This window comes from Canis aureus, chromosome 8, assembly GCF_053574225.1.
Source record: "Canis aureus isolate CA01 chromosome 8, VMU_Caureus_v.1.0, whole genome shotgun sequence".
NCBI lineage: Eukaryota > Metazoa > Chordata > Mammalia > Carnivora > Canidae > Canis > Canis aureus.
In genome coordinates, this window is record NC_135618.1 from 62,466,873 (window position 1) to 62,588,768 (window position 121,896).

The following is a 121,896-nucleotide window of genomic DNA, read 5'->3' on the forward strand; positions in this document are numbered from 1 at the left end:
CGCCTTCCTGGCCGAGCTGGGGTGTGGCTTCCAGGGAAACCCCAAGTAGGCAAATTTCAGGCTCTCAGTTCAGGGGAGGCAAGGAGGGGCCCTGCGGAGAGTTGCCTTCTTGGTTCCGAGGCAGCTCAAGACTGTGCTCATGAAAGTCAGGAGGCCTCAGGAGGGTGATTACAGACAAGCGCCCGTGGAGGCAGGGCTTGGGGTTTGGGCGGCCTGGGCGAGAGCTATCTGGGAGATGGCGTCCGGGGCTGGGGTTCTGCAGGTGGTTACGCGGTTGGCGGGGTGGTTCCCCACTGGTGCAGCTGGGCCCACACGCTGCACAGCAGCATCCAGTGGCTGCCCCTTGGGCCAGTCTGGGTGCTGGGCCCTCTCTCCTCCATGGGGCCTCTGCCTGCGGAGGCTGGACTGACTCCCTTGTAGGGCTGTCATGGGACAGCCTTCCAGGGGACACAGGACAGAAGCCACGGGGCTTCTTGAGGTCAAACTAGGGACACAGGGAGCTATGGGCTGGCTGTGACCTTGGGGCTTGGGGGAGAGACCCTAACTCTTGATGGGGAATGGCCACTGTGTCCACCTTTGAAGACGGTTTGCCACCTGGAGTCCAGACCTGCCAGTGTGCAGTGGCACTGGGCATGGGGCACACAGCCACCATGGGGAGGCAGATGGGCAGGAGTGCCCACTCAGTGGAGGGGGGCGGGCAGAAATCCAGACACACCACCTGGAGCCACCACGCAGGGTTCCTCACGGGCCACAGGAGCATTCCATGGGCAGCTAGAGTATACCAACTGCTCAAGGAATCAGGAGTGGAGGACCCAGCCCGGTTAGACCCTGGGCAGGCACAGCTCTGGGCTTGGGACCCTTCTGGCTGTCGCCCCAGGGCCAGCGGCTGGCAGTGGGCATCCTTCCCACATCTGTGAAGCCATGGGGCCCCTCCTGGTGGGTCGCCCCCATGCACATCTCCTACCCCCTCTGCCTTCCCAGCCCGGGTCTTCCCGGCACGTCAGCCAAACACGCTTCCCCTGGCGGCCTCATCCACAAGGGCGAGGTGCACCTGGGGTTCTAACTGGCTGGCGGCTCAACCTCCCTGCGTCTGGCTCGCCCACCTCTGCGGTTCTGGGCCAGGGGCAGTGCAGGAACCCCTCCCTGCCTTGTGTGCGGTGGAGGGTCGCGGTTCCCCTGGGGACCCTGCAGGGCTCTTTGCTGGTGGGTGAGGCTGTGTCCTCAGCCCTTGGGCCCTCTGTCCACTTTCCAGGCACAGCAGACGCAGCCTTCCCTCTAGGAAGGAGCTGCAGTACGCCATGGATCATGGTGTTGGGACGGCGTCCCGGGGGCACCTGCTTGCTGCACAGAGGTCGGCACCAGGGTGGTGGAAGTGCTGTGCTGGGCCAGCCACTGTGAGGCTGAGCAAGGAGCCCTCAGGAGACTGGAGTGAAGCCAGAGCCCAGCCCAGACTGGGTGTCATGGGACCTGGGGAAGCTGTCCCCCGAGTGGGGCTGGCGGGAAGCCTCCCAGGAGAGAAGGCCTGACTGCCTGCAGACCCCAAGCCCAGAAGCATCTGCGCTCACAGCTCCCCAGCTCCCTGCCTTTCTGAGTTGCTCCCAAGGCCCCGCCAGTGACAGGGTCAGAGCCCAGGCCTGGGATGCCACCCCTCCCTCTTGCAGGCCTGCCTCCTTCCTTCCATCCCTCCTCTGTCAGGACCCGGAGGGGCTGAGCCAGGCACTGGAGACACTGTGGTGAGAAATCACAGAGGTCCTGCGTGGCAGAGCCACTGTGGGGTGGGAGAGGGAAAATGCAAGGAAGCCAAGCATCCACAGTAGCTGCTGAGCCTCATGGGGAGTAATGGGGCTGCTTCGGACATGGAGGGATGCACTCAGGGCGTGTGGGGAGGTGGAGGGTCCTTCTGGAGCTAGATCAGTGTGGGGGGGATGACTGCACAGGATGGACACCAGGCCCCCTTCCCTGAGCTGCTGGTTACTAAGCGCGTGGGTACTCGGTTGTCCTGGCCCAGCAGGTGGACGGTGGCGGGGAGCCAGTCGGGGAGGAGGGTGTGAAGGTAAAGACAAGGCCCCTCCCCAGAAGATGATGTCAGCCCCCCAATGTCACCTCCTTTCTCAGCAGGAAGTGTCTCTCTGGTTTCCCACCGGGCCTTGGAGCAGGGTTGGGCTCTCCTGAGTGTTTCCAACCCATTATGCAGATTGTTCTTTTGCTTGTGAAAGTCACGCAGTGGGGACTGCTGGGCTTTCATCTACGGAAGGCCTTGCAACCATCCATCACAAAAAGTTAATTAAAGCATTTTAATCTCCAAATGCCTCCAGGCTGCAATATTCCCTTCCCGTGTCAGCCAAGAGAAAAACAGCCCCGTTTGCGGGAAAGCTCCTGGAGCTGTGCGTGCGGGTGCGCCAAGCCTGGGACCGTAGCTCTGTGCTTTACGCGTGGGACCATTCAGGAGGAGCTGCAGGCTCGGCTCCGTCCCCAGGGCTCAGATGGCAGAGAGCGGGGTGTCTGGCTGTAAGGCCCGGGGGCCAATTGCGTGTCTCCGCTTCCCGGGACTCAGAACCCAGTCGCGTCTCTGCTCCTCTCCAAGGACGGCGCTGAGGAAGGTGGTAACGCATGAGGCAGAGCAGGTGGCTCCCACACGTGGCGCGGCTCTTCCTGCAAAGCCTGAAAGCTGCTCCCCGCCCGCGAGGGCCTTCCGCTTGGTTCGCATGATCCACACTGTTTATGGGGCACACGCTCTGCCTGGCACGTGTGGGCTCAGGACTACGTGGGGACAGACGGGGCACAGGCTTCACGGACTCCATCTTCTAGGGGGACAGGTGGAAAGCCGGCCCATTAGAGATGGGGGTCCCACCACAAGGGGCCCACACGGAGGCTGGCGATGGTGTCGGGGGTGGTGGGAGGAGGAGGTGGCACGTCAGCTGAGACCTGAAGGTCGAGCAGAAGTCAGCCGGGTGCAGGCTGGAAGAGCCTTCCGGGCAGAGGGAACAGCGTGTGCAAAGGCTCTGAGGCAGCCGTGAAGTAGTTCTCAGGGGCTGCTGGAAGAATGAGCACAAACCAGGCAGCTTAACACAGCAGGAGTTTGCACCCTCCCGGTTCTGGAGGCCAGAGGGCTGACCAAGGTGTGGGCAGGGGTGGATCCCCAAGGAGGCTCAGCTGGAAAGTCTGCTCCAGGGCTGTCTCCCAGCGTCTGCTGCCCCTCGCCACCCCGGGCTGTCCGGGGATGCACCTGCCCGACCTCCCCTGCTGGGGTCACGTGGTTACCTTCTCCCCGTGTCTCTGTTGCAGGGCTGCCTCTGTCCTTCTCTTGTAAGGCGCACCCTAAACCCAGGATGACTCATCTTGAGATCCTTCACTTAATCACATTTGCAAAGACTCTTTTTTTTTTTCCAAATAAGGTCTCTTCATAGGTTCTGGAGTTCTGTGGTTGGATGTATGTTCTGGGGAGACACCCCTGGGCTCCCTGCAGGCAGTGTGTGGTTGGTGCATCATAAGGACAAAGGGATGGGCATCTTGACCAGATGAACAAGTGCGGGGGGTTCGCCTATGTCCACGTGCGGCTAGCAGCTGGTGTGGGGATTTGCAAGGGATTGACCCTGTCTGAGCCCCCAAGACAAACTGACCTGGCTGGAGCATGCAGAGCAGACAGTGGGGACAGGAGCAGCAAGCTGACTGGGGATGAGGCTGGGGACCTGGGCAGGGGGTATGGCAGAAAAAGGGCTGGATCCCAGACTCAGCTTGGAGGGAGAGCCAGGAGGATTCGCTGAAGGAGTGGGTGTGGCTAGGGGAGAGAGAGGATTGGGTTTGTTTTCAAGGCCTCCGTGGAGATGGGGGTCGGGGCCTCTCCCTGTGGCTTTTGGGAAAATAGTGGTGATGAGCAAGAAGGCCCATGGGAAACACAGATACTCGAGCCCCCCACTGCCAGGGGCGGGATCCAGATGAAATTGGCAGGAGGCTCAGGAGAAGAAACAAGTATCCGGAGGCCTGTGGCTGGATGGAATGTTATGCTGCCTTAATACCTTCACTAAAAAATAAAACACCTCGCAGACCCTGAGGGACCATGTCACTCTGCTTCTACCCTATTCTGGGGTGGTGGGGGGACTTGAGGAGCAGAGACTGGTGGGGGGCATACTCACTTTGTGACCCCAAGGAGCACCTGTTCCCCTGGGGTCTCCTCTCTCCCCCATCTCATGGTCTCTAGGACTCCTCCTACCCTCAGACCCTGTGGTGCTCCCCACATTCGAGAGAGGCTTCTGGCACACTGCTGCCTCACCAGGTTTGCTCTCTGGTGTAAACTCTGCTTCAGCTAGAAGGTTGAACTAATAATGAAGGTTCTGAGGATTCATTATGCTCTCCAGGTTTCTCTCCCTGGTGGGACCATCAATGTCAAACATAGCCTTTGGGAAATAGGATGGCTGGCCCAGGCCTTCTGGGGGCTGGCCGTGGCAGGCTCAGTGGGTATCAGAAGAAAAGAGAAGGTATGTGGGGGGAGCTAGGGGTCTCCTGGCTGGGGGGGCCACACACATGGTGCATGGCCTCCACAACCCAAGATTCAGAAAGCCAGTGTTGTCCCGGCCACCAGAGCCCAGCGGGTACTCTGGGACTGGCACACACATGCCTAAACATGGTATATCCAGAGAGACTCCTCATTAATGTACAAGGAGAAGTAACAGTGCCTGGTACTTGGGACTGTTGGAAGAACATTCAGGAAGCACTGTTTTTGCATGCCCTAGGTTGGAGAGAGCCTTCCTGGCTATACCTGACCCAGCAGAGAGCAGCAGGTGGGGCTGTTGGGTGGGTCAGGAACATTCAACCAGGTGTCAGGCTGCTCTGACGTCTGGGGTGGGGGGGTGTTGGCAAGACTGCAGTGTACTTCTAGTGAGCCCAAGTCCAAGGTCAAGGGTCTACCGTGGGAGTCCAGTGTGAGGCCAGGGTGACTCAGAACCCCAGATAGGGGCTCTGATGATGGTGCTACCACCCTAGTAGTGACCAGCGGTTATCTGTGTGCAAGTCTGTGGGTGTGTGGATTGGGCTTCTGGGGAGCAGCTATGAGGAAGAGAGGCTCTGGAGTGATGCCAGAACAGCCATGGGAAACCAGATCCCAGGGTGGGGAGCCAGGAATCGGAGCCATGGTGATGTGCTGCAGTGCGTCCCTCACCAGGGGTGAGGGAAGCTGGGCCTTCAGTCCTGCCATGGCCTCTAGGAGCTGTGCAACCACAGGCAGGTCACTCATGGTCTCTGCGCAGCACTGTGCTTATTGGCAAAGCTGTACCTGGGGGTGCTCTGAGAGTTAGAAATCCTGTGGGTACACTACCAGCCCAAGCAGGGGTGCAGCCCATCAGAGGACTCAGTGTCCCATCATTGACATGTGTTTATTTGCACATGGACCATGGGGTGGGCCCTCTCTTGAGCTGAGGAACACGAGGTGAGCAAGGTCACCTTCAAGGAGTTTACCTCCTTGTTGGAGGGACAGACACTCCAACAAGCAGTTTGAATCTCGTGATGGGGAAAGAGCCTGGGGCACCTTAGGCAGGGGGTGGGGGTTCCCAGGGGAAAGTCCCATGAAGAGCTTTCCCAGCATAGACCTAATGATGGACTAGATTTTCTCTGAAGGTGCTCAGAGAGTTCTGGAAAGGGAGACATTATATGCATAGACCTAGAGGTGGGAGAGAGAGTATGCTCAGAGGGTGATGATAGTGGTGATGATGGTGATGGTGGTGGCGATGATGATGGTGATGATGGTAGTGGTGATAGTGATGGTGGTAGTGGTGATAGTGATGGTAGTGATGATGTTGGTGGTGTTGGTGATGGTGGTAGTGGTGATGGTGATGGTGGTGATGGTGATGGCAATGGTAGTGATGGCAATGGTGATGGTGGTGGTGATGGTGATGGTAGTAGTGATGATGGTGGTGGTGGTGGTGATGATGGTGATGGTGGTGATGGTAATGGTGGTGGTGGTGGTGCTAATGACACTGATGATGGTGATGGTGATGAAGATGAAGGTGATGGTGATGATGGTGTTGAAGGTGATGATAGTGACATGATGATGGCAGTGATGATGATGAAGAAGCTGCTGCTGCTCACAGTGAATATGGTGGGGGTGATAATGATGCCAGAGCATCAGCCTCCTCTGCCCTGGTCTAGGTCAACTGAGGAGCTAGAACAAAAGGCAGAGACTTGGCCAATCCCTAGGTCTAAGCTTTCATTTCTGGATCCCTCTGCCTTTTCCATGGTCCAACATGTACTACATGCCCTGGGGTACCCCTGTCTGTGTTCAGGCAGGGCCTTGGTGTGTGCTGTGGTCCCATCCCAGGAACGAGGCCCATCCAGGCTCCAGTGCCCCTCGACTGGATCTTAAGTTCAGTGGACTCCTTCACTGAGGGTCCTTCCCAGTCTGGTCAGTTGAGGGAGGGTAGTTTCCATCTTGGAGGGTCTGGCCACCTCTCTCCAGTCCTCTCTTGGCCCAGCCCTTGCAGTGAGGTGACAGCTAGCAGCTGCTGGACCATGTCTCCAAGGCTGGAGGCGACAAGGGCCTTTGCAGACAGAGCTGACCCCACCAACGGTTCTCTAACACATTCCCCTGGACCTGGCTACATCTTCCTAACTTCTTCCTGAAGGGTGAGTAATTGGGATTTGAAAATACCATCAATTTGGAGATGCTGGGAGTCTTGAAGTCATCCCATGCAGCCAGGGCACAGCTTCCATAAGGAGTGAACTTTGAGCTTCTGCCTCTAACTGACCCTGTTTGCCCATGTGGGTCCTGGCTGGGGAGGCCATGCTGCTTCCGCCTGTGACACAAGCTGGCTGAGAACACAGGACACAATCCCCTGCCTGAGAGGTTGTCTTGGTCATTACCCCCACCACTCCTAGCTTGCTTGGGACTCTCGGGCTGTCCGGGCCCCGTGGCACGCTCACCTCTCTCACATGCTGTGTCCAGCACTCCGTGGGCACCAGACAGGGTCTCAATTATAAGATGCCTCTGAGGTTGGGTGCATATGATCACCTCCCTATGGATGAGAAAACTGAGGCCTGCAGAGGCAGACCTCTCACACTCTGACCTCAGATGCTTCCCCATGACGTCACGGATGTTCCAGCTCACCTTACTCCCACTCATGAGTGACGGTGTATATGCTGACATTGTCAAGACAATTGTGCTTTCGTGTCCCCTTGACATCTCCACGTCTAGGGCTGAACCCCGCGCCTTGAGGCCCTGGGGTGGAGGAGCTCATGTCCTAGAGTCCTGTTGAGAAGTCAGGACCACTCCGCACTTTCAAAGCCGGGATCCAAGGGGCTTTAGGAGCATCTATATGGGTGTGGGGTCACGTGAGAACATGGGAAGGGAGGGGCCTCTTCCCTGGTGCAGCGTGGGGAGACCCAGGGCCCCTTGGTGATGCCCTGCCCCCTTCCAACAGGACGTGGAATGGAGGGTCTGCGGGAAGAAGCCAGGGAGATGGGCCAGATGGGGTCCTGGCTCCGCATGCCCCGCGTGGGTGTTCAGCGCATTCCGAAGTCCCCGAGAGGCTGACAGAGCAGCAGAAGCAGGCTGTCAGGGTGAAGAGGCCACGGCCTGGGAGGACGTCGTGACCGGGGCAGATGGCCTTGAGAGAGGACGATGCGGGGCCATCCTCGTGAATGTGGCAGCAGGGCGGACGGCAGCACCCCCACCCCCGATGTCCCTGCAGGACTTGATGTGCTCATGAGCTTGGCAAGCGTCTCCCAGCTTTTAATTTGTGGGAGAAGCGACCTTTTATATTTCAGATCACATGAAGTTAATTTGCACTCCAGTTCAAGAGAGCTCCTGAGAAGGTACGAATGTGATTTCTTAACAGCTGTTACTGTAGGACTCAACATGACAGAAATGATGAGAGGCAAGGATTCATTTTTAGACAGAAAGAAGCACACGCTCTCTCCCTGGAGCCCGCCCAGGATGGCAGCAATCAGACGGGAAGAACCCAAGGGAGCATGAGGGCCGACCGCTCACCTTGTATGATGTCCCTGACCCACAGCTGTCCCACTTGTGTTTGGATACCCCCAACGATGGAGAGCTCACTACCTCCAGAGCAGCCACACCTAACGCTGGGCAGGTTTGGCTGTGAGAAGGTCTTTTCAATGTTAGGTACAATCTGCTCCTGTTGATTGTGTTCTGCTACAAAACCACAAAATCACGCTCCTTCCTCACGCCAGCCTTTCCAACGTTTGAGTGGGCTACACGGCCAGCTTGCCCTCCTCTTCCATCGACCACCTCTGTCTCCTTACCATGTGTCCCTAAGCTGATGTCCAGGGCCTACCACTCTGTCTCTGGGGATGTCCTGGTCAGCCAACGTCCCTAAAGTGAGGCACTTAGGACCAGACATAATGTTCCTTTTTCCAACTGACCAGCCAAGATTCCTATCACGTTCCTACTTCAGGACACCACACCTGTAGCCAGACAGCAAAGGGTCACATTCATAGTGAGCTTTCAAAGGGACACCCTGGCCAGCCCATCCACCTGCTTGGAATCCACAGAGAAACCACCACATGCTGACTCCTGTGCCAGTCACTACTGGGGGTCAGAGCAGGGGAGGCAGCCTGCAGGAGGGGTGAGTCTGTCCAGTGATGGAGTTGACGCTAATGGCAGTTGGTTTTTGGATGACCCTGCCAGCCTGTGCTGGCCCAGTTGTTGCATGTTCCTTGGGGCCCACTCTGGGTCCTGATGCTTAGACCAGACCTGGTCACCATTGAGATCAGGAGTTGGGGATAATAAGTTAGTGCCTGCAGGTGGATGTGGAGCAGCTTTATTCCCCACGGGGGCTGGGAAATCGGAGGTCCATTTGTAAAGAAGGAAGAGAGTCATTGGGGTGGGTAGGTAGTGGGCAGAGAAGGGTAGCACGGGAGCAGAAGTGGAAAGAAGGGCGGTGGGTGCATGCCCAGAGCCCACCTGTGTCACTGCCCTCCTGGCCACCTGGAGCCAGGAGTTCCTATGAGGGAAAGGATGGTGCTGGGATTCCCCAAAGCCTTTGGGACCCAGCTCAGCCCTGTGGGAAGATCCGAGCCAGGCTGATGTCCTCCAGCTTCTCAGGGGCCAACCCTCCTCACTGCCCAGGGTGAGACAGGTCAGCGCCCACAAGGGACCAATAGCCGGTTGCCTCGGGCTCCTCCTGGCTGTGTTGTCTGTGCCTTTTGTAGTCTCCAGCCACTCCCTGAAGCCGCTGTGGGCTACTGGCCATGGACCTGCCCAGGTGTGGGGCTGGCCAGGCAGGGTGGCCGAGGCGTCGGTCCAGGGACGAATACCCAGGCTGAAGCAGTGAGAATCGGAGCCCGGCCAAGGCGGTTCAGTCCTGTGTGTGCCCCTCACGAGCACGGGCAAGTGGCCAGCCCTCTCTGAGCCACCTCCAAAGAATGGAGACAGTGGTGTCTACCGCCCCACAGGCCTGCCAGGACAGTCCTAGGATCCAGTCCACAGACCCAGTTGCGGAGAAGGCACCTGCCATCATGTGCATGTGCCTTTCAAGAGGGTGCGCTCATGTGACTGGCAAGTTGGCGTTGGCTGTTGGTGGGGAGTTCAGAGGGGGCTGAGGGCCAGAGGGCTCAGTTTTCTCTCTGGGTGGTCTGGCTGTGTGGCCTGAGCTCCAAAGGCCATTGTACCACCTTGTATGACCCTAGCGTCGGAGGTCAGATGGCATCTGTTATAGACTGAATGGTGCCTCCTCCCGAGCACCTCAGAGCATGAGACTGTCTTTGGAGATGGCATCTTTAGAGACGTGGCTGAGCTGAGATCGTTAGGGTGGCCCTAGTGTAATGTGACTGGTGTCCTCTAGAAGGGGACACAGGTGTACACCGAGGGACGACCATGTGGGGACACGGGGAGAAGATGCCTCTACACGCGGAGGCGTCTTGATCTTCTGGCCTCTGTAACTCTCCATACTTGTCTGAGCCACCCGGTCCAGCAGTGTCTCTTCAGACGCACTCTATCCATCAGGGTGATGACAAAGGCCTGTCCAGGTTGAAGTAGGGGACACAGAGGACCCTGCCTTCCTGACGGGGAAGGTTCTGGAGGAATGTGTGGCATGGGGGGTATCGTTCATGGGAAGAAGATCTGCCCCATGGCAGCCCCCCAGCAAGTCTGAGAGGGAGTGAGCTCCCGAGAGGGGTTCAGGCAGGTGGCGCAAAGGGGTGGGCACAGGGTGGTGTCAGGGGAAGGCCAGCAGCCCAGACACAATACGAGGGGCGGCATGAGGCCAGAGTGGGAGCCCCGAGCCCGCTGGGCCAGGCCAAGGCACCCACCGAGCATGTCCTGCTGTGGTGATAGTCAACACGTGGACTTGGGCCTTGGGACCGTAGCTGGGGACATTTCAGAGCACAATTCCAAGCCTTCTAAATGAGATATGTACATCCTGGGAGAGCCAAGAGGCCACCCACCCTCTTGGAGATGGAAGATGGCTCCCAAGTCACTGTGCACTGGGGTCCCTGGGGGGCCACTCTCAGAGCACCCCAACAGTGAAGGGGGGGACACTGCTCTCCTGGCTCCAACTTGTTCTCTGGCACTGGGGTTCCCCACAAAGCCCCTCTGGGCACCAGCACAGACAACTGTGGTCCTCATCACAGACAGCACTCGTGGGAGGCCCTGCTGGAAAGATGGGCAAGGGCTCTGGGCTTGAGTCCCCAGAGCAGAGCGAGGCTCCAACATGGGACAGGAGGTGGGTGTCCAGAGGCCAGTGGGAGCCGAGGGTCCCTGACTCCAAGTGGGTGAGTGGTATGGCCTGAGTTAGATCTCAATAAAGTGGCTAAGTCTACGGCCATACCACCCTGAACGCGCAGATCTCGTCAATAAAGTGGCTAATATATAACAGCGCACACCTTCATAGGCTTCTTAACGGTATTTGTTATTTCCCATTTATTTAATGTGGGAAATATTTAAATATTTAAAATGGTGCCTGGCACATGCTATATGCTCAATAAATGTTTGCTATTAAAAAATAATAAATCTCTTTTATGCCCCTACAGCTCTGCCTCCCCCAGGAAGCCTGCTGGGCTTGCAGAGAGATGGCCTCTTCCCTGCCTCCCCGTCCATGGCCACTACCCCTCTCATTTCTTCAGACATGGGTACCTTAGTCTGTGGTCTCAGCGGTGGCCTCTGGGGGAGGCCCCTTCCCATCTCACCCCTGACGCCCCCTGCCAGGGGAGGCCACGGATTTCTGACCTGGAGGACAGGCTGACAAATCCATGGGTGAACATTTGCAGATATCATTAAACTAGCAGAATGGCTAATAATTTAGGTGATATTAAAACTATCCAGCTTTGTCTGAATAAATTACAAGAATAAAATGAGATTTATTAAGGGCAAAGCCAGAGCAATCCAACAAAAGAGAAAGAATCAGAAAAAGAGAAAAGAAATTTGAAATGGTGGAAACACAGGAAAGGGGGTAGTCTCTGATGAGAAAGTGTGCATTAATCATGGTAATGAGCCTCCAGGCCCGCCAGGACCGTGCAGAGCACCCTACGGGCTTCGGCTGGGTCGCCCTGCCTGGGCACGCCGGCCTTGGGCTTCAAGCCCCAAGAGAGACCAGAGGCCCCACCCGAGAAGTAGGCCCTGTGGAGCGTATTCGCCGGCAGCATCCTCACGTGTGTCAAGTACCTACTATGTGCCGGGCACAGGGCTGGAGCACTTCATCTTCCATCGTTGAGCGCGCATTATGAGCAGCATGCCTTGGAGGCAGCCTCTCTACAGGAGCTGCGAATGCTTCTGTGCCCCAGGTGTGTTCACTCCTAACTTCTGGATGAGTGGCCAGGCTCACAGAAACTTGGCCACCTGCCCAAGGTCACACAGCCAGGAAGTGGAAGAACCAAGGCTTAGGCCCAGAGTGGCTGAATTTTGGAGCCTGTAATTGTGACTGTTGGTTGGTTGTGTTGAGTGCATGCTGTGCATGGGGATGGAGGGTGCTGGGGAGAGCAGGGCCCCCACCCCAGGGTGGAGGGTGCTGGGGAGAGCAGCGCCCCCACCCTGGGGTGGATGGCACTGGGGGGGTGCTGGGGACAATGGCCACCAGAAGTTCCCACCCCCCCATCCTCCCAGGAATCATTATCTCTGGAAGAGAAGTCTTAGAAAAGATGGAGTCGCATGTCATCCCTAAACCTGTCACTGTGGCCAGGAGAGTGGATGCTTCAGGTAGTCAGGTTGGTCACCTGCTAGGGAGGGGTTGAGCGTGTGGCTGATGGCCCCACCCAGACTCCCTAGCCCTAGGGAGGGCTGGAGCCCCAAGGACTCAGCTCACCATGGTCAGGGTGGCAGGTGGGAGACGCTTGGGCTGAAACAGGGGAACAGAGCAATGAATGACTTCCAGGGACACATAGAAGGTCGGTTTGGTGGACTTGGTAGGCTTGGCAGGTGTGGGAAGAGGGTGGGATCTGGGAATGATTTCTAGGATTCTGGCTTGATCAGCTAATTAAGGGTGCTATCTACTGATGTGAGGAGACCAAATACAAGGGGGAGATTTCAGGCATGTTGAACTTGAGGTACCTGCAGGACATCTGGGGGGCTGGCATTCAAAGAGGGGTCTGGGGCAGAGAGCCACGTGGGCACCATCATGGGGGGGAGGGGTGGCACTGGAGCCAGGTCCAGTGGGGCGGGTCCTAGTGTGCAGGGAGGATGTCCTCAGGGGCCTGGTGTCTGTAGGTCAGGTCCATGGGGGGTGGAAAGGAGGTGGGATGGGGCAGGAGGAAAAGTGGGGGTGGTGATGCTAATGTCCCAGAGACGAGAAAAGAGTTTCCAGGTGGAGAAGGTGGTCGACCAGCTGTCTCATTGCCACAGCAGCATCCACACCTGGGCTGGGGCCCTGTGCCCACTCACATCTTCGTGTTGGGACACCTTGGAGGGGCTTGTAAAGAAGCAGAGGATCATGGGCCCAGGGCAGGGTCAGCAGGCAGGCTCGGGGGCCCCAGGCTGGAGGCTGGTGGATGGTGCAGCCCGTTTATGGAGGACCTGATCCCGACACAGACAGCCCTGGGGTTCCTCATGAAGCCCGCGAGGTGGGCTGTCTCCAGGCTTGGGCTGTCCTGGGTAGCCCCCCAGGGCTCACTTGCGAGGCCAGCCTGGACACCCCGAGGAGGCAGGTGGGAGACCCCTTGCACACTCCTGTCTTCCTGAGGACCTGGCCCCACAAGGAGTGCTGCCAGCCAGAGAGGCTCTGGGAGGAAGGGCTGAGCCAGCAGTTTCATCCATGTTGTGCACTTGAGGCTGAGAAATGTCAGCTTAGGGCCGGGAAGACGCCGGGTCTCAGCTAACGTCAGGTCTAATGCTCTGGTTGGCTCTTCCCCACACACCTAGTGCTGAAGATGGAGCCTGCGAGGCTGATGCTGGCGAAGAGGGAAGGGCGAGGCCCCACAGCACCCCGGAACTTGACATGCCCCAAGGGTGGGGATCTGTGTGGGGACAGGCCGGTCCCCCGAGCCACCTTGGGCCCAGCTGCCCGGGGTCTGGGGCGAAGGCTCCTTGGGAGTGGGACTGGTCGCCGCGGCCTCAGAGTGCCACTAATGACGACCACACCTCAGAGCCACCTCACGCAGCCGTCTCAGGGGTGCTGTGCCAATTAACACTGAGCCAAGCGCATGGCCAGCTTCAGGGTCGTCAGGAACCCAATTAGGGGTGTCTTAGAACCAGTCAGGCAGCTCTGCCGGTTGTCCAAGCCGTGGGGGCTGGGCTGCACTGGGGCAGCTGCTACATACTGACCGGCTGTGATGGGGCTTTTCCAGGCAGGGGTGGATGTGGGTACAGCCAGTGCACCCAGGGGGCCTTGGTAGGGGACCGGCTGGTCTGCTGGGTGTCGGCATGAGTGTCCTTTCTGCCAGGAGCGGGGGAGGGGGTGATGGGCTGGGCTGCTTGGAGGTCCACCAGGAGCCAGTCCCAAAGGTTATATTTCCACCAGACGTGGCCCTGAGGGGCTGTCTGGTCTACCCTGTAGTTTACAGGGGGAGACAGAGGTCCTCAAAGTGGGGGGAGGTGGAGAGGTAGGCCTGGTCTCTCTCTGTCATTTCAGCCAAGTAACCATGCAGCTCGGGCCCCTTTATGACAGAGCCCTCCACCCCTCCTAGCCAACTTGCTCTCCCATGTCCATGCTTTACCTGCAAACAAGAGACACCTGGCTTGAATTGACTGAAGCAAGAAAGGAATATACCGGAAGGCAGGGTTCTGGGGTCTTAAAGGAAGGCTCTGTCAGCACGCAGTCTCCTGTAGAGCAACCTCTTGGCCCAGCCTGGCCTGGCGGGCGGGAGGGGACACGGCCCGGCCCCATAGTGCCCAGAGCCTTACCCCCATGCCACCTGCCCCCAGACAGGGTCTGCTAACATGCCTCTCGCTGGCTTTCCCCTGGGAAGGACCAGATTACTCCAGCTTAGGTGCTAGCCCTGAGCCAGTGGACACTGGCCCGTGGTTAGGGGCTAACTCATGTCCCCTCCTAAATTCACATGTCACAGGCCTACTGCCCAGTACCTCACTGTGACCATATGTGGAGATAGCGCCCTTAATGTTGAAATAAGACTGTCTAGTGCAACTGGTGGGGTGACCCAAGCCTTCATTCTGGATGCCAGTAGCCCTTCTGCCCCGTCCTAACCCCTGGAGGGAGGTTTGTAGGAGGGCATCTTCCATTAGAACTGCACTATTGGAGATTATTCGTTCATTTATTGAACATTCTCAGAGTCTGTGCTGTGTACTCGGAATTATATACCTAGCAGGGACCGTCAGACGAACAAGGAAAACCAATGAAGGAACCAAGGAAAACAAGGAAACCAATGAAGATAGTTCTGGACAGTGGGACATGCTCTGAAGATGACGCAAAAGAGAGCCATGATAGGAGGTGACTTTGATTAGGATGGTCAGGGCAGCTTCCTCTATGGCCAAATGCACATCTGCAGGAAGAGCATTCCAGGCAGAAGAAACAGCCAGTGCAAAGGGCCTGGGGTGGAAACAGATTTGGTGTAGGTCCCAGAGGTGGCCTGTGTGGTCACTGGAGCATGGCAAACACAGGGCAGGCAGGTGGAAAAAGGAAGTCAGACAAAGTCATTAGTGCCTTGTCCATAGGCAAGGGCAGGGAGCGACGTGAAAAGCCGCTGGGGGTTTGAGCTGGGGAGTGATGCACTCTGTGTTATGAAAGATCGAGCTGACATCTCTCTGGAGAGTGGAAAGTAGGAAGAGGGGTGGAGGGAGGGAGGGAAGGAGATCAGGAGAGGCCATCAGAGTGACCGGGGGGATCCAGGGTGCTGGCCACTAGCTGGAGGGCAGGGAGTCGGGGGCTGCTTTCGAGCTGGCGCCTATTGGGGGTTGCTTCTGGGGCCTGAGCTGCAGGGAAGCTGGTGCCCTTGCCCAAATGGAGAGAACATCCGGCTGCTTCGGGCACATTCAGTTTGAGCAGATCTAAGGTGCGGAAAGTTGAATCTGAGGCTGTGGCGTTCGGGAGGCAGCAGTGCCGAGCGGAGCTGAGCGGAGCAGTAACACAGCGCAGCCTGTGACCTGGGACAGGTTGGGGTTGCCGCTGCCCTGCAGCCTGCAGGGGTCAGAGCGCCCCGATAAAGCAGGGGTGCTGTCCCTGGGCTGCAGATGTCTTGGACAGGGCGGGAGGAAAGCACAGAACATGGAAAGTGAGTGTGATCTGAAGCCAGGTGCGATGTAGGCACCTCTGTGTCCTGAGCAGGTGGTCAGGGCAGGGCTGCCATGGGGAAACCCCCATCTCCCCATCCTGGGGGCTGGTGCAGGCAGGGCCTGAGGGTGTCCATGCTTCCCCAGGGCAGGGAGGAGGCCCTTCTTGGGGCAGAGGGTCAGCTACTGCCCTTGCAACAGTTAGGAGCAGCTGGGAAGTACAAGGAGGTGGCAAATACCTGTGATCCCACCGCCCAGACTAAACAGCTGGGGACACTGACAGCACTCCCCAAACCCCCACACACAGGGTTCACCATGGACCACATATGCTAATATCCACACGGCCCACAGAGCTTCGTGTAAATGGGTTTCCCAGGCCTGCCACTGGGCAGGAGCCTTTCTGCTCTGTGTCCATGGGCCCACGGGCTTGTCCAGGGTCCACACACAAGTCACGACGGATGCAGCTGCGGCGGGCTGCTTGGTGCTCCTCCAGGACGAGTGTGCAGAGTTTTTGAGTGCAGAGTGGGGCCGCCAGGTCCCAGGGGACATGGGTGTACGACCGTACAGCAGACTGTGGAGTGGTCTCCCAGAATGAGGGCACTCCCGCCAACCCCTGGCCCCGGAGCCGGCCTGATTGTGCATCTGGTGGTTGTGAAGAGGCATCTCACTGAGGCTTTAATTTGCATCTCCCCATCCTGAGCTGAGCTCTGTAGAACCACTGGGACGGCCGACCAGGCACCTCCCCGGGGATGGTCCCCCCTCCCCCGGTTTTCTTTATTGATTTGGAGGAGTCCTTCGTACATGCTGGGCATGAATCCTCCGTTGCTGATGTGTGTTGCAAATATCTGTTCTGTATCCGCGGCTGTCTTATTGCCTTGTTTATGGTGTGCTTTGTCATACAGACTTTTCTAATTTTGCTCTCGTTGGATTTATCGATCTTTCCCTGCATGACTTGTGCGTTTTGTGTTTGTTTAAGAAACCTTGTCCCGCTCGGAGGTCGTAAACAGGTTTGCCTGCACATTAAATTCTCTGCCCACCTGGGACAAATTCTGTAACGGCATGAGGTAGGGATCTCATTTAGTATCTCCCAGCTAGTTAGCCAATTTCCCCAGATCCAGTTATTACATAATCCATCTTTCCCTTCCTGATAGTGTGGCCGCCTCCTCCCGGTCCCGGGTGCGCCTCTCAGTGCAGCCTTCCTTCTGGGTCTCGGTCTGCTTGGCACCTCGTCCTGATAAATGGGGTGATCAGAGTTTCTGGCAACCCCAGGAGAGAAGCCCGGGAAGCTAGAAGCAGAGAGAGGTGAGGAAGCCACAGGGGCTGTAGGTGGCCGTGATGGTGGGATGAAGCTGCCAGGGGGTGAGACCAGGGGGAGATGCGTGTGTGGGATGCTAAATAGCATTAAATGGAAAAAGGAGACTGACTTTTGGAAGGGACGGTCAGCATTGTCTGTGTTCTTGGATACAAGCTTCCTTGGCCCCCCAAAAAGCTGTGATGAGTCTTGTTTGCACACAAAATGGTGGGGCCTGGGCCCACTTGAGTGAGCAGGGTGAGGGGTCCCTCAGGAGCTGGGACCCCCGATGGGCACCCCACCCCACCCCATGCAGGACAGCTGCCCCTACTGCTGGGGAGGGGACACTGGAAGGCCCCTGGCAAGGCCCCCTCCTCACTCAGCACCCTGGCCTCCCACCGCAGGGGCCCAGGGTGCTGGCCCAGCCCTAGCTCCTACTAGGACAGGAGCCCTGAGCCCTGGGATGGGGGTGTCAGCCCTGGGGTTGCAGAAAGAGAACACTGAAGTCAGGGTGGCTTAAAATATAGAAATTTATTTTCTCACATCCTGGAGTTTGGAAGCTAGAGGCATGAGATCCAGGCATGGGATGGGCTGGTTTCTCCTGAGGCCTCTCTCCATGTGTGTAGACGCCATCATCTCCCCATGTCTTCATGTCCTCCTCTTATAGGAGGACCCCAGTCCCATTGGATGGGCATCCACCCTCGTGACCTGTTTTGCCTTAGTCGCCTCTGCATGGTGCTAGGGGCCAGGACTGCAATGTGTGACTTTGGGGAAGACACAGTTCAGCCATAAAGGGGGGAGCACGAGGAGGGACAGTGTGAGGGGTGGAGTGTGTGGGCGGTGGGATCTGGAGCAGAGAGGACCTGGCCCCTGTTACCTGCTCTGAACCCTGGTGGGGGCACTGGGGCTGGCAGATGCATGTGCAGGTGTGGCACACTGTGTGGGGTGTGACGGGGGTGTCAGCAGCTGTCTACTGGGGCTTTGGGCACTGCCCCGGGGGTCCCTCCTGCTAGAGGGGTGGGAGCTGGCCTGCCATCCCCAGGCTGGAGAGTGGAGCAGAAAGAACAGAGAGAGCCCTGGAGGCCACGCCAGGATGCCTTGGGGGCCTTTGAGCACCAGGGACCGCACCCAAGGGCCATCAGCGCAACGATCCAGCGGCAGGTGGCTACTCACTCACACACACACACACACACACACACACACACACACACACACACACTTAAGAACTTAGACCCAAGTTTGTAAAGAGAAGGGAGGGGGCCCAGATGGCAAGCATGTGGCCTCAAGGCTGCCCTTCGGCAGAGTCACATAGAGTCATAAATCGTCTTCAGCTTGGGGATGGAGGCGGCCCTGTACAATGTCTGTCTTATTACTTCTCCCAGGTCTTCAAGTTTGGCCTAGAGCTTGGGCTCAAGTCACCAACAAGGACCAGTCAGCTCCAAGCCAGGAAAGGAATGGTCTAGCACTTGGTGCCCAGGAAGGCGAGGGGTCCCTGGGGTCCCACCTCCCCACCTGCTCTCTCCTGGGCCTGTAAGGGGATCTGGAACCTCAGCTTTGGCCTGGGGCTGGGGGCGGGGAAGGCAGAGGGTTAAAGGGATCCCAGAACAGCTTGGTGGGTCAAACCTGGGATGGGGAGAAGCAACCAGCAGCCCCTCCCCAAGGGCCGGGAGGGCACAGAGCCCAGAAGGGACCCTGTGTGGTCTGCACCGAGGTTCTCACCGGCCTCTGGGGGCTCCTCAAGCTCCGTGTGGGCCTGGCGCCGCCCTCCCAACCTCTGTGGAGATTAGAGTGAGAAGCCAGCATGCTGAGCCCCTGGGCATTAGGCGTCTCCTTCTGACCTTGAGGGGATTTGAAGTAGGCACCTGGATAGGGGGAGGCTGGAGAGTTCACCAGAGATCCCAAACGGTGGCCCGGACATGCCTCTTGTTTGAAAAGCACAATATTTTTTTAAAAATTGGGATCAGCTGCCAAGATTAAAAATGGAGATTCCTAGCTTTTTTTAGGAAATAGAAGGGGTGAGGTCGGTGAAGCGTCTGTCTTCAGCTCAGGTCATGATGGGGGTCCTGGGATCCAGCCACGAATCATGCAGCAGGCTCCCTGCTCAGCGGGGAGTCTGCTTCTTCCTCTTCCTCTGCTCCTCCCCCTGCTCTCTCTCTCTCTCTCTCTCTCTCAAATGAATAAATGGAATTTTTTTTAAAAAAGGAAACAAAGAAACCCAAGCCCCAGGGATCCGGGCTCCTGCTCAGGTTCTGCTCAGACTCTACAGCTGTTTGCCTGAGAAGAGCCCTCGGAGCACCCCCCCCCCCCCCCCCCCCCCCCCGCCCCGCCGACATCCCCCCTCCAGCCTGAGCCTGCCCCTTGCTTCCTGCACCCGGGGCCCTGCTGCAGGCGGTCCCCAGCCTCATGTCTGGTCCCCTTCCCTGAGAGGCTGTCTCTGGATAGCCTGGATCCTACTTTCCATGCCTCTCTTCTCTGCTCCAGCCCTTTCCTAGGCTTGCCTGCCCTCCGGGAAGTCGGGAAGTCGGGAAGTTGAGGGGCTGTGTCCCTGCACTGGGCTGGCTGGAGGAGACGCTGGAGACCCCACCAGATTCAACGGAGGCAGCAGAGACACCCCTGTCTGAAGGAGGAGTGCTCATCCTGAAGACCATGTGGGACCAGAAACACTGCCAGAGCACCTCCTTCCTGTGACCTGCCAGGTGTCTGAGCTCTGGTGCCCACTGTTAGAGACCCTTTGTCCTGTTCTCGATCCTTGGGGCTCACTGTGTGTCAGGTCCTGGGATTCAGACCTCACTGTCATGACCTTGACCTCAAAAGGCTTTTTTAAAGACCGTAGAATTCACCCTTAAGTGTCCAGTCCTATGAGTTCAACAAACGCAGCCATGTCGTGTGGACCATTTGCAAAGCACCGAAGAGTCGCCTCTGCCTCCTGGGGCTCTCCTTTCTCCTGAGCTCCAGTCCCTCTAATCACCCTTCTGTTCCTGGATTAATAGTTTTGGTTTTTCTAGGATGTCATATAAGTGGAATCATATACGATGTAGCCTTTGGAGTCTGTAGGATTTTAGGCAGATTTATATTTCATATAAATGGAGTCATATACTGTGTGGCTTCTGTGTGCTGCTTCTTGCACTCAGCATCATGCTGTCAAGGGCATGTTGGAGTAGCTGCATGAGCTTGATCCCTTTGCACCACTGAATAGAATTCATTTCATCCCCTCATTGCCTGACAGTTGGGTTATCTCCACACTTTTAACTAGTGAATATGCTGCTATGGATGTTTGCACACAAGTTTTTGTTCCAAGAATGAATTTCAGTTCCTTTATTCCCCTAGGAGTGGACTTGCTGGATTGTGTGGTGAGTCTACGTTGGACATTCTGGAACTGCCACAATGTTTTCTGCAGCGGCTGCACCATTTTTTATCCCCATCAGCATGTACAAAGGGTCCAGTTCTCAACATCCTTGCCAACACTTGTCACTTTCTTCCTTCTTCTTCGTTTATTATAGCCAAATTAGTGGATGTGACAGGGTATTTCATTGCAGTTTTGATTTGCATTTTCCTAATGACGAATGATGTCGAGCATCTTGTCGTGTCTTGTCGGCCATCTGCATGTCCTCTGGTGAAATTAATGTTTAATCAGATCATTTGTTTCTTTAAAAAATCAGGTTGTTTGTCTTTTTGTTCTTGAGTTATAAGAGTTCTTTATATGTTATGGATACTAGACCCTTACTAGATACACGTTTTGCAAATATTTTCTTCCATTCTGTGGGTTGTCCTTTCACTTTTTTGGTGGTGTCCTTTGACGCAAAAAAGTTTTAAAGTGTGATGAAATCCAGTGTATCTCTTTTTCCTTGGGCTCAGGGAGTGATCCTGGAGTTCTGGGATTGAGTGTCACATTGGGCTCCCTGTGAGGAGCCTGCTTCTCCTTCTGCCTATGTCTCTGCCTTCTCTCTGTGTCTCCCATGAATAAATTAATATAAATCTTAAAAAAAAAACTTGCCTGTGCTTTCTTCTAAGAGTTTTATAGTTTTAGCTATTATATTTAGGTTTTAAAATTTTATTTTGAATTAATTTTCTTATATGATGTGAGGTAGGGGTTCAGCTTCATTTTTGTGTGTTGTCCTCACACTTTGTTTTTTTTTTTTTAATTTTTATTTATTTTATGATAGTCACACACAGAGAGAGAGAGGCAGAGACACAGGCAGAGGGAGAAGCAGGCTCCATGCACCAGGAGCCCGATGTGGGATTCGATCCCGGGTCTCCAGGATCGCGCCCTGGGCCAAAGGCAGGCGCCAAACCGCTGCGCCACCCAGGGATCCCTCCTCACACTTTGTTAAAGAGAATATTTATCTCCCATGAATAGTCCTGGCTTGCTTCTTGGAAATCAGTTGGCCATAGACATATGGATGTTTTTCTGGACTCTCGCTGATCATTACGTCTCTCTTTATATCAGTGCCATGCTGTTTGATGACTATAGCTTTGTAGTAAGTTTTGAAACTAAAAAATGTGAGCTGAGTCCTTCACTTTTGCTCCTTTTAAAGATTATTTTGGCTATTTAGGGTCCCTTCACAATTCCATATAAACCTAAGGATTCACTGGTCCATTTCTGCAAAAAAGATAGTTGGAATTTTGTTAGGAATTGTGTTGAATCTGCAGCTCAATTTGGAGATTATTATCATCTTAATATTAGTGAGTACTCCAATCCATGAACATGGGATGTATTTCCATCTAGTTAGGTCTTCTTTTATTCCTTTCAGTAATGTTGTAGATTTCACTGTATCTGTTTGTACCACATTGGTTAAATTTATTCTTATGTATTTTATTCTTTTTTTTTTCCTTTGAAGGTTTTATTTATTTATTCATGAGAGATACAGAGAGGCAGAGACACAGGCAGAGAGAGAAGCAGGATCCCTGTGGGGAGCTCAATGCGGGACTTGATCCCAGGACCCCAGAATCATTCCCTGAGCTGAAGGCAGACGCCACCCAGGCGCCTTATGTATTTTATTTTTGATTCTTTATTCAGAGTTGTTTTCTTAATTTACTTTTTGGATTGCTCATGGTTAGCTGATTTTTGTGTGTTGATTCTGTATCCTGCAACCTTGCTGAATTTGTTTATTGGATTTTATATGCTTTTTGAGTGTTTGGATTCTTTAGGATTTTCTATATATAAGATCATGTCATTTGTGAATAGAGATAGTTTTACTTAGCTTCTTTGAATCTTGAGATTCACTCATGATGTTGGGTGTATTGATAGTTTGTTCCTTTTTGTTGCTGAGCAGCATTCCACTGAATGGGTACGTCACTTGTTTTCCATTCATCTGTTAGTGGACCTTGGATTGCTTCCCATTTAGGTTATTGCAAATAACGCTGCTATAGAGATCACTACACAAGTCTTTGTATGGACGTATGCTCGTATTCCTCTTGGGTAAATACCTAGAATAGGAACGTCTGGGTCATGTGGCAGTGTATATTCAACTTCCAACTTTTAAGAAACACTTTTTAACAAATTGTTTTCTGAAGTGGTTATAAAATTTTGTATGCCCAGCAGAAGTGTATAAAGGTTCTGGTTGCTCTAAATCTTCACCAATGCTTGATATGGTCAGTCTTTTAAATTTTAGCCATTTGAATAAGTGCTTAGAGAGATCTCATTGTGGTTTTAATTTGTATTTCCCTAATAACCATTGACCTTAAGCACCTTTTTAGATCCTTATTTGCCATTCGTATACCTTCTTTTTTGAAGTATCTGTTCCTATCTTTTGTCCATTTTTAAATTGAGATGCTTGTTTTCTCACTGTTGCATATTGAGCATTCTTTATATGAATGTATATGAATCCTTTATCAGCTGTGTGGTTTGGGAATATTTTCTCCCTGTTTGTGAGTTATCCTTTTCTTCTCTTTACAGTGACTTTTACAGAGAGGGAGGTTTTTTAATTTTCATGGTGTCCAGCTTATTAATTTTTATCTTATGGATTATGCTTTTGATGTCATAGCTAAACAGTTCTTATCTAGGTAAAGACAAAGATTTTCTCCTATTTTCTCTGCTACAACTTTTATAATTCTAGATTCTACATTTAGATCTATGAACCAGTTTGAATTAAATTTTGTTTATAGAACAAGGTATGGATCAAAGTTCAGTTTTCTTACATATGGATATCCAAATGTTCCAACACCATTTGATGAAGAGACCATCTTTTCTCCACTAAATTGCCTTTGCATCTTGTCAAAAAATTGCTGTCCACTTATACGTGCATTTATTTCTGGACTATATTCTGTCCCATTGATCTATTTGTCCATATTGACACAATACCATACTGTCTTGATTCTTACAGTTTTATATCTGTTGAAATCAGATACCGTTAGTGCTCCACCTCTGTTATTTTTCAACCATTTTGGCTTTTCTAGGTCTGTTGCAGCCCACATGAATTTTGCAAATGATTGTCAATTTCCAAAAACAAAACAAAACAAAATAAAACCTGGCACAGGCTTGCACTGATCTGCAATAATTGGCAGTTGATTCTTTTCTCTCCGGCAGACTGACCTTTCCAGGAGCTTTTCCTGCTTTTCCCTGATGTGATCCCTCCACCACCATGTCTACTCTCTGGTCCTATTCACTATTCCTATTCACTAAATTCAGGTTGTTAGTGGGGATGTCTAATGCTACAAGCTCCCACCTACCCGTCCATCTATCTACCCTCATCCTTCCACCTCCTGCCCATCTTCCCATCTACCCACCCATCCATCCACCCATCCATCCGCTCCTGACCACAAACCATACTGGACACTGAGGTACAGAGTGATTCCCAGGACCTACGTTTCCCTGTCTTTAATTGAGACGTTTGAATGACTTGCTCTCCTAGGGCCCTTTGCACTCTGGTTCTCTTTGGCTTTTTTGCAAGGACAACCAAAACCTCAGGCTGACAGGGTTACATTATTTTCAGAAGGACAAGGAACTGGGCCAAGTCAGAGATACGGTCTTATGCCCATTGATTCTGGGACAGACATAGATTGCTACTTGCCCCTAGTTGAGCCAAGATCCCAGGAACTGAGATCCCCTATCACAGGGCAAGTACAGTGAACATTCCAGAGATGGCTTCTATTGGCTATAGGCAGCATTAACTGGGCACCCAGAGGGTGTCTCTTACTGTTCATGTGGTGGGAGCCTCCTACTGACCTCTGTAGTGACAGGACCCTGAGGAACCAGTGACTAGCACAGAGGAATGCAGGACCAGCAGGGCCACTCAGGTCCTGGGGGCAGGGCAGGGGCCTCAGGAAGCCTCAAGCTATGTTTTCCCTGGGCAGGGCACAGGCCTACGGTATGCGAAGCCTCTGAAGCCCTGCTCTGGACACTGCTTCTGGAGCTCTGCGTGTACCTCCTGCCTCACCTGTGCATACCTAGGGCTGTTTGCAGTCCACACCTGTGTCCCCAGCCGGGCTGAGCGCAGTGTGTGGATGGGCAGGGCTGACATCCCAGGGGGTGGCCTCCACGTTGGAGGGTAAGCAGGGGCAGAAGGGTATGTGGAGGCAGCAAACCCCTTTCCCATCCACCCTGGCTCCACCACCACCAGGATTCCTGGGGTTTGCCCTGACCTCCCGAGCAGCCTGGGCAAAGTGGCAGCACCGTACAGTTTGGAGTTAATAACAGACGTTTTTATCTGTTCACAGTTTTCTTGTTGCTCTGTGGCCTCTGCCCATTGAATCTGGGCCCCAGCTGCCTCGCGGGGGAGGCAGACATAGCTAGAACAAAGAAATCAATTGACTTTCTGGATGAATTTTTAAAAACTCACAGCAGAGGCAATATTCTGAAAGCGCAGAGGATTTCTTTTGCAAGAGCAGGGCTTTTTGAGAAAGAAAGGGTTTTTGAGTGAGAACACAGACTTTATTGGGATAAGCCACAGAGTGGGGAAAACCAGTGAGGGACCTTTTCCTGCCCAAACAGAGGCAATCACTGGACTGGGGGGAGGCAGGGAAGGAGCTTCCAAGCCCTTCATCTGGTCCCTGCCCTGGCGAAGCTGCATGGGGGCAGCTGATGGGGAATCCACGAATGTTTGAGGGCTACCAACACATGAGACCCCTGCTGGCGCCAAGCATTCAAGGGGCAGCCTGCACCTGACGCCATCATGGTGACCCCCAGGAGAGGAGCCTCCAACCATGGCTCCTAAAAGGAGGCTTTACCATTGCTGTTGTAATTATTTTTGGTTTACAGAGCAAGTGGTTTGTGCACTAGTTATCTACGGCTGTGTAACAAATCAGCCCACAGTTCAGTGAAGTAAAGGAGCATGTATTACCTCACGTAATTTCCGGGGTGAGTGATTTGGGTGTAGCTTAGCTGGGAGGTTCTGGCTCAGGGTCCCTCAGGAGGCTACATCATCTGAAGGCTCGCCTGGGGCAGAGGACCACCCACACCCCACCCCATCCTCCAAGGTGGCCCAGGTGTCAACACCCACTACTGTTGACTGGCCCTTGGCTGCTGCCAGGCTGGCTCTCCCAGGATGAGTGGCCCATGGGAGCAAGGAGGAAGCCCCCCATTTCTTGTGGCCTAGCTGGAGGGTCACAGCAAGGCCAGCCCACTCAGAGTCGGGAGAGGCTGTACAAGGCCATAAATACCGGCAGGGAGGGTCATGGAGGTGGTCTTAGACGGTAGCTCCCAGAGTGAATGATATGCTTCCAGGATCTCAGAGCACTTTGCAGTTTTCAAAGAACTACCATATACAGCAGAATTCTGCACACATTCACTCATCAACCCCTAAGAGGTTTCCGTTTTACCTGTGAAGGGGCTGAGGTGAGGGCTTTGGGAGTCACGGTGGTCACTGTTATGCCCTGAGCTGGGCCTCCAAGGTTGGTGGGACCCAAAAAGGCATCCTGGAGGAGAGGTCCAGCTCCTGCCCCAAGGGGTAAAGCAAGAGCCAAGAATGAAAGGGGTCAGTTCTGGGTCAGCCAGGAGCAGAGTTTGCAGACGACTTGAAAATGCAGCAAAGCCCATTACAGAGGGCCTGGGAAGCCTGGCCGAGACATCTGCCCACTGATGCCATGTCCCCACGTGTCCCCTCCTCTGCATACCAGCACCCAGTCCAAGACTCAGGCCCCAGAGTGTCTGTGCAATTTGGGGCTATGCCTGGTTGGGGAGTAGGCGACAGAGGCGGGCTGTGTCTACCTACCTCTTGTGCTGCTGTATGGCCAGCCTCTGTGGGGGAGAGAGGCTGGCCTGGTGGAAGCCTAGGTCCTGAGAGCCAGGTGGAGGCCAAGCTGAGAAGCCCCCTGGGGTGGTAGGCCCAGTGTCCAAGCTGGACCTAGCAGCCAGACCTCTTGCTGCCCCCGCCCAGTGCATCAGTATCAAGTCTTGTTGTCCTCCCTCTTGGAGAAGCCCACATCCTACTGCTGAACTTCCTTCTCAGGGGCAGGAGGGGAGTTTCCAAGCTCCTCCTTGGCTGGATTAGGGTAGCATTAACTGGACAGACTGGGAGCATATACCCCTCCTTGAACCACCTGGCTAATAAGTTCATCATTACAACATAAGTAGGAGCTCCCTCCTGAGAGCTCTTGCTGGTTTGGGCTAAATTAATCCAAAAAGAGAGTCATCTGATGCTGAGGTCCATCTCTTTGGGCAGCCCTGACAGGGGACAAAAGATGGAGGAAGGGAGGGCAGGCAGGCTCTGAGCATCCTCTTTGAAAACTAGAGCCTTCAGTCCTCAGTGAAGACAGAAGTCTCTCTGCTGTGGGCAAGAGGCAGAGGCAATCCCGGCCTGGCCTCCTCCCAGAGCCGCTCAGGCCAGGGCTGGAGGGGAGGGGTGGGGAAGGAAGCGGGCGGGGATGGGGGGGAGCTGCGAGCACAGCCTGCCCTGCTCCCCAGTGCCCCCATGTTCTGATTGCCCATTGCTGTGTAACAAAGTGCCCCAGACTCTGTGGCTGGAGAAACGACAATCATGCTTTTGGCTCCGAATGAGCCACGTGGGCAGGGCCGTGCAGGAGCCTGAAGGCATCGGATGGGGCGGCGTGACCGGGTTGTACTCAAGCTGGTGCCCCCGGCAGGCCTCTCCGGGAGGGCAGGTGTACCCACAGACAGCGGCGATTGTACGGGCCGTCGTGACCCAGCCTGGGAAGTCAGGGCATCCTGTGGCCGAGCTAGGTCTCGGACACCCTGAGACGCGGGCTGACAGAGACACCACGTCTCTCAGGGGAGTGGGTTGGCTCCGGAAGGGCTGGTGGGACGAGAACACAGTGTTGCGGCCATTCTAGGACCTCAGTGTGCACCTGCGCGGTCCCCAGGCTCTGCAGCAGAGACGCCCCAGAGTCACTCGCTCCGAGCTCCCCCAGGAGGCCGCCCTGCCCGACTGAAACCACAATGCCTCTGCAGGCAAACGGGGCCAACAAACCCCGAGTTAGCTTTCCAGGTGCTGCAGGTCCAGCGACGGCGATCAGACTCTGCTGAGGCTGCCAGCAGGTGGACTCAGAGGAGCTGAGCCTGTGAGCAGGCGAGGGGGGCATGGCCTGTGGTCCCCCGGATTCGTTCTCCTCCCTCGGAGGCTGAAGAGTGTTTCTGACAGTAAAAAACCTCCCTCGGTGTTGGGATCCCCCTCTCTGTAACAGACTCCCCCCTCCGTCCTGCACCTCTTCCAGGACTGTCCTCGGGAGGCCCAGCCTGGGTGACCAGTAACCACGTCGTCGTCGTTGCTCTCAGCTCAGGGTCACTGAATATGTTGCTGTGAGCGGGTGAGCTGGATCCCATGGCAAAGGGTGTCCCTGAACTGGCCCTGGGTCTTCCCAAAACATTGGGGTCTTCCAGGGCCACCCTGCCCGGGAGGAGGCTCCAGGCTCAGAGCGGGAGGTGAGCCCCTAACCTGTGCTTCTGGGTCGAGCAGGGCCTCGGCCACAGTGGCCTCACCTCTTGCCCAGCACCAGGGCCCAAGAGGCCACAGGTAGGGCCCTCCTTGACCATCCAGGGGACACGGAGCCTGGGCACAGCCCGGATGGCAGGTCCGCACATGTGCCAGGCACCTGGATCTGGTGGCCGTGACCTGGCTTGAGTAAGATGATGACAACACACCCTGCAAGCTCCCCGGAGTGGGTTGGAGGGGGCCCCAGGCCTCCTTTGGGGATGACAGGGACCCCCATGTCCCTCGGCCCAGCGCAGGCCCCGCCAAGTCTCCAAGTTAACAAGTTCAGGCCTGGTGATTAAGTAGATTCACAAAGTTGATGAAAAAAAAATTCCCGATATAAATAAATATTCCTGGAGACATTCCACCCCCTGCAGGCATGAACTTTGAATAATTGCAGAGAATTATGCTGAGGACTAATCAAAACTTTTTTTTCGTTTGCTAATTACCTCTGGGCTTCATCAGCGTCAGAATCTAATCAACTCCAGACATCTTAATCGACCCTCGGGAAACGCTAGGGCTGGGGAGGGCTTGGTGTCACACTGAAGCAGGTCCGGGGCTGGCGTGGGGGGGCGCGGGGGTCCTGGGGTCACAGCCGTCCTGGTCTGGCGGGGGCACCGAGCCCACGGAGGGCGGCCCTGCCTCTGCTCAGAATGAAGGAAGCCTTCCTTCCTCACCGTCCCCTTCTGCGGAGTTTGTCCGCTTAGACGGAGGGGGGTGGGGGCGGGCACTGGGGTGGCCCCCGGTCTCAGGCTGACTCCGGGAGAGGCCGGCCGTTGGGATCCTGGGCCAGGGAGTCTCAGCGGTGTCTCCAGGTGGAAGGAGCTTTGCTCCCGCTCTGAAGGAGCTCATTTGCATCTGATGAAATATTCCTCTGCGGAGCAGAGCTCGCTCTGGAGCCTGGGATCCGAGGCCCTCGGAGAGCTGCGGGCTTGATCGCGGTTCTTTCCTGGGTCCTGGGTGTAGGAGGCGCTCCTGGAGCCCCTCTGGGCCAGACGCCCACCCCTCCGCCTCCGCTGGCTGGTGGGGCTACCATCCCCCCCACTCCTGTCCTGACCCAGAAAGCCTCTGACCAATTTCAGAGAAAAAACTCACCAGTGTGGAAATCCGCTTTTGAGAAACCCAAGCCTCCACCCCAAATCCCTCAGCCCCCTCCTTCTGCTTCCTGCCCCCCACCCCGCAAAGCTCCTAGGAGAGGCCGAGGAGGCCCGCTGTGGCCTCTGGGCAGGACAAATGGGCCCTTCCCCGTTCTTTGCACCCAGCAACCTGCGGATACCACGGAGCCACAGGCTGTCTATCATGAGCACCCCTGGGAACCCCCCCAAGTCCCCAAAGGAGCCTAAGTTTGAGGTCCCACAGGCTGGCTGGCGAGTTGGGGTGCTGTCGGGGGGTCCACATACGTCCAGGCTGGCTGACGTGGGGTGTCAAGGACACATCTTCTCTCCCTGGGATCCCAGATGGACATAACCCCTGAGAGGCCGGTTGTTCTCCCCATCTGCAGGTGGAGTCCTCCTGCACTCGCTTCTCCAGCACAGCCAGCGCTGGGACCCTGACCCCAGATCTTTCTCCTGCTGCAGAGTGAGGCCATGCCTGGTTCTCAGAGCCCAAAAGCTGCTGCAAGTTGTTCTCCACCATATCGCTGCTCTGGTTAAAGTGACATGAAGGCCAGTTGGGGATTGCTCCCAGATTTTCCTGGAAGAGGTTGGATCACCTTTAATTTCAGAGGCAGAGGGAGGTGGGAGGCATAGGGGTTTGCAGGGAAGGGGCACTCCCCAGGTTCAGTCCTTGTGGCTAGGGGTGGGGGCAGGGAGACGTGGGGGACAATACTGAGTACAGGGGCCCACGGGGGTGGGGAGCCCCAGGTGGGAGCACAGTGGTACATGGAGGAGTCCTGGGGACGTAGGGGACAGGAGTCCTGACAAGGCAAAGGTCCCAGGGAGGTAGAGTCCTGGGAGAGGAGAATTCTTGGTGACTTTGGTGATGGAGACCCCAAAATACAGTGATCCTAGGGAGGCAGGGCATGGGTTTCCAAGGGGATAGGGGTGAAAAATCTTGGGATGTGGGGCTCCCACGTACATGTGTGGCCCCAAGAGGACAAAGGGAAGGAGTCCCAGGAAGGGGGCTCTCGGGAGTCTCTCTGTCTCATTTCCTCTCATCTGTTTCTCTGACTTCTTGCGTCTCTCTCGGTGCTTGTCTGGCTCTCTAGCTGCCCCCTTCCTGTCTTCTGCCTCCCTCCGCCTGCTGCCCACGGGGCTGGATGCTGAGCAGGGCAGCCCAGGGCCCTGTGGGCAGAGGATGGGTTGCAGGGAGCTCTTGGGACTTCAGGGGCTGTGGGGGCCCCAGCCACCTGCCCTCCTGTTGCTGGCTCACCAGGTGCTGCCCACAGTGGCCTTCAGGGAGGGAGGGGATGTTGTAGCCACAGCCGCCTGTCTCCCGAGGTCATGGGCGGGTGAGGAGAGGCCCGGAGCCCTGAGCCCTGAGCCCTGGCCACCCTGGCCCTTCCTGCCACCTCTGTGAGCTCAGCTCCACTCTGGACGCTTCTTTCCTGGCCAGAGACAGGGCAGGTAGCCGCTGCTGCTGGGGTTGCAAGGGCCTCGGGTCCTCTTTCCGTCTCTCTAGAGGTCAGGGCACAGTGGGGAGCCCTGTCAGAGCCCCCTAGTTGACTCGGTGCCTGAAGCTCCGAGGTCGGCGGTGGGCACATGGGGCCCCCCTGCTCTGGGCTGGGCACTCCACACACACCACCCCTTCCCTTTCCAGGTGGGGAGTTTCTGGGGTCACACAGCTGCCAAGAGGCAGCCCGGGGACCAAACCAGCCTGGCCCACAGCCCCTGCCCCCTGTGGGGTGGGGTGTTCCTGCCTCACGTGGATGCTAGCTTCCTGTGTGACTTCAGGCCCTTCTGGCCCGACACGATCTGTCCCGCTGGGCAGTCCCCTCTGCCAGGGCCATCCAAGGCAGCCCTGCCCCCGGGCAGAGAGCCCGTCCCCCCTCATGGACCCCACCCGGCCGGCCCCTTGGGTGGCAGCAGGAGCATCCATCACCGCTCCATGATAGATTCTCCGTCCCTTCTTCTGCCGCGGCTCTTGCTATTTTGGTTGCAGAATAATGTTTATCACTTCACACAACAGTGGTACCCTCCTTGCCTCCTCCCTCTGCGCTTACCCTGCTCCTCCTCCTCCCTCTGTCTGTCCTTACCCCACTCCTCCTCCTCCCTCTGTCCTTACCCTGCTCCTGCCTCCTCCCTCTGTCCTTACCCCACTCCTGCCTCCTCCCTCTGTCTGTCCTTACCCTGCTCCTCCTCCTCCCTCTGTCTGTCCTTACCCTGCTCCTCCTCCTCCCTCTGTCCTTACCCTGCTCCTCCTCCTCCCTCTGTCCTTACCCTGCTCCTGCCTCCTCCCTCTGTGCTTACCCTGCTCCTGCCTCCTCCATCTGTTTACCCTGCTCCTGCCTCCTCTCTCTGTGCTGTGTACCCCCAGCAGAAGGCAGGAGATTTTCTCAGGCCACTTGCAAGATTTTAATTTTCTGTTCCCCTTCTTCTCTCTTCCCCCTTATTACATTTTGGGCTCTTTCTGGGCTTCTGGAATGAGCATTCATTTTCCTGGTGATATTTTTTTAATAAAACCCATCATTTATGATTTTTTTTCCCCACTGACTGTCAGCCTTCTCATTTTATTTCTTATCAGCGTAGCTTCCCGCCTGCCTTGTCACCCACACGGACTGGGGTGTGCACCTGGGCTAGGGGCTAATTGCCCCAGAGCTGCACAGCGCCCCGTCCCTCCCCGGCCCCTCCGCCCCCAGGCCCAGGCTCCTCAGCATCACCCTTCTCTCCTTCAGGTGAGTGTCACCTGCCTGCCTTCTCAATTCCACTTCCTGGAGGGGCTGAGATCACAGATGAGGCGGGCTGCCCTGTGGAGGCTGCTGGGATCCTCGAGAACCCTCAGGATGGTCAGGGACTGCACAGAGACCCCATCCACCCTACAGACATTGTCCAGTAGAGCAGAAGCTGCTGGCCCAGCACACCCTACCAGCGGTAACCGAGGAGGGTCTCTTCATTTCTGAGACTCAGTTGCCCCGTCTTTATTTTTATTTTTTATTTTTATTTTATTTTATTTTATTTTTTTTAAAGATTTTATTTGTTTATTCATGATAGTCACACAGAGAGAGAGAGAGGCAGAGACACAGGCAGAGGGAGAAGCAGGCTCCATGCACCGGGAGCCCGACGTGGGATTCGATCCTGGATCTCCAGGATCGCGCCCTGGGCCAAAGGCAGGCGCCAAACCGCTGCGCCACCCAGGGATCCCTATTTTTTATTTTTTAAAGATTTTATTTATTTATTCATAGAGACAGAGGCACAGGGAGAAGCAAGCATCATGCAGAGAGCCTGATGTGGGACTCGATCCAGGGTCTCCAGGATCATGCCCTGGGCTGCAGGCGGTGCTAAACTGCTGCGCCACTGGGGCTGCCCAGTTGCCCTGTCTTTAAATAGAGGCAAACATAGGGTTGTAGATTATTCATTCATTCAACAGACACCAGTTGAGGATCTACTGTGTGCTGAGATGAGCTACATGTGTGTCCTAGAGTAGGAGACAGCCCAGATGTCAAGATGTCACCTCCCTGGATACCAGAGGCTACCCTCCACCCCATGCACTCAGAGTAGAGCCCTGGGCTTCCCTCTGGTTTTGCTGTGTGGCTTGGGCAAGTCATTGACCCTCTCTGGGCCTTCCCACATTTCCTTCTCTAGGCTTCCTCCATCGAGGGCCAGACATGATCCCTTCCTCACTGGTCCCCAGGGGGTCCCATTTCAGGCAGCTGCAGCCTCTCCCCAGCTGGCTGCCTGCCAATCACCCGGAGAACTCAGAACCCTCTTGAGGTGTCCATGACCAGCTGGGCTCTCGAGCCTGTCTGTGTTCATGGCAGGGAGAGGTGACACGTCTCTTCCATGCTGGCCCCTGCTCCCTGGCAATCCCTGGAGAGAGGACCCAGCTGAGTCCCCTGGTGGATGGGCTCCAAAGCCCAGGACCACTGTCCTGAATTCTGAGATTGGCCTGAGGGATGAGAGATGGGCTCTGCCTCACAGCTCAGCTCCTTGCAAACCAGTGGGAGAAGAGGTTATCATGAATATGCATGCGCTCACATGAATATTCACAGTGATAATGATGCACCTCCTCTCTATCCCCTTGACCTTGGGCACCTCTGTTGCTTTCCCGGACTTCTCACACCCTCTTCTCTCCACTGACTCCTGCCTGCAAGCAGCTTTACCTCCATTCGCAGGGATTGCCTGGCCTCCTTGAGGCACCATTGGTCCAAGGTGACCCCCAGGTGGAAAGGATCCCTGGCCTGTTGCTCAGGAGGGCCAGACTCCCTCCTGCATTCTGGCCCTACTACCTGGGCCTCAGTTTTTCTTCTGACCTCCAGGGCCTTCTGGCCCGGAGAGGGTTCAGCCAGGCTCATGGCCCCAGGAATAAGCAAGCCTTCTCTGTTCTGAATGCTCTATTGTGCTGAGACAAAGCTGGAGGCTCAGGTTCCCTGAGGATGCACCAGGCCAGGCTTGAGTTACCTGTAACCTGAGAGGCCTGGGGTCAGGTGTCCCTGCTGCCCTGCACACCTGAAGCCAGGCCGTGCTCAGCTGGCTGTCCCTTGGGACAAGAAAGAATGGGGTAGGGAGAGGTGGGGGGATGGGAGGTGGGGGGTGGGGGTGGGCCAAGGGCACTCCTCAGGAGCCTGCAAGTGCGGCAGGTGCAGCAGGAGGAATGCTTGGATCTGGGGAGCTTGGGGGAGATGGGGTCAGGGTGAGCTGGGATCTTCTCTGGGGCCGGGACTGCTTGGAGGGAACCAGGCTCTACTGCTCACCCATGACCTTAGCCAGGTGACTCAGCTCTGTGTCTCTCAGCTACACTCGCTGGTTTCAAGGCTGAGCCACCCCTGCCCTGAGCAAGGGAGTGCCACTCCCCAGGCACTTGGCCATTGATCCAGGGAGGACCCAGCTTCGAGACCGGGCAGACCACTCCCTTTGGCTGGCTGTCCCCTCAGTCCCCCAGGCCATGCCCCCCAAGTGCTCAAGAGCAAGCCCACACCCCTGTGGTTCTCCTCTGCCCGGGCTGAACCCCTTTTCCCTGTGGCTCCTTCTTTGCTTCTCTGCCTCTCACTGGGCAGTCAGCAGTGGGCACGTGGGGTCCCCCACCTTTCTGGGGGTGCAGTCCTGTCTCCCAGTGAGTGGATCTTCCTCTGGGGCCAGGGGCAGTTCTGGGCCTGTAGGCCTTGTCTAAAGGGAGCTCTGGCAGGAGCCAAGAGGTTGGCTGGAAATGTCCAGGAGGGTGAACACTGTCCTACCCAGCACTTTCTGGAAAGTTCTCAGAACTGGGGCTCCCTTGGCATGATCATCCGGCTGAGTGCTGACTTTGTCCCGGGAGCTTCCCTGATTCTCTGCCTGTGGTGGCTCCACGAGCAGCGGCTTCTGTGCTGGGCCTGGGTCCTTGCACATGAACAAGTTAAAGGCTCCAGGGGACCTGAACCCTCATTCTTACACTTCCCAGGTGCACGCTCTGATCTCTGACCCCACCGCAGTGCGCAAGTGGAGACTTGGCATGCAAGTGGAGGCTCATTTCCATGCTTGTCCAAGGTCACACAGTGGGCAAGCGGGGACCAGGCCAGCCTCATTGCCGTCTGCGCTTTGTGCCACCTTCCCGGGTGGAGGGCAGCTGGACGTCCCTTGCCTCTGGGTCTTGCTCAGGCTGACCCTGCATGAGCTCTGTAGCTGAGGCCCAGCCTATTCCACGCTGTTTGCCTAAATTTGTCAACCTTGTCTTCCCACGGGACCCGCACGGCCACCGCCGACATCTGTGGGGACACGGCAGAGGAATGCCTAATGAGGACTCGGCGTGGCCCCACCACGGAGCACAGCCTGGGACAGATGGTCTATCATTACCCATTTTTATTAATTACTGGCTCCGTGTGCCTCAACTGGCTCCCGAGCCCCAGGCTCGTCGGCCACGCTGGCCCTAGCTATTCTGGAAGAAGAAACGGCCCTTCATTTAGCTCAATGTGCGTTTCGTCCTGGCTTCCTTTGAGACCAGACGTTTCTGGCTCAGAGTGGTCCCTAGGGTACCAGGCCAGCAAAGGAGAGGCGAGCGTGCAGCTGCCACCTGCCAGACCAAGCTAGAGGGGACCCCGCGCAAGGACAGGCACAGAGGGATGCTGGGCGCCCCAGCCCCAGGTGTGGGCAGGCAGTGAAGCGTTGGGGCGCCTGGAAGCCCCTCCTGACACCCCCTCCCTGTTGGCCTCTGGGGATGGGAGTGTCTTCCTTCTCTGTCTGCCATGGGGCCACTGAGCTGTGGCAAACTTGTGCTCCTGGGCATTTGCTAGGGTCGAGGTCCGCAGCCTCCCTCACACTGGGAGAACCTGGTCTGCTCTGGCTCGGTGCTCCGGTGCCTAATTTGGCTTTTGGCAAGTCCCTCTGCCTGCGGCCTCTGTGAGGAGTCATCGCATCTTGCTGGACCCTCAGGAGAAGGGATTAGAAAGTGCATCCACAGGTTGGAGACAGGGACCACCCTTCCTCAGGAGGAACCTAGTGGCCACTGGTGCTGGGGAGGACCAGGACCCCCAAGGCCACGTCAGGGCCAGAGGCCTAGGGCTTGCTGGGCCTCCTGAGAGCCTGTGTCTCCCTGCCAGCGAGGACACCGAGTTCCCTCCAGCTCCGTGTATGGCCTGTTAGGCCGGGAGATAATGGGACATGAAGCACAAGATTTCTAGTCAATAAAAGGGCGCCTTGGAGGCTTTTTATATCTTGCGTGTGTCACACTGGGTAGGCGTTTTATCTGCTGCCCACTTGATGGTCTGTCATAAAGCTGGGTCCTTGCCCTGCTGGAGTCCGCCACTGCCTGTCCGTCCCAGGCTTTTGCCTGCAGAGCCCGAGGAGCCAAGACATCCAAGAGATGAGCTCCAGGAGCAATGCTGATGGCCACATGACCAGAAGAGTGGGGGTGACCTTTGCAGAGATGCAGGGGAGGCCACGAGGGTGGGGTGGGGGGCCCATGGGACATGCCTTCAGAGGCCTCCAAGGTGGATGCACCACAGGCTGGCTGAGATAGGCTGAGGGCCAGGAGGAGCTGGGGTCTGTGGGGCAAGACGGAATGTTCAACCCTTCACAAGGCAGAGCCTGGTGGGACATGGTAGGTGCATAAACCCAGCAGCCTCCAGCGTGTAGCAGTGGTAAGCTCCCTGACACTGGAGGAAATCAAGGATGCCCTGATGCCCCCTGAATGGGGAGGCTTGAGTGGGAGAACTAGAAAGACCAGCATCACAATGATGGTATGTTTACCAGAATTAATTACTGGGGGGGAGGTAAAAATGTCCTGGAAGGCGACAGTGGAGGAGACGGACTTTGGGGTCCTGGGATGGACCCCTTAATAGTCTAACCCACCTCTCATACTAATTAGTACTTTACTTGAGGCCCAGGGGTTGGACAGCACTGTCAGCCAGGCTATGGGCTTGGGTCCAGGGCAGGAAGTGATCTCCCTAGAGTGGTTCCAGGTGGAATCAGAGGCTTGCAGCTGTAGCTCAAGCTTCAGAGCCTACAGGAGCCTGCCTGCCCCGAGACCTGGAGGTGGCCCCCAGCCCAGCCCAGGCGGAGGGGGCTGGCTGTGAATGGGGGCCACTGCCTGGACTCTTGTTCTTATGCCTCTAACCTGCAGATCAGGCCAGGGGAGGGGCTCAGCCAGGGAGGAGGGAGGCTCTGGCCTCCTTCCCAGGAGGAAACTCGATCACTTGCTCACTGTAGCAGAGGCCTGGCCTGGCCAGGATTTCCTGCTTGTGCCTTTCTTCCCCATCACATGGGGGGTCCAAGTAAGTGGCCTTTCCACGCTGGGCTGGGGGGAAGGGGGCATTCCAGGAAAGGACAGCTGACCTAGGAGCAGGACGTGGGGCCATCTGCTCCTGAGTGGTAGGAGGTTGGCTCCTCCTCTGCAAAAGACCCCTGCTCTCAGTACCCACCTGCCCACCTCTGCCCTGGGCTCCCAGCCCATTCTTGCCCAGATTGGGGCTGCGGAGTGGGAACTGAGGAGCCCCTCCCTGCAAGACACACCCTGACCCCACGATCACAGCCCAGGTGACTGGCCATGCATGGGCACCTGGCCCAGCCCAGGACACCTAAGCTTGTCCTGAGGACAAAGGGGTGGGACGAGCCAGCCGAGGGTCCGCTAGGAGGACACACTAGATGGAGGCATCAGCGGGAGCAAAGGGTGGAGGTACAGGAGGATTGTATCTACATGAGGACGCTCCCCATGGACCGAGCCCTTCTGGGGACTTGGGCTGCATCTGAGGGTCCTGAGGGATTTGGGGCAGGCTTGCTCTGGCTGAGGGATTTGGGGCAGGCTTGCTCTGGCTGCAGCAGGAGGGAGGGCCCATCAGCACCCAGGAGTGCAGGCCCAGAGTCTCTCCCCTGGGTCCAGGCAGGTGATATCCTGGGCCTCTACTCGTTTCCCGTGGTTCTCTAGAACCTGCCTCAAGCACGGCTGGATCTATGTGTCTTGTGTCTCCAGGCTGCACAGGGCCAGCACACAGATTCATAGACCCCTCTTAGGAGCTGCTGTTGTTTTGGGTGGTGACCAGTCTCTGGAGGAGGGACCACAGGTTAGGGGCCGGAATGGTATTCCAGGGGGTGTGGCGGGGCACAGCTCTGTAGGCTAAAGTATCAGATGCATCCTAAACATTGAAGGGAGTTTGAGTTTTGTCTCTGGATCAGGCAAGTGTGAGGATGAGGGAGACGTTCAGGGGTGAGGTGGACAGAACTGAGAGGCCAGTTCATTATCCAGGTCAAGCAGGGGTGCTGGAGGAGAGGGGAACCTGCAGGGGGCAGGGGAGCCCACCTTGTAGGCTCAGACCTGAGAAGGGGAGGGGGGGAGCCCAGGCTCTGCTGAGAGGGGGAGCCCAATGGCACTGCCTGGCCCCAGGATAGTGGGAGGCCCTGCTCTAGGGAGGGTGGAGGAAGGCCCAGGGGGGCACCCCAAGGTCAGGGGCAGGGCTTTTCCCTGTAACTTGACTCTTAGAGCTTTTGCCCCGGTCAACTGTCACCTCCTCCTGGAGGCCACCCCAGGTTTCTGGGACAGAATTAATCTCCTGACATTCAGAGCACCTGCTATGGGAGGGAATATGAATGCCCAGGCTGTGTGACCCTGGGCAAAGGGCTTGACATCTCTGGGCTTCCTTTATGAAATGGGATTAACAGGTTGAGCTTCAGGGCTGCTGAACTGACCCAGATGGGGACTTTAAGGTTGAATTGTGTCCCATCCCAAAAGATATCCTGGAGCACTAATCCCCAGTGTCTCTGAGGGTGGCCTGATTTGGAAACAGGGTGTTTGTAGCCAATCGAGTGAAGATGGGGTTGTGAGGGTGGGCCCTCATCAATATGACCCGTGTCCTTAAAGGGGAAGGGGCACAATTTGGCTACGGAGACAGGCATGCACAGAGAGGGGGCAATGTGGGGGCCCAGAGGAGAGGCCATGGGGCTGCAGTGGAAGCGCCCACAGGCCACAGCACGTGAGGCACTGCCTGCCGTCACTGGGAGTGCGGACACTGAGGAGCCCCCGTGAGAGCTTAGGGAAAGGACACCACCTGCTGCAGGCCACATGTGGCCTCTGGTAGCTGCCTCCACCCCGGAGTCCCTGGAAGGCCCAGGGCACACTCGCAGGGCCAGAAGGTGGAGGACCCTCTACCTATTCCCTATCACCCCTGACATCTGTGATGGATGGATGGAAGGAAATCCTGGTGGTTGAAACTATTTTTAAGAAATAAAGTACCCCTCGGTCCACTTAAAAGCTTGCAGCTGCCAGTTCTATGACTTTCTGATGAAGGCCCATGTCAGTGGGATGAATTGCAGAGGGCGGAGGGTGGGTGATGGGGCCTGGAGCCAGGCCCTCCACACTGCAGGAGGGGCTTGAGGCCCTTTGCGACAGAGGGGAGGTGGCCTTTCCAGCCCACCCAGCCCACCCCACCCCACCTCTGCAGCTCCTGGACACCAGGGGCCAGGCCCTGTCCATCCGCCCATCCGTCTGTCCCTCCTGCTGCCATCTATCTGCGAATGTTGGCTGGTCATTGATGGTGGCCCTGTGCTAGGCCCCAGGGGCCTGTGAGAGCCGCAGACCTGACTGCTCTCCTTGTGGCCTCAGTGTGCCACAACACCCTGCCCATGTGATGAGCATTCCCGATAGCAAAGATGGACAATTCAGAGAAATAATGAGTGGGGTGGGGAGGGGAGAGAGCGAGAGCTGAAAGTGCCCATCTTTCTGGCAAATCGTCCCCTATGCACGTATATACTTTTTTTTTTTTTTACAAAATCGGAATTAGACTTGCTATATGATTTATGATCTGCTGCGTTCTCCCCCCTACCACTACATCACGTGGCTTATCCCAGATACAAGATGCCGACAAGAGGAGGGTGTTCCTTCCACCTCTGGCTTCCAAGGAGGTGACATCACCTCTAGTTCCCTCTGATCATAGTGCAGCCCTGAGGCAGGTGGGCAAGGCAGGTGTAAACAGAGGTGTAGCTCCTTTCATGGGCTCCCCCAGGTGAGCAGGTGCAGAGGCCAGGGGAAAAATGTGGGTGTGCAAAGGCTTACAAAAGTCTCTCTTTGGGATCCCTGGGTGGCTCGGCAGTTTAGCACCTGCCTTCGGCCCAGGGCGTGATCCTGGAGTCCCGGGATCAAGTCCCACATCGGGGTCCCTGCATGGAGCCTGTCTCTCCCTCCGCCTGTGTCTCTGCCTCTCTCTCTCTCTCTCCCTCTGTCTCTCATTAATAAAAAAATAAATAAATAAAATAAATAAATAAATAAATAAATTAATTAATTAATTAAAATCTTTAAAAAAAAAGTCTCTCTTTGCCTCTCCTCAGACCAAGAAACAATATGGTGGGAGGTGGATAAGCAGGCCGTGATGCCTCCAGAGGACACAGGACCACGCAGCCAAGCAAAATGGCAAATGGACACACTCAGCCTTATGCCCAAAGCTCAGATGCAGAGAAGACCCTCTGGCTGATCCTGTAGTTATGAATTCTAGAACAGAGTAATCCAGCCTATTGGAGCATGTGAGAAATTTTAGAGGTGATGAATGGGGTTGGGCTGCAGAGAAGCACATGTTACTGAGAACGTTGGACTCCCCCCATCCCCTCTCCGAAGCTTGTACTTCTCATCATGTGTAAATGTCACTCAAAATAATTTAAAATTCCATGACAAATATTGAACTCCAGTTCATACCATGCAAGCTGCCTATTTAGGGGTCAGGTGTCCTGATGTCTGCTAGTCACCTGGAAAGTGATTGATTTATTAAGGGAGGGAGAGAAACAGGGTAAAGCAAGTGTGCAGCCTAGGTGGTGGATGTTTGGGTGTTCACCATGACATTATTTCAAGTTTTCTTTATACTGGACACATTTCAGCACTAGATGCAAAGAGCAAATAAGAAGAGCCCGGGCACCATGGATAAGCTGCTGGGACCTGACCACAGTGCACTGACTGTGGGGCTGTGGGCAAGCTTCTCAGCCTCCTGGTACCTCAGTGTCCTCACTGTAAAGCAGGCAGGATGATGGTTAACTGGCATTAACTGGTGTTAATTGAAAGAATTAACACACAGGAGGTACTGGCATACAGTAGGTGCTTAGTAGGTGTGCACTTTGTTGGTAGTATTCCTGAGCCCTTCCTTGAGTTATCAGAGCTGCCGCACGTGCTGTAGCTGCTCAGGGAGGCAAAGGCACAAGCTGGGCTTTGCATAGGGTTCAAGAGCAAAGGACCTTAAGAAGCCAAAGTAACTTTGAAAAAGAAAAAGCCAGGGGATTCATGTCCTGGTAATCAGGACAGAGTGGTACTGGATGGATGGAGTGGCAGAAGGATAGACATATATGCCAGTGGATTCAGACTGAGGGTGTAGGGCAAACTCCATTTATTTATGATCACTTTCTTTTCACCAAAGACGCCAACACCATTCCGTGGGGGAGAAAAGTTTTCAGCAGATGGTGCTGGGACAACTGGACATCCATATGCAGAAGAGTGAAACTGGGCCCCTACCTCACACCATATAAAAAGAATTAATTCAGTGGATCAAAGACCCAAACATAAGAGCTAAAGCCATAAAACTCTTAGAAGAAAACATAGGAGTAAATCTCAGTCTTAGGAAAACTCTTTTTGGATGTGACACCGAAAGCAAAAGCAACAAGAGAAAAAATTGGTCTCCATCAAAATTAAAAACTTTTGTCTGCAAACAATTCCACCCAGAAAGTGAAAAAACAACTTGTATGACGAGAGACAATATTTGCAAATTATATGTCTAATGAGGGATTTGTGTCTAGAGTATATAAAGAACTCGTATAAGTCAACAATAAGAAGATGAATAACCCAATTTCTAAAATGGGCAAAGGACCTGAATAGGCATTTCTCCAAAGAAGCCCATGAAAAGTGCTCAGCATTATTAGCCATTGAGGAACTTGAAATCAAAACCAGGGAGAGACACCACTTGCCACCCACCAGGACAACTAGAACTGAAAAGGCAGACAACAGCAAGTGTTGGTGGGGACGCAGAGGAACGGAAACTCTCATACGGCACTGGTGGGAATGTGCAATGTTGCCCCAGCTTTGGGAAACAGTCTGGGAGCTCTGCAAGGTGCAAAGCAAAGAGATGCCGTGTGACCCAATGAGGGCACTCGTAGGTGTGTTTCCAAGAGAAATGAAAATGTAAGCTCACACAAAAACCTGTTTATTCAAAATGTCACAAAAGCAGAGACAACCCCAATGTGTGTTCACGGACAAATGGGCCACGTGGTACATCCATGCAATGGGATATTATTAGGCTGCTACAAGGTGCGAAATCGCAGTATGTACCACGACATGTATGAATCATGAAAACTATAGCATTAAGTGAAATAAGCCAGTCACAAAAAGCCACAGATTGCATGATTCCATTGATGTGAAATATCTGGAGTCGCCAAGTCTGCAGAGACAGGAAGTACATTAGTGGTTGCCTAGGGATGGGGAATGGGGAGTCACTGTTCATGGGTATCAGGGTTCCTTTTGGGATGAGATGTTCTTTTTTTTTTTAAGATTTTATTTATTTATTCATGAGAGACACACAGAGAGAGGCAGAGACATAGGCAGAGGGAGAAGCAGGCTCCGTGCAGGGAGCCCAGTGCAGGACTTGATCCCAGGACCCCAGGATCACAACCTGAGCTGAAGGCAGATACTCAACCACTGAGCCACCCAGGCACCCCACGGGGTGAGGTGTTCTAAAGCCAGATGGTAGTGATGGTTTTACCACTCTGTCATATACTAAACCCCCTGAATTGTACACTCTACACAGGTAAACTGTAAGGTGTTAGGACAAAAGAACCTGGCCTGCCGCTCCAGGGTCTCCTTTATCAAGTCTTGACCACTTCCTAATGCTTGGTCTTATCTGCAAAATGGGGCAGGAAGATGTGCCTGCCTTTGTGACAGTGGGGACCCGATGAGGTGACAGGCAGGAAATCATTCCTCATTTTAAAGTTTCATTTAAAGTTTCATCTTCAAATCTCATTTTGTATTTACATTTATTACAGAAGGAAATGTATGCACACTGTGCAAAATTCAAATGGGTACACCCTGAAAAGCCAGTCCCGTTTTTCTGGGGTGATGGGAATGTTGAATATCTCGGTAGGGGTGGTGATTGCACAGATGTGTACATTTGCCAAGACTCGTAAAACCCGACCCATAAGAACTGTGAATTTCACTGTCAACAAGTAATACATTAAAAAATATTTTATTATTATTTTTTAATTTATTCATTTAAGAGAGAGAGAGAGAGAGTGAGCACAAGAAGAGGGAGGGGCAGAGGGAGAGGAAGACTCCCTGCTGAGCAGGGAGCCCAACACCAGGCTCCATCCCAGCACCCTGAGATTATAACCCGAGCTGAAGGCAGATGCTTTACCATCTGAGCCACCCAGGTGCCCCCTAAAATATTTTAAAGTAAACCCCTTCTGTCTTTCTTCTCCACCTTCCCTACAGGAGGTATGCTTATTGTTTCTTGCTCAGTTTGGTCTTTGCACACACCAGCAAAGAAAATATTTTATCTCTTTTGTACACAAATGTAAAAAAAAAAAAAAGGTACTTTGTACACTGATCTGTCCCTTCTTTCTTCCCCCTAAAAACATACCGGGAGGTGGCATCAGGCAGCGGGGCCTCCAAGGGCTGCGCACTCATCTGTATGGATGTGCTGTGATGCAGCTAAGTGCTTCCACCGTCAGCGGGCGTTTGGGATCTTTCCGATCCGCTGCTATTACAAAGAGTGCTTCGGTGAATAACCTTGTGCACAAAATTATATCATTTTTCACAATTGTGAGCAGTATCTGGAGGACAGATTCCTGGAAGTAAGTGCTGGGCCAGAGGGTATGTGTATTTGGAATTTTGACATTGCTTCAGAGGTTCCAAGAGTGTCTGCTTCCCCACACTGTTGCAACAGGGTGAGTTATTTAAACTAATTTTTGCTCTGGCCATGTGATGAGTGAAAAATCTCTCAGAGTAGTTTTAATTTGCATTTCTGCCACTTAGTGTGAGACTGGGCCTTTTTTTTTCTTGTATGTTTGAGCATTCTTTTAATTTCCTTTTCTGTTCATAACCTCTGACCAGTTTTTCCCCTCTGGGGTGTTTTTCTTATTGATTTGTTTTTTTTTTCTTTTTCTTATTGATTTGTAAGAGCTCTTTATATATGGGGACATTGGCTCTTTGCTTGGGATATGAGTGGGACATCTTGTTTCTTTTATAAGTTCTATGGATGTTTGTTGTTACTGTGAAACTCTGGGCACAGGAAGAGATTGTCACTATTTTTCTCTGAGTATCATTTCTCAGGATAGGTGTGGGGAGAATTCTTGTCCATATGAATCCCAAACATTTGTGTCTCTGCCCCGCTTTCACACTCACGGTTGGGTAACTGATTGGCCACCTGGGTCATTTGCTTCCAGCCAGGCCATCCAGAGGACAGAAGATCCAATCGCCGGGGTGCACAGACCGTGGCAAGTCCTCTTTTATTCTGAAAACATGCTTGGTCACCCTCTCTGTGCTGGTCCAGTGTGTGGCACAGGGACTCATAGGTGAGTCCGGCTGTCCTGCTCCCTGAGCTAGCAGCTCACAGTCTGGTGGAAGATCCAGCACAGCGACTGCTTGGCAGGGGAACCCCTGGGGCGGCCAGGGGCATAGGCACCAATGGAGGCCCTAAGAACTGGGGGAGGTGGCAGCCCCAGAGCTCCAGGGGCCTCCTTGCTCAGCTTGCCTCTCCCCAAAGGGCACAGAGGTGGGTCCTCAGAGGGTAGTTGGTTGGTTTTTAACAAAAGCAAGAATCTTGTTGACCCAGTTCCCCCTGAGTCCTGGTCTCCCTGGCAAATGGGAGTGGTTAACCATATTCACTTGTAGGGTGGCTTAGGGGCCAATTGAATTGAAGCAAGCAGCAAGCACATGCTTGGCACACGGGGGTGAATTTTACATTTCATACGGGTGTGCCAGCTTGTGTGAGGGTGGGGGGTTTGGTTTGGGGGACACGGAGCAGGATGCCCTTGCTCCGGGCTGCAGCAGCAGCAGCAGCAGCAGCAGCAGCAGCAGCAGAAGCCGGGGTGCTCCCAATCCAGCTGTCCTCCTAGCTCTGGGATGGGGGTGGGGGCACTGGCAGAGTGAGATTAAGGCTGTGCATAGATGTGTGGTGTGTGGGTGTGCTGTGTGTGTCTACAACAGAGGCCGTGGGGGGGGGGGCTTCCAGGAGCAGAGGAGTGTCTGAGAGAGAAGACAGACGCCAAGGGAGGGCGGGCTCCAGCTTTATTTAGCCCAAAGAAAGATGCCACTCTCTCAGATCTCCTCCCCTGGGTCTGCCCTGGAGTCCCCCATTTCCAGCTCAAGGGGTCTCTGGCCTTTGGATAGGGGTGGGGGGCAGCAGCCCAACTCTGCCTTCTCAGACAAGAGAGGGCATCTTTCAATATCTCAGGGAGCTGGAGAGGGAGTCAGGGGGTGAAGCAGGAGAGCTTCCCTCCAGTAGGAGGGCAGCTCCTGGGGAATGGGGTCAGGGACATTCAAGGCCCTACGTCCTGGGGAGAGAGGCCTGGGAAAGGGGCTACAAGGGGGCAATGCACCCCCATTAGGGACCTAGGCGAGAGAGACCCCAAGGGCAGCCCCCGCCCCCACCTCCCATTCCCAGGAGGTCTGGGTGCCCTGTGCATGGACTCAAGGACAGCCCCAGAGAGCGGTTCCGTCCTTGACCGTCATTCTCTGGTCCAAGAGTCCAGGGGAAAGGTGGTGGTAACTCGACCACCATCCCCCTTTGGGGTATCGGTCCTTGGGTCGCCATCAGGAATATCGAATTTGGTGGAGGCCCCGGGGGTGGGGCGGGAGGGGCGTGGAGGTGGAGTTCATGGGCCGCGGAGAGGCCGCGGGACCGGACCCCGGACCGAGCCCCGTGCCCATCCCCCGCCGGCACATCCTTCGGCCCGGCTGCTGGGAGCCTCACGCGCCACTCGCCCCCGGCCGCGGGCCTCCCCGGGGAGGGAAGGGCACCCGGGGAAACCCCCTCGCCCTCCAGCAGCCCCCTCCCCTTGGCTGCGCGCGCTCTCCCGGGCGTGCAGTCGGGCCCGGCCGCCCCCGCCTCCCTTCGCGGGCCAGGACAGGACCGCGAGCCCGGGCGCGGCGCAGGGGGCGGGGTCCGGGGTGGTCCCCGCGCCCGCCGGGACCCACTCCGCAGCCCCAACGCGGCGGCCCGGGAACCGCGCGCAGGCCGTGCCGGGCGGGGGCGCTCTTGAGCCTGGTTTGGGATTTTTACCCACCGCGCCAGCCGCAAGCTGGGGCAGGGGCAGGGGCAGGGGCAGGGGCGGGGGCGGGGGCGGGGGGCACCGCCGGCGGCCGCTGGGTGAGGCTCAGGGTCTGGGGGCTGCGGATGTAGAACCCGGTTTAGAGGCCAGCCGAGTGACCAGGTCCCCGGGTATTCCGGAGGCGAATGGAGGGGAAGGGGGATCGGTGGGGCGGGCGGGCGGGGCGGGGAGGTCCGCCAAACCAAAGCTTCCGGGAATCCGGAGCGGCTGTCCCGCGCGCCCGCCCTCTCCGCCGCCGAAGGGGCGGGCGTGGGGGAGGGCGGCGACCGCGGGGGGACAGGTTCCCGACGGCCCGACCACCCTCCCGCCCGCCGCCCACGCGCCCAGCCCTCCTCGTCCCCGGGTACGCGCCCCTGCGGGCTGTGCATTTGCACTCGCGGACGCGCGCGCCCACACGGGGTCTGACTTCAGGTCAACTTCCACGCGGCTCCCGGGTGTGTGCGCACGGCCGTGTCCGCACGCGCGTGCACACCGCCGCCCCCGGTGCCCACCTCCCTTCGCCTCGCAAAGTCTCCACTTCTAGACCTGAGGGGCGTCTGCTCCCAACGGCGGCCGGGGCCGGGGCCGGGGCCGGGGCCGGGGCCGGGGCCGGGGGCGCGCGGGCGGGCCGGGAGAGGGGGCGCGCGGCCTCCGGGCTCCACTCGCCGCCCCCACGGCGCGGACCCACGCCCCCTCCCGAGGCCCCTTCTCACACCCGCCGCCCGCCGACCGGCCGGAGCCACACCGCCGCCCGCGCTCCGGCCGCCCCCGCCCGCCCGCGTCCCCCGCCCCTCCTCCCGCCCTCCCCGCTCCGGCTCCTACAGGAAACCTTCGATCACGCTCAGAAAGAATGTGCTACAATCTCGGCGCTGCCGCGGCCGCCGACACCGCGCCCGAGCCCGAGCCCGAGCCCGAGCGGGAGCCGGAGCCGGAGCCCGAGCCCCAGCCCGAGCCGGAGCCCCAGCCCCAGCCCCAGCCCCAGCCCGAGCCGCCGCTGCCCCGCCGGCCCCGGGCTCGCAGCGCGCGGTCCCCGCCGCCGCCCCGCGCTCGCCCCGCGCTTGACGCAGTGAGCGCCGCAGCCCGGCTCCCGTCGGCTCCGCTCCGCTCCCGGTCGCAGGCCGAGCCCAGCCCGGCGGGCTCCGGGAGGGGAGGGCAGGGCGCGAGGGGGAGGAGATCTGTCTGGAGCCAGCGAGCCCGGCGGAGGAAGAGGAGGAGGAAGGAGGGGAAGCCGCCGCCGCCGCCGCCGCCGCTCCGGGGATCTGGGCGCGCGCGCTCCGCTCGCGGGTGACGGTGGCGCCAGCCCCCGGCCCTCACCGGGCCCAGGTAGGAGGGGGACGGCGGGGGAGGGGGCCGCCGGGGCTGCAGGGCGGGGGGCCGCTGTGCCGCAGCAGGGGGCTGGCGGGTCCCCGCCCCTGGGGGAGGCGGGGAAGATGCTCTGGGGCGGCGGTGGGGGCGGGCGCGGGGTCCCCGCTGGCGCTTGCGGCCCGAGCCGCCCCAGCCCCCGCGCCCTGTCCTGGGCGTCCGCGCGGGGCCGAGTCCCCCCGCCCGCGTGGCTTCGCTTGCGGCGCGTTGGGTCCGCGGTTTCGGGGCATCCCCCGCACACGCCCCGGGTTCCGAGGCGGGCGCACCCGAAGTTAGCGGTCGCCGAGCGCCGGCCGGACAAACTTCCCTCCCCGACGCCGCGGCCCGAAGGCCCGGCACTCCGGACCCCTCGGGCAAGGAGGCGCCTCGGGGACCCCGAAACTTTCCTGAGCGCCGTGAGAGCGGAGGGTGGCTGGACAGGGAGGGGAGACGCGGTGGTCTTGCCTGCGAGGGCATGGTGGTAGCCGCGGCGCCGGGAGTTGGCCCCGGGACTGCCCCCCAACCTGGAACCCCATCTCTTAGCAGGGCGGGCAGGGAGTGGACTAGAGGCATCTCGCTTTCGGGCAGCCAGGATGGGGAAGCAGCGCTGCGCCCCGCGCCCCCGGAGCCCTTGGAGGGGGTCTTGTAGGACACCCCCCTACTCCCTTCGCGGGGCTCTGCCCGCAGCTCCTGAGCCCGCGGGAAGGACCCGGTTCCTGGCTATTAATAGGCGCCCGTGACCCGAACCTTTCCAGGCCCGAGAAGCTGCGAAGCTGGGCTTGGCTGCGGGATGGGGCGGGACCCCAGGCCCAGCACTGGCTCCCTTCCTGGCTCTCATCGTTCCTATCCTGCCGCTCTTCCCTCCAACCCCCCCTCCCCACTCTCCCAGTCTTTCCATCCCGGCCTGGGGGCGTCGCCCCCCCCCCAACTTTTTCTCTTCCTCAACTGCACAGTGTTGCCTGTGGCCGCCCCGTCAGTCGGGGACCTGGGCCAGATTGGAGCACAGTCCCCAACAGAGTCCTCCTGCGCTGGATGGGTGTGGGGTTCCTGGGGCCAGACTGCCAGGGATGAGCGGGGATTTCCTCCCCTCAGCGCCTTTCTCCCAACCTACACAGCGACGCACTATACCTTCGTGCCTCCACCCCCCCTCCCCCGCAGGCCTGTCACTGCCCCATCTCGGGGGCAGTGGGGAGTGGGGTGGTCACAACGGGCAGCCTCGGGGAGGCGTGGAGGGCAGAAGGGACTCCGGAAGCTCCGGAAAGGATTTTGGGGTGTAGCTGCAACTGCATGTGCAGGGAGAAGGTGATGTCCTAGTAGCCTCCCTTCTAGCGGCGCCTTCGCACACCCCGAAGGCCCAGGAGGATTCCACTTCCGCCCCCCACCCCATCCCAACACTCAGATCTGAGCTGGAGTGGACTTGGGGGGCGGGGAATAGGGAACGCTGCTTCCCATCTGCCCATCTGCAACGCTCGGCTCCCGAGCAGCTTGGGGGTCCTCTGTCCCCCAGGGCTGGCCGCCGGCCCCGCCCCCTCCGTTAATTCGGGGACCCCAACGCCTTCCAGGGCCCGCGCGCGCCGTGCTCAGCAGTCTCAGAGCTTTGGTGAGCGAGGTGTCGCATCCTTTCCCCCATCCAGGTCTGGGGGTGGGGTAGGGGGCGTGGATCGCAGTCCTGGGTCCCTGACAGATGTCCTCGCGGCGGCGCCGGCGTCTCTGTAACAGATTTAATGACTTACACGCAGACCGCCGATCGGCGCGGCCACGGGGGAGGGGCGACCCAGCCGAGACTCGGGAGGAGGTCGCAGCCTGAGGGTCGGCGCAGCTCTTCTGGGGGTGGGGGGCGCAGTGGCGAGGACCCTGACGTTGGCTGTTGGGCCCCGCCCCCAATCTTCTGTGCCCCTAACTGTGGGCTTCACTCTCTGCCCGCCTGCCCTGTAGATCCTCGGATTGCTGGGGACCTTACCGCGAGGACCTCTACCCTGCTCCGCACCCCCCCCCCCCCGTTGACCTCTGAGTCCCTCAGCGGAGCCCCGACCCTGGGCAGACACATGCTTGCCTCAGGGTCGGCCAGTGTGGGTCCAGTGTGGATCAAGGCGTGCTGAGGCCTCTGGCCTCTGCTTGCACACTGCAGAAATGGGCTCATAGTCCTGTCTACACGGGGGTATTGAGAAGGTTGTGATGTAACTCTGGGCAGGCACCTGGCACAGTCCCTGGCACACTGGAGATGTGCATCAAAAGCCTAACCTACCCGATCCTTCCAGAGCTGGAACTCCTTGGCCAGCATGGGTCTGGGGGAACCAGTCAGAGAGGAAGGGGGTGGGTCCCCACTAGCAGGGGAGGAAGGGCTGGGAAGGGCTTCCCAGGGGTCTCCCGTCACTGCTGTGCGGTTTCAGTGCAGAATGAGGCCAGAGGCTGGAAGATTGCTTTCTGGGACCTACTAAGAGTGACCGGTTTTGCCCCCTTTCCAAGCTGCAGCTGGAAGGCCTCGTGAACAGCAGGGAGGAATGGGGAGACTTGACACCAGCCTCTCTGTCCCCTGTGCCCAGGCCTGGCATATGTGAGGCTTGCAGTACCTATTTGGTAGTACACAGGGGCCTGCCCTTGGGCTGCACCTGCTGAGACAGGGGTGTGGGTAGGGGGCAGCTCAAGGAGAAAGGCTACATACAGCTCAGATGCCCTAAATGGCCCAACAGCCTCCTTGCCGAGCCTCAGCCCTGACTCTGGAGCCATATGTGTCTGGGCCATACTGCCCCCCCACCCAAGCTCTTGAAATAGCCATGGGGGCACACTGGCTCTTGTCCTAGTACCCCCTTTAGGGCTCTGCATCCACCCTCAACGGAGCTAGGGCAGGCAGGCAGGAGGTGCCACAAAGCACCAAATCCTTAAATTCTGGCCTGGCAGGGGGAGGGCAGCTCTGAACCCACTCCCCCCTTCCTGGTCAGCCTTCTGTGCCCAGGCAGGGCTGGGGTGGGGGGTGCTTGCCAGTCCATATAGGACTTGTGCTGTGGACGTTCATTCACATTCCCTCTCCGGTCCCCACACACTATAGGATTTATCTTGATTTGCTGCCTTTGAATTGAGTCAACTCTTTTGTATGCTCGGTGAATTGCCCAGCTGCTGGCGGGGAGCGGAGAGCGTGCCGGGGGTACTGAGGCCGGGAATCTTAGGCGGGCGGGGGACAGGAAGCCGGGAGGGGGTGTGGGCAGCGGCAGGGAACCGAGCGAGCGGCCGGAGCTGGGAGCCTGGCTGGCCGAGGGGCATGCCCAGGCCTGCTGGCTGGAGAGAAGACTCCGGAGGGGTCGGGAGGCTCCGTCCTGGGGGTCCAGGCTGCCCCTCGGCCTCTGGTTTGGATGGGCTGTGCAGTGTGGGGCGAACGTCAGGGCCTCTCCTGACTCAGTTTCCTCTCCTGTAATATGCGGGAAGAGGGGCTTCCACACGCAGGTTGTGAGGGTCCAACTAAACGGGAAGAGTGTGCGAGAACCCCCGATGTCATCCCAGAGGTGGGGGTGAGTGACGGAAGGAAGGGGAGCCAGGGCTGGGGAGAGAGGGGCGGCCCTACCTGTCCTCTGTCCCCCCTCGTTCGGTCCTTGCCCCCGGGTCGTCCTCTCCGACGAGGGCCGGACCGACGGGCCCACCCAGGGCCCAGAACGCCCTGGCTTGGCCTCAGGTGGTGGGGGTCGTGCGTGGCTCAGGCCCGCCTAGCCGGCTCGCGCTCCCCCTCCCGGAGCGCGCCCCCCCGCCCCCCCCCCCCTTGGACGCGGGAGGAAAGGCTGGAGCCGACGGCCAGGACACTAGCCCTCCTGCGCTCTCTAGCCCCCCCCGCCCTGCCCCCTTCCCCCGCACCCCTTCTCCCCCCCGCCCCGCGGCCGGGAGGTAGGGAGAGGAGCGCGGCGGGCGCGGGCTCGGAGCCGGACTCGCGCGGGGAGCGGGCGGGCGGGCGCGGGCGGGGCGGGGGGAGGCGCGGGGCGGGGCGGGGCGGCGCGCGGATCGATGGGCGAAGCTGGGGAGGCATCTCAATCCCCCGAGCGAAGTTAGAGCCGGGAGGACCGCGGCGGCGGCGGCGGCGGGCGCAGCCCGGGAGCGCGGCTCGGCGGCAGGTAAGCGCGGCGCCCGGGAGCCCGAGGCCGAGCGCGGCTGGCGCCCAGCCTGGGGACGCGGGACCCGGGGGGCCTCGCGCGCTCCCCCTGCGCCCCCGGCCCCGTGCGCCCCGGGGCGCGGCGGGCAAAGTTGGAGGAACTTGGCGCCGGCGCGCGGCTCAGCGGGCGGAGCAGGGGTCCGGGCCGGGGTCCTGCAGCCCCCGGGTCGCTGCTGCCCGTCGCAGCACCGCTCGCTCGCGTGGCCCTGCTCCTTCCCCAGTCGTCTGTCCCCTCGGCAGCCCCCTGCGCCAGGTCGTGCGTCCCGGAGCTGCGGCCGACTCTCCGCGGCCTTGGGTCGGCGACCCCCGGCGGTGTCCGCGGCACGGCCCCCGCCCCGTCTGCCCTCCCGGCGTCGCGCATCCCCACTCGTACCGGGACGCTCCGGCGACACTCGGGGGAGGGGCCGCATTCCGCGGTAGCTGGCGGGGAGTTGAAGCCCTGGCGTGGGGGTGGGGGCCTTTGCTCGGAACTTGGTGGCTATCTCAACCCCTCCCCCGATCTTGGACCGCTCTCCTCCTCACGGCTTTTTGGGGAGTGCTGCTGAGCCTCCTTGCCCCGATCTGCCTCAAAAGACAGGAGCCCGCTTTCCATCCTTTAAAATTCTCACCATTTGCTTGCAGCCAGGGTGGGGTCCCCTGCAGGTGTTCCCCCCTCCGACGCAGACCGACAGCCTCTGGCATCAAAATCAGACTCTTCCAAGCATCAGCTGCGTGACCTTGGGGCAGGTAACCTCCCTGAGCCTCACTTTTCACATCTGTAAAATGGGGGCGTGACAATAATGTCTACTTTATGGGGGAAACACCACCGGGAAGGCTTAGCCCTGGGAGGGCTCCTCGAGGCCTTTCCTGTGAATTTAGGAGACCAAGCCAGGTTTGCACCCCAGCAAAACCTCGGGTGTGAGCTGCTTCTCTTTGGGCAGCTCATGGAGCCCTTGCTTGGATGCAGCTGTAACTGCCTTTTATTTGCTTTTTGGGGCTCGGGGCCGTGCAGAAAGCATTCCCCGGGTCTCAGATCCCATGAGCCTTGGGAACAGGAGCTTTTGGAGTGTGCACAGCTCAGGGAGTATAACAGGCAAACCTCTCCACAAGGAGACCCTCAGCCTCTGCCCAGCCCCAAGAGGGAATGACGAAATGGGGCTATGTTGTTTTAAGCCTAACCAGCCCCCTGACCTCCTCTGCCCTGGGGCCTTACAGTTTTCAGCTTTTAACTTTTAGTTTTGGGGGGACAGAATCATAGCCACAGGCCAGGTTTGTGTCCCACTTTGTCAGAAGAGGAGATATACCCAGAGCTAGAAGGACAGACTCCGGATGATGGGGGCTTGTCAGACGGGAATGCCCACCTTTACTCTGGATTGAGGGGTTTGGAAACAGGCCAAGGTCCCAGTTAGGACTTTGGTCCCTCAGATTCCTGGGCACGTGTGTGTGTGTGTGTGTGTGTGTGTGTGTCTGTCTGAACACCTTCCAGTGGGCAGACGACTTCCAAATCAGAAAGGTTGGGAGCCATGCCCTCCCCGCATCAGCTGGACCCTCTCCTGGGAACAGCTGTGCAGCCCTCCTGGAGTGGTAATAGGCCTGTTGCCCTTGTCGAATTGAATTGCCGAGAGCAAGCAGTTCCTGACCCTGGGAAAAGCCAGGATAGGCACCTCATCCTGAGGCCTGACCAACAGGGGTGGGGGTGGGGGTGGGGGTAGGGAATGTGGTGGGTGCCTGTACCTGTGACCAGAGGAAGGGAGGAAGATCAGTGTCTCTTTCCTCATTACCCCCCACAGAACTCTCTCTGGAAAGCTCAGAAATTCTGCGAAATGCCTTTGGAAACAGGTGCCCCACACCTGGTCTGGGGAGAGGCTGCTGCTCCCTCACATCCCTCCCTACCCCTTCCCCCTCAAGAAACAGGTGGTCAGGGTCCCCAGAAGAGCCTAGGGCGAGAGCTTGGACCTAGCAACCCTTCTCTGGATTCCTAGAGTCTTCTGGGATTTGAATCTTCAGACCCTATATGTCTCCTCGTCAGCATCACCTGCTTCAGGGGAGAAACATGAGTGAGGCCAAAATTGTGGCAGTGACTCAGATCAATGGAGTAAAATGGGAGCATCTGCCTGGGTCCCGTATCTGTGTGTCTGTGGCACACACATGTGTGCACACACGCACACACCTTTCTAGATTTCAGAGGGATTTTCTAAACACTGAGAAAGCCTTCCTCCTCAGATCTCCCTGGGCCATCGCTTCCCCCTTAGGGGCCCAATGCCGGGTAGCGGAGGACCCTATTCCCGAGGATGCCGTAGCAGCAGAGAAATTTATGAGCAGAGGTGCATGGATGTGGGGTGTTTGTCTATCTTTGCAGGAAACAGGCAGACCCTGTAGATTCCCCGGGTGGGTGGCGGATAATACATACGGAGGGCAGATGCAGGATGAAAAATGCTCGTGAGTGACAGGCAGGAGATAGATCTCCAGGGCCAGGTGACGGGACCATAAATTTCCGGGCGTGAACCTGGAGCGGCTGGTGGCGTTGCCACGGACATTGGATACATTTGTCATTTCTGCGGTCCCCGCATGCCCCCCACAGCGCCCTTCCCTTTCTGTTTGTCGTGGGTTCCTATTTCTTCCAGCAGAGGCTCGGGTGTTGACTGGCCTTGGGTGCCGCCCGTGCAGGGGACTGGAGGCCCTGATGGGGAAGGGCTTTGGCTGTTATCCATCCCAGCACCTGCTGTATATCTGGGGAGATTGAGGGTGGGCTGTAGTCTGAGGTCACACAGTGAGTGGGGGTGGAGGGGGGTTACAGGGCTTCTGTACCTGTGTGGTGGTTCCAGGCTTACCAGGCAGGCAGGCAGGCAGGCACAGCCTCCACTGCTAGGGACACCTAATCCCTGTGCACCCCCCACCCCTGTGCACCCCATGCCAGTCTGTGGCCCTGGAGGGGAGCAGGAAGTGGGGTGGAGCTATGGACACTCAGCTGTCCTGCCTGTCCCTCACCCTCCACCCCACCGGTCCAGGTCTGGCTGGCTGAGACCTGGCTTTGCCAAGCTCTCCTGGGGGAGGGGGCTGGTAAGAGGGACCATCCTGGGACCCAGTGGCCTTATGGGGGCAGGAACCAAGACTCCTGTCCATTCAAGCTGGAAGAGTCCCTGAAGGTTTATTCGGCAAACATATTGAGGACCTACTGTGTGCTCTACCTGGAGCCTTGAGACAAGACCGTGACAAGGCTGTGGCATTGGCGGAATTGGAGTCTGGGGTGGGGGGACACAGATAATAAATGGGACCATACAGATATATACATACAGGCCCATCTTCCAGAAGGGTCTAGCATCAGCTCAAGGTCACACAGCAACAAGGTGATGGTGGAGCATGACTAGAATCCTCCTAGGAGGGAGCCAGGACCCGGTGCTCGCTTCCTCCAGGCTGGCCTCAGGCTTGGAGACAAAGCAAGAACTGAGGCCCAGGGCAGCAGGGGCCTAGTAGGGTTGACAGCTTTTTCAGGGTCAAAAATGAGCACAGCTTGGCTCCCTGCTCTGGGGGACAAGAAGCAGTGGGGAGACTGAGTCACAGAGGCTGGCCCAGCATCTGAGCACTGGGGCCAAGGCCACAGGAAGGCCTTTCATGGGCAGCCCCCACTCCACCCCGCTGCCCCTGGGGCTGTTCGCGTGGTGCTATGTCTGACTCAGTCCCCTCCGGACGCCTCCCTTCCTGTCCGACAATGAGCCTTAGTTCCTCAGGGTTTCCCTCCTCCATAAGCTGGTGGCCAGCTCCTCCTGGGAGGGGGGGGGGACTGCTCTGCCCCAGGCTTGGGGGCTCCCCAGGATGGGTCGTGGCAGCCCCTAGAGGGCGGGCAGCATTTGGATGACCCAGAAGGACAGGGCAGGTGTCTAGGCTCAGAGGCCTCCCGGGGAGCGGTGAGTGGTGCTGGGAGCTGGGCCTCACCCACTGGGCAGAGACCCTGCAAACCCGCTCGAGGCCCCTCCCTCCACTGGCTCTGGGGATGGGCTCCCCATCCGTAATGCCTCCGCATCCCCAAACAAGGCTGAGCAGTAGAGAGAGACCACTCTGAGCACCCATGTGAAGGGTGAAGGAGGTGAGGGGCAGAGCCTGGGACCGGCCATCAGAGTGGACCCGTGGCATTCCACAGTGCTCTGAACCCTTCTGTTTAACAGATGGGGAGACCGAGGGCCAGACAGAGCAGCAGGCCGGCGTCAGCATCGCCTGCACCATGCCTCCTGCTCCACCTTGGGGAGAGCAGAGGGTCTTTCCACAGCTTGCCTGCCTCACAGACGGGGCCACCGAGGCCCTGCCCACAGCTCTATACACAGTAGACTGGCCTGTGGGCCGCATACCCACCCCCCTTAGGATCCCCCCAGATGCTAACCTCTCTGCTGTCTGTCCCTCCGGTGGCTTCTTCTGTAAAATGGCATTTGGGAAGCCCTGGGCCTTGAGAGCTATCCATGGCACTGCAGTTGGGCACAGTGTGACAGGAGGCCCAGGCCGGCCCCAGGCACGTGCAAGGAGGCCAGCCAGGTCCTGTGGGAGCCCTCCCGGGAGGCGGGAGCCCTAGAAGACTAGTGGCAGCCCAGAGGCTCCCTCCTGCTTACCGACAGATTCTGGCTTTATTTCCAACAGGATCCAACTGAGGCACCTCTTTGTCATTAGCTCCCTTTGGTTTAGAAAACACCAAGATAGAAAGGCAGGCCGCCACGTGGTGCTCCACGCTCAAGCCTGAGGACAGCTCAGTGGCTCTGGGGGTAGAGCCTCGTCTAGGCGGGGGGTTCCTGGGACCCTGACGGCACACGGTCTGCGCTGTGGGGAGAAGGCTGTGCTCCACGGCCTGGGGGCAGCAGGCAGGCCATGCTATACCTGTCTTGTGCTGTGAAGACAGAGCCCCAAGGAGCGACTGGGCAGGTGTTGGCCCAGCACCCTGGACACCCAGCTCTCTGCTCCTCCCTGAAGGCCACGTCTACCATCCCATTCCTCCACAACCGACCTGGAAGCCTGAAGGGCCGTGGACCCCCTGGATATGTCTCCTGAGCCTGCTCTGGGTTTCTGTTTATCCCTCCTGTGTGTGTGAGGGGGTATCCCTGCCTCTTATAGCCCTATGGAAGCTTCTGGAAGGGTCTGGCTGCAGATCAGCGGGTGGCTAAGCCTTGGTGCTTTCATCTGTCCAATGAAGCCTAAAGCACAACTGTGTCCTCGGATGTGGTGGCTGGGCATGGAGTTGGGGGCTGGGGTGCCATGGGCCCTGGTCAGGAGGCCTGGGTTATGGGTGTATTTCTTTCCCTCCCTGAGTCTCATGTCTCTCTGTAGTGGGAGGGAAGACTAGGGTAGGTGGCCTGCTGTGGTTGAGTCTGAATGGACACAAGTTCTGTAGAAGACAGAGCTGCTGCTCGTGGTGTCACCAGGGCTTCCATTTTGTCGAGTGAGGCTCAGCTCTGCAATCCTGGCTTCCCTCGGGATGCCCCACTTGGCCCTTGTGTCCCTCTCTCCACTGCCATGCAGAGGTGGGATGGAGGGTGCTGGGGAAATGCCAGCAAATGCCAGAGCCCTGGGTATCAGCGAGCCTGGTGTGTTGGAGGAAGTGTGGCCGACCACCAGGAGCAAGAGGCCAGTAGGACAGGTCACGGTGCCCAGTCTGGAAGGGTGGCAGAGGTCTTGGGAAGAGCTGGGTCTCATTCTTTTTGCCTTGGGGAGCTTTCTGGGGAGTCTGAGCAGTAAGCCACGAGGATGGCTTGTATGTGTAAAGGATCCCTCTGTCTGGGGGCGAAGGCAGGACTCTTAGGGCTATGAGTGGGAATGAGCCACGCAGCTGGGAGCCTCTGCCGATATCTGGGGGAGCTGGGGTAGCCCAAATCAGGCTGATGATGCTGGCGGTGGAGCAACACAGGGGCAGGATGCTTCTGTTTTGACATTGCCTAAAAAATCAGAGCTGAGTTCCTATAGAGAAAAATATTCTGTAAAGCGAACTGTTGTTCTCCCATTTATATCCGTTATGAAATGAGGCACGCGTTGTGCAGAGAACAGGATCGTATAAAGCAACTCCTGTGGCCCCTTTGACATCCATTAGCATTTCAGAGATGTCTTTCTGGGGGAGATGAACCCCCCCCTCCCCGACATGGATGAGTATGAAGTCCAGATCAGTATGTGGTGCCGGGTGGAGGTGGTGCCCTGGGAATCTTCTTGGCAGCCAGGGCGAGCTTCCTTTTGGAGACGCGCTCCTCAGATCTGAGTTTGCGAGTGATGGTGTGTGTGTGTGTGTGTGTGTGTGTGTGTGTATGTGTTGGGGCGTGCGCTCTGTGTGCACGTGTGCACGCACTCACACACGTTTGTGCATCCACACCCTCCTGGGAGAGCTTCCCTCTCCCCCTCCCCCTCCTGGAGACAGGAGTATGCAGGGGCCGTGGCCCAACGAAGGGCACCTTCCCATCTGAGTCCCCAGTCTGACGGCTGAGATTCTGTGAAATGAATTTGTTGTCTGCTTTTTTTGTTTTTTTTTTGCAAATTCAGTAGAGCAGACTGAGGGTATAACATGAAGGGTGCATGTGGGGCTCCTGGGGCTCCCAAAGACCCCCACCCCCTTGGACTGCCCGTGCCCCTGGGCCTGGGCGAGGAGGGCAGGCCAGACACAGGCCTCGGAGGCGTCTGCCGTCTGACAGACGCAGGCTTATTTTGGTGTCCTCATTATGCTGTCCCCACAGAGCAAGAACATGCTAGGACTGAAAGAATGTGATTCGCCAGAGACAGCTTTTTAGAAAAACAACTCACCAGAAACCCAGTGTTGCCACCGGCCTTAATCCACACGAGTCAGGGCTGAAGCGGGCAGCTGTGCCTGGATCGCAAAGACACCCACGCTCCAACAGGCACAAATGCACACACAGACACTCACTGCCACAGGGTCACATTCACACACAGCCTCGCGCTGGGACACACCCATGCGGCCTCTCCCACACGCCCCTGTGCACACGCTTGTGTGGCCTTGCATGCTCCCGTCTTTCACTCGGGCACAGGTGTGCCCAGGCACTCTAAAGTGACATGTAGACCTCACGCCCAAACACCTGGACGACCCTGCAGGTATCAGCACATGCTTGGATGTTCCTGAGGACACGTCCTGCCATATGGACTTGTGCAGTGGAATGTGCTGCTTGTGTGTGCCCCGGGAGGGCTCTCACAGGACACGTGCCCAGGTGTGGACACGCTGTGTATACCGACGCGCAGGGATGTGCTTCTCTCTGGTGGGATTGGGAGAAGGGCTCCTGTGGGCTGGAGCTTCTCTCCGGCTTGGGTGGGGGCTCAATTGTGGGTTCACCTTCACTGTGCCAGGTGTTGCACAGAGTCTGGAACCAAGGCTCACATATCATACCGTGCCCTTGTGGGGTCCTTGGGATGCCAAGGGGAGGAGGGCCTCTCGGGCTGACAGGTGGTAGGTATACAGGCAGGGGGCCTGGCTGTCCTGGCGGGGAGCATAGCATCCACAGAGGGCCCCAGGGCCTCTTGTGTTTACCGTGGTAGAAGGTGGTGGGTTGGGGATGGGGTGGGGGTGGGGGAAAGCCCCGATCCTCAGGGGCACCTGTCACCCTGGTCACACAGCCACAGGGTGGCAGGATCCAATTCAGGCCATTTCCAGCTCCCACCCTCCTCTGAAATGTCTGGAAATTCTGAATTCAGGAAGAAAACCCCCTTTGGGGGATAGGAGATGGGGGGTGTGGGTACTTGGTGGATAGGATGAAGATGGGCAGTGCTTCAAAATCAGAGCCTTAGGGCTGCTCCAGCTGTGTTCTTCCAAAAGAGGGGGCAGGCTGGGAGGGGCAGGGACCCAACCCCAGGTGCTCTGCCCCAGCTGTCTGGCTTCCTCAGCTCCCCGCCTGGCACCGCTCAGCACCTATGGCCTCTGTCCCACCCGCTGGCCCCAACCTCCACCTCAGAGGAGCTCTCGGAACCACAGGACCTCAAGTCCCCTGGGCTGGGAGGATTCCCATGCCATGCTGTCTTGTATCCTGGGGGGCTGCCCCAGCACCCCTGGGGTCCTAACACAGTCAGGGAGGGAGGTGCTGTGTGCCCATTCCATAGATGAACATATCAAGGCACAAGCAGATGACTTGGTCCAGGCTCACCAGAGCCCAGATCTGCCCATCACAGACACCCCTACAAGCCAGCCCTCTGCCCATTTTACAGATGGGTGAGGGGGGAGAATGACTCACTGGCCACGGACAACCCGGAGCTGGCTCTGGCCTCTGATGTAGAGGAACTGGGGCCTGCCCTGGTCCAGGGGCCAAGGGCCAAGGGAGGGGCTTGTGGGGCCCAGGCCGCTCCATCTCTATTCCTGCTTCCCTGGGGTTCTTTGTCTGACAGGGTCAGCAGGAGTCAGGGAGCGAGGTAGCCATGGAGTGGAGCTGTGGCCAAGGTCATAGGGAAATGACCCATAGGTCGTGTTTGGAGTGAAATCTTAATGACAGGGTGGCAGAGGCTGATGGCCTTGGGGGCTTGTATGTTATTCTGGTGGTCACGAAGGCAGTGGCAAGCAGAGGCCATGAGGCGTGCATGCAAAGTGCACTGGCACGCGTATCCTTCCTTCTTCGGCAGCTTGATTCCGAGGGAGCGAGCGTTCACACACCGTGACATTGCAGCGTGCCTGCCTGTGACATCGGCACGCACCTGCCGGAGGGTGCTCTTCCGTGGTTCCCATGTACTGATGGTGTCACACGACATGGCGACAAGCTAGTCTGAGAGCGTGCCCATCCCCCCAGAGGTCCCCGTCTGGCCCCCAGCACTGATCTGTGGCTCTCTGTCGAGATGCAGCTTTTCTGGACGTTTCCCATCAGTAGCATCCTACAGCATGTGGTCTTTTGCACGTGGCTCCTTTCACTCAGCATGTTTTCCAGGTTTGCGCATCCCATAGCACGATAGTACCTTGTAGGCTTTCGTTGCTTAATAGGATTCCATTTTTCTATATACCGAGTTTTATTTATCTGTGCACCTATTACGGGCATTTGGATGGGGTGCAGTTTGGGGCTCGTATGGATAACACTGCTTTCTTTGACGGAGAGTCTTTTGTAGATGGGTGTTTTTATTTCTTGGGTGGATCCCTGCATTAGAACTGCCCCGTCGTATGGTAAGTTTATATTTAAATTGTTAACAAACCACCAACTGATTTTCCAAAGTGGCTGGACCACCTTCCATTCCCACAGCGGGGTACGCGAGGCTCCGGGGGGCTGCTCGGCACTCCTGAGACACTCGCCCTAGTCTTGCCGTTGTAGAGACTCAGGTGGAGCGTGTCCCGCTATGCTTTCAGGTCCTGTCTCGTCTCCCTAATGATCAATAAAGTTGAACGTTTTTTTCATGCCCTCTTTAGGCATTCATATTACTTTTCGGATAAAATTTCTCTTGAAATGTTTTCCCCATCCTAATGGGTTTATGTGTCTTATTGAGTTTCAAAACTGTTCAAAATTATTGAGAGGATTCTTTATACATTTGGGATACAAGCCCTTTGTTGGGAATACGACTTGCGAATACCTTATTCCCAGTCTGTAGCTCATCTTTCAGTATTTTAAATGTGGCTTTTAGGGCACAGAAGTTTTTATTTATAGTAGAGTCTGGTTTTGTCTGTTTTTTTCCTTTATTGTGTTTCTTCTATATTTTTGGTGTTTAAGAATTCTTTGCTTAATCCAAGGTCACAAAGCTTTTCCTCTATTTTTTTTTTCTACGAGTTTTAGTCTTAGTTCTTGCGTTTGTGAATGCTTAGTTCTTTATTTTTAAGTGAATATTTGGGCACAGTGTGTAAAGATCTAAGTTTAGTTTTTGGAGTCCGGACCTAACTGTCCTTCTACAATTTTTTTGAGAACTTACCTTCTCTGCCTGAAGTTTTCTGGGGACCATACGGGTAAGGGTTTGTTTGTGGGCTGTCACTTCTACTCCACTGATGGACATGTCTGTTCTTATACCTGAACCCTACTATCTTGTTGAAATTTATAACATGTGAGTGTAAGTCTTCCAAATTTGTTTTTCTTGAAAATTTGTTTTGGCTATTCTAAGCCCTTTGCATGTCTCTCTCTCTCTCTTTTTTTTTTTTTTTTTTTTGAGAGAGAGAGAACATGTGTGCACTGGTGCATGCGTGAGCGGGAGCAGGGAGGGAAGGGGCAGAGGGAGAGAAATTCTTAAGCAGACTGCCCAGTGGTGAGCCCAGCACGGAGCTCCATCTCAAGACCTTGAGATCACGACCTGAGCTGTAACCAAGAGTTGGATGCTTGGAACCGACTGTGCCATCCAGGTGCCTCAGCTGGTGAATTTCCTAGACAATTTAGAAATTTAGAAAAATTTAGGAAAAAAAAAAAGCCTGCTGGGATTTTGATGGACTTGTATTTAATTTATAGATCATTGTGGGACTATTAAGTATTCCAATCCATGAACATGGAATGTCTCCATGAATTTAGATCTTTATTTTCTCTTAGCAATTTTTTATTTTCTGGTGCAAGTCTTGCTAATTAAATTTCTATTGTTAAATTCATTTGTAAATATCTTTTGATGCTATTGTGAATGGAATAATTTTCTTAATTTCATTTTCAGATTGTTTGTTGCTAGTACTTAGGAATAAAATTGAGTTTGGTATATTGATCTTTTATCTGATGATCTTGCTAAATTTAATTATTAACTAGTTCCAGAAGACTTTTTGTGGACTCCTTAGATTTTCTACATACAGGATCATGTCATCTGCAAATAGAGTTTTACATCTTCCCTTTCAAACTAGATTCCTTTCATTGTGTTTTTGTTGTTGTTGTTGTTGTTGTTGTTTTGTCTTTCTACACTTAGTGAAGCCTCCAGAATAATGCTGAAAGGTTGAAAGGCAGAGGAGCTTTGTTGCTGGCCCTACAGGGAAAGCGTTCAGTCTTTTAATGTCAAGTATGATGTTAGCCATGGTTTTCATAGATGGTCTTTTGGTTTGAGGAGGTCCCCTGGGCTCCTGGTTTGTTATGCATTTTTATCATGATTGGGTGTTGGGTTTGGTCAGACGGTTTGGTTTTATTCTGCATCTACGACATGATCCTGTGGCTCTTGTCTTTTTGTCTATTACTGTGGTATACGACTAGTTGATTTTCAGATGCCAACCCCGACCCCAGCCTTGCATTCCTGGGATAAGTGCCACCTATATAATCCTCTTTATGTGTTGCTGGATTTGGTTTCCTAGTAGTTTGTGGAGGATTTTTGTACCTGTGTTCCTCAGGGATGTTGATCTTTTATTTTCTTATGATGTTTTTGACTGGTTTTGCTATCAGGGGAAAAAATACTGATCTCATAGAATGAGTATGGGAGATATTCTCCTTTTTCTTTTCTGAAAGAGTTTGTGAAGTTTCTGTATTATTTCTTTAAATATTTGACAGAATTTACCACTAAAGCCATCTGGGCCTGAGCTTTTCTCTGTGGGGTATTTTAAATTCTTCATTTAAAATATGGCATAAATCTATTCAGATTTTCTTGCAACAGTTTTGATAATTTGTATCTTTCTAGGAATATGTATACTTCATCTAAATTGTCTAATTCATTGGCATCAAGTTGTTCATAGTATTTCCTTATATTCCTTTTAATTTCTGTAGGATTGGTAATGATGTTTCCTCTTTAATAACTGATTTTGGTAACTTGTGTCTTCTTTTTTTCTTGGTCAGTCTAGCTAAAGGTTTGTCATTTTTATGGATCTTCTAAAATAACCGAATTTTAGTTTCATTGATTTCATTGATTTCGTCTATTTTCTTCTGTTTTTTATTCCTTCAATCTCCGCTCTGATCTTTATTATTTTATTTGTTTAATTTGTTTTGGGTCCAGTTTGCTTTTCTAATTTCTTAAGGTTAGGACTCAGGTTATTGAGATTTTTCTTCTTTTCCAATATACATTGAAAGCTATGAATTTCAAATGAAGCCTTACTTTTAACTGCATCTCATGGATTGATATATTCTGGTTTATTTTCATTTAATTAAAGATATTTTCTTTTTTTTTTTTTTAAATTTTTATTTTTTTATTTTATGATAGTCACAGAGAGAGAGAGAGAGAGGCAGAGACACAGGCAGAGGGAGAAGCAGGCTCCATGCACCGGGAGCCCGACGTGGGATTCGATCCCGGGTCTCCAGGATCGCGCCCTGGGCCAAAGGCAGGCGCCAAACCGCTGCGCCACCCAGGGATCCCTAAAGATATTTTCTTATTTCCTTTGTGATTTCTTTGGACTCGGGGATTATTTAAAATTCTGTTGTTTACTTTCCAAATATTTGAGGGATTTCTCACAATTTATTTCCTTTGTTGATTTCTTTTCAATTCCATAGTGATTGGAGACTATACTTTCTACAATTTTATTCATTTTAAATTTATTCAGGTTCATCTTATAACCTGGCACATGTCTGCCCCAGAGAATATATCATGAGTGTTTGAAAGGAATATGTGTTCTGCTGGATGGAATTATTCTATAAATGTCAGTTTGGTCAAGTTGGTGATAGTGTTGTTCTTCTACATCTTTACATGATTTTTGTCTAGTTCTGTCAGTTATTGAGAATGGAGTATTGAAATCTCCAACTATTGTTGAATTGCCTGTTTCTTTTAATTCTGTTGATTTTTGCTTACTGTATTTTGAGGCTCTTTTGTTGCTGGCATATTCACATTTAATGGTTATGCCCTCCTGAGATATGGACCTGTTTATCATCATGAATGTCACTTTTTGCCTTTGGTAATCTTTCTTTTCTTTTCTTTTGATAGAAAGGGTAGGGAGGGCAGAGAGAGAGAGAGATAGATAGAGAGAATCTTAAGCAGACTCCAATCCCAGTATACATCCCGACACAGGGCTCGATCTAACAACCCTGAGATCATGACCTGAGCTGAAATCAAGATTTGGATGCTTGATCAACTGAGCCACCCAGGTGCCCCAGGCTTTGGTAATGATTCTTAAAGTTTATTTTGTCTGATATTAAGGTTCCCACTCCAGCTCTGTCATGGTTACTGTTTGCATATATTTTCCCATCCTTTTGCTTTCAATATGGTTGAACCTAAAGCATAACACTTTTAGATAATCTGTATTTGGATCTTGTTGTTTTAACCCAGTCCAACAATCTCTGACTCTTGATTGGGCTGTTTCATCCATACACATTTAAAGTATTTTGTATTTGATGTAGTTACATTTTTCATACTGATTTTCTACATATTTCTTCTTTTCCCCCTTCTCTGTCTCCTTTGCTGCCTTCTTTTTGTGTTAAATATTTTTAGTGTACTATATTAATTCCTCTGTTAATTTTTTTATATTATATTGCTTTAAGTTATTTTCTTAGTGGCTGCCCTGGGGATTACAATATGCATCTTAACTCATTGCAAATGATTTCAGTTTAACACTAATTTAGTTATGATGAAACATGGAAACTGTTCCAATACAGTCCCATTGTCTCTTTGTCCTTATGCTATTATCATATATATTCCATTAATATATGCTAAGAGCCCAACAACATACTGTTATGATTATTGCTTACTGTAATCATGTTTTTATTTTTATATTTTATTTCTTAATTTTAAAAAAGATTTATTTTAGAGAGAGAGAGAGAGAGAGAAGAGCTAGAGGAGAGGGAGAATTTCAAGCAGACTCCATGCTGAGTGTGAAGCCCAACACAGGGCTCGATCCCAGGAGCCTAAGATCACCACCTGAGCCAAAATCAAGAGTCAGAAGCTGAGCCAACTGAGCCACCCAGGTGCCACTAATCTTGTATTTTTAAAAGAAGTTAAGGAAAGGAAAAAAATACCTTTATGTACTCTTTTTTTTTTTAATTTTGTTTAAGTAATTTCTATGTCCAATGTGAGACTTGAGCTCACAACCCCAAGATCAAGAGCCACATGCTCTTCCAACTGAACCAGCCAGGCACCCCTTATAGACTCTTATGTCTGCCCATGCATTTACTGTTTCTGGTGGTCTTCCTTTCTCTCTGTGGATTTGAATTACATCAGGCATTATTTTGTTTTAGCCTACAGACTTCCTTTGTTATTTCTTGTGAAGCAGGTCTGCCAGCACCACCTTCCCTCAGTCTTTGTCTATCCATATCTTTAGTTTCCCTTCCTGTTTCTTTCACGGGATGTGGAGTTCTTGACTGACATTTCTTCTTTCGGCACTTGGAAAATGCTGTTCCACTGCTTTCTCCCCTCCATAACTTCAAATGAGAAGTCAGCCATCAATCATACTGTCTTCACCCTGCACAGGATGGACCACTTTCCCCCATTTTCTCTTTCTCTTTCAGCTGTTTGATGAACCATCTAAATGTGGAGGTTTTGTTTTCATCCTCCTTGAGGTGGATCTTGTATTTGTTAGGTTAATGTTTTTCATCAAATTTGGGAAGTTTTCAGCCATTATTTCTTCAGATATTTTTCCTGCCTCTCTCTCTCTCCTCTTCTGGGATTTCTACCACATGGATGTTGGTATCCCTGGTGTCCTACATGTATACAAGGCTTGGTTTGTTTTTCTTCCCTATTTTTTCTCTCTGTCTTTAGATCGAGTAATTCCATTTGATCTGCTTCAGATTCACTGTCATTCTTCTACCATCTCTCACAAAGTTCCCACTTCAGCTATCATACTATGGAATTCCAGAAGTTCCATTGTTTGAATCATCTCTCTCTTCGAGGTTCTCTATTTTTGAGTCATTGTCATCATACTTTCTTTCCTTAAACACAATTCTAAGAGGTCTTTTTTAAAAACAGATTTATGATCACTGCCTTGAAGTCTTTATCTGCTATATACAACATCTTGTGATATTCATGGGCAATTTGTATTGACTTTTTAAATTCTGAATAGGAGTTACCCTTTCCTATTTCTCTGCATGTCTTGCAATTTGGGGTTGAAAATGGACATTGTGGATAATATTTTATAGCAGCTCTAGGTTCTGATCTCCCCCTTCCCTGACTCAAAAGTTGGTATTTTGCTGGGTTTTCTTTCAAAATGTTGAAATCTATTTTCCATTAATGTTTCTGTTTTGTCCCCCTCTCCTTTTTAAATCCCTGCTTTTATATTTAATTCTGGCTTCCTGAGGATCGTCTCTGTGTCTGCTTAGCTTAGTGGTCAGTCAATGATTGGTCAGAGGTGTGCACAAACACCCGCCACCTATCAGGATTCCACTATGTGCTGATGAATCTGCATGTGGGTTTAAGAGCACATTTAAGAACCAAGCAGTTTTCAAGCCTGCCTGATATTTACTTTCTACAAGAACCTCTTGTGCCTCCTCTGTGTGTGTCTGTAGGCTCTCAGCAAGCCAAGGAAATGTGAATTTCTTGGACTGTCTCTGCTCTCTGCATGTGTGCTGCCCATCGGCTGGGTGCACTTGGAGAGCTTATAGAGCATTGCTACGACTGTCACATTTCATGTCTTTCTCTGTCAGATTTCCAGCTAATCCACTGGTCTATTGCTGCCCGAGCCAGGATCACAGCCTCTGCCTGGTAGAGTCTCTGGCTTTTCCCATTCACTCGCACTGAGATTGCCACTTATTACGGACACCACTGCTGCTGACCGTGAGTTTGTGTCTTCTGCTCTGAATCAAATCAGCCTCTGGCAGTGAAGCTTCTAGTTTTCATGGCCTGCCCTGCCCTATGCCACCCTGTTATGATGATGCACCAGCTGAGCTGGGAGTGGGGAGATGGGAGCAGTTTCAGGCAAGAACACCATCTTTACTCTGTCTTATTCAAAGTTCAGTAGTTTTTCATGCGTAAATGCCTTTGGTCGGTTTCTTAGATGTTGAAAATGTTATTTTAAATCATTTTGACTAGTTTTATGGTTTTGGTGACCTTTTTACTATAGCATGCCACAAGTCCTACCCCATGGTATTATCTTCTGAAAACAAAACTCTAGAAAACTGAGCATATACAGCTCCATAAATTATCACAAAATGAAATCTAAGGACCATCTAGGTCAAGAAATGAGACATTGCCTGTATCTCACAAGCCCCTCAGCTACCTTTGTTATTACCACTCCTCTTTCCTCTTCAAAGGGAAACACTTTCCTGATTTTTAATTCTACAAATTAGTTTTTCCTGTTTCTATGCTTTTTATGAATGGAACCACACCATATGTGTTCTTTTGAAGCTGGCTCCTTTTGTTCAACAAAATATATATGAGGTCCCTAAATGTTGGTGCTTTAGACATAATTCATGTTCAGTGTTCTATAGTATCCCACCCATTTTTTTTTTTACCATTTATGGACATTTGGGTTGTTTCCAGTCTTCAGTACTTGTGGATAGGACTGTTGTATACATTCTTGTACTTGTCTTTTGTGGAACAGATACCTAGCGGTGGTGTTTTAGGTTTGTTCCTATGTTGGATTTTAGTAGTTGCTGCCAAACAGTTTTCAAAAGTGTGCCTCACCTTTTAGTGGCAGTTCAGCACTGGTTGTCCCACATCCTTGCCAACACTTGATATTTGTCTGTCCTTTTAATTTTAGCCCTACTGATGAGCACCTTTTCATAAGTAGATTAGCCAACTGAATATTCTCTTTTATAATGTATCTGTTCAAAACCTTTACCCATTTTTTTCCTAAGAGGTCTTGATCTTATATGTTTATAGAAAGTCTTAATATATCTCTAAACACTTCTACTCTTGATTGTGTAGATTGTAAATATCTTCTCCTATTCTGTGTCTTGGCTTTTTTACTTTTCTGGCTCTATCTTTAAAAGAGAAGATCTTGATTTTATTGGAGTCCAAGTCATCCTTCATGATTAGTGCTTTTTTGTTGGCTTATAACAAAATGTTTTCTCATCTCAGGTTCTTGAAGATGCTTTTCTGTGCCATCTTCTAAAAGCTCTATTGTTTTACATTTGATAGACTTGTGGTCCAACTGGCATTAATTTTTTACCTATGGTGTGAGGTAGGGATCAAGTTTCGGTTCTTTCCATATATTAATCCAGTTGATCTTACATCTTTTATTAAAAATGCCATCAATTTTTTATGGCATTATTTATTTAAACCTAATCTTGTTTTATTTTTAGGTTAGTGTGCAGTCAGATCCCACGTGCTCTTTACCCAGTTCCCCACAGTGATACCATCTTGCAAAAGTGTCATGCAGTGTGACAACTAGGATAAGGACAGGGAGACAGTCCAGACCCAGCATTTCCATTGGCAGAAGTTCCCTTTTGTTGCCCTTTATGGCCACACTCATCTCCTTCCCCTCAGCCCTATCTCTGAGCCTCATAACCACTACCTTGTTCTCCATTTCTGAAATTCTGTCTTTTCAAATATGTTATATGTGGAATCATACCATATATAAATTGGGGATTGGATCTTTTTTCAGCACAATTCCCTGGAAATTTATCCAGCTGTTGTTTTTATCAGTAGTCCATTCCTTTTCTGATTGAGTAATAATATATTTTTTTTTACCTTAGCCTCTCTACATGGCACACTGTATATAGTATGTATGCATGTGAGTGATTTCAGGGCTCCACAGCATCCGATTCCAGTCATATAATGCGTCGGGGGGCGAGAGTACAGATGGACAAGTGTAGGGGGGCCACGTAGGGAAAAACACAGATTCCCAGCTCAGTCCCTACAGCTATGGTTGCTAAGGAACCATGCATATATTTCTGGGTGTCTGGTGCAATTGATATAGCCAGTTGTGCCTCTTGCCCTGGGATCTGCTGTGGTCTAGTCTCTGCAGGCCCTAGTCCCACCTTTGCTGGTGGTGGAACCCAGTGTGCCATAGACCCTTGAGGAGCCATGGGATTAGTGGCCAGGGAAAAATGTACCTTGTTCCTCTATTTTAGTCATTTTGTTGGATCCCCTAGCCATATCGTCCATTTGCCAGTTTTCCTGGTGGGGCCCAATCCAAAGCCTCTGTTCATATGCCTGTTACAGGGAGAGAGTCTGAGGCTCCTAACCAGGTTCATGTGGTCATGAAGGAGGGTCAACAGGGGCTGCAGGCTTTGATGGTGCCTTCATGCCTTTAGTGTCTCCAAGAGATCTAGAGTTGGCGGGGGGAGGGGGGGGAAGAGCTCTTCCTAAGCAAACAGGGATCGGAGTCATATCCAGTAATGAAACAGGTACTCCCAGAGCTCTTTAAGTACCTGGCATACTGGGAAAGTCATGGGTCAGGATTTGGGGACCTGGGTTCTAGCCCTGGCCCAGAACTGGCACATTGTATGCTTGCTGCATTCTTCATATACCCATAAATGGCCAGGTGGATGGGTGAGGTGGTGAGTGTGTAGATGGGTGGATAAAATGGATGATGAGTGGGTGGATGGACAGATGGATGGTAGAAGGGTGAATGGGTGGATGGATGAATAGATACGTGAATGACTGAAAGCTGGATGCTCAGATGATGTTGGCAAAGATGGTGGACAGATGTGCCTACAGGGATTGGAATGTGTCAGTGTAGATAGAGACTTGGAAGAAATGGGAGCAAGAAGACCCAGCTCAAGAGATTAATGTTATCAAATGGCAGATAGAGACACTAAGACCCAGAGAAGTGGCTTGCCCAAGCTTGTGGAGCCTAGTTGGAGATCTGAGGCTCAAACCCCTCTCTGCTAGAGGACAAATTCACATTTCCTTCCTCCAGTCACCCCCAAAGAGGCAGGATGGAGACCAGGGGCCAGGTCACCTCATTTGGAAGCTGACAGTGGTCCTGGCAGACAGGTCACATCCAGTCCTCCCAGGCCAATGCAGAGGAGCAAGGTTCTGGGGTCCAGGGTCTCATCCATGGCTGCCGCTAACTGCTCTGTACCTCAGGTGAGCTACTCCTAGAAGCAAACATTTATTCAGCCCTTGCCCTGTGCCTGGCTCTGTGGGTAAGACTCCATGGTCCCCAACACCAGAGGATTTATAGCTCCCTTCCTCGGGTTTCTCCTCTGTAAAGGGAGAAGTTTGGGATTCATACATCTGCAGGTTGCACTGGGCTGGGATTCCCAGCTCCCCAGGCCTTGTCCACCCTGGCTCTGTGTCCATAAGTTGGCTGCTGGTGCAGGTTTTCCATGGGCCTTGGTGGGCAGTGAGAGCTGAGAGTGTTATGGGAATCCATGTGGACAACAGCCTCCCCGGGTGGCTTCTTGGTCCCGCACCCAGGCTGCATCTGAAGGCTGGGCCAGGGAGCCCGGCAAATGTTTAACTTTGAAAAATGGACCTTCACAGCTCATTAGGCCTCAGCGGCGCGGCCCGGCGCCTCGGGCGGCTGGGGAAGAGGGAGATGCCACGGCATGAAATCACTGAAGTATTTAAAGGCCAATTCTGCATTCCTGACCAGTAACGTCCGCTTGCTGAGCCCAGAAACACTGGGCCTCAGGATGGGCTGGTGCATGGGTGCCGAGGGCAGCCAGGACGGCCGGGTGGCTGGTGGGGATGGTGCTGGCACCAGTGGCTCCTGTTGTCCCCCACTGCATGGGTGACCCAGTCCCAGGTCAGACCCTCCTGGTGTCTCCCATTTCCCGGCTCTGTGACCTTGGATAAGCCTTGGCTGATGCTAGGCCTCAGTTTCCCCACCTGCACTGGAAGATAGGGTAGAAGTGGAAGCTGCCCGTGAGGGGCAGGCAGAGGTACTGTAGCCTCCTGAGGGCGTGGGAGCCTTTCTCATGGAGGCAGAGGGGCTCCCCTTCCCCCATGCTGCAGTCGTCTGATTCCCAGAGCCTGTCACTGGGGCCTGGAGAGCTCTGTCCAGCCCACTCGGCTAAGACTGGGCTCTCAGAAGCCCCTGATAGCACCATCTGTGGCTGCTGTGCTGATCCGGGCTGAGGTCCTTCCCTCTGCCTCACGTCCACTCACTGTCCATCCTGGAGTGGTGCTTCCCTCTCCTCAGGTGGGCCGGAGGGCCCCGTGGCATGGAGGCAGGGGAGGGGATGGCACTGGGGAGGGTTGTGGGTTGGGGTGTGTCTGAGTGCAGCTGAGGAGGAGGCAGCCCAGAAACACTGGAGCCGATCAGCGGTGGCCACGGCCATCATGGTCCAGATGGGGGAGGTTGCATTGCATGAGCTTCTCCTCATTGTGTGCTGGATGCAGAGCACATGCCAGCCTGCAGCTAGCTGGAGGGCAGGGCTCCACGGGCAGAGGAGTTTTCCGGACTCTTGAGACCCTCCTCCCCCACCTCCACCCCTCACCCTCCCCAGCTCTGGAACTTTCTGAGGGCTCAGCGACCTTGCACCAGTTAACTCCTTTGTCTGAGCTTCTGTCTCTTTAATTGGACATGAGAGAAGCTTCTTGAATCCCTATTCTGGAGTAGTGGGATTGAAGGAGAGTAAAAGTAGGCATCCTTCCTTCTCAGGCTCTGGAGGGGACGGCGGTCAAGCCTGTGTGTGTGTGTGTGTGTGTGTATGTGTGTGTGTGTACAGCCCATGTGCACCCATGTGGACATCTCAGCAGTGGCCCTGGCTCCATAGGAGTGCAGATAGGTGTGCCCACATGCACCCCCCCACCCGTCCCCATGGCAACCCCAGGCGCAGAGCAGGTGTCTGGGAGACCCGAATCAGTGCTGACAGGTGGGGCCCACGTGACAAGCTCCCCAGAGGCAGCCGAGCCAATCAGGGCCCCTGGGCTGAGGCTTCAGGAAGAAGTGAAGGGGCTTCCCGATTCCCAGCCAGGAGCCCTGTTGGCAGTTTTGTCCCGCTTTGGGGAAAGGGAAACTGAGGCCAGCTTTGGCGGTGAGGACCTGGCTGGCCCAGGCAGCCGTGGGCACCCCCCTTCCCTTCTGGAGGGAGCGGGATCGCCCACACCCACCTCCGGCTCCCACCCTTGGAACTCCCTCATCTTAAGGCCGAGTTCTGCCTCTGCCAAGCGGCTTCCCTGCTTCCTTTGCCATTTGGCTAATTGTCCAAGACCTTTGCTGCAGGAGCAAGGCGGCGGGCTCCGCTCCTCCCCTTCTGCCCTGAAGTCATCGGCTCAGCTGGCAGGGTTCCCATGGCAACAGTGGTGCCGTCACAAAGGGCCTGGAGGATGGAGGGGGGTGGGCCAGGCTTGTGGAGGGGATTCCTGGCTTCTCCGTCACCCATAGGCATGAGCTCTGCCCCTGGAAGTGGGTCCCAAGCTTTGTCCTGCTGCCTGGAGGTGGGAAACCACCCCCCCACCCCCCTTCCTCCTGCACAGGTGCACCTGCCTGCCTGGAGGCAGGGACTCTTGCAGGAATGATGCCTCGTCACCGCCCCTGGCCATCCCAGCTGCTCTTGGCAAGCTTAGACCGGCTTTGAGGGCAGCTGGCCACACACCTGACCCACTGGGGTCCCTTGATGCCACCCTGGTGGCTGACCCTGCAGGGCTGGAGGCGTTGGAAACTGCTCTTGAGTTTCTTGGGTTCATTGGACCTGGCCTAAGAATCATTCCTGGAAAAAAACAAACCCTTTCTGCCAGACTCTTGTCTCCCTGACCCCAGCCATCAACGAGCCAGGGTGTGGCTGCTACCCGAGGCGTGACCACGCAGTGCTTCGGCCGCCTGCTCCCCATGGGAAAGTACAGCACTGTAGAAGCCCTTGTGGGTCTGTGTCCCTTCCTTCTCAATCTGTGCCATGACATGTTATAGATCCTCGTTGTCATGAAGGCCATCAGAGTCCTGTACACCCACTTGGTCTGCACAGGGAGGGACTGGCCCCCTGACTTTAGAACCCACTGCCCAGCCAGGCCAGGCCTGTGATGAGTCTGCTCTTGCTCAGTGGATCCAGATTCTTCTGCTGACTCCAGTGCCCAAAACCTTTGCTGCCTCCAGGCCTGTGAACCCTGGGAGGCTCTGTCCAAAGGGAGGGGGACCCACCGGCTCTGTCCAGACCCCTCCCAAAGCCAGCCCACATCCTCTCCCCTGGGTCATGGACCGAGGTGTAGGGGCAGGAGCAAGCTCATTGACTGGGGCCTAGGCCAGACCTTGACTGGGGGCAGAGGAGCACATGCAGCCCCCTGTCCATGGCCCCTGCTTTTAAATCCTGGCTGCTGTTGGCTTAGCTGATCCCCACTCATTCATCCACAAATATTCCCTCAGCAAAACTTGTGGCCTACTTCATGCCAGGCCTGCAGGTTGCATGACAAAATCCATGCTCTCATGAGGTGTACGTCTGTTGAGCACCTACTGTGTACAAAGCCCTGTGCTAGTGTGGACCCTCAGACACAGTCACGGAGGAGAGGGGTGTGGTTCCTGCCCTTACGGAGTTGATAGTCAGTGGGTGTGACATGAGTGAGCAAAGAAATGCTGGAGTGACCAGGCTCTGCAAAGTGGCCTGGGCAGGAGATCTACTGGCATCCATCGGGTTCCTCCTTTACGTGAGGTAGCCTGGAAAGGCTTCTTGGAGGAGGTGGCATTGAGGTGACTGGTCTAGACCGGTCTCTGAGGCCAAGCCCCCTGCCAGTCAGTTTGAGATCCTGGAGAAGCCACTTCTCTCCGTGACCTGGACTTGCTGGCAGTGTGGGGAGAATGTGCTTTAAGCTAGGGAGAAGGGATGGGTGGCCCTCTTCCTGGGGCAGAGAGGAGAGATGCTGAGTCAGGCTCCAGAGGGGGTGGGGGCAGGGTCTGAGGCCCACATTGCCACCCCCGGAACACAGGTGAGGTTGCAGACAATCCTAGGATGGCTGCTGCTCATGGCCCCTCCTCCCCTGCTGGGGGCTGTCGGGGCTGTTAGGGGAGCATGCAGGACAGAGACCAGCCCCAGCCTCTCCAAGCTCCCACTACCCTTCCACAAGCTGGAACAAAGGATGGAGATGGGCCTGGGGGTGTGGGGTGTGTGGGGTTTGAGTGCCTGTCCTGGCTGCCTTCCCCCTGGCCTTGGGGTCTACGGGGCTGTTTTCTCATCTATCAGAAGGGTTCACAGTATGAGGACAGTTGGCTCTGGAACACATGTGTGAAAATCAGTATCTGCTGAATTTTTTTTTTTTTTTTTTTTTTAGATTTTATTTATTCATTCATGAGAGACACAGAGGGAAAGGCAGAGACACAGGCAGAGGGAGAAGCAGGCTCCCTGCAGGGAGCCTGATGGGAGACTCCATCCCAGGATGCCAAGATCCTGCCCTGAGCCCAAGGTGGACACTCAACCACTGAGCCAGCCAGGTGTCCTAGTATCTGCCAAATTTGAAATATTTCCCATGTGACTTCAGGCCTTTCAGGGGTGTCCTCCAGCCATACCCATTCTTCTGGGAATATGTAAGACATGTGCCACCTTCAGCATACTCACTTGTGGATCTGGGAACAGGGGCGCCAGGGGCAACCCATGGGCCTCCCCTGCCAGGCACCACATCCCATGGGGAGGCAGCCTGCCTAACACGGGCTGGTGAGCAGGGTGAGAAGTGGGGAGCACAGCAAATTATTCCCCGCACCTCAGTTCTGCCCCCTATAGAATGAGTCTAAAGACAGGCCTCCCCTCCTAGGTCAGGGTGGTGGTAAGTGAGAAATAAGGCGTGGGGGGTAGTCAGGGCCTCCTAAGCAGTCATCACCCTCAGTGCTAGCCTGGAGGTCAGCTTGGAGGTGGAGGGAAGAGAGGCACCCAGGCTGGGTGGACGTGGGTTGGGGTCTAGGCTTCCTGCAAGCACCTGCTCCGGGCTTTCCTTGAGGTTTTGTATCCATCTCCGTACCTCCTTCTGTTGTGCCTGCAATGCAATATCTCACCAAAGTTTTAGCCAATTAGAGTCTGAGGGGACCTCAACCTCATTTCAGCAAACAAGCAAATTCCAAACCTCATTTTCCTGTTTCTAATAAGCACGTATCAAATTTACGGTGCTTACATCCCCCTCGTGAGGCGAATGCCTTCTGGGGATTCCTGCCTCTGTTTGCCGCAATTTCTCTTCCCTGCTTGCCCCCCGGGCTCCCTCTGGCTTTGCTCCGCAGATCTGCGTGCACGTTGGTTGTCAGTCCTCGGGAGGAAGGCTGGAGCCTGGGGCGAGGGTCCGGTGGCCATCCTGAGCTGCAGTGGCTGGTCAGCATAAACACAGACTTTTTATTGGCCAGCATTTAAATATATATAATAGTCTATTATTGTTTTTTTTTTTTATTTTGAAAACTGTCTCTGTATTTCTTCCCCGAAGGGGGTATGGAGATGCTGCAAGGTGCAGAAAGAAGCCGTGGGTCTGCCACAGTGTGGAGCACATTGCCACTTTAGAGAATTTCCTTCTGGTCTTTTTTCCTTTTGAGACGAATGTTTGTTATGGAGTTGGTGTCCATCACCCCTTAAAAAAAAAAAAAACAGGGACGCCTGGGGGGCTCAGTGGTTGAGTGTCTGCCTCTGGCTCAGGGTGTGATCCCGGGGTCCTGGGATCGAGTCCTGCATTGAGCTCCCCGCAGGGAGCCTGCTTCTCCCTCTGCCTGTGTCTCTGCCTCTCTCTGTGTGTCTCTCATAAGTAAATAAATAAAATCTTTAAAAAACAAAACAAAACAAAAAACGCCCAAATGTGTAAGAAATTGAAACGTAGGCTACATACAGAAAAGTTGCCAAACTGCAGGTTACCACCGAGCCGAGCGCATTTCCCACAAGGTCTAACCGGCACCCAAGTCCAGAGCGGAACAGCTGGCGCCCCCTCCTCATGCCTCTCGGGGCCAGCGCCCTCCCGGGCTTCACAGCGTTGTTCTGTCCATGTCTGCACACCTGCGTACACAGAGCCGTGTGTTACATGGTCTGTCTGGCTTCTCGTGCTGAGCGGTTTGCTGGTGAGGCTCCCTCTCCCGGTGGTTGGATGTGGCGTGCTGCGTCTTCACCACTGTGTAGTATTCCTGGGCACAGAGACCCCCCCTCTGGGAAGAAGCAGCTTTTCTCCTGCTGCTGCTGCTGGACACCTGGGCAGCAGGTGACTGGTGACTTTGGGCTGCCCTGAATGGTGCTGCTACAAGAACCTCCCTGACCGTGTGAGGGGAGTCGATATGTGTTTGGATCTCTGTCTGGGAACACACTTGTCAGATCCGATTGTTTACTGATCCTGAGCGACTTCCAAGTTGCAAAATATTCATCAGCATTACCAAAATGACGGTGCAGTATTCGGTAAGGGTGTGCAACAATAGATGTAGTCATTCTCCTGCTATTGAGCACGTCGACTGCTTCCCCCTCCACTTTTTTTTTTTTCTTTTCTACATTAAGTGACTATGGAAATCTTTGGCTAGACATTTTTTCCCCCTCTTTGGGGTTATTTTCTTACAATCGTTTCTTAGGAGGAAGCCTATTGGCTCAAGGGCATGGGCTTGGCTTTCCTCCCACGGCCCGGTTGATTGTTTTTACAATTGTGAGATGTAACTCACAGTAAGTACAGGAGAATACAGAAACACTGTATATGAGGAATAGACGGGATCATCATTGAGTGGATGCCGTGTGACCACGGTCAGCCCCCCGGAGCCCCCGCCCCCAGAGCTCCTCCCTGATCACAGCCCTGTTTATTCCCGAGCAAGGCAGCCAGCATCCCCAGACGATTTATGCTGGGTCGGCATGTTTTTGACATTTATATACATAGAACCATTGCAAACATCGTATTTTCTACGACGATAGTCGACAGTATTTGGGGAGGATTTATCCAGCATCAGGAGGTGGGGCTCCTTCATCTTCGTTGCCGTAGAGTGTTCTGCTCCACACCTGGATCGGGGCCGTTCCCTGGTTGGGGCTGTGATGAACCTCTCCGGGTCTCTTCTGCTGCTCGTGTGCCCGCGTGGAAGGTTTACACCCGGGGAAGGGATCACCACTGTCGGGGTGTGCGGCTTCCTACCACCCAGTGCGGCGGTGAAACGTTGTGCCCCAGTGCAGAGGACGAGAGTCACACCTTCGCTAACACAAGGTGTCGCCAGGCTTTCGAAGCTTCTCCACCTTCATGAATGTGGTTTGGTTTTTTTTGGCTGTTTGGATGTCCTCATTTGTGAAAATGCCATTTCAAGACCTCCCCCCATTTTGTTTTTGGGGTGTCTGTATTTTCTTCATTAATTTGTAGGCATTCATAGATTCCGAGTGAGATAGCTTTCTCTCCAAGTAGAAGGAAGATATCCACCTTGTAACATTTGTGGCTTGTGGTTTTATTCTTTGTAGAGTATATTTTTAAGAGCAGAAACTCTTCATTTGTATGTTGTAGTATTTATCAGTACATTCTGTGTGGGTAAATAGGAAGAAGTCCTTGCCTGCCTCCAGGTCATCAAATGTTTCTGTGTCTTCTGAAATATATAGTTCTTCTTTTCCTTTTAGGTCTGTGATCAACCTGGGATTGAGTTTGTGTGTGGTGTGAGGTTGGGGTTCAAGTTCACTTTTCTCCCACACACAATTTAATTTATTGGCATCTCCTCCTTTCCATACTCTGCCTCCTTTGTCATATCAAGGGCTAATTCCTAGGTCATTTTCTGAGTTTTCTGCTTTGATCCTTGGGTTCATTTGTCCAATCTTGTACCAAGATCACACTATCTCAATCACTGCAGCTGCATAATAAATTATAATTATCTGATAGAGTGAAACCCCGACTCAACAGAGTTATTTACGGCTATAACTCCAAGAATCAGCTTGTGAAGTTCCATGCAAAGAAAAAAATCTTCTGGGATTTTGATTGCAATTGCAGTGAATCTATAGATCAATTTGCAGTGTTGACTTTTTAATAAATGTTTATTTTCTACTTACTGCAGATGTATACAAATCCAGTCCATGTTTGTGTATGGATTTTATCTCCAGCGCTCTAAGCAAGCTCTCTTATCCATTACTGTATTTATACATTCTTTGGGATTTTTTTTATGTACACAATTATAGCACCTGTGAATAGCTACAGTGTTGTTTCTTTGTTTTGTTTCTAAAGTGTATCATTTTAATTTCTTTTTCCTGTCTTACTATAATGGACAAGACCACTAGTAGCCTGTTGAACAGAAGTGTTGGTAGCAGTGTTGGTCGCAGGCATCCTTGTGGTGGTCTTGATCCCGAAGGAAAAGTTCTAGTTTTCCATTTGGCAAGTTGTCTGCTGCAAGCTGTGCTCATTTTAAAAGCTTCCGATCTGTTTTGCCAGGTGACTCCAAAAGATTTGTTTCACCATAACCTTACCAGCACTGGGTATTATCTTTAGAGATTTTTTTTTTTTTTGGGAGGGGGTGGATATTGCGTTTAGATCATTATTTCTTTGATGAGCCTAAATGGTATCTCACTGTATCTTTTTTAAATGTGGATTTTCCTGATTATGCAAGAGGTAGAACATTGTCCCACATACTCATCAACCACCTGTGTTTTGTCCTATGTGTCTGTTCCTCTCTCCATTTGTTGATACATTGTTGGTGTCTCCCTAACGAATTTGAATGAGTCCTTTACATAATGAAGATAGGTGTCATTTCCCTGTCACATTTGCTACAAATGAGTTCCCCTGTATATTATATATCTTTTAATTTTTGTTATTTTTTTTTTATGTTCCTCTTCCTTATTTTTATATGGTCAAATCGGCCTCTTTTCTTTTACAATTTATTCTATTCCTCCCGAGCTTGGAAAGCTTGTCTCCCTCCTGAGGACTGATAAGTATTGAATTCTGTTTTCATCTAGCTTTTTTTATGGCTTAATATTTCATATTTAACTGTTTACTCCATCTGGAATTTGTGAGGCTGTGGGGTGTGAAGCTAGGAGTTAATTGCTCCTCACAGCTTACCAGGGGAAGGGGCCTCATTTGCACTTCCAAGTCTCAGGGCTCCGGCTTCCCCACATCTAGGCTGAGTGGGAAGAGATTAAAGGGAGGAGGGAAGTAGCATTGTGTGCAGCCAGCACTGGGACTGTGGAGCTGTAATTACCATCGGACGGTCCTGTTAGCTGCCTCTGCCTGACTTTAAGTCCAACACAGAGCTGTTAGCCCAGCTGAGGAATATCCTAGGGCAAATCTCTTAATGTAATTGGGACTCAGTTTCCTCATCTGCAAAGTAGGAGTCAGACTGGGAGTATATGTGTCAGGGTGCATCCTGCACAAAGCAAGAGTTCGGGCAGACCCGGCACGGATCCTGGCTCATCTGTGTGACCTTGGGCAAGTGACGTCACTTCTAACTCTGAGTCTCAGTTTCTCCATCTGGAAACCAAGAATGATAACACTGTAGTTCCTCCCTGGTGGGGCTTTGGGAACGTGTGCATGGTCCTTAGTCCTCCAGCAGCCAGGTCCTGCACGGTTATTGTCTTTGCTGGTGTGATCATTATTCAGAAGAAGGTGGCGAGGAGGTTTCCCGTGTGGTCTCTGGCTAGGACCCTGGCCTGGCCGTGATGGCATGTAGGGCCCCCTCTTCTCCCAGCTCTGAGGGCGTGGGGGGCATGCAGCTGTGGGGGGATGGGCACATGGAGCCCAGGCCCTCGCTTCCTGACCAAGACAGAAGGACTGGCATTGGCCTGCAGACCTCAGTCGCACTCACACACCGTGCCCGCCATACACACTGTGTCACGCATACACATAGCCACATGCACGTATCACAGACACACTCAGATATACAAACGCCTACACAGAAACACACAACTAGACGCACCACCGCAGTCACGTATAGACTCAAGGATCAGGAACACATACACTCTCATGCACAGTCAGCACCGAGGAGCAGAGACTGCACACACGGGCACATGCACATACACACATGCATGTGCACACACACACGTGTGCGCGTGTGCACACACACACTAATACACAGCACTGAGGAGCAGAGACACTAGGCCCAGCACATGTAAGCACACACACACGTGTGCACATGTGCATATGCACGTACACATATGCGTGCACACACACACACACTCATCTGACTGGCAGAGCTGCGTGCCAGGCCACATGGTTTTCAGCTCTCCCGCCTGCCCCCACCATGCCTGAGCCTCGTCCCTGCAGACCAGGGCCCCTCCCCAGGCAGCACCCCCAGCCTGTCTGAGTTGCTTCCACACCTGCTGCACTGCACGGTCATGGCCAGGCTCCTAGTCTCTGGAGCATCAGTGTTTGAGGTGCTCCTGCTGGCCCCCACCCCCCTGGCCCCTCCTCACCTCTGGGCAGTCACTTTGACAGGGGTGGGAACCTGGGGCAGAGCAAGGACACAGAGCCTGTGGGGAGAGGCCTGTGAGCCTTATCCACCCCGAGGGTAGTGAAAGCCTATCTAGCTCCCTCCAAGTGGGTCAGCACACGCTCGGTGGTGTCACCCAGGCCTGGGACCCACATGGGACCTACTCCATGTGCCTGACCCACCACCCAGAGCCTTGCAAGGGCAGGCAGAGGAGGGGTCCATTAGCTTCCATCAAGACCCTTGGCACATAGCTAACCCTGACCACCCCCGCAACCCCCACCCTCAGTGGGAAGAGGGGGGAGGCAGAGATTGGGAGGAGTGGAGCAAGGTCACTGGGGGGGGGGCAGAAGTAAGCTCAGAACCTGATGTGGGGCACCCATGTCCCCCGACTGTCCCGGGAAGGCAGCTGGGAAGGGGTCTGCTTGGGATTCTTTTTTTTTTTTTTTTTTAAAGATTTTATTTATTTATTCATGATAGTCACAGAGAGAGAGAGAGAGAAGCAGAGACACAGGCAGAGGGAGAAGCGGGCTCCATGCAGGGAGCCCGATGTGGGATTCGATCCCGGGTCTCCAGGATCGCGCCCTGGGCCAAAGGCAGGCGCCAAACCGCTGCGCCACCCAGGGATCCCATCTGCTTGGGATTCTGAGCAAGATCCCGGTAGACCTGGGGGCACCCTTTGGCCTGCCTGCCTAGCCTTCGCCGCTTGCTCCGTGGTTCTCCCCTGAGTTGGGGGACTCTCCCCCCTCCCTGCCCCCTGCCCCAATTCTACCTCCATGGGTCCACTGAGACCTGCTGGAGTTCCTGGCCCCAGTACGAGCAGCCCTGCCTAGCTCATCAGGTTGTTTGGGAGGTAACATTGGATTTGAATCACCAATGGTAAGGATCCAGCCGTGGGTAGATCTGGGAGGAAGCCTAAACAAGAGGATACCTGTGCAAAGGTCCTGAGTTGGCCACACGATGCGGGAGGAGGAGGGATGTGTTGGAGAATGGAAAGGCAGAGGAGTGGTCAAAGGACAGAGCCTGGAGGAGTGAATGGTACAGCCTGAGGTTGGCAGGTGGTGTGGGGGCCCCCAGCAGAGCCCCAGAGCACCCAGCAGCACTCCCATTTCCCAGGTGGGGTCCTGGCTCCTTAGTCAAGAGGCCAGGCCAGGTAGTCAGGAAAGTCACCCTGAGGTCAGGAGTCCTCCTGCTCCCTGGGGTCTCCCCTACCCAGGCTTGGTGGGTAGTGGGTGACGGATGGGATGGAGACTCAGGATGCCCCGCGGGTGGGGCAGGCACAGCTGTGGGGAGGCCGAGCTGCTGGCATCAGCAGGAGCCCCTCCTCCTTACCTCGCTAAACAATCATTGCACAAAATATGCAAATGGTATAATTACTGTTATTTGTTTTGCTGATATAAGTGTTTGAAATGCAAATGTCAAGTTTGGGCGCATTCACTTTCCCCACCCTCACCCTGACGTTTGCAAGTCTACGTTGAGCCCTGGAAGGAGGAGGAGGATTTGGGGCACCCCTCCCATCTCCTCCTCTAGGGCCACTGCTTCCCCACAGCTGCTGCCTCTGCAGCCTGAGGGGCACCCGGAATGGTGTGGGGGCCGGGCCCCCTTCCCAGCCATGCATGGGGACACCTGACAAGGGAGACCTCACATCCTCCTCCCCTCCTCGCTGTGTGATCTGGGGCCAGGTATACTTGGCCTCTGGGAACCTCAGTTTACCTGTCTGTGTAATGGGATCTACCAGCCTCAGGCTGTGGCATGTCTGATCCCAGAGGCAATTCTATCCATGGGTTTGGGCCTCAGTTTCCTATCTGTAAAAATCCTGCGTGGGTGTACTCCCATCCATCACATGGGGACTTAGGGTTCCTGGATGATTTTTGGGGTCCTAGTGCACGCCCAGATGTCATAGACACAAGGTGTGTGTGCATTTTCCAGGGTGAGTCTTCACCTTCGACCCTTCCAGCATAGGTGGTGTCTGAGGTTTTGGGTCTCCCTGGCCTGTGGGTTCAGACAAGCCTGGGCTGTGACCCAGGGGAATGCTCACCATCATCCCCATTCTACAGAAGGGAAACTGAGGCACGGCCTGCTGGGGCTTGTCGAAGTCTCACCCATGAGCGTGTTGCTCAGAGGCCAGCTCTGTCTGCTGCCTGGTTCCTTCCTGGCTGCTCCCTGTGCTACGAGACCAGAGCAGGCCAGCTCCTCCTTTCTGGCCTTGTGCATGCTGTTCCCCTGGAACTTCTCCTGATCCTCCTGCACCTCACAGCTCCCTAGGGCAGAGAGGCCTTGTGTGTCAGATCACCAGCTTCACCCGAACCCCGCCTGCCACAGAGCCTGCACTGTGGATGAGGAGCTTGAACCCATGCATTTCCAGCATTGCAGGTGCCATCTCAAAGCTCTCAAGCCAACTCGGTTCCAGTAAGAGCTCAGCCCCAGAGAGGAGAGGCTTCCTGCCAGGCCCTGCAGGTCAACAGGAGCTGGGGGCTTGTGTGGGGGATGGCACCAGAGAGCTGCTCTGGGTTGGGCCGATAAGGGCAAGAGAGGTGTGATCCAGAGGCAGGTGAGTTGGAGTGGCCCACGGGCTACATGCCAGCCTGGCAGTCCCCTCTGGGGTCAGCCCCTCCGGGCCGTGTGCTGGCGGCTGCAGGGCAGCACGCAGAGTGCTGGATTCAAGCTCAGGTCCGACCAGAGCAGGCGTGTGAGGAGAGTGGAGAGTGTGTATGCATGCATATGTGTGCATGCACGTGTACACATGTGTGAGCATGCACGTGTGGTCAGTGGGTCTGCGGATGGTGCTCACGGACGGTGGAAGCACCAGGCCGGACACCGAGCCCTCAGTTCCTAGAACACAGCCCACCAGCAGGCCCAGAGGGACCTCAGTGCTCCCCTGGTTCCTGCTCACACACACGGTGGCCTGGGCTCACGTCCCACCTTTGGACAGCTTTGCTGTGAAGTCTGAGAGTGGCTGGAAACCCGAGTCCTGGCCCTGCCTGTGGCCAGCTGAGACTGCAGCCACACCCTGTGGTTCTGGGGTGGTTTCCTCATGTATGATTTGGGATTCTTTGTAAAGCTGCATATTCCTGTTCCTCTGGGGCTTCGCTAGGTGAGGCTTGGATCCTTGTAGCAGCTGGGGAGGCAGTTTTCAGGGCTCCCAGGACCCCGGCGAGGAGAGCAGGCACTGGCCGGGTGGGCAGCTGGGAGAGGGCACTCCAGGCGGGTGAGCAGTGTGGGCAAAGGCCCAGGGGCGGGAGGGAAGAGGCGTCCTGATGCCTGGGCTGCGTCTCAGCCTGGAAGCCTCCTCCAGGGTCGGTGGCGGGTGCAGAGATTCTGAGCGCTCTCTTTTTTTCCAATTACCTTTTCTAAGGCAGGTTTGGCCTTATTAGCATATTCAAATGCAGCCCATTATTATTTCAATTAGCTGTTAGGTAATTAGCTCTAATTGATGAGCATTCCCCCCACCTCCCCACATATTTTTTGGTTATTTACATCCGCCTCTAAGCCACAATTTCAGGTAATTACGTGCCACTCACACAGCCATTAGCGTGTGTGCGCACACGCGTGCGCGTGCCCGCACACACACACACACACACACACACTCTCCCTCACATGGCGGGTTCATTCTCACCTTTTAATTCCCTCTCCCCACTCAGGAGCCTGGGGAGTTCTGGGGGGGCATGTGTGCAGCTGGAGCAAGGGGACCCTGCTGGCTCCTGCCCAGGTCCTCCCAAGGGTACCGCTTGGCCTGCAGGGCCACCAGAGCCCCCTTGTCCTGAAGATGCCACCTCCTCTGGGCAGCTCTCCTCCCCCCTCCCAGTGGTGGCATCATGGCACCAGGCGTCTGAACATTGTGTCTTTGCTGTGTGGCCTGGGAAGCAGATACCCTTCTCTGCCTCCACTTCCCTGTCTGTGAAATGGGGACCAGTGGGTGGGAGTGAGGGAGAGTAAGGTGGTGCATCCAGGTCCTCGGCAGGCACCCTGCTCGTGGCTGCTGGGGTGGCTCCAGGGACGGAAGGGAGGAGTGAGTGATCCAACCTATGGGCTGGTGGGGGACCCAATTGTGGGCTGGCGTGCAGGCTGCAGAGCGGGCTTCCTGGCTGATGCCCTCTGGCGTCGGTGGTCTGGTCTGGAATCCTCACCCTCTGCTCCCCAGCAAAGATGCTCTTGGGGTGGAGGTGGCGGCCTGCAGGGAGAGACCTTGCCTTTGCTTAGCCCACCTCAATGGGGGGGGGTCAAGGGAAGCAGAGCCAATCCCCCCCAACACCTGGGTCACAGCAGGGGCGGGAGGTGAGCTGGCACCGTCTGTCCTGCTGAAATCACTGACATGTGCGTCCTTGTGTGTCAGGGAGCGCAGCCTCCCCACTGTGCTTGTGGAGGTTAGCTCTTGAGCAGCGGTGCACGCAGGATGGATGTCCCCCTGGCTCTGGCACGTGGGATCTCCCCAAAGCCATGATGGCTACAGGCCCATTCCCTCCTTACCAGCTTCTCCTTCTGTCCCGATGCAGTGGCAGCTGCCTGGGTGACCGTGTGTCCTCCATTCCGTCTGGACCTGTATTATTCCTCTGGGCCCTGGAATGTGGAGAAGATGTGCATGACCCCTGCAGGCAGGAATCCAGCAGCCAGTGCTTCTCTGACGTACCAGCTCACTGGCAGGCCCTGACCCAAAGGTAAGGGGTGCTCTGGCCATCGGATGCTGTCAGCATGGGGGGAGAGCCAGTCCTGACAACCTTACACAGGTGTGCTGGGGTCACCTCACAGGCCTGGAAGGAGAGGGGGGCTGCGGAACGGCTCCCCATCCCCTAATCCCCCACATGTCCCTGTGGGGAGGGACTGCCTGTCTGATGCGGTATGTGGGCTGAGGAATGGGTTGCTGCGGTGTGTAACCAGAGGGGTCAGGGGATTGGGGCTCAGGGCCAATCCGCCAACCTCCCCTGATGAGTAGGGGTTCTGAGTGGGTTTCATCTTCCACCACCTTACAGAGGTAGGTGCGTGCTGCGTGCTTGCACTGTGTGTTGTATACCATGTGTACCACGTAAGTTACGTTAAATGGACTTACGCTGTACGTTTGAAAAACAGGGTCTAATATGAAAAAGAATGATCCAGAATACTGAATAGAGTACGTCGGTGGGGAAAGGGTCTCGAGGCAGCCGTCCCAGTGGCACACCGGATGTCCTCGTGGCCCAGCCGTGCTGTGCCTGCTGGCGTGGTATTTTCCGCAGTACTGTTGGGAGTCCCAGACATCCTCTCCTCCCCCCCATGCCTTGGAATCCGCCAGGCCACAGGTCCTTCACGCAGGTCTGGGACTGACTTTCAGTTTGCAAACCTGTCTCCAGTACAGGTGCATAACTGTGGAGGTGGCTTGTGTGGTGAAGCTCGGTTGTCCTATGGCGCGCGACCAGCAGGAGGTGCTGTCAATGACGCAGCGCATTGAAATGGGGGTGGGCGGTGGGGCGGGGGTTAGGGTTTGCATTTTTGCAATACATTGGTTGCCTGCTGCGTTCAGGCATCATGACTGTGATGCCGAGGCTCTTCCAATTCTGACCGTGAGAGGAGGATGCATCTGGGAATCACGGGGCTGTCCTTCATTACATGGAGGAGCGGAGACTACTTCTAGAACTTCCAAAGGCATCCTGCTGGGGGTCAGATGGCTCCCCAGGCTTCTCCGTGGCTTTAGCGGGAGGCGTCCAGGAGGAGACCATGAAGGGCTGTCCCGAGGATGGAGGAGAGCCCACCACAAGATGAGCAGGGTGTTCCAGGCAGAGATCCAGCCGGGGAAGGAGATCTGAGATGGGACAAGCTCTGTGCGTGTGAGGTTCAGAGGGACACCCGTGTGGCTGGAACTTGTGGGCGTGGAGGGGTGGGGCAGGCGGGGTTGGAGGGCTGAGTGGGGCCAGGTCACAGGGCCGGTTACTGTTGCTGTTCCTCCAGGTGTCCATGGGGTGCCTGCCATTTGCCAGACCCTGGACAGTGTGGTGCTAGAGACTCTCATCTCTCTAGGAGCACCAAGTCTAGAAAGGGGAGAGTGTGAGGATGCCTGGCTCATTCTGTACGATGGCCCTGTCCCTTCAGCTGACATCAAGAAAGTCTGGGGTGAGGCGCTAGTTCTGACCCATCACTACCAGTCATACCATGGGACAGTGAACAGCACCTGCCCCTCTGTAGGTCTCAGTTTCCCTGTCTGAAACATGAGTGAGGGTGTCCCCAAGGACAGTCCTGAAGAATGTCTCCTGAGGCTAAGAGTCACTGAGAGGGCAGGGTGGATGGTCTGGGGTCAGGACTGGCTCTGACTGTGGCGGTACCCAGAGACCCACACAGCAGTGTGGTGGGCCACCACCGGCCGACAGGACCCCTCAGAGGCCCAGGGCTGCAGCAGAGCACCGGTGGCCAGGGCTGGGCTGGGCGGACTTGGTGGTGCTGACCCCGGGTCATGGGCTCGGGAGTGAGGGTGCAGGATGGCACCGGCCAGCCAGAACAAGGGCTTTGGCTGAGACTCCTGGCAACAGCCCCTCTGTGTGTTTGCCTAGGACACTGTCTCGGAGGGGACAGGTCCACCTGTCCTTGGGGTGATGTTGGTGTCAGGCAGACCCCATTCTGCTGATTTTTGGTGTAGTGCTGCAGGTCACGTAGCACCTCTGATCTGTTTCTTTTCTGTAAAGTGGAGGTAGTAATCTCTCCCAGAAGGCAGGCAGTCAGTGGGACGTGCACGTTGCTCGGCCTACAGTAGGCACCAAGGAATGGTGGTGGTGTTTCCCCCCTCTGAGCAGGAGACGGCAGTCTCTGGTCTGTCATCTCAGAGAAGCACTAGTTCTTTCCCTCCTGGAGGCACCCGTCCTCCGCAGCCCAGGCTCAGGCTTACCGTCACCCCGTCACCCCGGACCCAAACGTCTCCATCCCCGCCCTCCCTTCCTCCCTCCCTCGGGGCTGCGTGTTCCGCCCATCAGCCTGCGGAGCCTGGCAGGTGGCAGACACTGAATGAGTGTTTGCTGAATGGATGGATGGATGTTTCCCGGCCTGGCCCACCTAGGTGGCAGGTGGCAGAGCAGATGGCCCGAGGCTCCTGCAGGGTCTGGCAGAGGAGTGTGGACACCACAGCAGCTCTCCAGGAACGTGGGTGCTGGGCGCAGTGTTTCCGAGATCCCCTACAGACAGAATGTTTTGTCATGCGGTGACTTGAACTTTCTCGGTTCTATTCCTGCCTGCCTCCTCCTCTGTTTCCTGGTCCTGAGGCCTCGTCCCTGGAAGTTGCTTTTGCTGAAGCAGTGACTAAGAGGCCAGAAGGAACCTTCTGTGTGTTCTGATGACCCCAGGTGACCTGCTGGCCCTGGCCCAGCCCTTGGCCAGCCCCGTGTTCAGCACCAGGGCCAGAGCCACAGCCTGGCCCTTCCTGGGCCTGTGGGTGCAGAGGGAGGCCTGCTGGGGAGACGGGGGTCTGGGGGTCTGGGCAGAGCTGGAGTCCAGCCTCCTCTGTAAGACTCCCACCCCCACTCAGGTCTGTTTTCTTCTCTGGGAAGTGGGGGGTGATGCTTCCCCAGCAGGGCTGACATGGCTTATGGGGCACTGGCCCAAGGCCACCCACCTTCCCCTCCTGCACGTCCTGCCCCTCCCCCAGCCTTCCAGCAGACACCCCACCCCTCCCCCACCTCTCCAAGAGCAGAGTTATTTATCTGCCGGATGGTGACAGGCGGCAGTGACTGGAGTTAGAGCTGCTGTCCAGAGATCAGCTGGCGGCTGCAGAGCAAACAGCCCGAGCTAATTAGCAAAAGGTCACTCCAGCTGCTGGAGCCCCCCGCTTTTGAAGTCAGGCCTCACGAGGCGGGCTGGAAGGAACCCGGGACTTTGAGTTAGTGGCTTGGTTACCAGGACAGCTTCAAACCCCTGCCCACAGCTCATTGCCTGACTGCCCAACCCACGCGTCCAAGGCTTTGCTTAGAGACTCCTGGCGCCCGGGATCCAGCCATCCGCCCCGGCCCCAGGCCGGACGGATGACTGGAGACACTCAGCCCCCAGCCTTAACCTTGCCGGCCTCCCCCATGGTGCCCGGGGGGCAGACTGTCCCCCATACAACAGCAGAAGTATGGGGCTGGGCAGGAGCCACCCACGTGCCCCCATGTTCCCTCTGACTGTTCTTACCGTTTTTCTTTAAGTAAATTCACTTTTAAAAAACTTAAATAAATACATTTATTTAAAAGGGAAGCTTTATAGCACTACTACAAATGGAAAACAAGCCTCCTTTGCCATAAATAGAATTCATAATCATAAAAATAAATTCAGTGGAAACAAAACAACGTTATTAAATTCTGGTTGGATGCCGTAGCCCAGGGGAGGCTCGGAGCCCAAGGCCTGCTGTTGCTTTATTAAAACGAGAGAACAGCGAGTGTGCAGAGGTGTTCAACACTTAGCAGCCCCAATCTGAGACTTTCTTTTTGATGTAGTCAGAAGCACTGAAAAGAATTAAAGTGAAGGTAACTTTCTAATAGGAGTCTTCAGCATTATTTTATGCTGCATCAGCTAGGGATTCAGTTTGGCTCCATGAGACAGAGACGGAGTGTCCTGAGATTGGGCCCCACTAGGGGGTTCATTTCTTTCATGTAAATAGGGTGGCAGTGGTGCACAGCCCAAGGAAGTTGTCAACCATCTGAACTCCATGTAGACTGCGTCTCTGACATGCTTAGCATCTGTCCTCATGGTCTCGAGATGGCAGCGGCACCTCCAGCCGTTGTATCTGCATCCCGGTCAGGAAAAGTGGTGGTGACGAAGAGAAAGGAATATGCTGGCTAAGTCAGCTCCTTGTTATCAGGAAGATCACAGTGGGCACTTGAGCCTGTGTTCTCGCCCGCTATGGTCCACTGCTGCCTCATGGATGGTTCTCATTAACAGGATGGTTCACCTGTTTGCTGCATGTTTACTTGGTGTCCACTGTTTTCCAGGCCATAGAGCCTGGCCGTGAGGTCACAGGCTGGCATCTGTGGGAAGAGTCACCACCCATCCCAGGACACCCTCCTGGGCCTCCTTCCTGCCCCCCACACCTAGTTCCTGCTGCTCACAGTGGGTCCAGCTCAGGGTGGACCCTGCCTTGGCTCCACTTCCCCTCTCCGAAGACCGAGGCTACCCTCACCACCTGTGTATGTAGGGGAGAGGCGGGAGGGAGCCAGGGTCAAGCTGCCTACCTCTGGGCTGCCCTGGAATGGGGGTAGCCCCTCCCTCCCCATCCTGCGTCCCTGAAGCCCCTCCTTGGCATTTTTGTCTCTCCAGTGGGCAAGCAGGCTGTAGGCCTGCATTTCTACTGCCCTTAATTTGTCTTCTCGTTTCCCCATGGACTGCATATCCCACGGCTCCTGGCCCTAATTAGCAGGAGGAGGGGGCCTCCTGCCCCACTCGGTCCCTCCTGGCCACTGGTTTCGCCTTCCAGCCTTCACTGCTTCTGACCTCCTCTCGTCATGGACCTTACTCCTGCCTCTGACCCCTGATCCCTCTGCTGGCCACCGCGGACGCCGGGTTTGAATCTGGGTTCCATTGCTAAACAGCTGTGCAGTCCGGGGCATGGCACTTCGCCTCTCTGTGTTTGTGCAATGGGGACAACAGCAGCTACTCGGGGGGTATCTCTGGTCATTGAATAAGAGGCACCCCACCTGGAGCTCTCCATCCTCCCCTCTCCTCCCTCTGGCTTCATCCCTGCACGTGTGTCCCCATGACCTGGGGGCCAACTGCCCTCCACACGCCCAACCCCAGTGACTCACTGCCTGGCTCCCCAGCCCCACCCTGAGAACCCTGAATCCAGCAGTGGAAGTGGGTCAGGGGGCATGTGGGGAGGGGGAGGGTGGGCAAGGAGGCCGGTGACTACTGTTGAAGCAATAGGAGAGGGGGAGTGGCTTGGAGCAGGCCTGGGAGGAACGGAGCAGACAGGGCTGTTTTTCATGGTAATGATGTGATGTGGAGGGACGTGGCCCAGAGCCCTGGAGAGTCGTGGCCCAGAGCCCTGGAGAGTCGTCTCTACCAGGACAGGCGGGAGGAGGGTGCAGTGGGGTGGGGGGAGGACTCATTTCCTGGGCACCTACTCTGCACGAGAGGCCTGCCCTGGTCCACAGGGACCTATAGTACTTCTAGTACTGGACCTCCTGGTACAGGGACCCTGAGTGACCACCCCAGGGTCTGCAGGTGGAGAGAGGTCACAAGTCTTGCCCAAGGGGGTCCGGGTAACCCATGCCCATCTTGCGGAAGTGTCCCTGCTCTCTGATGGAGGGGGTGGTACGTGGAGCCGCCTGCAGGGACTCCGTCTGGCTCGGCCCAAGCTGCTCCAGGCTTGCTCTCTCCCTGGACACATGGACGTCCCCAGCCCGACCACTTGGCCCTGAAATGCCTTGTGCACATCGGCAGGTGGCTCTTGCAGGCTTGCCAGCTGATGCCCTGAGACTCTTGGGGAGGGCAGGTGAGGCGGAGCCTGTGCTGCAGTCCTACTGTGCGCTCCTCACAGAGGGGGTGTCCGGGGAGCTGGGGCGCCCCCCACAAGGCCTGGCTGGGGACATGGCTTGCGTAGGTGCTGACCATCCTAGACGGGACCACGAGGGCATGCAGAGCTCAAAGGAGGAGCCAACAGGCTTCCTGCAGGTGCAGAGAGGACCATCCCCTGGTCCTTGGTTGGGGACCCAGAAGACCAGGGACATGGCCACACTCTTGACAGCAGGGCCCTGGCCATGTTTTCATTCCTCCTCCTGAGCATTTCAGCCTTTCTGAGCCTGGGTGTGAGCGCTTCTGACAGTGGGGTGCCCCAGAGGCCGGTGGGGGTTGGCCTCCCCCATTTTCGCCTCCAGGAGCATCCAGAGCTGCCCCAGAGCCTTCCAGGGTCCTGAGCACCTGCACGGCGTCAGCGTGCTGAATGCTGCCCATCCCTCCTCCCCACACTGCAGGGGCTGTGCTCCCCACCAGCAGGGCCGGCTCTAGGTCTGGCAGCCCTGACCCCCTCAAGTGCCTCCTTTCATACCCAGGGTCCAATTCGGACAAATACATGTGGGAAGATGCCCATTGTGCAGCGATGGCTCCCTTCCCAAGCCCTGCCAGCCCTCGCTCTGTCCGCTGTCCATCCTCGGCATGTGGCACCTGGCCCCCTGCCCCCAGGCTGTGTTAGCACTTTTGGAGCCCTCCGCAGCTGGGCTCCGTGTGTGGTTGGCACCAGCACCACGGACACCCACCTGCTACACATGAGAAAGCATCGTGATCCTAGCCCGTGTGTAAGACGAGGGCCACAGCCCTGATGGCTCCCAGTTATTTCAGAGGGTACCCACAGACGCAAGGGTCAGGGTTACAGACCACACCTTCCTTGAAACAGCCCCTTCTCTGCCCCTGGCATCCGCACTCCTCCTCTGGACACTCCTTCTCTTAGGTGTCCCCAACATTCCCACCCCCTTCTCACTCTGCATCCATTCCCCTGCGCTAGGGTTAGCTACATCCCCACGCAGGCAGGCCTTGGGGACACAGACCCCCAAACCTGGCATGGCTCTGACCACACTGGCCCATCGTGCCCCCACCCTTGCTTTTGCCAAACTGCCTCTCCACTGCTCCTGACTCCCATTGAGGGCAGAGCCAGCCTGCCTGCTGCCCCACTGATGTACGTGGCCTTCCTGTCACCGCTGTGCGGGAATGCACCAGCTCCGCTGGTCTGGCCTCCTGTGTGCCTCTCTCTCTGTCTCTCACTCTCACTGGGGACAGATGCACAGACATCAGAAGTGCCTGTAGCTCAGTGAAGTTCTTGTGACCTGGACACACCCATGTCCCCAGCACCCAAACTGGCCATCAGGGCATCACCAGCCTCCCTGGAGGCCCCCTTGTACCTCCTTCCCAGTTGCGACCCCCACGGACAACCAATGACCACATGGTGTTGCCCATTTTGGAACATGGAGTGAACGGTCTGTGCACGTTGGCGGCGTCCATCCATGTTGCCGCGTCAGTAGAGTTTGTGCGTCTTTCCTGCTGTGTGATGGTTTTCCATTGTGGCTGCACCGCTGGCTGTTACGTGTTGATTGTTGATGGGCATGTGGATGACGTCCAGTGAGGCCATCTCGGGTGCTGCTGTGAACACTAGATTTCCCATGCACGTTCGCATGTGCTTCGTCAGGTTCCTCTGTGTCTCTGGCTCCACCACGTTCCTCCTTTTCCCCTCACTGTGGGGTACAGACCACTGCCACCCCTTCCGCAGGCTGTGGAGGCTTCCTCCCAATTCCCCATATGCCTGCAACAGTCCCTTCTCCATCAACAGCCAGAGTGATCATACCTCCTCTGTACTAAACCTTCAGTGGCTCCCTATTGCCCTTGAGATGAGGTCCTGTCTTCAGCGGAGACTCTGCAGTGGGATCAAGGCTCCCAGCAGCCCTGTGGGTCTTCTCACCAACCCCTCCAGGTCCCAGCTCTCCCGGTCTCTCTGGTCCCTCACATGCCCTGTCTCCTCTGCTATTCATCAGGTGCTTTTGTATGGTTGTTCTCTCTTCGTTCAAGCCTCTGCAGAAACATTACCTCCCTGGGGCAGTTCTCCTGGACCCACTAGACCAGGCTGAGTCCCCGACTGACCCACGGCCACATCACACTCTTATAGGTTGAAATTCAGTCTTCCCCTCCAGACGGGGCTTCCCCTCGCAGCCCACCAGCCCTGCATCTGGCATGGGGCAGGGACCTGCTCACCGTGTGTGGCTAGGCAGGACAAAGCTGCAGTCCCCCTAGTGTAGGTGTGTGATCAGGAGCTGGAGGGGCACGCTCAGAGTCGCCCAGTGGGTCAGCAGAACAAGGGGCCACTGACACGGAGCCCGTGAGGACCTGGCTCTTCCCAGAGCAGTTGGCACATCTGCAGAGTCGTCTAGAGAACCAAGGACACAGCAGGGCCCAGAGGATGCAGCTCAGATGCGCAGCGACAGGCACTGTGGTCGGTGTGGCTCCTGCAGCCTGGCCCCATAGGCCCAGGGCACCCCCACCCCTGCCCCGGCCCCTCCCTGCATGCCCTGGGCACCCCCTTCCCTGCCCAGCACGCTTTCCCCTGTCACCCCGTCTGGGGCGGACACCTCTCCTTTTCAACCCCACGCCACACCTGCTCTCATCAGCAGGAGGAAGGCTGCCCCCTCAAACCCTGGCCCAGCCTGGACAGAGCCTCCACCCATCACCTCTGCTGGGAAGCAGGCAGTGGGACCAAGGGGGCTGAATTCTCCAATGTGATCTGTGGGCTTCCTCCTCTTGCCTTTCATCCCCCCAGAGGCCTTGCAGATTTCGTGTAGCCCTTGGTCCATGCCACGGGGAGGCCTGTCCAGCCCCCAGAAGGGGCAGTGGGCCCAGACCCCAGCCTGCTTTGGCCCCCTGGCAGGCATGCTGAGAGCTCCCTGGGCACCCAGCACTCAGGTTTGTGGCAAGAGGGAGCAGGAAGCTGTCTTCAGCCGCTCAGCCCTCCCTGGGGTGGGGCACCTGGTAGACCAGACGGCCCTTAGCCCCAGCCCTGTGTGCAAGGATTGTGTCAGCATGGGGCTGGGGCCCCGAGGTCCTCAGGGCCCCTCCCTGCTCCAGTTCCTCATGGGGACCACCCATCCCCTCCTGGGGCTGGATCCCCTCCTCCCCTGAGCCTCCCTCCCTGTCTCTGTACTTGGGTCTCTCCTTCACAGAATCGCTGGTATGGTTACTTTGATTATATAACGTGGACATTGTCTCGTTATGGGAATCAGCCGCCGCTAAATCCCGAGTTAGCTGAGCTGCACCTCCTCGGGCCCAGGAGCTGCCTCCGGCCTCTCTCCTGGCCCCCAATCCCAACCTGACCACGCATTCGAGCCTATTTTCTCGCCAACAGAGCGAGGACCAGCGTATGATCATCTGCTCCTTCGTGTCGCTGTGTCATGTGTGATAGTGTTTAGTTAAACGTCCATCGGCACCTGTAACATCAGACGTTTGATGGCAGGTGGCTGGCGCTATTGTAACTGACTCCCCGCCCTGCGGGGCCGCTGCTGGCTTCCCACGAGGAAGTGGAGACACAGATTTAGTGACTTGCCCAAGGCCGCCACTGGGCAGGTGGCAACTCTGTCTGCAAGCCCAAGCTCTCAGCCGCTCTGCTCCAGCGCCCCGGTGGGTAGTGGAGAGGCAGGCAGAAGGGAAGCAGCCACAGGGGCAGCTGCTCAGCCTCCTCCTGCCCCTCACCCCAGTCACAGTGCCACCCCCAGGGTCCTTGGGATGGGGTACAGGCAGCCCTCTGGAGAGTGGGCAAGAGAACAGGCCCTCGTCCAGGTTGTGCTGCAACCCTGCTGTGTGACCCGGGGACACTCCCTTTCCTTCTCTGGGCCTGAGTGCAAGCCCTTATAAGGCAGAGGCCAAAGTTGGGGAGTTCTCTTGATGTGGTTCCTCAGGCACCTTGCTGTGTAGGCAACCTGTCTGTCCCCGCTTGCCCTGGCACATAGGTGCTTGAAACACTGTCCACCAGATGAAGATGCTAGAGCATCATGGCCACGGGTCAGCTTGCCCATTTGCAGGAAGCCCAGTTCGGTCCATCAGACCTTTCCTCGGTGCATGGCCAAAGCCAGGTGGGGCTCAGGGTGGAGGAGGGCACTCTGAGGGAGGGACTCTGTGCTCAGTGGCCGTGACAAGAACAGCCTTTGGCCCCTCCGCCCCGGGCATCAGGCATCAGCTGAGCTGGTCCTCAGGGCCACAGAAAACAAAGCACGAACCAGAACCAGGGTTCCAACAAGCTCAGAGGGCATGTGGCACAAACGCAGACCCCTGGGCCCTACCCTTAGCCTATTGAATCAGGAGTGGAGGTGGGTCCTGGAGGTCTCTGGTTTGTAGAAGCTCACAATAATAGTGTTTCTGACAGTTTTCCTGGTTTGAGGACCCCCTGCCGGGGGCAGTGCCCTCTCTGACATCCCGCCTCTCCTTGCATACTGCTGGCGACGGCAAGCTCAGTTGTACACAGCAGCCCCTTCCCTCCCAAAACATTTAAAAATGTATTATAAAATATTCAAGATACCTCAAATATTTAAGGAATCTCTAATAAATATTTCACTAAATATGAAATATTTAATACAGCTAAAGGTATGAAGAATAATACCATGAATACCTGAATGCTGTCCCCTCCAGCTTAACATTAATCCCCATACGCTGCCTGTGACACAGGGGAGCCCCGGGAGGGCACGAGAAGGCCCGCGTCCAAGTGTCCACTGGCCCCCGAAGCTCCTGCGTGCCCCCATCAGCCTGGCTCCCCCTCACTTTCTTTCTAAACTTGTCATCATGGTAAAATACATACCACGTGAGATTCACCGCCCTCCCGTGATTAAGTGTGTGATTCAGGAGCACCGGGCGCACCGTGTCTCCAGGCCGCTCCGGCGGGCCCCCCCCCCCATCCCTGTTGGGCAGTAAGGTCTTTGCTGAAGTTTGCAATGGTGCTTCTCACCCTTTCTTTTATGCTTTGCCCTCATGTGCACAGATATTTGCAAAGACACCGTCTGGCGTGGTTTAGAGCTTTCCACCCGCGGCAGGTGCAGCGGCGGGTACTTTGGACGGCTCGCACCAGGAGAGGCATCATGCCAAGTGCACGGCTCGCGGCTCGCCCCCTCTCACTGCCCTGTAGTGCTCTGCTGTGCATGGCTGCGCCACGCTCCAATCCCTTCTCTTGGTGGACGCCTCGGGTCCAGTGCGTGTCCTTGGACACTTCTCACTGCTGCGCCAGGACACACCAGGCCCAGCCACTTGGCTCACGGGCTCCGTGCACCTCTCCCTTTGCATAATGCCACCTAGGTGATTCCCTGCAAGCCCGCATTGCTCACACTGTCATGAGCAGGCTCAAAGAACTCTCTGGGAAGGTGAAAGGTCCACCGGCAGGGCCTGGAGGAGCCTGCTCGGCAGCTGGGGGTGCGCTGAGGCCCCACCTCCAGGCCAGACACCCCCACCCGCCTTTCCTCAGACCACCTGGCTTTGCATCCGTGCTCCACCAGCTCACTAGCTCACCTTCAGGTGTGCCTGCCTGGGCCTGGTGGCCACAGGACATTAGCCTATGCACAGGGGCTCCAGGGCCAAGCTGCTGAGGTTTGAATCCTACCCCACGATTCAGCAGTTGTGCAAACTCAGCCAAGTTCATTGACAACTCTGTGCCTCTCCTGTAAAATGCATAACAACAGTACTTCATGGGATTTAACTTCATGGGATTAATCCAAGTACTAAAGAAGTTAAGAGAAGAAAAGCACCTAGTATGTGCTGTAAGAGTGTGGGCTCTGGTTATCTTAAAGTCTGGAGCCAGACCCTCTGAACACAGGCTGGGCGGTGCTGCACAGAGCCAGATTATCACTTCCTCTATTCTTTTTTTAAAATTTTATTTATTTATTCATGAGAGAGAGAGACAGAGAGAGAGAGGTTGGCAGAGACAGAAGCAGGCTCCATGCAGGGAGCCCGATGTGGGACTCAATCCCGGGACCCCAGGATCATGCCCTGGGCTGAAGGCGGCACTAAACTGCTGAGCCACCCGGGCTGCCCTCACCTCCTCTATTCTACCTGCTGTATCTCTGTTAAGTCAGCCAGAGTTCCCTTCTCAGGGGACCCCATTGACTGGCTCAACTGGCTCTTGCCTCATTCTTTTCCTTGTGGGTGACATAGCACCATGCTTCTCTGCTGACCCCTTTCCTGGCATGGTTTTCACCCTGTGTAGTTCGTTGAGGTGGATGTGACCCATTAGCTAGCTGGAGGGAATGTCGGCTCCTGGTCCTGGCCTCCAGCAGCACCTGTCTCCTGCGGGCTCTCAGAGTTCATCCAGGCTGCTGCTCACGCTGGTGAGGACAGAGCCTGTAGACCACCCCAGACAGCCCGTGGGTGCCCCGGCCCTTGGACGTGTTCTGCATCTCCCTCCATGCCCGCTGTCACTCTGCCACCCAGGCGCTGCCCTGTCTTGTGCACCCCTGATAACTGGCTCTAGTCCCTGCAGGAGGCCCTGGCCCCACGAATGTCAGACTCCTCCAGGAGCCCTTGGGGGTGAGGGAGTGAGGGGCAGTTGCCCCCTAACCTCCCAGCACCCCCCGGGCAGCCCAGGGAATGGGGTGGTGACCACTGGGGTCGAGGTGCTCTGTCCCAGAGGGAGGCTGCCTTGCCTGGAGTCCCACCCACAGCTGACCCTGGGCTGGCACTGGGGGGCCTGGAGGTAAGGGGTCCCGGCGTCTAGGCGGCGGGGAGATGGAGCCAGGAGGGATGCAGCTCCCTCTATGCACAGCAGCGAGGCGGGTGGCCGGTGCATTCCCAGGCGACAGACGGACAGAGGGACAGCCGACAGACGGAGGCCCAGAGTGAGGCAGGCAGGCGGAGTGGGGGAGGAGGCCGTGTGAACCACAGCAGGACCGCTCCCTCTGTAATGTGTGGGGCGATGAAGGATAGACTCGCGGAGGGGAGCGCGTCCTCACACCCCACTTGGGTGGTTTCCAGCGTTGTCAATTATGCTGAGAATTGAATGTCCTCCAGCTGCTCCGGCGGTCGGACTCCTGCCCGCCGTGAAACAATAATTAGACACTCGTGTGTGCGGTGTGGGTGTGTGCATGCGAAGCGCGGTGTGGGGAGGCGGCAGGTCCACGGCCATGGGGTCACACTCTGGGGACGCACACGCAGTCACACACGGCCACACCCTCTGCGGGTCTCAGGCTGTACACCCTGGCTTCCCAGCCCCCCACCCCGGGGGGGGCACCCAGCCGGTGGTCTCGCCAGAGGGTGCCCAGCCCCCTGCCCATAATGCTTCCCCGCTTCCAGGTTTTACTCACCTTGGCCCTTTGAAGCCTCCACGAGAGGCTCTATTTATAACAGCCGGCATATGGACCACGCCGGATTTCTTGCTCAGACATATGCTGGGAGGCTCGGGGCAGCTAGACGCAGCTCCAGCCCCCCGCCCCCAGTCACACACACAGGGAAAGCCTGCCCAGAGCTGTCCCTCGGCCCCTCCAGCACCCCTGGATCTCAGGGACGTGGTGTGGGTAGAAGGGGCCCCAGCACTCAAGGGGATCTGGAGTCCTTTCTAGCCCAGAGAGGGTCCCTCAACGCCTCCTCTCCCACCCCCTGAAGAATACAGACCAGTGTGCGGGTGGCGACCCCTGGGTACTGACAATAGTGCCGAAGAGAAGAGCCTGTGTCCCCACCAAGAGGAGGCACCGGCAGCCAGGGCAGGGTCAGCTGGACCACAGGCCCGGCCACACCTGTGAATGGCCAGGATGCCCCCTCCTCAGGGGACATGGGACCAGTCCACGTCCCCTTGTGGGTCTTGGCTGCCTGGGCTCCTGCAGGGACTTTCTTCTGCTTCCACATTCAGCTTGCTGACCCTATCCCTTCCCTGATGCCATCTGGCGGGGGCTCCGCTGGGTCCTCCCCATCCTTCGCTGTCAGGAGGGAGCCCCTTTGCAGTATCCATCTGGGGCCCCGAAAACCAGGGGGAGGCAGGGCCAGACTCAGATCCCTCCACTTCCCAGCCCCCCCGGCCCCATCTTGGGCAACAGGCTGTGGTTGGCTCCATGGCCCCATCCCTGAGCCCTGGCCACCACACAGCACCCCCACCTCCCAGCCCCCAGAGTGTCTCGGTGACTAACAGCAGAGCAGCCCCTTTCAGATCAATTCTGTTCCTGGTCTTGCAGCTATAATTAATGTCTGCTGTGTCATTAGATTGATTTTTTATGGACTCTGAGAGCTGGCGGGGAGAGCAGAGGGGCATCTCCCCGGGAAAAGACGCCAACCCAGCTCTCAGGCTCCCCAGGACTGGCTGCACCTCCCAGACTTCGCTTCCACTCTTCTCCACCCCTCCGTCCCCAAATCCTGGGGATAGCCAGAGGCTCACATGGCCCTGTGGGGCCCAGCATGGTGCCAAAGGGACACATGTCTCCTGCCCAGGCCCTCGGTGAGCCCACGGGGTCTGCTGATTGTTCCCATTTCCCAGAGAGAAGTCTAAGTGACTTGGTGGCGGATGGTTCACACCCCACGAGCCCTGCCTCTGGGAACTCCTGCCACATGGGGTCCTGGCTGGTCATTCACAGACCCCACTGCTTTTACTGTCGTGATGGCCCTGTGAGCGGTGTCTGTGGCTCCATTTGTCAGCAAAGTCAACCGAGCCTCAGAAGTTAAGGCAGCTGCACAAACCGCTGACCTGGAGTGCAACAAGTCCCGAGTCACATGCGGGTCAGAGCCTGTGTGTCCAGGACAGCGGGTGTGGACTGGCCTTCCCTGACCCCCACGCCACAGGCACCCCCTTTCTGGACTGGCAGTCTCACGATCTTGGCACCCCTGGAGTCTGAGGGCAAGGAGTTCCCTGTGACAGACAGGGAAGCCAAGGCGCGGGGATGCAGGGCTCACCCCTTCGTGGTCCTGCTCACGTAAGAGACCACCCGAGCCTCATAGCTTCATGGAGCGGGCATCCAGGGTGGGCTCAGCTGGGCGGCTCGCCTTCTCGTTGCAGCCAGGCGCTCTCTCTAGCAAACCCCCAGATCCTCCCACACGCCTCTGGCTTCTCCAGCACGTAGTGTCCAGAAAGTGGTTTTTGTTGGTGGTGGCTACGTGGAAGAGATGGAAACGGAGCTGCCCAGGTGGCCGAGGACTGTGCCCAGGACAGACAGGGCTTCTCTTTGGCCAGCGCTTGCTAGCCAGCGTGGTGTTAGGGCCACCCAGATTTGAGGGATGCAGAGACAGACACACATCCCGTGCAGGGGGAAGTCAGGGTTCCCACACAGAGAGCAGAAGGTGAAACTGTGCCATCCTTTAGGGACGTCCTTCCTGCCATGGCCACCACCCCGAGCCCCTCATGTCTGCAGGAATTTGGCTTTTCTCCTCAGAGTGGACATTCTGAGAGGGTCCAGGCCTTTGCCCATTTTGTGTTCCTCATGCCCCCGGCACCTGATGTGATGTCCACCTGACCACATGTGAGTGACTAGGAACGGGACCCTAGGGGACCCTGCAGGGGTCTCACAATCCTAACCTCATCCGAGGGGGCTGGGGCCTCCCAGAGGCCAACTGTAATCCACCAAACAAGATGCCTACCAGGCTGGCGTAAGCTTTCCCAGCAGATTTCTCTGCCATTTACTCTGCCTTGAGCCAACCCTGAATCATGAAAATCTAGAAGCACGAAAGACAGATCAGGGGTGACATTCACTTGATAAAGTGGCTCATGGTATTTGTCCATGCGGCTTCCGGGAGCATGTTCACCGTGGAGGGGCCCTGAGCTCTCAGACCCGGGAGTCTCGCCTGAGTTGGCAGCTGCTGCCGTCAGCAGGAAATCACCCAGAGGGGAAAGTGAGAATGGCCCAAACCCCAGACTGCAAACACGATTCCGAAATGAGACCCCACACGACAGTTCTCACCTGTGAGTAGATCAAAAATCCTTGGTGAGACACAGGCAGATCTGATTCCACAGAATATTAGAGATATAATCTGCCCCTATTATGTAGGATTTATCAAAAGAATTCAGAGATGGCTTAATATTGGGGAAATCTGTTAATATAATACACAGCATCAACTGGTTGGCCACAGTGCCATGTGGATAAATGACAAGAGACATCTGATAAAATCTAGGGTTAGTTTCCAATCTTAAAGTAACAAACAGAACTAGGGATAACTTCTCATCATGGTAAAGAAATAGGGTCTCAGCTCCACAGCCAGGATCATGCTAAATGATGAAATTTTTCATGATTCCTGTTCAAAAACTTTTATTAAAAAAAAGCAACAGTGCCCTTTATCATTGTCCAGAAATTCTGGACATAGCAATAAGACATGAAACGGAATTAAACAGGATGTCTATAGGAAAGAATTGTAGTCATTTGCTGGCAATCTGATTTGAGACCTAAGGAAATCGAAAGAACAACTGAAGGGGACCATTTGCGACCTCGGCAAAGGTACTGGGCTGGATATAAAACACACGCGCACAAATCAATTATTCTCATCTGTGCTAGCAACAACAGCTAGTCGGAAAACATAATGAAATAAATGGTCCCCACTCGCAGTGGCAACAACAGAAAAACCCCACGGGATTCCCAGGAATACATTTACAAGAAAAATTTCAGATCATTATGAAGAACTCTGTGGAGTTTCCTGGGAGACCAGAGAAAGCGGGCATCGTGGGACAGGCCGTGCCAGGATATTACAATCCCGAAGGTTCTTCCAAAATTAATTTGTAGGCTCCATGCAGGCCCTTCCGTGCCTCAGCAGCGCATTTTGAAGAGCTGAATCAAATCGTTGTAGAAGTTCACCTGGAGGAATATGCAAACGGAGCAAAGGTTCTGGAAAAGGAGGAGGGATGTCTTTGGTCCTCAATACGGGAGCTAGTTACAGAGTTACGGGGATGCAAACGGGACTGTCTAGGTGTCACGTGAGGGGTGAGGGGCCTTCGATGCAACAGAGCTGTCCCCTCACAGGCTCAACCCCCATTCACGCCCTGCTCTGGACCTGAGAAGGCCACAGAAGATGCAGTCCTTGGAGCCAGGCGCCTCCAGCCTAGGGACAGACGGGGAGGGTCAGACAGGCAGCTCTGCAGCACAGCTGTGGACTTGCAGGGGCAGACCCCAGCCCCACTCAGGAGTCCAAATAGAGAGCATCTGGTGGGGCAGCTTGGAGAAAATGCAAGAGAAGCAGGTTGACCATCACATTAACAGGCAAGGTGGGGGTGGTGAGAGGCAGGCAGGGACTGTGGGAGACACCGACTGTCTTGAGGGCACTGGGGAGCCACGTGGGGTTGCAGGGGGAGGACAGGCTTGACCAGGCTTGCCCTGTGGGAAGCACACTCCGGTCAGGGTGAGGGATGGTGCGTCACAAATCAACCGAGGGAATGGATTATTCACTATATGGTGTCAGGACAATTTGTTGCCTGTTGGTGGGGGGGAATCGATTTTACTCCTTCTTTATACCAGCGAAATACCTTCCAGGTGGGTTGAAAGTTAAATGTAAAATTCAAACCATAAAGATGTAAACAGACAGAGGTGATATCTGCTTTTAGGATGGCTCGGGGTTCCTCAAGCTACCCAGCACTGGACACCGTGTGTGTGTGTGTGTGTGTGTGTGTGTGTGTGTGTGTGTATTTTGACTTGATGACACACAAATTAAAAATGAGAGTCTGTGGCCCAGGCCGGCCCCTGGTGCTGGCTTCCCTTCCAGAAGCCTCTTTCTTGGGATGCCGGCTTGAGGCCCAGTAGGGATAAGGGCTGCAAGGAAAGGGGGTCTTGTTCTCAGAGCTCACGTGGAGCCCCAGGGCCATCAGCGGCCTCCTGACAGGTGCCCAGGAGGAGGGGGTGCCTTCCAGAGAGACAGGGCCTCTCAGGCTCTGGCAGTACCGACCATGGCAGTGGGAGTAACAGATCCCCTAGGAGGTCTAGAAGCCCTGGGGAATGCCAGGGGGGCAGGGTTCATCATGACCCCTGGTATAGCTCCAGTAACAGGGGAGAGAGCCCCATTTCTGATGCGGAGACACCTTGGTTGCTGTGGGGCCGTGCTGGCTGTTCCGCACCTAACCTTGGACTCTCGCCAGCCCCCCTCGCCAGAGCAGCTGATTCCCCCACCAGCCCAGGAACCGCTGAGACACAGCCGGCGGCACGGTCAGCCCAGGTACCCAGGACGGGTCCTGGCTCCATCCCAGCCCACGGGGCATCACTGACACCTCTTCGACTGGACTTTGCTTCGTACCTGGTTTCCCTCATTAGCGTAATATTTGAGGACTAACTGCTCAACCTCTACTCGAAAACCATGCCCAGAATCTTTGGTACGATTCATAGTGGCCAGGAGTAAAAAATCCTAGCAATGGGGACTCGAGGCAGGCCTGACGGGCATGGTCACCACATCTGGGTGCCTGGCCCCAGCTGGCGGGGTGTGGGGAGAGGGAGCTGTGTGCCCCAAGGCCCTTCCAGCCTTCTGCGTGGAGGTCCTGCCCTCCACCGGAGCTGGGAGCCAGGACGGGATCCCCAGGCTCAGAATGGGCTCCTGGAGCTCAGGACTCTCTGTCTAGGTTCCACTGGTGAGAGCACAACCGGCAAATCTCCACGTTGAGTCTCCGTCCGGCCATCCCTCAACACAACTGGAGAGATTCGGGTCAGCCTAAAGATAGAACTTCCTCGCTGCCAGGGTTATGAGGGTGTGATGGGGAACGGTGCCAGGTGTCCTTTGGACACCCAGACCCTTGCCTGGAGTCGGTGACATGCTTCCCGACGGCAGGGGGGTGGACCGGCATTCCTGGAGAGGGTCACGCGTCGTCATCCGGCCTCCCTGGAGGCCAGCCAGCCACCTTCTCCCGGTCCCTGCCAGCGCCGGAGCAGGAAACCATCGCAAAGTGATTTCTCCCTCCAACAGTGCTGTACATCATGTTTTTTAATTTAAAAAGATGCCCAGTGGAAGCATAACAGACCATTAAATGTTTGGATCCCTAATTAACTCCAGAGCAGCCGGAGCTGCGGGGCCTGCGGGAGGAGGGAGGGAGCAAGCCCGGCATCGTTACAGGGGTGGGGGGGCAGGACTCCGGCCCCCAGCCCTGCTCGTGGTGTCTGCTGCCCTGGGCACCCGAGCCCACCTTCCTGGGCCAGGTGGGAGCTGGAGCTTGTGCACACACAGCCCTGGGCCGCAGCTCAGGTTCCAGCTCCAGGGTTTCCTCTGGAGACTGAGGGGTGAGGCCGGATTCTGCATTTTTGACAAGCAGTGTGGTGGACGTGGATGCTATGTTCCCCTGCCTTACTCTGGGGAAACCTTGGCTTGCTGGCTGTCCAGGCTTCTGGAGCCTGTTTCCCTACCTGTCTTACTGGGGGGGATACCCCCCTGGACGTTGGGGAAGGGGCTCCCATGCCAGAGACACTCGCTGCATATGGGGTCCTGGAGGAAATGTGAGGGTACCGCCGTTTTGCACTCTCGCCGCTCGTCCCAGGCTCGCTAGGTGGACTGAGGCCCCTGAGGCCTGGGCTCCTGTGGACCACCCAGGGGCACCTGGCGGGTGGGTTGGGTGGGCGCTCCACACTCTTCCCAGGCCCTATCCCTTCCCCAGCAGCCTCTGCATCCTGGCGGGGTGGAGGGCGCAGTGTGGGTGACAGACTCTCTACCTTATGCCTCCCAGAGGACTAGGCCCAGGCCAGCTGAGGTCGGGGGCTTGCCAGACCGACCCTGTAGCCAAGTCCTGAGACTCCAGCCCTGCTGAGTCAGCACGGCTGGACCGCCGACTGTGGCAGCTCGTGCCAGCCTCCGAGGATAAATAGGGAACAGGAACAGAGAGGCAGGTTCAAGGTGGGCGATGAGCCCGGGGACAGCACTCACGGGGCCCTGGTGGGGCGGCACCAGGGCAGGTGGCTCACTGAAGTAGAAAACCCCACAAGGCCTGTCTAGCTGGCCTGCTCGGTCCACCCACATGGCCTTGAATGGTGCATTCCCTCTTCCATCCATCTGAGGCCAGGGGGCCGCTGGAGAAGGGAATGTAGTCATAGAGCATCCCTGTACCAGGCAACACGCTGGAAGCTTCAAATGATACGGTCATGTAATCCTCGCCATAGGGCTGCCAGGGAGCTGCCCGGGGGATCTCCGTTGGCCAGAGGATGGAGCAGGCCCAGAGAGGTTAAGTGACTCATCCAAGGTCACACAGCCAGAGTGTGGCAGAGCCAACATTCGTGTCCTGGCATTAGGGTGGGCAGGCCTGGCCCCGCATGGGCTCGGCTGGCCCTAGGCCGCGCCGTCCGCCTTGTGGTCACACCTCCCAGCCGTGCCTGTCGCGGCCCTGAAGGCTCTGCCGCAGAGCCAAGCTGCAGCCGCAGACAAACATTAGCAGTAAACATGATCTATCGGCCAAACATTGGGGCGGTAAAAAGTTACCGATCTATCACTTTCCACCCATCTCCCCCCCCCCATGCGCCTGGCCCTCGGCCCGTTTCCCTCTGGACGCGCAGAGTCTGGCCTTCAGCAGAATCCCTGGCTGGGCGCTGGCCGCCTGTCTGGGTGCAGTGACGAGCAGAGGGACGGTATTTTTAGGCAGATGCCTCCCGTCCGGCATGGCTGTGGTGATTATGCAAATCCGGCCATAAGAAGTTTAAGAGCCTGGAACCACCATATTTCTTTATTTCATTAGTGGCAGCACAGCTGCAGGGTTGAGGTGACGGAACAGACGTGGTGCCAGCCTCACGGGCACCGAGCCGTCGTCCCCTGGGCGGCAGAGGGGCTCCCCACCGTGGACAGCGTGCTTGAGCGCACTCGTGGGGGCGTCAGGAGGGTCGGGCGGGCGTGCGGTCAACAGACCCCACACGGGGCACACGAGGCCCTGGACACCTCTGTGCAGAAGAACCCTCGGAGGCACCCGGCCCAGACCCGGCCCAGCCCTTTGCTTAACGTTACAGGGAGGGAAACTGAGTCCGGGAGCAGTCCAGGCTCGGGCAGGTCCTCCCTGCTGCTGCCGATTCTCTGCACAACCCCAGGACTGAGAAGAAGGAGGGGTCCCTCCTGCAGCCCAGTTCCACCATCGCAACTGGAGCCCTCAGGAGCGGGGAGCCCAGGCTCCTGTCCTGTCCTGTCCTGCCACCACGCCCCTCCACGCCGGTCCCAGGGCTCCTGCCACGGCATCGCCTATCACTGCCCACTTCCTGGACGCCCCACACTCCCCGGACTAGGGCTGTTCCCGGATCACACGTGCCTTCTGCCTCCGCCTTCTCTGCCTGTGATGCTCCTCCGGATGCTCATGCTCCTCAACCCCTCTTCACTGCCTAACAAATTCCTTCAAATGGCACCTCCTAGTGGAAGCCTTCCCTGATTGCCCTCAATTTTGCCACACCTTCCTGGCACCACGCAGGCCTCTGTCTCGTTCCCGCCGGTCTGTGCGTGCCTCAGGGACACCCGATGTCTGGTGTAAAAAACAAGGCAGGTGTTGGACCAGATGTGTGTGTGACAACCCCATGCTTGTGTCTAAGTATTTTCTGCCACCTGGGGTGGGTGTGCTGGGGCCCCCCTCTGAGCTGTTGACAGCCGCCCCCCCAATCCAGGCAGGATGCTGCTTTAGGAGCCAGATTTCTTTCCTTCCTAGGGTCCTCTTCGTGCTCGTTCTCTCCCACCTCCCTATAATAAGGTGCTTTTGAATGGCCACCTGATGCATCGCCACCTGGGATGGGCCCCCTGGCCGCAGCCTGCCCACTGGCTCCCGTGTGAATGCACCTGCTGGGCAGGCTTACCCCTCCCATGGCTTGCCAGACAGGGCTCTTCACCAGAAGTTGCCGTGGGGTCCCCCAGTGTCCCCTCTCCAGAGCAGCTCAGCACCTAGCCCATTTTCAGTAGAATCCGGCCTCCCCATCTCCGCTCGAGGTTCCATCTGTGCCCCCAGATCTGCACACCCAGGGACCAAGGAGTGCTGGCCACCCCGGCCGGCTGTATCCACCCCCAGACCCGTGCCTGGGGACCCACTGTGAGCACCTACCCCTCCCCGCAGGCCGGGATAGGGCTAGATGCCACCGCGGCAGCCAGGTGGACCCTCGACAGGGAGCTGTGGGGTCGGTGGCTGAGTGACCTCAGGCCAGCTGACCTCAGTGACCCCTGTCAGACCCCCACAGACACACATGAATACGCATGTGGGGGCACGTGAGGGCAAACACAGGATATGTGTGGGGCGCTCAGCTTGCTGTTCTGCAAAGTGAGGACGTCAAACAGACCTGTGTTCCTAGTCCTGCTGGATGTGTCACAATCCGCAGGTCAGAGGAGGCCAGGGCTGGAGTGGCCACGGGGACGTGTGGCTGCGTGGGCAGTGTGTATCCTTGCAGCTCTCTCTCACCGGCCTGAAGAAAGCCAAGGGGGTGGTGATCTGGGGAAGGAGCAAGCGCCTTGGGGGCGGGGGGTGGTGGTGGCGGGAGGCAGGTTTTATTCCCATTTCAGAGCTGAAGTGTCCCAGGCTCCCTTCTCTGTTGAACTGCGGGGAGCCACTTGGGGCCGGAGACATCCAGCAGCTGGCAGGACGCAGGGCCCCTGCTCTAGAGACTGTGTCCCGGCGAGGGGAGACCAGCAGTGAATAGGGAAGTAAATAAGCAAGTCCCAGGCAAGGGTGTTGTTTGGATCAGGGGGGAGGGTGGCACTGTGGGGTGAGCTGTAGGGTCAGAAGCCAGAGCGCCGTGGGGAGGGAACGGGGCACAGTGGCCCTGCAGCTAGAGGGACGGGGGTGGTGTGGGCGGGTGGATGGGGCCCCATCAGGCAAGGCCTGGCAGGTCCTGGGGGAGCCTGGGTTTTCCTCCACTTGTTGAAGAACGGATGTCATCCAGGGTCGTGGGCGGGGATGCTGGACTGGCAGGATCGCTTGACAGTGCTCCACGGCCCCTGTGGCTGTGCAGGGGAGAGAGGATGCTGGGCAGCAGGAGACGAGGCGGGAGCCATGGGCATCGGCCCAACAAGAGGTGGTGTGGCTTGGACCAGTGTGGCTGCAGTAGCAGGGGCCCCAACAAGATTCCAGAAACCCTGTGAGGTGCAGTGGACACTTTTGCTTCTGGGCTGGGCATCAGGAGCAAGGGAGTGGGGGGAAAGCAGAGCACGTTCAAGGGCGGCGCATCGATTTTGGGTTTGAGGAATGTGGTGCAGGTGGGCTCGAGCTCTGAGGGAGGCATCTGTGCGTCAGGGGGCTGGACACACTGGGGGGCTTGAGACCCCCCACACCCCACTGGGAAAGTGAGCAGAGAAGTGCAGGCTGAGGTCAGAGCCTAGTGCCCGGGACTGTGGAGGGAACTGATGGGAGAGGCAGCAGCTCGGACCAGGAGTGGGAGGAGCTCCAGGAAGGGGCTGCTGGTTACCTGGGCCAGGTATGCTGTGGGGCCAGGAGAAATAACACACACTATGCCCCTCGAGCTGGCAAGACAGGTTGCCGGTGACTTCTCGGAGGGCGCAGGGTGGTGCTGTGCTGGAGCGGCTGGAGCTGGAAAACTGCTGGCAGCCCTTTCAAGAAAATCAGCCACAATGGGGGGAAGGAGATGGGGCAGTGGCTGGAGGGTATTCTGGCCGAGCGGTTCCTGTGGAAGGTTCTAGAACTATGCTGTCCAGTAGGACAGCCACTAGGCACAGTCCTAATGCCCAGTAGCCACACGGGGCCAGGGCTCATCCTGTTGGACAGCCCTGCAAGCTGGCAGGGATGGTGTGGATGGAGAGACACTGATGCTGTGGGAGGAGGAGCTGGTGAAAGGATCCCAGGCCTGTAGGGGAGCGAGCAGCAGGTACGGGTGGGATGAGGGGCAGGTGAGGGTGGAGGCTGCTGGGACACAGGCCTGTGTACCCCACTGGCCCAGCGCACATTCTGCAGGTGTCCTGGGTACAGTTGTGTAATGAGTGACCAGGTGCAGAGGACAGGTGTGTGTATGTGGAGAAATTAGCGGTAAAGGGGGCAGGGGCTGGTGTTGGAGCCACTTATAGATGACTAATCGATGAACAAGTTGGGGGGGGCGGTCCTGGGGATGGCGTGTGATCCAAGCAGAACCCTTCTAGGGGACTCGGCCACTTCCCCGGGCAGGTGTTTCTTAAGACCCGTTGGACGGCATCCTGTCCCCCATACCCTGGGGTGTTAGCTCCTATGCTCAGGGAGCCTCCTGGAAGGTTGAGGCACCTGCTGGTGCTGACACCCAGCCCCCCCCGCCAACAGGAGGAGGATGGAGCCACTCACAGTGTGACCTTGGACAAAGCCTCAGTTTCTCATCTATAGAGTGCGTTGTGGAAGGAGAACCCTGGGGTCCCTCTGACGCCAGGTCCTGGGAGCTATCAAAGGGGCAGCGGGGACCAGCCAGCAGGGTCACACCCGACTCCTAGCATATCCCTCCACCTGAGGCCAGGTGAGGTGAGAGAAGACTCCCATCCCCCATAGGCCTGGCTCCCCCGCAGCCCAGAAGTGAGAGCAAGACACCCGCCAGGCCAGAGGGAGCAGCGGGGTGGAGACATGCCCCGTCCTCAGGGCCAGGGTCCAGCGCTGCCCCGCTCAGTACACACAGGCCACTCTGGTGGAGTCGAGACCGGTCCCTAGAACCACGTGCCACTCACAGGTGCCACATTCCCGGACCATCACACTGGGATGCAGCGGTGAGGGCTGGGCTGGCGGGTCTCACAGATGCTGGCACACCACGTGTGCATGCTTCGACAGAGCCGTGTTCACTAGAGGTACATGTGTCCACATGCACTAACATGGTTCCCAACACGTGTCGATACATATTCACCCTCGCACATGCAGACCTGTGTGTGCACCCAGGACAGAGCCCAGCACACGTGTGCAAGCCCGCACGCCCACAAACCCGCATGTACTTGCAGCTCTCTGGAGCCCCCAGGTCAGCCCAGCAGCGGCACAGCCGCCACCACGGTGCCGAGTGGCCCTGGGAGGGGGGCAGGGAGAGGCTGGTAGCCAGGGGGCCCCTATCCCTCCTCCGCAGGCGCCTGCCTGTGATAAGGCTTCTTCAGGCCCTGTAATCCTCCTTAACTTGACTTTGGGTTATTTTGAGCAAGAGATTAAAGGTGATTACAATCAGCATTGCTGAGGCGCCACACTTCCTAGACAGGCCTGCTCCACGCACCTGCTTCCGGAGGCAGGAGCCAGACTGACCCACACTTCCCTCACCTGCCACCCTTTGCCTTAGAGGCACTTGCTCGTTGGGGGGAACGGGTCCCCTGTTGGAGGCGCCGGCCGTGCGGGCACGTGGTGCAGGCGGGCAGGTGTGGCATGACGGTGATGCGCTCTGTGCTCCCCACAGGACAGTGGATGGGCAGTCAGAAGCCAGGCCGTGCAGGGACCCCAGCATCCCCCGAACAGGCTTCCTCCCTTGGGCGGGGAGGCGACCCAGACCTGCCCCATCCTACCCTTGGAGCCACTTGCGAGTGGGCCCAGAGAGACCCAGTGCTTTGCGGGGCATCGCACAGCATCGGGGCCCACCCCGTCTGATCTCTATCTGTCCCCTCTCTGCAAATCAGAAATAGACTCTTCCCCAGGAGCCAGATCAAAATGGTGCTCTATGAAGTTTCCAAAGGGGAAGAAAATCCATTTCACATCATTATATTTTGTTCCCTAATTTAAGCTGCCTCAGTACAGACTAGTTGCGAACGTCAATATCCGTGAAATACACTCAGCTGGCTGCCGGCCAGGCCACAGAGCAGTTGCAGAGGCCGCTATAAATCCAAATATTAACAAGGAAACACACGCCGGTTCGTCTGTCCTGCGGGAGATCTACGAGGGGCAGAGGGTGGGTCCCGCAGACTGGAGGTCCTCCTGCAGCTGGGGCAGGCATCCTCGGGGAGCTGCGTCCAGCCACATCTCCCTGCCCACGGCGCTCCCTGGCTGGACACGGGCGGGGGAGAGGGCCCAGCCTGGGGATGCCCAGGGGCCAGCGGGGCTGGGGGCGCCAGCACCTCACATCGTGTACTTGGGAGCTGGCTGGCAGGGCTGGGAGGGCTCGGTCCTCGCCTGAGCCTGGGCAGGGGTTTGGGGGGTGCCTGGAAGATTCCTGGCAGAGGTGCTCCTTCCTTCCAGGCCTTTCTGCCAAGATCTAGGCACTGGAGGGGTGGTGACAGCCTCCAGTCCTCAGGGACCATCCAGCTGGCTAATTTGGGGACATGAGGACCAGAGAGGAGTGATGTGCCCCTGGTGAGAGGGCTCAGGCCCAGAACCTAGCCGTCCTCGGTGCCCAGCTGCCTCCCTGCACCTCCCTGCAGAGGAGCCTGAGGCGACCGGACCTGAGGGCTCTGGAAGGATTTGCATCCTGCCAGCTGAGGACCCTTGAGCCGGGGCTCAAAGCACCCTCTGCAGGCGGCCGTTGAGTGCTCCCGGGAGAGGATGTCCTGTCTTCCATCACCTGAGGGGCCCTGAGCCAGGCACACGGTTCTTGGTTCCCGGAGCCACCATCACTTTGAGCTGGGCCAAGCGGTGAGGTTTTGTCCACTCCGAGAGGAACGGAGGTAGGGCCCAGGGAGGGCTTAGGACTGGGGCTTCTCTCCACTGTCCTTCCTCAAGCACAACCCCTACTGAGCACCTCAGTCACCCTGCTTCATCCCAGCATCCCACGGGCTCCCCGAATGCGCCTCCTTGTTTGACCGGGAAGCTCGGCTGGGCCTGGCGCGGGGCCACAGCATCTCCTGACTGCTTTCCTTTTCTGTCTTGCCACAGGACCACGGAGCTGGAGGCGCAAGGTGAAGCTGTCGGGACGCTCAGGCCGATGGGGGAGGAAGCCAGGGCCTCGACAGGACGCGGGCAGATGATCAGGGGCGTCTGGCAGTGAGGGAGGCGGCCCGCTCCCAGCACCCGCGCCACGCCACCATGCGGTCTGGGACAGGACGCCCCTGAGAGCGCACGCACCCTCCCCTCCCACCCCTCGGTCCCTCTGGGGGCTGCCGCCCAGCCTCCCACCCAGTCCCCCTGGGCAGGCAAAGCGGGGTCTCCCGCGAAGGCGGTCCCCATGGCCGGGTGCCGGTGGGGCGTGCTGTGGGTGTGCATGGCGGCGGCCACCCTGCTGCACGCGGGCGGGCTGGCCCACGGCGACTGCTGGCTGATTGAGGGCGACAAGGGCTTCGTGTGGCTGGCCATCTGCAGCCAGAACCAGCCGCCGTATGAGGCCATCCCGCAGCAGATCAACAACACCATTGTGGACCTGCGGCTCAACGAGAACCGCATCCGCAGCGTGCAGTACGCCTCACTGAGCCGCTTCGGCAACCTCACGTACCTCAACCTCACCAAGAACGAGATCGCCTACATCGAGGACGGAGCCTTCTCGGGCCAGTTCAACCTGCAGGTGCTACAGCTGGGTTACAACCGGCTGCGCAACCTGACGGAGGGCGTGCTGCGTGGGCTGAGCAAGCTGGAGTACCTGTACCTGCAGGCCAACCTCATCGAGGTGGTCACGCCCAGCGCCTTCTGGGAGTGCCCCAACATCATCAACATCGACCTGTCCATGAACCGCATCCAGCGGCTGCACAGCGCCACCTTCGCCGGCCTGGCCAAGCTGTCCGTGTGCGAGCTCTACAGCAACCCGTTCTACTGCTCGTGCGAGCTCCTGGGCTTCCTGCGCTGGCTGGCGGCCTTCACCAACGCCACGCAGACCTATGACCGCATGCAGTGCGAGTCGCCGCCGCTCTACTCCGGCTACTTCCTCCTGGGCCAGGGCCGCCACGGCCAGCGCAGCATCCTCAGCAAGCTGCAGTCCGTGTGCACCGACGGATCCTACGTGGCCGAGCCGCACCCGGTGCCTGGACGTCTGCCCCCTGGCCGCTCGCCACCCCCGCCGCCACCGCCACCACCGCCAGAGCCCAGTGAGGCCCCGTGTGCCGATGACGAATGCTTCTCCGGCGACGGCACCACGCCGCTGGTGGCACTGCCCACACTGGCCCCCCAGGCCGAGGCGCGGCCACTCATGAAGGTGAAGCAGCTGACCCAGAACTCCGCCACCATCATGGTGCAGCTGCCCAGCCCGTTCACCCGCATGTACACTCTGGAGCACTTCAACAACAGCCGCTCATCCACCGTGTCCAGGCTGACCAAGCCGCAGGAGGAGATCCGCCTCACCAACCTGTACACGCTCACCAACTACACCTACTGTGTGGTGTCCACCAGCTCCGGGCTGCACCACAACCACACCTGCCTTACCATCGGCCTGCCCAAGCCGCCCAGCCCGCCGGGCCCCGTGCCTAGCCCGTCCACGGCCACCCACTACATCATGACCATCCTGGGGTGTCTCTTCGGCATGGTGCTGGTGCTTGGTGCCGTCTACTACTGCCTGCGCCGGCGGAGGCGCCAGGAGGAGAAGCACAAGAAGGCGGCTGCGGCTGGCAGCCTGAAGAAAACCATCATTGAGCTCAAGTACGGGCCCGAGATGGAGGCACCCGGCCTGGCCCCACTGTCCCAGGGCCCGCTGCTGGGCCCCGAGGCGGTGACCCGCATCCCATACTTGCCAGCGACCGCCAGCGAGGTGGAGCAGTACAAGCTGGTGGAGAGTGGCGAGACGCCCAAGGCCAGCAAGGGCAACTACATGGAGGTACGCACGGGTGACCAGGCGGAGCGCAGGGACTGCGAGCTGGGCCGGCCCGGCCCCGACAGCCAGAGCTCGGTGGCCGAAATCTCCACCATCGCCAAGGAGGTGGACAAGGTCAACCAGATCATCAACAACTGCATCGATGCGCTCAAGTCTGAGGCCACCTCCTTCCAGGGCGGCAAGTCTGGGGCCGTGTCCGCGGCCGAGCCGCAGCTGGTGCTGCTGTCGGAGCCGCTGGCCGGCAAGCACGGCTTCCTGTCCCCGGTCTACAAGGACGCCTTCGGCCACGGCCTGCAGCGGCACCATAGCGTGGAGGCGGCCACCGGCCCACCGCGCGCCAGCACCTCGTCCAGCGGCTCCGTGCGCAGCCCGCGAGCCTTCTGCGCCGAGGCCACCGGCACGCACAAGGCCGCCGCCACTGAGGCCAAGTACATCGAGAAGAGCTCACCCGCGACCGACGCCATCCTCACTGTGACGCCCGCGGCCGCTGTGCTGCGGGCTGAGGCCGAGAAGGGCCGCCACTACGGCGAGCACCGGCACTCGTACCCCGGCTCCCACCCCGCCGAGCCGCCCGCGCCCCCCGCCCCCCCGCCCCATGATAGCCTGGGTGGCCGCAAGGCCTCCATCCTGGAGCCGCTGACCCGGCCGCGCCCCCGTGACCTGGCCTACTCACAGCTGTCCCCGCAGTACCACAACCTGAGCTACTCTTCCAGCCCCGAGTACACCTGCAGGGCCTCCCAGAGCATCTGGGAGCGCTTCAGACTGAGCCGCCGGCGGCACAAGGACGACGAGGAGTTCATGGCGGCCGGCCACGCCCTGCGCAAGAAGGTTCAGTTCGCCAAAGACGAGGACCTACACGACATCCTGGACTACTGGAAGGGCGTGTCAGCGCAGCACAAGTCCTGAGCCCGCGGCCGGCGCCCGCCCCGCACCTTCCCCGGAACTCGTGACGCCCACGGGACCAAAAAGGACACAAGACCCACTGCAGCTATTCGTAACCCAGAGACTCCCACGCAATGCCACACACACACACACACACACACGTGCACACATGCACAGAGACGCACGCACACGTGCATACACATGTGCCCACATACACATGTGTGCACCCGTGCAGACGCACAGACATGCGCACATGCACATACACGTGCACACACAGACACAAACACGCTTATAGACATGCGTGTGCACACAGACATGCACACAGCCAGTGTGGAAGCCTGGGACCCGCAGAGAGAGTGGGGAGGGGGCGACGCTGCCAGTCACAACACAAGATGAGCCGCGGCCTCCACACACACACTGGGTGCGCGCACGCACACACACACACACACACACACACACACACACCAGGGACTTGAGAAAACTGTGTTTGGGGTTGGGGGTGGGGGAGGGGACTTTTTTTTCATTATCTTTCCTCTATGATTCTTCTCTGCCTTCTTTATCTTCCTCTCTGTCTTTATTTTCTTCCTTTTTTAAAAGAAAAAAAATAATAAAAGTAAAGTTCTCTTAAAGACATAAAATACCAGATGTGGGAGGTGTGGCCACGTGGCCGCCGGGCTCCCCTCCACGATTGCCTCGTCCTGGTTTGCTGTGGATTTTCTCCTCAGTCCATCATTTTGCTGCCAGCTCCGGAGGCCACCAGAGGGGCAGAGCGAATGCAGGCAGTCCGGTGGCCCCCGGGACCTGCCTGGAGCCCTGCAGGGCGTGAGGGGCATGGGGAGGGCTGTGGCTGGAAGGGGCGTGGGCTGGGAGCATGTGCTCCATCCCCGTCCCCGCTGTACACTGTCGTCGTCTCATTGTACAGAAAAATATTTCTATATTTGCAATGTTTGCTGTAAAACGAGAAAGAGACTATGTCTACTAAAAAAAAAAAAAAATCTGCAAAGGGAAAAACCCAAATGCTTGTACTGGGTTTTTACTATGGGATTTAGAGAAAGATTTGGGGTGCTTTTATATGCTGTTTAGTGGTAGTTTTATTGATTTTGGCCTTGGGTCGGGGCTGGGGTTACAAGTAGGGTCACCACTGAGCCCTCCTCCCAGGAGAATAGGAGTGACCCCTGGAGACCACGAGCAGGGCCGTGATGGGAGGGGGACCTGAGATTCCGCATCGGGCTGGAGCACGTGTGGAGGCTGTGCAGACGGGGCAGGAGGGAGCTAGGGCCATGTGTCTGAGGTGCGTGTGCCCAGGCTGGAAGCCGCGTGGGCGTGAGTGGACAGCCAGAGGTGACCGGTGACCCGGGTGGCTTTGCAGGTGAGTGGGAGCGAGCGGAAGAGGGTGGGAGGGTGAGTCAGCGTCGGGGTGAGCCAGCCTCTGAGCCCCATAGCTGGACCCATGGACTGCTGCACACGCACCCCACCCTCCCTGGTGTGAGTGGGCGAGCGAGTCAAGTGCATGTATGAGCCCCATCAGACTATTCACGTGCCAAAGAAAAGTCCCTCTCCATGGCTGGCGCCAGTGCTGCTTGCCACCGAGGCCACGGGCTCCCTCCTGCCTGACCCTCAGGAGCTAGAGCAGGGCCCTCGTGCCCAGCCCCAGCCCTGGGTCCCACAGAGCCACCTTCTCGCAGGGGGGAGAGAGGGGAGGCTCCCTCTCCCAGCCCTGGGGCTGCCCTACCCCCATCTCCCCACCACCACTGGCCTGGCGACCCAGGCCTTCCCTGCTCCTTCTTAAGGCCCCTGCCCCACCCTCTCTGCCAAGCGCAAACCCAGACTAAACTAACAAAGACCCAAGAAGGCATGAAGGGGTGATGCTGGAACTAGACCCCAGAGGCAATGGGGGCCCCGGGAGACATCGGGGCAGGGAGCAGAGATAGAAGCAGGTTTTCAGGGTCCGGCAGGTCAGCAGGAAAGGACGCAGGGCTGGGAACAGCCATGAGACCAGCAGCCTCTGCTTGTATACCTCCAGTGATAGGGAGGTCACCCCTCTCTAAATAGCTGTTTCTAGGTCCCTCCCTGAGATGGAGGGGAAACCAGTGGCTTCCCACAGGGCCTGGCTCCGATTCCCCTGCCTCAGGGGCCATATAGCACTCTGGACAGGGCCAGTCTGCCTCCCACCTGGTCCTGACCTCTGTGCTCAACGACCCCATTAGTGTTCTGCAAACGAGGCTCACGTGGGTGGGCCCTGAGTGGCCCTGCTCCAACTGGGCCCCTCCAAAGTGGGTTATCTCTGGGGACTCTGTAGGCCTCCTCCTTACTGCCTGCCCCCATAGGCCCCAGGCTGCCCCAGCCCTGGGTAGCTCCTCACTCTCTGCCAGGAGTCCTGGGAGGACAGCCCAGGGAAGCCTGGTGACTGGAGTGTGGGACCAGGGTAGTGGGGGCAGGAATGGACAAAGAGTGGGGAGATCCACAGAGGGGCCTGCCTGGCCCAAGATCACGGAGTAACGTGGGACAGTCCTGGCCGGGGGACAGAGTGGAGCCAGGCCTCAGCCAGCTGCTCGCTGTCACTGAGAAGATAAAATTGGCTATTTATAGGGAATTAGAAAACAACTGGCACAAAATGGAGGTGCGTGCCCTGGGCAGGTAGGGCAGCTGGCCAGACAGGCCAGGTGTGAGAGGGACACGTCACCACCAAGAGCACTGCCACTGAGCAGGAGCCCAAGGGGAGGGGGCAGCCAAGAAGCCCATTCCAGAAGCTCAGACCTCCCCAGGAACACCCAGGGCCAGACAGAGGTGGCCATATGTCCACTGCCAGGCCGATGCCAGGCCGATCCCCAGATGCATGTGTCACCATGCCCTTGTTTGAAAGAGGTCATAGTGGAGTCGACAAGATTAGACAGCATGAGAGGAGACACCTAATGTGTGCAGAGCTCAGTGCCAAGCACTGTTGGAGCCCAGAGAGAGATCCAACCGTGCCCCCGGCCTTGAGGAGCTCATGGCCATCAAGGCACCCAACGCAGAGGCAGGTAACCCAACTCAGGGTGGCGCGAGACCCAGGAAGCCCAATGAAGCATGGGAACCCCTGCATGGGAAGAACCTGGAAGGCTTCCTGAAAGGGGTAAGAGAACCACAGTGAGGAAAGGGTGGAGGCTACCAAATCAAGAGAGCTCAGCGTCCTCGTGGGCTCAGGACTGAGCTCTGAGTGCAGAATAAAGACCTGCAAGCTGAGCTCTGCCCTGTGTCTGGGATCAGGGCTTGGTGTCCCCGAGGCAGCCTCAAAGGGCAGCGCTTGGTTGGTCGGGTGATGGAGTTCAGAGGCCAAAACCGGAGGCTCAAGCCCAGGTTCTTTTTTTTTTTTTTTTTTTTAAGATTTTATTTATTCATTCATGAGAGACACAGAGAGCAAGAGAGGCAGAGACACAGGCAGAGGGAGAAGCAGGGTCCATGCAGGGAGCCCGTCGCAGGACTCAATTCCTGGACTCCAGGATCATGACCTGAGCCAAAGGGAGGCGCTTAACCGCCGAGCCACCCAGGTGTCTCACAAACCCAGGTTCTGCCTCTCATGACCGTGTGACCACACCAAGTCATCTGTGCATCCAGCAGGAATGCTGACACCTGCCCCTCCTCTACCATGCTGGGTCCCTGCAAAGGGCAAATGGCACATGGGGCCCTACTAGTCGCATACCAGTTCTCCCCAGGCACAACAGCGCCGCATTGCAAAGCAGCATTATTGCATCATACACCTGGGTGGTTGGCTAGGTGGTTCTGCTGACCGCGGTCAGCTCACCTGTGGACCTGGGGGTGGCTGGTGGGGACAGGGTGGCAAATGACATGGACACGGCAGGGAGAGCTGAAGAATTAGCTTCATCTGAGAACAGTGGCCAAGTGTGTGGCCAGGCACCATTGTTCTCCCTCACCAGGGCAGACCTCAGAGCAGAGACAGCAGCATGTCCAAGGCAGGTATTCCCGAGGTTCCATTCATTCTTTCGTTCAACATACAATTACAGGGCGCCTACTGTGTACGACGTGCTAGATATGGCAATGAGACCTGTCCCCTCCTTTGAGAGTGAATCAGTCACAGTCCTAACAGGAAAGAGGTGACACTCCACAATAGAATAAATCAGGGGGTGTCTACGAAGGGACAATTTCTGGGGAGAGGGTGGAGGGGACCTGCACAAGATACCAGTAGCCACTATGGAAGCACAGGGTGGCCCATGGGGATGAAGGAGAAGCCAAGGGATGAAGACTTGTGCAGAGACCCGCCAGGGACCTGGGGAGGGGCCTCCAGTGGAGGACCACCAGCCTGAGGTGACACCGTGGGAGGGAACACGGGCATGTGTCCACCTCACCTTTCTCTCTCCTGTGCAGCTCCCCCTTGGCCAAGTGGCCAGGAAACCAGGATGAAGAGAGCCCAGGGATGGAGTCCATGCAGGTCTGCCATGGAGGGAGCAGGGAAGGATGCAGGGGAAGGAGGGGGTGAATGAGAGAGGTGACCACTGACCTGCCAGCCCAGCAGCAGTGACGAGGTGCCAGGGAGGACAGAGGAGACTGTCACTGCTCTCACGGTTGAGGGAGACTTCTCAGGGAAGCCAAGACTTCAAAGGACAAACAGGAGGTAGGCTCCGGACCTCATGCGTCCCTGAGGGACAGGAAGGTGCCGCTGGGGCTCAGCAGCTGGGGCTGGGGCCGCTGGGACCAGGCAGGTTGGCTGAGCCAGGATGGGAAGGCATAAAGCAATGAGAGTCAGGCTGTGGGCAGTGGGGGGCCATTGATGGCATTTTCTAGAATAACAACCTCTACTGATTTTTTTTCTTATCTCAAAAGTAATCCTTTTATTACATAAACTTTAGAAAACAACCATAAAGAAGCAAAGAACAATCACCATCTCGCCACCCCAAGATAAGCCACGGGTCACGGTTTGGTATGTGTCTTTCTAGTTCCTCTTCTCTACAAATGCAGCAGGCCCGGGGTTTGCACACCATCACCAATTGTGCTGAGAAGCATTCCCTTGCTTTCTGTAAAGCGTGCCTCCCTCTGGAGCCTCTGTCCTCCTCGAGAGTGTAAAGGGCGTGGCTCAGAGAGATGGGAGCCATGCCAGGATGTTTGCAGGGTCTAGTAGAGACGATGATATGTGCAGGAGAGAGGGATTGCCGATCGTGGTTCAGTAAGAAGGAATGAGGCTTATTGCTTAATGGGGTGGATGGTCTTCACTAGCACCATGGACAGTTCACCCATCTGCCAGGGGTGAATATGGGGTGGGGGCTTGAGGGAGGTCTCCTTTGCTCACACCACACATCCATAGCACCTCTCCTCACTCCACTGCATGGCCTTCTTGTTTTACTTTTTGGGAGTTTTGTGGGGTTTTTTTTTGTATTTCAATTTTTCAATATGAAACGATTATAGGGCGATCGGAAGTAGTACATCGTCTCCCAGCTCCCCCACTCCCCAGTGCTAATCTCTAACTGTAGTACAGCATCAAAACCAGGAAGGTGTTTTGTCCATGGGTACGATTATGTCCACCAGGCTACAGATCCGGTTCTGTATTAATTCAGCATTAACCAGCTTTCTCATGCACTCATGTGCGTGTGTGGTCTGCAAATTTCTCCCGTTGTATATGGATTTGTGTAATCACCACCACGGTCAAGATACAGAACTACTCCTATAGTTCTCTCCCACAGGTGGCCTCCAACTCCATCCCTGTCCCCTGGCACCACTAATCTGTTCATTTCTGTCATTTTTAGAATGTTATATAAATGGGATCATACACTATGTAACCGTTGGATATTGGTTCTTTCACTGAGCATAAGGCCTTTGAGATCCATCCGGTTCACGCATGTATTTGGTATGTTCCTTCTTATTGCTGAGTAGTATTCCATTGTATAGATGATATGCAAAGTTTGTTTGACCGTTCACCTACTGGAGGATACTTGGGTTGTTTCCAATTTGGGGCTATTACAAATAAAGCTGCTATGAAAATCTGTGTATGGGTTTTGGTGTGAACTGAAATTTTCATTTCTCTGGGATAAATGTTCAGGAGTGCAATTGCCTGGCTGACTGGGAAGTGCCTGGTTCCCGTGAGGAACTGGTCACCTGTTTTCCAGAGTGGCTGTGTCACTTTATGCTTTCATTTCGATTCCCGAGATATAATTTCTCCACACCCTCGCCAACAGTTGGTATTATTGTTATTTTAAAATTTTTTATTTTGGTTGTTCTAATAATAGATAGTAACATCTCATTGTGGTTTTATTATTTTTAAAAATATATATTTTTTTATTTATTTGAGAGAGAGCGCACAGGAGAGCATAAATGGGAGTGGGGGCAGGGGCAAAGGGAGAGGGATAAGCAGACTCCTCGCTAAACAGGGAGCCCAATATGGGGCTCGATCCCAGGACCCCGGGATCACTACCCTGGGATCACGACCCGAGTAGGAGGCAGATGCTTAACCAACTGAGCCACACAGGCACCCCTCATTGTGGTTTTAATTCACATGTCCCTGATGTCATGTTGTTGAACATCTTCTTATTGCCATTAGTATCTCTTCCTTGAAGAAATACTTCCTGATCTTTGACCCATCTTATGAATTTTCTGTTTGTTTTCACTGCTGAGTTTTGAGAGTTCTTTGCACTTTCTTGAAGATTTCTGTCAAATATGTGGTTTGCAACTATTTTTTTTCCCATCTGTAACTTGTCTTTTCCTCCTCTTCACAGGGTCACCCATCACACAAAAGTTTTAAATTTTTTGAAATTATTTATTGATTCTTAAAAATTTTTATGCTTTTGGTGTCCTACTTAAGAACTCTTGCCTGAATATGTTCTCTGGGTCCTGAATATGTTCTCTGTTTTTTTTTTAGAGTATTCATAGTTTTATTTTTTTTACTGTAAACCCATAGCCTATTTTCAACTAACATTTATATAAGATATGAAGTTTAAGCCAAAGTTCCTTTGGTGGGTTTGTTTGTTTGTTTTTTGTTTTTTGTTTTTTTTTGCCTATGAATGTCCAATTGCTATCATGCTATTTGTTGAAAAGACTATCACGCCTCCATCAAATGGCTTTTGCTCCTTCCTAAAAATTCAACAGGTGTACTGTGTGGGTCTCTTTCTGGGTTCTCCATTCTGTGTTTATCCCTCTACCAGCATCACCCTGTCTCAACTGCTGCAGCTATATAGTAAACATAACACTGAATATAGTGACTCTTCTCACTTCATTCTTTTTCAAAACTGTTTTAGCTATTCTAGTACCTTTGCTTTTCCACATAAATTTTAGAATAAGCTTGTTTATCTCTATAAAAACTCTTACTTGGATTTTAACAGAAATTGTGAAAAACCTATAGATAAATTCAGGGAGAACAGCCATCATTCTTATGTTGATTCTTCCAATTCATAAACATGGTATGCTGTTCCAGTTCTTTGAATATCTTACTATTTTCGATCACTATTTTGTAATTTTCAGCATACAGATTTTGCACTTGTTTTGTTAGATTTATACCTATTTTTTCTTTTTAGAAATTATGAATGTTGCTGTTTTAAATTTCAGTTTCCACATGTTTGTTGCTAGTATTTAGTAACATGATTGATTTTTGTGTTGATCTTGTTCACTGCAACCTTGCCGACCTCACTTTTAGGAATGTCTCTTTATGAGTCTGATTTTTTTTCCTCTGAACTCTACATTATATGGCAGTAATATATCCAATCCATGCATTTTAAGTTAAGAGTTGCATTCATTATCTTTTATCATTCTTTTACTTTCAACTTATCTATATAGTTACATTTGAAGTGGACCTGGAGGCAGCATATAGCTGGGTAGCAGGTGTGTGTGTGTGTGTGTGTGGGTGTGTGTGTGTTAATCCACTCTTTCAATCTCAGTCTTTTAATTAATGTATTTAGACCATTTACATTTAAAGTAACTATTGATGTGTTAAGGTTAAGGCTGACATTTTAATATTTGTCTTCTGTTTGTTCCTTCTGTTTCTTGTTTTTCTGTTCCTGTTTCTTGCCTACCTATGGGTTACTTTAACCTTTATAATTTTTTTTCAATATGTAGTATTTTTAATATATCTCACTACATAGGTTTTTAATGCTGTATTATAAATATATCTATGTAACTTGACACAATCTACTGGTATCAAAATTTTTTTAAAAGATTTTATTTATTTATTCATGAGAAATACAGAACGAGAGAGAGAGAGAGAGAGAGGCAGAGAC

The 121,896-nt window shown here is 55.7% G+C and overlaps 1 protein-coding gene across 10 annotated transcripts; it reads left to right on the forward strand.

The window, feature by feature from the left end:
* Positions 1 to 46,677: 46,677 nt before the first annotated feature.
* ELFN1 (extracellular leucine rich repeat and fibronectin type III domain containing 1) lies at positions 46,678 to 119,677 on the forward strand. 10 transcript variants are annotated; one of them, XR_013385260.1, is made up of 5 exons: positions 71,920 to 72,049; positions 84,404 to 84,565; positions 110,962 to 118,310; positions 118,546 to 118,616; positions 119,437 to 119,677. XR_013385260.1 is itself a non-coding variant. In XM_077907537.1 (4 exons), the coding sequence occupies exon 4, from the start codon at positions 111,251 to 111,253 to the stop codon at positions 113,723 to 113,725; it is 2,475 nt and encodes an 824-aa protein (XP_077763663.1). In that variant the 5' UTR covers positions 71,920 to 72,049; positions 84,404 to 84,565; positions 110,329 to 110,721; positions 110,962 to 111,250; the 3' UTR covers positions 113,726 to 119,677. The 10 variants fall into 10 exon arrangements, 7 of the variants coding, with proteins under 7 accessions (XP_077763658.1, XP_077763660.1, XP_077763659.1 ...); XR_013385259.1 differs by having other exon boundaries at positions 110,962 to 118,616; XR_013385258.1 differs by having other exon boundaries at positions 118,546 to 119,677.
* The last annotated feature ends 2,219 nt before the right edge of the window (positions 119,678 to 121,896 follow it).

Coding starts and splice junctions, on each gene's coding strand:
- ELFN1 (XM_077907532.1), top strand. CDS start 111,251: ATGGCCGGGTGCCGGTGGGGCGTGCTGTGGGTGTGCATGGCGGCGGCC.